The 104,611-nt window shown below is 43.8% G+C and overlaps 1 protein-coding gene across 1 annotated transcript; it reads right to left on the bottom strand.

Annotated features, from left to right (window-relative positions):
* Positions 1-15,043: 15,043 nt before the first annotated feature.
* LOC135886676 (ubiquinol-cytochrome-c reductase complex assembly factor 1) lies at positions 15,044-102,590 on the bottom strand. The gene is given in 11 exon segments (XM_065414460.1): positions 15,044-15,732; positions 32,867-32,980; positions 34,976-35,053; positions 60,019-60,127; positions 69,202-69,259; positions 89,615-89,687; positions 92,322-92,429; positions 95,810-95,917; positions 96,892-96,996; positions 102,541-102,573; positions 102,576-102,590. Coding segments are annotated over 11 exon segments (936 nt in total). The 3' UTR covers positions 15,044-15,597.
* Positions 102,591-104,611: the final 2,021 nt, after the last annotated feature.

Genomic DNA, 104,611 nt, shown 5'->3' with positions numbered 1-104,611 from the left:
CTTTTAAGATGAGTCATGAGGCTGGATTGTACTCACTGACGGGCGGGAGGCGCACAGATTCTGAAGTGCTGAGTAATAGGATTCTCCTCCCAGTCATTATCATAGCAAAGTACTTTACTTCCAATTGATTTGCTTTGGGGGTGGGGGTGTGCATGGTTTCTGTTAATGAAGCTGTTGCATGGCCATTGCTCAGAAAGCTATGGCTTGATGCCAGCCATGTTCAGCCTGCATCTAGCCTTCCAGTGCAGGCTCTGATCATGGAAAAGGCTGTGGTGACACAAGTCTCCCAGTACTGTATCTGGCTCTCATGAGGTTCCCTCACCATGGGTGGCAACTCCTGCTGGCCGTTGCGGGGATTAGCTCTGCCAGCCAGTGCGCCCATTCCCGGTGGTGACTCTCCCATCATCATCGCTGCCTTTGTGACTGGCTGGGAAGTTTAACTTCAGTGTTACCCACCAGTCCTGGGAGTATCTGCTCTCCTTTTGGCAGCCTGCCCTGACCGTGGCATTTTCAGGGAGGGCTGCCCCAGGCACACCGGGTGATACCTACCTCCAACTATGGCCTACATAACACAGAAACACAGCCTAAACAGACACTTTGCAATGCCACTCAAAGTCAGAGACTCTCTACACTGGTGGACACAACCCAACAATGTGTGTGTGGGGGGGAGTCCCTTTCACACAGACTCCACCTTCAATGATTCTTACAACTGATGCCTCGTTGATAGGCTGCGGAGCCCATGTACAGCACCACACAATTCAGAGCAGGTGGTCTCCCTCCAAGACACTGTTACACAGAAATCTCCTGGAACTGTGCACGGTTCACGTGTGCTTGCTCTTCCAGCCCTTAATCAGGAATGAGACTATACGGGTAAGGATGGACAACATTGCCTGAATGTTTTATATAAACCGGCAGGCAGGGGCAAGGTCACACTCCCTCTGCACCAAACCCACGAAACTATGGAACTGGTGTATCCAACACAATGTCAGCATATCAGCCTCGTATCTCCCAGGTTGTCAAAACATTACAACACGCTGAGCAGAGAATTTTCTCAGGATCACGAGTGGGAATTAAACAACATAGTCCTACAGAACATATTCAAACACTGGGGTCACCCATCCATTGACATCTTCACCACATCCCAGGATGGCAAATGCCAGCAATTCTGTTCGAGAGCAGGGCTGGGGCCCCAATCCCTGGGAGATGCCTTTCTTCTCAAATGGGATGCACTTCTGCTAAATGTGTTTCCTCTGATCCCCCTGTTATCGAGGTTTATACACAAAATATGAACCGACAAGGGCAAAGTCATCTTGGTAGCCCCCGCTTGGTCCAGACATACTTGGTACTTGTACCTGTTGCGGATGACGGTATGCACACTTCACACTCTTCTACTTCGGGCAACCCTTCTATCGCAGGATGCAGGGAAGAAAGGGGCAGTTGATAGTAATTAATATAAATGAGAAGTTAATAATTGTAGAAAATTGATAAGAGAATAAAAGGAACACAAGAAGAAATCTGCGGCCAGCAGAGTTAGGGACAGTAAGAAAGAATTTTTTTAATATATTAGGAACAAAAAAATCCTGACAATGATATTGGTCCACTACTAGATGGAAATGGTATAATTATCAATAATAAAGCAGAAAAGGCAGAAGTGTTCAATAAATATTTCTGGACTGTATTTGAGGAAGGCTGCCGAGGACACCTGCGCCCTAGTCGAGTGAGCCCTCACTATCGGCGGCGGGGGTACCTTTGCGAGCTCGTAGCAGTAGCGGACACAGGCTGTGATCCACGATGATATTCTTTGGGCAGAGACAGGGCTACCTTTCATCCTGTCTGCGATCGCAGCGAACAACTGTGTCAACTTATGGAATGGCTTTGTTCTATCTATGTAGAAGCCAGGGCCCGTCTGACGTCCAGGGCATGCAACCTACATTTCTCATCAGTTGAGTGGGGCTTAGGACAAAGGACCAACAAGTATATGTCTTGACCAGTATGGAACTGGGAGATGACCTTAAGCTGAAAGGCTGGGTGCGGACGCAGCTGAACCTTGTCCTTATAGAAGACCGTGTAAGGTGGTTCAGATGCTAGCACTCTGATTTCAGACACTTGACAGGCCGAAGTTATGGCAACTAGGAGGGAGACCTTCCAGGAGAGAAGCAGGAAGGAGCAGGAAGCTAGGGGTTCGAAGGGGGGACCCATGAGCCACGACAGCACAAGATTGTTTGAGGGACCGTGTGCTCTGGCTGGCAGTTGGAGGCAGGTTTGAAAGCTCGAAGCCTCTGGTAATTGGCTGAGCCTTAATCAGTGGGCGGGGCATTCACTCAGGCCAGGGCTTTATAAAGCCGCGCACAAGCGACCAGGGAGCTTTGCGAACAGGGGCTGCTAACAGGGAGTTTCGCAAGGGAGTTTAGAAGGGGAGTGGGAAGGCAGTGGGAGTCCCTCGCCAGCCGTAACCCCATCCCCGTGGCCCCCCCCAAAACCTATAAACCAAACCACATTCCAAAACTCCCTTCTGTAAACCACCCTTTCACTAACTAGGATACAATGCAGGCAGAAGCCCAGCAGCAGAGTGGGGGCTATCCAGTTTATTGCACCGACTGTTGCATGTATGATTACCTGCCCTGTGGGCGGGTGGCGTATGTGTGCAGTCGGTGCAAGGAGCTCCTGGCCCTCAGAGACCATGTACGGACTTTGGAGGCCAGGGTGGCGGAACTGGAGGAGCTGAGAGAGGCAGAGAGGTATGTTGATGAGGCTTTCCGGGACACTGTAGAATTGTCCCACCTCCGCTTAGACAGCACCTGTGCTGTTAAGGAGGAAGAAGGGCCCAGGGAAGTAGAGCAGTCAATGGGAGCAGAGGGAAACTTTCCCGTAGTTGGGACCCTCCTTCCAGATGGTTCTGGGGTTGCCTCTCGCACTGAGGTTGCCTCTCCGGGGGAGGGAACTCCAGTTTCTAGGAAAAGGCAGGTGTTAGTAATGGGAGATTCGATTATTAGAAATGTAGATAGCTGGGTCTGTGATGACCGGGAGAACCGTATGGTGACTTGCCTGCCTGGTGCGAAGGTTGCGGATCTCTCGAGGCATCTAGATAGACTTATGTGTAGTGCTGGGGAGGAGCCGGTGGTCGTGGTACATGTAGGTACCAATGACATAGGGAAGGGTAGGAGAGATGTCCTGGAAGCCAAATTTAGGCTGCTAGGGAAGAGACTGAAATCCAGGACCTCTATGGTGGCATTTTCAGAAATGCTCCCAGTTCCACGCGCAGGGCCAGGTAGGCAGGCAGAGCTTCAGAGTCTCAATGCGTGGATGAGATGATGGTGTAGAGAGGAGGGGTTCACGTTCATTAGGAACTGGGGAAACTTCTGGGATGGGAGGAGCCTATACAGGAGAGATGGGCTCCACCTAAACCAAAGTGGAACCAGACTGCTGGCACTAAACATTAAAAAGGTTGTAGAGCAGTTTTTAAACTAGGAGATGGGGGAAAGCCGACTGCTGCAGAGGAGCGTGTGGATCGGACACAGACTTCTCTTAGGGGAGAGTCTGATGATAGAAATAACAGGAGTACTTGTGGCACCTTAGAGACTAACAAATTTATTAGAGCATAAGCTTTCGTGGGCTACAACCCACTTCTTCGGATGCATATAGAGTGAACCATATATTGAGGAGATATATGGTTCACTCTATATGCATCCGAAGAAGTGGGTTGTAGCCCACGAAAGCTTATGCTCTAATAAATTTGTTAGTCTCTAAGGTGCCACAAGTACTCCTGTTATTTTTGCGGATACAGACTAACACGGCTGCTACTCTGAAATCTGATGATAGAGAATCTCCAGGTTATAGTCAGGAGCAGAGGACTGAAAAGTATAATGTAAGGGCCGGATCAGATGATAAACAATCACATAAAAAAGAATCTGGCACATCAGAAAAAGGCAGGCTAATAAACAGGGACAAGTTTTTAAAGTGCTTGTACACAAATGCCAGAAGTCTAAATAATAAGATGGGTGAACTAGAGTGCCTTGTGATAAAGGAGGATATAGATATAATAGGCATCACAGAAACCTGGTGGACTGAGGGCAATCAATGGGACACAATCATTCCGGGGTACAAAATATATCGGAAGGACAGAACAGGCCGTGCAGGGGGAGGAGTGGCACTATATGTTAAAGAAAGTGTAGATTCAAATGAAGTAAAAATCTTAAGCGAATCCACAGGTTCCATAGAGTCTCTATGGATAGAAATTTCATGCTCTAGTAAAAATATAACATTAGGGATCTATTGTCGACCACCTGACCAGGACAGTAATAGTGATGATGAAATGCTAAGGGAAATTAGAGAGACTATCAAAATTAAGAACCCAATAATAGTGGGGGATTTCAATTATCCCCATATTGACTGGGAACATTTCACTTCAGGACGAAATGCAGAGATAAAATTTCTCGATACTTTAAATGACTGTTTCATGGAGCAGCTGGTACGGGAACCCACAAGGGGAGAGGCGACTCTAGATTTAATCCTGAGTGGAGCGCAGGAGCTGGTCCAAGAGGTAACTATAGCGGGACCGCTTGGAAATAGTGACCATAATACAATAGCATTCAACATCCCTGTGGTGGGAAGAACACCTCAACTGCCCAACACTGTGGCCTTTAATTTCAAAAGGGGGAACTATACAAAAATGAGGGGGTTAGTTAGACAAAAGTTAAAAGGTACAGTGACTAAAGTAACAGGAGTACTTGTGGCACCTTAGAGACTAACAAATTTATTAGAGCATAAGCTTTCGTGGGCTACAACCCACTTCTTCGGATGCATATAGAGTGAACCATATATTGAGGAGATATATATACACACACATACAGAGAGCATGAACAGGTGGGAGTTGTCTTACCAACTCTGAGAGGCCAATTAAGTAAGAGAAAAAAAACTTTTGAAGTGATAATCAAGATGGCTCAGTACAGACAGTTTGATAAGAAGCGAGTGTGAAAAAGTGAAATCCCTGCAAGTTGCGTGGGCCCTTTTTAAAGACACCATAATAGAGGCTCAACTTCAATGTATACCCCAAATTAAGAAAAACAGTAAAAGAACTAAAAAAGAGCCACCGTGGCTTAACAACCATGTAAAAGAAGCAGTGAGAGATAAAAAGACTTCCTTTAAAAAGTGGAAGTCAAATCCTAGTGAGGCAAATAGAAAGGAGCACAAACACTGCCAACTTAAGTGCAAGAGTGTAATAAGAAAAGCCAAAGAGGAGTTTGAAGAAGGGCTAGCCAAAAACTCCAAAGGTAATAACAAAATGTTTTTTAAGTACATCAGAAGCAGGAAGCCTGCTAAACAACCAGTGGGGCCCCTTGACGATGAAAATGCAAAAGGAGCGCTTAAAGATGATAAAGTCATTGCGGAGAAACTAAATGGATTCTTTGCTTCAGTCTTCACGGCTGAGGATGTTAGGGAGATTCCCAAACCTGAGCTGGCTTTTGTAGGTGACAAATCTGAGGAACTGTCACAGATTGAAGTATCACTAGAGGAGGTTTTGGAATTAATTGATAAACTCAACATTAACAAGTCACCGGGACCAGATGGCATTCACCCAAGAGTTCTGAAAGAACTCAAATGTGAAGTTGCGGAACTATTAACTAAGGTTTGTAACCTGTCCTTTAAATCGGCTTCGGTACCCAATGACTGGAAGTTAGCTAATGTAACGCCAATATTTAAAAAGGGCTCTAGGGGTGATCCCGGCAATTACAGACCGGTAAGTCTAACGTCGGTACCGGGCAAATTAGTTGAAACAATAGTAAAGAACAAAATTGTCAGACACATAGAAAAACATAAACTCTTGAGCAATAGTCAACATGGTTTCTGTAAAGGGAAATCGTGTCTTACTAATCTATTAGAGTTCTTTGAAGGGGTCAACAAACATGTGGACAAGGGGGATCCGGTGGACATAGTGTACTTAGATTTCCAGAAAGCCTTTGACAAGGTCCCTCACCAAAGGTTCTTACGTAAATTAAGCTGTCATGGGATAAAAGGGAAGGTCCTTTCATGGATTGAGAACTGGTTAAAGGACAGGGAACAAAGGGTAGGAATTAATGGTAAATTCTCAGAATGGAGAGGGGTAACTAGTGGTGTTCCCCAAGGGTCAGTCCTAGGACCAATCCTATTCAATTTATTCATAAATGATCTGGAGAAAGGGGTAAACAGTGAGGTGGCAAAGTTTGCAGATGATACTAAACTACTCAAGATAGTTAAGACCAAAGCAGATTGTGAAGAACTTCAAAAAAATCTCACAAAACTAAGTGATTGGGCAGCAAAATGGCAAATGAAATTTAATGTGGATAAATGTAAAGTAATGCACATTGGAAAAAATAACCCCAACTATACACACAACATGATGGGGACTAATTTAGCTACAACGAGTCAGGAAAAAGATCTTGGCGTCATCGTGGATAGTTCTCTAAAGATGTCCACGCAGTGTGCAGAGGCAGTCAAAAAAGCAAACAGGATGTTAGGAATCATTAAAAAGGGGATAGAGAATAAGACTGAGAATATATTATTGCCCTTATATAAATCCATGGTACGCCCACATCTCGAATACTGTGTACAGATGTGGTCTCCTCACCTCAAAAAAGATATTCTAGCACTAGAAAAGGTTCAGAAAAGAGCAACTAAAATGATTAAGGGTTTAGAGAGGGTCCCATATGAGGAAAGATTAAAGAGGCTAGGACTCTTCAGTTTGGAAAAGAGAAGACTAAGGGGGGACATGATAGAGGTATATAAAATCATGAGTGATGTTGAGAAAGTGGATAAGGAAAAGTTATTTACTTATTCCCATAATACAAGAACTAGGGGTCACCAAATGAAATTAATAGGCAGCAGGTTTAAAACAAATAAAAGGAAGTTCTTCTTCACGCAGCGCACAGTCAACTTGTGGAACTCCTTACCTGAGGAGGTTGTGAAGGCTAGGACTATAACAATGTTTAAAAGGGGACTGGATAAATTCATGGTGGCTAAGTCCATAAATGGCTATTAGCCAGGATGGGTAAGAATGGTGTCCCTAGCCTCTGTTCGTCAGAGGATGGAGATGGATGGCAGGAGAGAGATCACTTGATCATTGCCTGTTAGGTTCACTCCCTCTGGGGCACCTGGCATTGGCCACTGTCGGTAGACAGATACTGGGCTAGATGGACCTTTGGTCTGACCCAGTACGGCCTTTCTTATGTTCTTATGTTCTTATTCAGATCCCAAGGGGGTACCAGACCCCGGACATGTGGGTTAAGGTGCTCCAGGCCTTTCAGAAACTGTGCCGTCATAGGGTGGGTGAAGCCTGACCTGCCTTGAAATGGAGGATGGAATGCCGAAATGGCTGCCAGATGCACCTTGACTGAAGACAGCGACAGGCCCTGGAGCTTAAGGTGCAGCAAATAGTCCAGGACGTCTTGTAGCGGGGCCTCTTCTGCACGGATGTGACGATCCGAGGCCCAACACGTAAATCGCTTCCACTTTGCCACATAGGTAGCTCATGTGGACACCATTGGAACACTGTCATTCCTTTCCAGGCAGCAGCCAGGCTGTCAAGTGCTGCGCCGCCAGGTTTGGGTGCAGCAGATTGCCATGGTTCTGGGACAGCAGATCCAGCTGAAGAGGCAGCTGCAGGTGGGTGGCTGCCAACAGACTCAGCACCATGCCGAACCAGTGTTGACGAGGCCACGCTGGGGCCAGAAGGATGACCATGACCTTGTCTTGCTTCACCTTCAGGAGGACTCTGTGGATCAAGGGCACTGGCGGGAAGGCGTACATCAGTGCTCCTGACCACGAAATCAGGAAGGCATCCGACAGGAAGCCCTGGTCCCTGCCCTGCAGAAAGAAGAACACATGGCATTTCCTGTTCTGCCTGGATGCAAACAGGTCCACCTGGGGATTCCCCCACTTGCGGAAGATCAGGTTGACTACCTCCAGATGGAGCGACCATTCATGGCGAGATGAGAAGGTCCTGCTGAGGTGATCCGCCAAGACGTTCTTGGTCCCCGGCAGGTGGGCGGCCACCAGGTGAATGGCGTTCCTCACGCAAAAGTCCCAGTGGCTGAGCGCTTCTCGACAAAGGGCCGAAGACCTGGCACCCCCCCGTGTGTTGATGTAATACATTAACGGCGGCGGTATTGTCCATCAGGACCTGCACCACCTTGCCCTGCAAGTGGGGAAAAAAAGCCCGGCAGGCCAGGAGAACCACCCTGAGTTCCCTGACATTGATGTGGAGGGCTGGGTCAAGATGTAGCCAATGTGGGCTACACCAGCCCAGATCCTACACCAGGTGGGCTCCTCAGCCCAGATCCAAAGTGTCCGAGACCAGGGTGAGCGATGGAGACGGGGACACAAAAGGAAATCCCTGGAGCACCGACTCGGGATCCTGCCACCAGTCCAACAACAGTAGGACATGGCTCGGCATTGTGACCACTCAGTCTAGGGGGTACCTGCTGGAAATGTAAACCGAGGCCAGCCACATTTGCAGAGGCCTCAAAGTTGGGCATGGCTGACCACGTACGTGCACGCGGCCATGTGGTTCAACAGTTGCAGACACGTGTGGGCTGTAGTGAGCGGGTGGGCTTGTATGTGGGAGATTAAGCCCGCCATGGCCTGAAAATGCGCTTCGGGAAGGAAGGCCCTGGCCCGCGTGGAGTCGAGAACCACGCCAATAAACTCTATACATTGGACTGGTGTTAACATGGACTTTTCTGCATTTATCAACAGGCCCAGGTCGCTGCAGGTGGAATGCACCAGATCGAGGCTCCTTTGTACCTGCTCCAGAGACCTGCCCTTGATGAGCCAGTCGTCGAGATATGGAAAGATCTGGTCCCCCCGATGTCTGAGGTAAGCCGCCACTGGTGCCACGCATTTTGTGAACACCCTGGGGGCCGAGGACAGGCCAAAAGGTAACGCCGTGAACTGAAAATGGCGCCCGGCCACTGTGAAGCACAGGAACCGTCTATGTCCTGGGAATATGGAGACATGGAAGTAAGCGTCCTTTAAGTTGAGAGCGGCGTACCAGTCCCCGGATCCAGGGAAGGGATGATGGAGGCCAGGGAGACCATATGGAACTTCAACTTCTTGAGAGGCTTGTTGAGGCCATGCAGGTCCAGAATGGGTCTGAGGTCCCCTTTTGCCTTCGGGATTAGGAAGTAGCAGGAATAGAATCCTCTTCCTTCCATATCCCAAGGAACCTCCTCTACAGCCCCCAAGCCCAGGAGTTTCTCGACCTCCTGAATGAGGAGTTGCTCGTGAGAAGGGTCCCTGAAGAAGGATGGGGAAGGGGGGGGCAGGAAGGAGGGGCGGCCAAAAATTGCAGGGTATAGCCCCAAGCAACTATGTACAGGACCCAGTGGTCCTATGTAACCCTGGACCAGGCCGAACGGTAAGGGAAAGGGCAGTCGAGGAAAGGGCGGGAAGGATCCAGGCAGATGGCTGGTGCGTTGCTCTTGGGTGCACCCTCAAAATGAGCGCTTATGGCCCCCTTGGTCCTTTGCTAGGCCAAGCTGCGCAGGGCAGCGGGATGATGACAGGTGGCAGCGGCTAAACCTGGTGTCCCGCTTCTTTGTAGGCCCCTGATGAGGCTGCCACTGTCGCGGTGGCGGAGGAGGCCGGAACGGCTGCCTCGACATCTGAGGAGCGAGCATCCCCAGAGAGCGAAGAGTTGCCTGTGTGTCCCTAAGGCCGTGCAGCCGTGCGTCTGTCTGGTCGGAGAAAAGGCCGACACCATCAAATGGGAGGTCCTGGATAGAGGCCTGCATCTCCTGGGACAGGTCTGCAGTCTGGGAGTCAGGAACTGCGCCTCATAACCACTGCTGAGGCAACCACCCAGGCAGCTGAATCAGCCGCATCCCAGGCCATTTGGAGGGAGCACCAAGCAGCCGTGGTGCCTTCCTCCACCAGAGTTGCAAAATCCTGGGCCGCTTCCTGGGACATGGAGTCTTTGAACTTGAGGAAGGAGTCCCACAAGTTAAAATTATAGCGGCCCAAGAGGGCCTGGTGGTTCACCACCCGAAACTGGAGGCTGGCTGTAAAATAAATCTTGCGACCAAACAAGTCCAACCTCTTAGTGTCTTTATTTTTAGGGGCGGAACTGGTGGGGCCCTGCTTATCACTCTCATGGGCCGACGAACAATCATAGCGGTGGGTGGATGTATAAGTACTCAAACCCTTTCGCGGGGACAAAGTACTTTTTCTCCGCTTTCTTGGACATGGGTGGAATAGAGGACGGGGTTTGCCAGAAGGACTTGGCAATGTTCAGGGCCCCCTTGTGCACCGGGAGTGCGACCCGGGCTGGGGTGGCTGCCGAGAGCACATTGAATAATGTGTCTGTCTGCTCATTCATCTCCTCTGCTTCGAGGGCCAAGTTCAAAGCCACCCTATGAAGCAGCGCCTGATGCTCCTTGAAATCGTCCGGTGGGCTAGCTCTTGAGGGGCCGGACATCGTCTCTTCTGGGGAGGAGGAGGAGCATGATTGGACCACCTGGGGAGGCCTGCCACTGTCTTCCCCCAACAGGGAGGGTGACCTTGGGGTGGGCACCGCCTCCTCACTCATGACGGCCACCAGAGCGTCCTGCACTGAACCCGGTGCCGACTTTGGCCTGTCGGATGCGGCGACTGAGGGCTGGTGGGAGTGGGGCAATGGCATGACAGGAACCCTCCAGGCATTCCAATAAGGCCATTGGGTCGGCCACTCGCCTTGTTGCCAGACTGGCCCCGATGCCGCAGACATGCCCTCCGGAGCCCAGTCCCGTTGCTGCCTGGGTGAAGGGCTGAACTGTGCTTCCGATCTGGAGAAGTTGTCGCCCTCTGGTGACCATGGCAGGGCCGTCGAGGCCTGGGTCTGATGGCTAACTGGCACTGTCGGTGACTGGTGCCGGGAGTAGGGGAGTGGCCTCGAGGTCTCGGCTTCGGCAACCGACAACGTGACGAGGACCAGTGCCGAAGAGATCGTCTATGCCTGGGAGAGCTTCGGCGTGAAGACCGGGACCGGGAGCCTGGTACCGATGACTGGTAACAACAGGCTGGAGACCTGGACAGACGCAGAGACCAAGAGCGTGGCGACCTTGGGCTCTGCCTTAGCTCCGGAGACTGGTGGCGCTCGTTTGTCTTGTGCGAGGTATTACTGGCGGGCTTGCCCTCACGGGGAGCCTTAGACAGTTTCATTGCTGAACGCGGTGCTGACTGCGGTGGGAGCTCTCTTGGCTGTGCAAGTGCCAAGAGCTGAGTGGGCATCGACTGCACCGTTGGCTTGGACCCTGTACCTGCTCCACGGAGTCGGGTCTTTTTGGGGGGAGGAACTCCCCAGGGCAGAGCCATTATGTGGGTCCGGAGTGAGCGTAAGGCCCAAACAGGGTCCTTTGCCCAGAGCACCTTTATTGGTCTTGCTCGGTGCCGTCTTATTCAGCATCTTTTTTGGCACTGCGGATGGGGAACAGTGCCGGGAGGAGCTCAGGGACAGGTACACTACGCACCGAAGCTAAAGCGCTGGGTGCCGTTTCGGGCTGAGCCGGCTCCGAGGCTGGGCATAGGGCAGCCTGCATCAGGAGGGCCCTGAGCCATATGTTGTGTCATGTTCCCTCTGGGTCCTAGGACGAAAGTTCTTACAGATACGACAACGCTCCTTCACGTGGGACTCCCCGAGGCACTGCAGACAACTATTGTATGGGTCACTAACAGGCATAGGCCTGTTACACGTGGAGCAGGGCTTAAAACCCAGAGAACGGGGGTTTTGCCTGGGGCAAAGTCCCCGCTGGGACCCTAACTAACTGAACACTTTACAGCTACTTAACTACTAACTAACAACAGAACTATTTATAACTGGAAGCACAAGGCTAAGACAGGAAAGGAACTGCTGGTCGCTTGCTAAGCAAGGGACAGAGGTGTTCTGACTGACCACCACGGGCAGTAAGAAGGCACTGAGAGGGCGTAGGCCCGGCAGCACCTGATATATCATGAGTACGGCACTCCAGTGGGCACTACAGCTGGCCCTACAGATACCGCTAAGGCAAAAATCTCCGACGACCGTGCACGTGGGCGCGCACACACCTACAATGGAATCAACATGAGCACTCGAAAAAGAAGCTGAGTTAGTTACTCAAAACTGTTAAAATACAACATTAGACACCCATTCAGTGCTCTGGATGCCTGTCTCAAATTTAAAACGAGACCATAAGGAAGGATTGCCAATAAATATATCCATTCCAGCCCGCCCCTCCCCAACAGCCTTGGAGAGCGGGGTGGGGCGGGGGAAGGATGGGCTTTGCAGTGCTAACATACCCGGGCTCTGGAGCAATCTCATTGGCAGAACAGTTCACTGGCTGCTGCTCATCACTGCCACAATGCCCACCAGATGCAGAACCAGCCAGTGGAAACATGAGGACTCTCAAGGGCTCCTCACAACAAGGCAGTATGTCTGCAGGAAGGACTAGCCTCTGTCTGGTTCAGAATTATGGTCTCAAGTGGATTAGGTCCCGGGAAAGAACAAGAGAGCTTACCCTCCCACTTGGAATGAAACCATGCACTTTGAGGACAGTGACAGCTCAAGTGAACAAGAATGAGGGGCTTTGATGTGCAGGTCTTCAGACTCCTTCCTTCCTGAAGGTTGTGATCACTATGAGCATGAGCTCAGAGAAAACTCTGGGTGCTGATGAGAAGCCAAAAGGGAAAACTACACACTGAAAATGGTCCTGGCCCCGGCGGAAACAGCAGAATCTTTGGGGAACTGGGTGGAAGGTCACAGCTAGCTCATGAGTGCACGGAGCTTTTTGCTCTGCATGCTTGTCAGACCTATGAGAGCCGAGTCCTGGAGGGAACCACTCAGACCACAGTAGCTTTAATAGAAGAGACAGAGGTCTTATTTTTTTGAGGAACTGTTCCATGCACATGTCCATCTATGTTCATAATGGAAGTGGCATCTTCCATCATAACAACGCTCTTTCTGGTGAGCCTGGATGCAAAGATATATTGCAAATATGGTGTGTGTGTGTCTTATTGGAGTTTATACATCTGAGAGTAAGGAAGGTTAAGGGATCTTCTGTGCTCAAGGAAAAAGCCACTCCACATCCTTTATCCGCAGAGAATCCAGGGCCGGAAAGGCAAGTTCCTCCCCTGCCCAGTTCCAGCCCTTGTGCATTCTCTGTAGCTCTAACAGTGCTCGTAATTTGTATGAGTATGTATCTGTCCTATCTGACTAATCTAATCTGCTCCATCCACTCCTTTCCCCACCTATACATCCTCACTGTTGGCTCACTCTGCAGTGGCAGAACATACGGGGGCATTTTCTGGAACCAGGGAAGGTGTCATGGTCGCAGATCTTCCAATTCCCATATCCTTGGAAGGTACACACGTGTATGCTCCCAAATGAATCTGTGGCACTCCCATACCTGTGGCCTGGGAGGCACCATGGTCTCTGTAGACTCTCCATTTCTATGGCTTAGGAAGGGCTAAGGTGAAGGTCCTGTGGACTCCACATATTCACAGTATCAGAAGGAATGTGATCCCACACCTGCAGACCCACTGCATAAAAGGACTCTGGTCTGCAGGCCTTGCATATCTGTGGCATGGCAAAGTCTGTGACCCCATTCCTATGTCCACTAGCTTCCTATGGCATGGGTAGTGCCATGCTTTTAGTCCTGTGTTCTCATGGCCTGGGAGACACAACAGGTACTATAGCATGAGTCAAGATTTAAATGACATAGCAGGAAAGGGGTTAAAGTTTAAATGGCTATTTTGTTTATGAATTAATGTAGGTAGTTTTGTGCCAAAATATCTACCATTAATTTTTCCATCTATTCCAGGAGCAGTAAGATACACACAGTAAAGTTTATTTTGGTACTTGGTATACTTCACTCCCATTAAAAATAAATTAATCAGCAAATTCCTACACAGCTAAGCCTTCTTTTATGTAAATACAACACAGCTGTAATGAATTACAAGGTGTTATTATCTCACACATACTGCATAATACTTCACACATAAGAGGTTTCTCTCCTTAGCTCAGCTTGCAACAAAAGCATCTTAAATAAACTGAGAGAAAGTTGTTTGGTTTGTAATGTTTTTACAGAAGTGGGATATACCTCACACATATAAGGTTTCTTTACATGACTCATTTTATAACAACTTAAACTGAGGAAGTTTGCTTTTGAAAAAACTAACAAAATTACTATATATATATATATATTTATTTATTTTCACTCACACATACACACACACAAAGAAAAACTCACTAGTAGTTGTTCCCTAAACAAAGTCTAAGAAGCACTCGCCTGTGTTTTGGAGATCATGCTCTGGATCCCATTTGTTGCTGACAGGAAAGGCGATATCTAACACCGATGCAAATTGCCTAGAGAAGATGGCACTAGAAGCAGGAACATCCACAGTCCTGGGCAGCTACAGAAGACATCAGACTTATACCAGAAATAAGAACATTTGTGGTGTGTTAGTGTGATCACACATTAAATATGACTCGTCTATATATTTGGTGAATTGGTTTATTAGGACTATATCCTGACACGACAGGGCACTGTTCTTCTCATTCTCAGCAAAGGCATTACAAAGTACACAAAACAAGTCCAGTTCTATTACTTGGTCACATGGTTTCCTATGAAGATTTTGGACATGAGAGAAATAAAACCAGTTTCAGTCACTGAACTAGAAACCCCATGTTGACCTTTAGTTTGTGCAATAAAGCCCTATTTTCTGTTGATTTATTTGGTGCAGGTTTTCATTGAATAATTCTGTTGGGGTAACTCTTGTCTGCTTAACTATTTAAAATGTTAACTAGAAAAGGTCTTGAACCTCTTCTTTGTGGGTAAAGCATAGTTTTATCCCATAGAGAACATGAACAGACCATTGAGATGTTACTCTACTGCAGCAATCACTAGAGCACAGCTCTAGAAAGAATATGAGCATATCAGGAAGATAGAGCTACTTTGAAACAATAAAGACTCTAAAGTGGCTTTTAGCCATAGTCCCACCATGGCCCTGTCCCCTCCCTCTTGCACCTACCTCTCCTTGTGCACCTGTGCAAGGGGCCAGTCACAGTCTGACCCTAAACTGGGCTTTAATCGAAAATCATTTCAAGATCTTCTCAGCCAATTCCCAAGCATTTTAATGCAAAAATAGACTATGTCTCCCAAAGCCAGGATAGAGGTATATCAACATTCAGAACATGCAGAACTCAGCCTTGTGCTTAGCAACTTCATGGAGCAGAAAAAGTAATGTCATTGTATTTGTGTGAAGTTGCTCCCCTCTTGCCAGATTAAGAGCAGAGAACCCTGTTCTTGAGGTACCTATCACTTTTGGTAAGATATTTGGTTTTCAAAAGATGGATGCTGTCTCTCAGAACCTATCTACAGGGTCAACTTTATACTTCTGCAACAGCCAGGCATTCCTCAAATGAACTAGCAGCATTTAATCCTAGATAAAATATTCAAAAGAGTACTGCTGTCAGGTTTACCAACATGTAAATCAATACAAAAAGGCTATTTATTTAAATATATTCTTTCAACAGCAAATATTTATTCCTTCCCTTCTTGGGTACCCCACAGAATGAAAGTTTAACACATTGTTCATTGACTGATGAAGGTCTCAGAGTCCTTCATCATTATACGCTGGGGAAGTTGGCTTCAGGATGCTTTGGGCATTACTCTCCACAAGAGGGCGCCAATTCACTTCACCAGTCAGTAGCAGGTCCTCTCCATTTATAGCATCCAGGTACTGCATCTGAAATTCACAAGAAAATAATGTATTTCTGACTTGAACTCATTGGAAGAGATAAAGATGGTCTGAAGATTTCCCCCGACAATCCCAAACTCACCAAGAGTTCAGGTAAGCAGCATGTTTTGAAGAAAGGAAATAGAAGTGTGGAATTGTTTTGAATCTTTTAGCACTGAGTGGAAGAGGACTAGAAGGAAGGGGTAAATGGCTGAAAGTGCTTCACAAAGGGGCTAAAAGACAAGGAGCCATAGAAGGTTTGAGTCTAACAAAAGATCTTCTAATGCCTGAAATAAAATGGTCTCTGAAAATCCTGACAGTGGGGCAAAGAAGAGGGCGGTGTGCTGAGGAAGCTTTGGCCTGCAACCAGTATATTGGACCAGTTCCTCAAATTTGAAAAATGGAGTGGAGAGGTATTCAATCCACAGCTGGCTGAGATTGTCCTGGTGACTGATATGAATAAGTGAAACTGTTCATTTATACCTATACAAAAAGACCTCTATCCCAAGTACTAAGTGCCTCTGCCACCAACCTTAAATGACTGTTGTTATTATTGGTACCATAGTAGTGCCTGAAGATCTGTACACACACAGTAGGAGACAGCTCCTATCCCAAAAGGTTTATATGAAAACAAAAGACAAGCTATGGGTGGGAGGAAAGACATACTGCTCCCGCTTCACAGATGAAGAACTGGGGCCCACTGCCCTGCTCAGGGTCACACAGGCTGTGGCAGAGGCAGGAACTGAACCCAGATCTCATGAATCTCAGTCTTAGCCACAAGACCAAACTTCACATAAGCTAACAAATCCACAGCTCCTCTTCCCCTTGAACCGAAAAGAACCAGTGATAACAGCAAATCAAACACCTCACCTGGCCCTGCAGAAAGCTGTCTTACCATCAGACTGGGTAAAAAGATGGGCTTTGCAGCCTGACATAAAGGTAATCACATTTGGACCAAGGAGGAGGGGACGGGAGTAAATTCTGATAAGGGTCCCTCATGGAGAAACCCTGTCAGCAACTCCCTCTCGTCTATCAAGGGGGCTCCAGCTCAGTGGCTTCCCCTGCCTACAAGCTGTGGCAGTACAGCGCGGGGAGGGAGGTGTCCCTTGAGTAGCGCGTCTCAGGCTATTTAGAGCTTTCGTGGTAAAACCACCACCTTACCCTGTACCCAGCAGTCAATGCAGATCTGGGACCGCTGCTGTCATGTTTTTCTGGTGAGATGCACTACTTGCTAAGCCATGCAGGCTGCACCAACTTCAATTTCCAAGCTAATTTAAGGTGAGGACCCATGCAGGGCACATTGTCACCTCAAGATGGCAAAGGAATGGATTAACGTAACCCCGTCCACATCCAAAAGAAACAGCCGCAGTCTCCCGGCCTGACGCAAACTGAGAAAAGCTGCTTGGTCGTTGCAGCTCTATAAGAGTCTAACAGCAGCTAGGAATCCAATACCACCCCCAGACTGCAAATTCCAGTAACAAATGGCAGACATGTCTCACGCAGAGGGGTGGAGCTAATCCTTGCCACAGTTTATAGATTATAAAACCAGAAGGGACCATTGTGATCATCTAGTCTGACCCCCTGTATAACACAGGCCACAGCACTTTCCTGAATTCATTCCTGTTTGAAATAGAGCAGATATTCTAGAAAAACATCCAATCTTGATTTTAAAATAGACAGTGATGGAGAATCCACCACCACGCTCGATAAATTGTTCCAATGGTTACTTATGGTTACTGTTAAAAAATTACACCTTATTTCCAGTCTGAATTTGTCAAATTTCAACTTCCAGCCATTAGATCTTGTTCTACCTTTGTCTGCTGTACTGAAGAGCTCATTGTCAAATATTAATTCCACATGTAGGTACTTATAAACTGTGATCAAGTCACTCCTTAACCTCCTCTTTGTTAAGCTCAAGAGTTCCTTGAGTCTATCACTATAAGACATTTTTCAATCCTTTAATCATTCTCACAGCTCTTCTCTGAATCCTGTCCACTTTATCAACATCCTTTTTGGACTGTGGACACCAGAACTGAACACTATTCCAGCAGCAGTCACACCAGTGCCAAATACCGAGGTAATGTAACCTTCCTTCTCCTACTCAAGATTCCAATGTATGCATCCAAGAATCAAATTAGCCCTTTTGGCCACCGTTTTGCACTAGGATTTCATGTTCAGCTGCTTATCCAGCATGACCCTCACTCCAAGTTTTTTTCAGAGTCACTGCTTCTCAAGAGTCACCCATTCTGTAAGTATGGCCTACACTCTTTGTTCCTGGATGTATAACTTTACATTTGGCTGTATTAAAGTGCATATTGTTTGCTTGTGCCCAGTTTACCAAGTAATCCAGATCACTCTGAATCAGTGACCTGTCCTTTTTATTATTTACCACTCCCCCAGTTTTTGGTAATATCTGCAACCTTTATCAGGGATGATTTTACATTTACTTCCAGGTCATTGATTAAAATGTTAAATAACATAGGGCCAAGACCTGATCCCTGCTAGAAACACGCCTGCTTGATGATTCCTCATTTACAATTACATTTTGAGACCTGTCAATTAGCCAGTTTTAATACATTTAGTGTGTCATGTTAATTTGTATTGTTCTAGTTTTTTAAGCATCATTTTGAATGGTACGAAGTCAAGTGCCTTTCAGAAGTCTAAGTATACTACATCATTACTGTTATCTTTATCAACCAAATGTAATCTCATAAAAAAAGATATCAAGGTAGTTTGACAGGGTATATTTTCCATAAATCCATGTTGATTGTCATTAATTATATTATCTTCCTTTAATTCTTTATTAATTGACTCCTGTATCAACTGTTCTATTATTTTGCTGGGGATTGATGTCAGGCTGACAGGTCTATAATGACCCCTTTTAAATACTGGCACAACATTAGCTTTCTTCTAGCCTTCTAGAACTTCCCCAGTGTTCTAAGACTTATTGAAAATCAACATTAACCATCCAATGAGCCCCTCAGCCAGCTCTTTTAAAACTCTTGTATGCAACATGCGTTTATCAAAGGTAGATCATGCCAGATTAACCTAATATCCTTCTTTGAGAAGAAAACTGATTATTTAGATAGGGGACATGTGGTCAATCTTGTATATTTCAACTTCAGTAAAGCATTTCACATGGTACCGCATGGGAAATTATTAGTAAAATTAGAGAAGATGGTGATTAGTACAAGAATTTTAAGTGGGTAAGGAACTAACTAACAGAAGGCTGGACTGGAGGGAGGTTACTAGTGGAGTTCCTGAAGGATCAATCTTGGGACTGATCTTATTTAATATATTTATTAATGACTTGGGCACAAAAAGTAGGCGTGTGCTAATGAAATTTGCTGATGATACAAAGTTGGGAGGCATCATTCATACAGAGGAGAATCGTAATATTATACAGGCAGAACTGGATGACCTTGAAAGCTGGAGTAAAAGAAATGGGATTAAATTTAATACCACAAAGTACAAGGTCATGCACATAGGATCTAATAATAAAAACTTCTGCTATAAAGTGGAGGCTCATCAGCTGAAGTGACAGAGAAGGAGAGAGACCTGTGTGTGTAAGCCGATCACAGAATGACTATGAGCACCAAATGTGATGCGGCTGTGAAAAAGGCAAATGTGTTCCTAGAATGTATTAGGGAGGCATTTCCACCAGAGATAGAGAAGCATTAACACCATTGTACCAGACACTAGTAAGACCTCATTTGGAATATTGTGTACAGTTCTGGTCACCCATGTAAAACTATTTCAAAGTCGAACAGGTGCAGGGAAGAGCTACTAGGATGATCAGGGGAATGGAGGGTCTATCTTATGAGAGGAAACTGGAAGAGCTTGGTTTACATATACCATATAATGAAGGCTGGGAGGGGATATTACTGCTCTCTATAAATACATTTGGGGGTAAATACCAGAGAGGGTGAAGAGCTATTTAAGGTAAAGGACAGTGTTGGCACAAAAACAAATGGCTATAAACTGGCCATGAACAAACTCAGGATGAAAATTAGAAGAAGGTTTATAACAATCAAAGAAGTGATGTTCTGGAACAGCCTCCCATAGGAACTGTGAGGGCAAACAACGGAATTAGTTTTAAGAGTGAGCTGGACAAATTTATGACTGTGATTGTATGATAAGGTTGCTTATGATGGTAGTGGGCAGGGCTCTGAGGGTCCCTTCTGGTTATGCTGAAGTTTCTAAAAATCTCATGCTTCAGGGCACTTGCAAGAGTCAGGAAGGGAGTTTTTCCCCACAACATATTCTGGGTCTTTTTCCCCCCCTCCATCCTCTGAACTACAAGGGATGGCCACAGCTGGAGGTGGCACTGAGCATTCTTTTTCTCAGGTGCTTGTCTGGCTGGTTGGGTTTTGCTCACATGATCAGAGTCTAACTGATTGCTGTATCTGGGATTGGGAAGGATTGGTAGTGAACTTGGGGGGGTTTCAACTTCCTCAGCAGCATTAAGTGCGGGTCATTGCCAGAATCATCTGGGTATATCTCAGTTAATCAATTCTCTGCCATTGCAGGGGCCTGAGGCATTAGTGCACTTCAGTCCCTCCTATTTTCTGCCTGTGGCACAAAACAATTTAGTCTCCTGAGGGCTGTAATACCTTAGTCTAATTTTGGTTGTTGGGTTAAGTGTGCAGGTGGTGTTGGTGGCCTGTGATGTGAAGCAGGTCAGACTGATGGTCCTCTCTGGCCTTAGATTCTATGACTCTAAGTTATTCAGACTTGCTGATTTAAAAAAGACTAACTATAGAAGATGCTGTTTAACATCCTCCTGAGTTAGTTTTGGAATGGAAGCTGTTTCACCATCAGATGACAATGACTACATCATATTTTTTCCCAAATACAGAACAGAAATATTTACTGAACATACTTGCCTTTTCTGCATTATTATTGACAGTTGTACCATTTCCGTGTAGTAATGGACCAATACGATTGTTAGGATTTTTTTGTTCCTAATACACTTAAAAAACTCCTCCTTATTTTCTTTAACTCTGCTAGCCATAGATTTCTTCTTGTGTCCCTTTGCTTCCCTTATCAATTTTCTATAATTCCTAGCTTCTGATTTATATTCATTACTATCAACTTCCCACTTCTTCCACATATATGGAAGCTGCCTTCCATTTCCCTCTAACCAGGTTGTTTTTTTTAAACCAGTGCAGCCTTCTTTCTTTATTGTGGCCTTTGGGGCACTTAGTAAAATATTTGTAATTCCCAATTATTATTCATATTTTTCTGTTTATATTCTCTGCCCCAACTGAGCCGACTCAATTGTTTTCAGCTTTGTGAAACGGGCTCTTTTAAAGCACCAAGTATATTGTTGGTTTGGAATTTATATTCTGTTTTCACATAACAAACGTGAGGAAATCATCATCAGTGGTACCTAAGTTTCCACTAGTTTTTAGTTCTGTGATCAATTCCTCTTTACCTGTTAAGGGCTACTATATAATTTCCCCATATTGTATGCAATACTTTTGAGTTAGGAAATTGTGAGCTATAATGTTTAGAGATTCTGGGGATGTTTAGTACTGGCAGCATGAGACTCTTATGGAAGTCCTCAATGATACATAGCTTTCCCCCCCTACACATTACAGGTAGTTGCTCCAGGAACCAGGCATCCTGTTCCCAAGTGTGATTTGGTGACCTGCAGTAGAATCCAACTAGCATCCCATCTTGGGCTTCATCTTAGGACACTGATCTATAAGCATTCAAGATAATTTTCTGATTTGTCAGTGACTCAAAACAGGTAACGTTATTTTTGACATGGAGGGCCTCTCCTCCTCCCCTTTTGCCCACTCAATCCTTCCTAAATAGGGTATAACCATTGATTTTAAAAATTCAAATCATGTGAATCATCCCATCACTTTTCAGTAATACCAACTAGATCAAACGTATTCTCATAAATGAACAATTCCAAATCCTCTTATTTTTCCCAACTCCTAACTTTGGTGTGTAGGAAATTGTTGATTAATTTTGTTCTCAAGATCATGCTTTTGTGCTAAATGAGTACTTCTTTGTTCTCTCTTTTCACCCTACCCTTTTATATTGATTTAACGCCCTCCTGGCTACTCTAGCCAGTCCATCCCCTGAGAAGATTAGTTCCCCTTCTACAGAGATGGAGACCTTCCAAGCTATACAGCTCCCCCTCTTTCTCTCTCTCTCTCTCTCTGTGTAAAAGGTGGATCTATGTTCCAGAAAAGCAAAACACTTGACCTTACACCACTTTCCAAGCTAGTGGCTCACTTCCAGAATCTTCTGCCTTCTGTCTCTCTTCACTCGTGGCACAGGAAGTATTTCTGAGAAGATAGTCATCTCTTTCAGCACCCTTCCAATTCCATGAAGTTGTCTATAATCTGCGATATATCCTGTGATGAAGTGTCATTAGTGTATCTTAGCTCCATGAAGACAGCACAACATATTGTTGTGCTCCTATTCCTTCCAGAACATTCTTTCCATTCTTCTTAGTATAGAATCCCCAACAAAGATCATCTTGTTTTTCTTGACCAGCTGATGATCATTCCGTGCGCAAGCTTGATTTTCTTACAGGTTGGGGCAAGAATCTATCCACAGGTATGTCCTGTACATCTCTCCATTACCTTCAACCAACTGGCTCTTCAGATATATCTTCCACTGTTTCCACACTGAGGACCTGGTTGTGACACTGCACCCCATATTCTTCATAATTGTATGATTATGATATGGCTATGACATAATTATGATGCAATTTGTACAAGACGAGTCATGTAGGGTGTCATTGGAAAAAGTTATGATTTGCTGAGTATGATTTTCCTATTTGTAGGCATGTATCATTTTTGTATCTGAAGTTATGAATATTGACTATGTGTCTGTATTTCAAATGTGCTTACTCTGGGTGACACCTACAACCAGCCTTTCAGGTACAACAATGAAGAAGCCAGACATTGCTGATGGCCCATCAGCAAAGGCAATGGACTGTAAAAAAGCTTAGCCTTCCTGTGAACACTCGAGTCAGCCTGTGAGTAATGGCTGCTATGACCCAGCGAGAGCATGTGACCAGACCACATGACACTGAATTCCATATTGTGCCTGTATTTTTTCAGAAACTGAGCTGGGAACTTAGTTTTGAGAACAAAAGGTTCCCACCATATGCTAAAGCTATATAAGGCAGGGAGTGACATCATTTGTTGTTCTTCACTCCCCACACAAGAGGAGTCCTGGAAACACCTGAGGAACAAAGACTGAACTGGGGGAAGTGCTGGACCCAGGCTAAAGGGATTGCTAGCTTGTGTATGGAAACCTGGGGAGCACAAGCTCTAAGTAAGTGCAACTTGTGCCTTGAGAATTTACAAATCTGCTTGTATCATCAGTCAGGGTGAGACACTGCTAATTCATAACCAATCTATCTAGTATGTTAAGCTTAGTTTGCGTTTTTATTTATTTCCTAGGCAATCTACTTTGATCTGTTTGCTATCACTTATAATAACTTAAAATCTATCTTTTGGTAGTTAATAAACTTATTTTATGTTTTAATCTAAACCAGTAAGTTTGGAGTGAAGTGCTTGAAAATCTTAGCTCAAGGGGTGGGGCTGTTGCATTTCCTCTCCACTTTGAGGGAGTGGCGAACTCTATGAGTTTATGCTGTACAGATCTCTGTGCAGCGCCAGACGGATTAATTTTGGGTTTATACCCCAGTGGGGAGTGAGAGTCTGGGAAGCTGGGAAATTGGCTGCTGTCTGCTGTTTGTACTTGAGTGGCTTAGGTAAGCACTCTCAGGCCTGGTCTACACTACGAGTTTAGGTCGACTTTAGCCGCGTTAAATCGAATTAAGCCTGGACACGTTCACACGACGAAGCCCTTTCTTTCGACTTAAAGGGCCCTTTAAACCGGTTTCTTTACTCCACCTCCGACGAGGGGATTAGCGATAAAATCGGCCTTAGGGGGTCGGAATTGGGGTAGTGTGGACGGAATTCGACGTTATTGGCCTCCGGGAGCTATCCCACAGTGCTTCATTGTGACCGCTCTGGACAGCGCTCTCAACTCAGATGCACTGGCCAGGTAGACAGGAAAAGCCCCGCGAACGTTTGAATTTCATTTCCTGTTTGCTCTGCATGGAGAGCACAGGTGACCACGCAGAGCTCATCAGCACAGGTAACCGTGATGGAGTCCCAGGATCGCAAAAGAGCTCCAGCATGGACAGAACGGGAGGTACGGGATCTGCTCGCCATATGGCGAGATGAATCAGTGCTGGCTGAACTCCGAAGCAGTAAACGAAATGGCAAAATATTAGAAAAGGTCTCCAAGGCCATGAAGGACAGAGGCCATAACAGGGACGCACAGCAGTGCCGCGTGAAAATTAAGGAGCTAAGGCAAGCCTACCACAAAGCCAGAGAAGCAAACGGAAGGTCCGGGGCAGAGCCGCAAACATGCCGCTTCTACGCGGAGCTGCATGCCATTCTAGGGGGTGCAGCCACCACTACCCCAACCGTGTGCTATGACTCCCTCACTGGAGAAACACACAGGGAAGAGGGTTCGGAAGAGGAGGATGGAGAAAATGTAGATAGCTCACAGCCGCAAGGAAGCGGAGAAACCGGTTTCCCCAACAGCCAGGATATGTTTGTCACCCTGGACCTGGAACCAGTAACCCCCGAACTCACCGAAGACCCTGAGGGCACACAGGGGACCTCTGGTGAGTGTACCTGTGTAAATATTACACATGGTTTAAAAGCAAGCATGTTTAATGATTAATTTGCCCTGGCAATCGCGGCCAGTACAGCTACTGGAAAAGTCTGTTAACGTGTATGGGGATGGAGCGGAAATCCTCCAGGGACATCTCCAGAAAGCTCTCCTTCATGTACTCCCAAAGCCTTTGCAAAAGGTTTCTGGAGAGGGCTGCCTCATCCCGTCCGCCATGGTAGGACACTTTACCACGCCAGGCCAGTAGCACGTAGTCTGGAATCATTGCATAACAAAGCATGGCAGCGTATGGTCCTGGTGTTTGCTGGCATGCAGACAACATCCATTCCTTATCGCTCTTTGTTATCCTCAGGAGAATGATATCATTCACGGTCACCTGGTTGAAATGGGGCAATTTTATTAAGGGGACATTCAGAGGTGCCCGTTCCTGCTCTGCTGAACAGAAATATTCCCCGCTGTTAGCCACGCGGTGGGGGGGAGGGGTGAAGTGATCATCCCAGAGAATTGGGTGTGTGGGGGAGGGGAGTTAGTTGGGTTTGTGCTGCATGTTAACCCTGAAACCGCAGCCCCTCCTTTTACATTGCAAACCCATTTTAAATGGCCAACCCAACGGGTGCTTGGTATGGGAAATGAGAGCACTACTGTTTGAAACCATTCCCACATGTTAAGAAGGTTAAAAAAGCCAAAAGACTGTGTCTTACCATGGCTGCCTGCAAGCTGAAATCTGTGGCCTGGCACTGCGTGAGTGATCTCTCACACCAAACCGGCAGGCCCTCAATATAAGAGGGAAAATGCGACCTTGTAACGAAAGCACATGTGCTGTGTAATGTGAACAGCAAAATTTAACGTGAAAGAGTGTACCCATTGTTCTCTAAAATGTGTCTTTTTAACCACCTCTCCCTTCTCCTCCACCAGCTGCAAATGTTTCTCCTTCACAGAGGCTAGTGAAGATTAGAAAGAGAAAGCGTAGGACGCGTGATGACATGTTTACAGAACTACAGATGTCCTCCCATGCTGACAGAGCACAGCAGAATGCGTGGAGGCAGTCAATGACTGATTACAGAAAAGCACAATATGAACGAGAGGAGAGGTGGCGTGCTGAATCGCGGGATGAACAGAGCAAGTTGCGGGCTGAAGATGATAAGTGGCGTCAGCTTGCACACAGAAGGCAAGAGTCGATGCTCCAGCTGCTGGAGCATCAAACTGATATGCTCCAGCGTATGGTTGAGCTGCAGGAAAGGCAGCAGGAGCAGAGACCGCCACTACAGCCCCTGTGTAACCAACAGCCCTCCTCCCCAAGTTCCATAGCCTCCTCACCCAGACGCCCAAGAACATGGTGGGGGGGCCTCCGGCCACCCAGTCACTCCACCCCAGATGATTGCCCTAGCATCAGAAGGCTGGCCTTCAATAAGAGTTAAAGTTTTAAACTGCAGTGTGTCCTTTTCCTTCCCTCCTCCCCCACCCATCCCGGGCTACCTTTGCAATTATCCCCCTAGTTGAGTGATGAATTAATAAAGAATGCATGAATGTGAAGTAACAATGACTTTATTGCCTCTGCAAGTGGTGCTCGAAGGGGGGAGGGTAGGGGAGGGTGGGGTGGTTGGTTTACAGGGAAGTAGAGTTAACCGGGTGGGGGGGAGGTGGACGGAGGGTTCATCAAGGAGAAACAAACAGAAGTTTCACACCGTAGCCTGGCCAGTCACAAAACTCGTTTTCAAAGCTTCTCTGATGCGCACCACGCCCTGCTGTGCTCCTCTAACCGCCCTGGTGTCTGGCTGTGCGTAATCAGCGGCCAGGCGATTTGCCTCAACCTCCCACCCCGCCATAAATGTCTCCCCCTTACTCTCACAGATATTGTGGAGCGCACAGCAAGCAGCAATAACAATGGGGATATTCTTTTCGCTAAGGTCTGAGCGAGTCAGTAAGCTGCGCCAGCGCGCTTTTAAACGTCCAAATGCACATTCCACCACCATTCGGCACTTGCTCAGCCTGTAGTTGAACAGGTCCTGACTCCTGTCCAGGCTGCCTGTGTACGGCTTCATGAGCCATGGCATTAAGGGGTAGGCTGGGTCCCCAAGGATCACGATAGGCATTTCAACATCCCCAACAGTTATTTTCTGGTCCGGGAAGAAAGTCCCTTCCTCCAGCTTTCGAAACAGAGCAGAGTGCCCGAAGACGCGAGCATCATGTACCCTTCCCGGCCAGCCCACGTTGATGTTGGTGAAACGTCCCTTGTGATCCACCAGGGCTTGCAGCAGCATTGAAAAGTACCCCTTGCGGTTTATGTACTCGGTGGCTTGGTGCTCCGGTGACAAGATAGGGATATGGGTTCCGTCTATCGCCCCACCACAGTTTGGGAATCCCATTGCAGCAAAGCCATCCACTATGGCCTGCACGTTTCCCAGAGTCACTACCCTTGATATCACCAGGTCTTTCATTGCCCTGGCAACTTGGATCACAGCAGCCCCCACAGTAGATTTGCCCACTCCAAATTGATTCCCGACTGACCGGTAGCTGTCTGGCGTTGCAAGCTTCCACAGGGCTATCGCCACTCGCTTCTCAACTGTGAGGGCTGCTCTCATCCTGGTATTCTGGCGCTTCAGGGCAGGGGAAAGCAAGTCACAAAGTTCCATGAAAGTGCCCTTACGCATGCGAAAGTTTCGCAGCCACTGGGAATCGTCCCACACCTGCAGCACGATGCGGTCCCACCAGTCTGTGCTTGTTTCCCGGGCCCAGAATCGGTGTTCCACGGCATGAACCTGCCCCAGGAACACCATGATTTCCACATTGCTGGGGCCTGTGCCTTGTGAGAGGTCTATGTCCATGTCAATTTCCTCATCACTCTCATGGTCGCGCTGCAATCGCCTCCTCGGCTGGTCCTGGTTTTGCTTTGGCATGTCCTGGCTCTGCATATACTCCAGGACAATGCGCGTGGTGTTCATAGTGCTTATAATTGCCGCGGTGATCTGAGCGGGCTCCATGATCCCAGTGCTAGCTATGGCGTCTGGTCTGAAAAAAGGCGTGAAACTAGAATCTGACGGACCAGGGGAAGGAGGGAGGGAGGGAGGGAGGGAGGGGCGAGTGACGACATGGCGTACAGGTACAGGGAATTAAAATCAACAAAGGTGGCTGTGCATCAGGGAGAAACACAAACAACTGTCACACAGAATGGCCCCCCCCAAAGATTGAACTCAAAAGCCTGGGTTTAGCAGGCCGTTGATTTGACGGAGGGAGGGGGAAGCAAATGAATACAGAACAAATCTATTTTTTACATCTTAAGACGACGGTGCAGCATGACTGATAGCCCTCGGCATCTTCTGGGTGCTTGGCAGCAAATACTGGGCGCTTGGCAGTTATAGCCACATTTTTCCTGTATGATGACGATGGCCTTCAGGCCTATTGCACGATCTGCTGCTCAGGGAAGACTGCTAATGTGCGATGGGCGCTTGGCAGAAAATGGCATACTATGACTGATAGCCATCATCGTCATTGTGAAGGCAGCAGAATATGACTGGGGGGATGGGGGACTGGGGGACATACGGAGTTCCAGCCACTGCTGTACGACGATGACGGTTACCAGTCGTAATAAACCATCTACTGCCAAAAGGCAAAAGGCAAGGGCTGGTGCAATGCATCCCTACGGCTGCCAGCCCCACGGCTGCCAGCACCCAGATCACCGATGAAGGCTACCAGTCATGCTGCACCGTCTACCGCCAAAAGGCAGTTAGCTGCTGCTGCTGTGTAGCAATGCAGTCCCACGTCTGCCGGCACCCAGATGACATATGGTGACGGTGAGCTGAGCTGAGCGGGCTCCATGCTTGCCGTGGTATGTTGTCTGCACAGGTAACCCAGGTAAAAAGGCGCGAATCTATTGTCTGCCGTTGCTCTGACGGAGGGGGAGGGGCCTGACGACATGTACCCAGAACCCCCCGCGACACTGTTTTGCATCATTCGGGCATTGGGATCTCAACCCAGAATTCCAATGGGCGGCAGAGACTGCGGGAACTGTGGGATAGCTACCCATAGTGCAATGCTCCGGAAGTCGATGCTAGCCTCGGTACTGTGGACGCGGTCCGCCGACTAGAGCACTTAGAGCATTTTATGTGTGGACACACACAATCGGCTGTATACAACCGATTTCTATAAAACCGGCTTCTATTAATTCGACCTAATTTCGTAGTGTAGACATACCCTCTGGTAGTTCAGTTTGGGTGAGTGGTGCCACCTGCTGTCATGTTGGGTGATAACAAGGCCTGGGTTAGGCTGGCTGTGTCTCCAACTTAGGAAGCAGAGTGTGGGCAGGGCCAACCCAACTGAATGGTTAGGGGGGCACGGCGGTTTCTCACGGCTCCCAGACTGCACCCCAAGGGTGACAACCCGTCACACTGGTATTGAAGGGAAACCTATAGCTGTGTGGAATTCTTACTGATCCTCTTCCCCCTCATGGCCACAGCCTGCTCATCCTCTCCGCTTCTAGACATGGAGAGCACCATAGAATCATAGGACTGGAAGGACCTCGAGAGGTCATCTAGTCCAGTCTCCTGCACTCAAGACAGGACTACGTAATATTTAACAATGATACGTAAGGCAGGACTATATAATATTTGATGCTGATATTGCCTCTGGTGGTTACAAACTGCCAGGCCTCCTCTCTGCTCTCCTCTCACTGATTCCTTGGTGGCCAGTTTCCTTCTTCCTTGAATCTGGGGTAGTGATGTTTCCCAAACCTGGCTGTCAGGAACTCCTCAGCTTCTGTGATTCTCAGTAGAGCCTCTACTCACCCTTTCAATCCATGAATCTTCTCCTCCAGCTGAGTCACCAACTTGCACTTCATAGACAGGAAGTCCTTTCTGGCTTCAGGCAGAAAATAAAACATGGCACATCCGTTGCAGGTTACAACCACTGTTGAACTGCTGGGCATCATGTTTTTGAGTGCAGAACTGTTCTTAGTAGGAGAGCTTCTCACACTCCCTGCCAAACTCCCTCTGAAACGCTCCTGTTAGCAGCTTCTGTTCGTGGCTCACAAGTTTGCCAAGCAACTGACTTTTTATCCTACTCCTCCCTGCTCAGCTCCACCCCAACAACCAGGGAGCAATTAACCACTCAGAGACTTCAAACAGTGAGGCTGGGAGAGCAATACAGCAGTGCACAGAAAATCCAGGAAGTTTTCGGAGACTGTTGGGAACAACTTCCTGGAGCAAGTGCTGGAGGAACCAACTAGGGGCCGTGCTCCTCTTGACCTGCTGCTCACAAACAGGGAAGAATTGGTAGGGGAAGTAGAAGTGGGTGGCAACCTGGGCAGCAGTGACCATAAGATGGTCGAGTTCAGGATCCTGACAAAAGGAAGAAAGGAGAGCAGCAGAATACAGACCCTGGACTTCAGAAAAGCAGCCTTTGACTCTCTCAGGGAACTGATGGGCAGGATCCTCTGGGAGGCTAATATGAGGGGAAAAGGAGTCCAGGAGAGCTGGCTGTATTTTAAAGAAGCCTGATTGAGGGTGCAGCAACAAACCATCTCGATGTGCAGAAAGAATAGCAATATGGCAGGCGACCAGCTTGGTTTAACAGAGAAATCTTCAGTGAGCTTAAACACAAAAAGAAGCTTACAAGAAGTGGAAACTTGGACAGATGACTAGGAGGAGTATAAAAATATTGCTTGAGCATGCAGGGGTGTAATCAGGAAGGCCAAAGCACAACTGGAGTTGCAGCTAGCAAGGAATGTGAAGGGTAACAAGAAGGGTTTCTACGGGTATGTTAGCAACAAGAAGGTGGTCAGGGAAAGTGTGGGACTCTTACTGGATGGTGGTGGCAACCTAGAGACAGATGTCGTGGAAAAAGCTGAAGTACTCAATGCTTTTTTTGCCTTGGTCTTCACAGACAAGGTCAGCTCCCAGACTGCTGCACTGGGCAACACAGTATGGGGAGGAGGTGAGCAGCGCTCGGTGGTGAAAGAACAGGTTAAGGACTATTTAGAAAAGCTGGACATGCACATGTCCATTGGGCTGGATGCAATGCATCCGAGGGTGCTGAGGGAGTTGGATGATATGATTGTAGAGCCATTGGCCATTATCTCTGAAAACTTGTGGCGATTGGGGGAGGTCCCAGCTGATTGGAAAAAGGCAAATATAGTGCTCGTCTTTAATAAAAAGGAAGAAGGAGAATTTGGGAAACTACAGACTGGTCAGCCTCACCTCAGTCCCCAGAAAAATCATGGAGCGGGTCCTCAAAGAATCCATTTTGAAGCACTTGGAGGAGAGGAAGGTGATCAGGAACAGTCAACATGGATTCACCAAGGGCAAGTCATGCCTGACCAACCTGATTGCATTCTATGATGAGATAACTGGCTCTGTGGATTTGGGGAAAGCGGAGGACGTGATATACCTTGACTTTAGCAAAGCTTTTGATACGGTCTCCCACAGTATTCTTGCCAGCAAGTTAAAGTAGTATGGACTGGATGAATGGACTATAAAGGTGGATAGAAAGCTGGCTAGATTGTCGGGCTCAAGGGGTAGGGATCAACGGCTCGATGTCTAGTTGGCAGCCGGTATCAAGCAGAGTGCCCCAGGGGTCGGTTCTGGGGCCGGTTTTGTTCAACATCTTCTTTAATGATCTGGACGATGGGATGGATTGCACCCTCAGCAAGTTTGTGGATGACACTAAGCTGAGGGGAGAGGTAGATATGCTGGAGGGTAGGGATAGGGTCCAGAGTGACCTAAACAAATTGGAGGATTGGGCCAAAAGAAATCTGATGAGGTTCAACAAGGACAAGTGCAGAGTCCTGCACTTAGGATGGAAGAATCCCATGCACTGCTACAGGCTGGGGACCAACTGGCTAAGCGGCAGTGCTGCAGAAAGAACCTGGGGATTACAGTAGACGAGAAGCTGGATATGAGTCAATAGTGTGCCCTTGTTGCCAAGAAGGCTTACGGCATATTGGGCTGCATTAGTAGGAGCATATTCCAGCAGATCGAGGGAAATGATTATTCCCTTCTATTCGGCACTGGTGAGGCCACATCTGGAGTACTGCGTCCAGTTCTGCCCTCATCACTTCCCCCACTACAGAAAGGATGTGGACAAATCGGAGAGAGTTCAGCGGAGGGCAACAAAAATGATTAGGGGGCTGGGGGCACATGACTTATGAGGAGAAGCTAAGGGAACTGGGCTTATTTAGTCTGCAGAAGAGAACAGTGAGGGGGATTTGACAGTAGCCTTCAACTACCTGAAGGGGGGTTCCAAAGAGGATGGAGCTAGGCTGTTCTCAGTGGTGGCAGATGACAGAACAAGGAGCAATGGGCTCAAGTTGCAGTGGGGGAGGTCTAGGTTGGATATTAGGAAAAACTATTTCACTAGGAGGGTGGTGAAGCACTGGAATGGGTTACCTAGGGAGGTGGTGGAATCTCCATCCTTAGAGGTTTTTAAGGCCCAGCTTGACAAAGCCCTGGCTGGGATGATTTAGTTGGGTTTGGTCCTGCTTTGAGCAGGGGGTTGGACTAAATGACCTCCTGAGGTCTCTTCCAAACCTAATTTTCTATGATTCTATGAAAGTGGACCTTCCTGGAAATGAGAGGGAGAAACTGCAATGCTTACTCTGCTCCTGGTGGTCTCAACCCTCCTGAAAAGAGTGAGAAGCTGTGGTGGGCCTCAGAAGGCTCTTTGTGTCAACAGCATTTTATGCCTATTTAAACCTGAAAGTAGCTATGGCTTCTGGCGATTAGGGGCAACAGGAGCAGCTACAGCAGCAGTTCTGCCTGCTGTGCTTTCTGACCTTATGGTTCTCCACCCTTTCAGTGTGAAACATATGTATCGGCAAGTCACATGTGTGATGAATTGGTGAAATGTGGAAACCTGTATTTTGGTGTGCCACACTATAATTTACAGATTTTCATGTCTTTTAAGTACAAATAATGTTTTAAAAGCTGTTTTCTCATTACGAGCAGCTGTATGTGTAGTAAAGCCGAGAGGGTTTCAGTTTTCTTGTAAAATGGGTCCAAAAAAGTGTGACAATTTAGTGAGAAATATGAAAAGAGATTATTTTGGATCTCTTACTATTCTCTCAGTCTCAATCCATTTTTATCAAACCACCATGAACAACTGAAATATCAGCCTAAATTCACATCCTTAATTCCATTATTTTGCCACTTTTATAGGTGTTTTAGAAACCAAAGGTTTAAAATTCCTGCTAAACTGAAAACCTCTACCTCAACCTTAAATCTGAAGCTGTGACCAGCTCCAGCATAAGAAAGCAAATCTTCCAGGGAGAGACCCAAGGCACCAAACTCCAGTAGAGGGAAGGGACTAAGACATTGTCACTTGGGAGGGAAACTGGAACAGGATTTTATGAAACTCTTGGACAATCTCATTTCTGTAATCAGCCCTGTGCAGTGTTGTTTGGGAAGCAAGCAATACAAAGTTTACTATCCTAGGAACTGTAAGAGAGGCTATGCTCTGAGCTACTGCCCACCTGCTTGCGCACATACTCCACTAGCAGTTCCAGCTGCCTGGGGTCCTCACAGTGCTTGCTGAAAAGGTTTCTCCATAGGGCTGCTGCCAGTACGTGGTCATCAGACAAAATCCCCTAAAAGAAGGAGTGAGAGAAGGATTGGACACTGTACACAGAGAGAATGTAAACACCAAGCAGAAAACTTGGGTGAGATTTAACTACCTGTTGTCTGGCTGGATCGTCTCAGTTTATTACACGCCTCTTACAGCCCCATACTCTTGGAGTTGCAGTCTCTTTTTCAAATCTGTCTATATTCCAAGCATTGAGACCAACACAGCTGCAATATACACCACACATCTGCCTCTCCCTGAGGCGTGTGTAGCTGCTTAACACAACAGTCCAAAAGAAATGGCCGGATGAGTGGATTCTGGAGAAAACACAGAGCAAATTCTGTGTACGGGTTGGTAAACCAATTTTCTCTGTTTTGGGATCACTGTCGCAAAGCCTTACTCCTTATGAGACTAGAGAGCATTGCTGCACAGCATGGGGGGGACCGCGATGACGTTGGGCAAGGACAGGAGCTAAAGGGCATATGACATAACTGAGTCAGTTGCTGAGAAGGCCAATAAGGTGCTGCTCTTCACCTCAGCCTGTGATGCAAGAGCACAGGGTAATTCTATGACATTTAGGCCTATCTGGATTTTTTTAGTTAATTTTCACTGGCAGATGTCTTTGCTGGATTCAGATCTGTAGCGCTTCTTTGTCTGTGTTCTTCATAACCTCTGCGGTCTGTCTAGATCAGGGGTTCTCAAACTGGGGGTCGGGACCCCTCAGGGGGTCGCGAGGTTATTACATGGGAGGTCACGAGCTGTCAACCTCCACCCCAAACCCCGCTGTGCCTCCAGCATTTATAATGATGTTAAATATATTAAAAAGTGTTTTTAATTTATAAGGGGGGTCGCATTCAGAAGCTTGCTATGTGAAAGGGGTCACCAGTAAAAAAAAAGTTTGAGAGCCACTGGTCTAGATTATATGGTGACCACCCCTGGAACATCTGAATGCCTGTCCTCTGCAGGGTGCTGCTATCAGCCGTGCATTAGGTAAAAATTAGCTTAACATTAAAGATCCATATTTGCCTTTAATTTAACAAGACATTTGTGGGGGGTTTAAAATGTAAGGGTGGGTTTTAAAAAAGAGAGAGAGAGAGACACACACACACATGTACATCCCCTGGCTACACTTAAAAATCAATAAAAGGAAAGATCTTGATGCATTCTGCTGTCCAATACCTTGTGGAACTCACTGTTTATAAGGCAAACAGCTAAATAAAAAACTAAAGTAGATGATTATGAATGAGTACAGCACCTGCAGTGACATCAGCTCAGGCAAAAGAAATAACAGCTACACTTTGCCCTTAATGTAGTGCTTTCCATCGGAGAGTCACACAGCCCTTACACACATCAGTGCATTTTTACCCTTCTGGGTCAATAAATACCATATCCACTGTACAACTGGATCAGCTAAGGCACTGAGGGGGGAAGTGACTCGCCCAAGGTTAGCCAATAAGTCTGTGGCAGAGCCAAGAAGAGACTCTAGATGTCCTGCCACTCAGGCTATGGCTACACTAGAGAGCTTACAGAGGTGTAGCTGCACTGCTGCAAGTTCTCTGTGTAGCAGCTCTAAGCTGTCGACTTAATGAATCCACCCCCGACGAGCGGCGGGAGCTATGTCAGCGGGAGAAGCTCACCTGCTGACAGTGCTGCCCACACCAGTGCTTAGATCGGTGTAACTTATGTCGCTCGGGGGGTGGCTTATTCACATCCCTGAGCGACATAACTTATACTGACAATATGTGGTAGCGTAGACATAGCCTCAGTTGTATGCCTCAGCCAGCAGACCACGCTGTCCCTCCTAGAAGGGCTCTCATTAGTCAGGTTTCAAAGCACAAACTGATCACAACTGCTACAGTCCGGAAGAATTCTGTCCCCATTGCGCTATGATGTATATTTTGGGTGTTTTACTTCTTCCTGTGAAGCACCTAGCTTTCAGCACCACTGGAGAAAACAGTGCACTAGATGGCCTATTGCCGTCCGCCCTGGTCTGTAGGCAGGGTCGGCTGTATGCTCTTACCTCATCATATCCAAATATAGCTGCATAGAAATTTTCTGTCATGCTTCTCATGCTTTGTTTTAGAGTAAAAGAATCAATCTGAAAAATAAAACAACAATATATGATAATCTGTACAGGTCCTGAGAGATGGGAGCGGTGAGAGCAGTGCCGTCCGTGGGGATGGCGGGAGAGCAGCACGGTCCGTGGGGTTCCAGGCAGGTGAGAGCAATGTGGTTCATGGGGTGGGAGAAGATGAGAGCAGTGCGGTTTGTGAGGGGCGGGATTTGGGCGTGAACAGTGTGGTTCATGTAGGCTGCGGAGTGGAGAGGTATATGCATTATAAGCTGGCACAGACTTTGTAGAAATGAAAACTACCATTAGTATCTTCCCTGTGTGCTCAGAGGGTAGGAGAGTCCCCAGCCTGGGATGCTCTCTCATTAGTCTCACATTCCTCCCAATTCCTCCCTGGCCCCAAACTGCCTGTTACTGTTGCTTCCACAGATTAACAGATATTAAAGCCATTAGCAGCAGCTAGTCTGATCTGCATAAACCCAAGTCACAGAATTTCACCCAGTAATCTTATCAAAAATTAATATTGCTTTGTTTGACAAGTGCCATGCTGATTGGCATTAATCATGCTACCATAATTTCATTAATACTGGGTGCTTCCATGTCAGCCTATGTATTGCCCAAGATCAACGTCAGGCCACCCAGCCTACAGTTTCCTGGGTCATTGCGTTTACCCTTTTAAATTATTGCCTCAACATTATTTTTTCCCCCTATCCTCTTGGGTTTCCCTAGTATTCCAAGATTTGTTAAATATTAGCATCAATGGCTCAGAGAGCTACTTGGCCAATTTTTAAAAACTCTTGGATGCAAGTTACCGGGTCGTTCAATTTCTTTGATCCTCTTTTTTTGCTTTCTCTCTGCCTCACAGATGTGAGGACTGAATGAGGTGGCTCTGCTACTGTCTGAGACTGGGCAATCACAGTTGGGGATGTTGGGGATCAGTATAGTGTTTAAAAAAATGTGTTTACTATGGAAAGTGCATTACTGTTTTGGGGGTTGCAATACCATGTCAAATACAGACACTACACAGCAAAGGAAAATTATGAATACAGCTATAAGAAAATCTCAGAACTCTGATGATAGAACAGACTACTGGAGTTTCATCAAAGATGTCACCAAAGTCCCCATAATATCCCGATAGCCTTAGTGGTTGTGCCTATATAATAGTTGCTCTCTCAAAACTCTAATTATTTTATGTCATGCCATCAAATCTATTGTTTATATACTCTTCCATTAAATCACTATCCTTTTTCATAATTTGATTTTTATAAGAATACATGTAGTGCAACCACAAGGAAAATGTTCCTTTTATGTCAGTTACTCATATTTTTCCATTTATAGGAGCTATTAAAATTCATGCAGATATTTTATAGGCCATCAAGATTTGGTGACTGGCTATTACTGAATGTTTAATAAAAAACTAAACAGAAGAAATCAGAGGGCTAAATGATGACTGCAACTCCTGTAATGACTTAATTAAATTTTTATTGAGTACATAAACTATGATGTCACTTCTAGCCAACCACACTCATACTTTCTATGCATGCCAGAGACCGTGGTTTTTCTCAATAGAACATACTTCTAAATAAGCAGCACTTCTACACTCTAATAGGGGAGCAGGTCTCATGTAACACACTCAATAAATTATCCTTCCATTTTTAAACAAACAAATTCCATGAGTTATAATATATTTGCCATGCACTTTTTATGACATAATAAAAATGTTACCTTAAGGATTACTTAACACATACTACAAATGTTACAGCAGGCAATTGCAAAGGGGTAAAGAAAACAAACAGTCCCATTACAGGGACAAGTCCTGGACTAAACATCCCTAGGGAAGCAACTTACTATATTAAAAACGAAAAGCAGTGGCTTTAGGTTAGTAAGAAATGGATTAACGAAGGAGATAAAGTTAAACAAACATGGCAATAAGTACATCTTAGAGACAAACATTTTGAAATATGACTGAGGATGGGGGAATATCTTAGGCAATAAAATTACATTTAAAGGGATATACTATTCTTGAGGAATGTAGCCAACAATGCATAACTACAAAGAGCTCGAGAAACAGCTTCTCTTATAAAACAAGGGAACCAAGTAACTCAAAATCAATGCTCTTTGAAAACCATTCCCTTCTTGTTCCTATCTGCTTTCTCACCACGGGCAACCTTCACAGTCTGGCTTTTGACGATGATGACTGCAAGGACTCTTTTACACTCCATTCTCAAACAGCAAAGCTGCTAGAGAATTTCAAATGAGTTAAAATTGCTAAAAGCAACAAACACAGCTGAGTTCTCCTGGGATATGGCTCCTTCACACTCTGGAGTGCCCCATCTCAGAGCAGTTACCAGAATCAGGCCATCCATGCACCAGTGCCTGTATCCTCACAAATAAAAATCTGTGTTCAAAACAAATTAAGAAAGCTTGGGTGCCCCCCCACCTACACAGATGCTTAAAAGTAAGGCAATATCCAGCTAACGTATCTTCCTTTGACATGCTTTAACATCATATTCACGACTTGTGCTGAAAGACTGTTCCCTTTATTAACAACTCCCTTATATCTTCAGCATATACAGTAACACAATATACATACCACATTCCTCACCAACACACTAGAATGCAAAACCTTAACTCCAACTTCAGCAACATTAACATATATACTGTTAGACATCCAGGCATTGTTAGAGTGTTTGATGTATGGTCCCCTTCCAGTTTTCCCTAGGAAAATCATAGAATCATAGAAGTATGAAGTCAGAGTTAAGGTTTTGCATTCTAGTTTGATGGTTAGGAATGTGTGGACTGTATTGTGTTATTGTATGTGCTGAAGGTGCATTGAAATTGTTTGTAGAGGGGCACAATTTCAAAGTGAAACTGAACATAATGTGTGGAGGTTAAAGAGGTACATAAAGAGTTTTTTTAAACTGGACATGCCCTTGCTGTTATGGGTTTGTGTTAATGGGTATTGCCCTTAAGTGACATTATAGCAATAGACTAAAAGAGCTCACTCTATACAGCTTAACAAAGAGAAGGTTAAGGGGTGATTTCAATCTGTAAGTATCTGCATGGGAAACAAATATTTAATAATGGGCTCATCAATTGAGCAGAGATCCAATGGTTGGAAGTTGAAATTAGACAAATTCAGACTGGAAATAAGATGTAAATTTTTAACTGAGAGAGTGATTAACCATTGGAACAACTTACCAAGGGGTCGTGGTGGATTTAAAAATCAATATTGGATGTTTTTCTAAAAGATCTGCTCTAGGAATAATTTTGGGGGTGTTCTCTGGCCTGTGTTATGCAAGAGGCCAGACTAGATGATCACAATGGTTCCTTCTGGCCTTGGAATCTCTGAACAATAATCTGGGACTTTGCACCACTTAGATGAACGGGGGCTGTGAGCCTTCATGGAAGTGGAGACAACGTCTTAGCTAGTTCTTCGAAGTCTTTTCCCTTTCTGAATAGCAGCATTTCAATTTTGCCTAGGCCTTTGAGCCAGCTGATCCTCATCAAAGAGCTGATCTCTTGTAGACATAGTCTGCCATCTAAGTAGTGGTGGTAACTGCATACCGTTGGCAGCTTTGCTCTCTCCCAGTGGTCTCATGTAGCTATCAAAAAGACAAAAGGGATTGTATGGTTCTCTGTGGAACCCTGCAGGTTAGGGCCTTCGTTACTCATGGCCCACATACCAATCACAACTCTCTAAACTCTGCTGGGAAGGAATGACTGGAGTCACTGTAGTGCTGTATTACGTACTCCAGCTATGTCACGTAAGTGGGTTAGTAGAACCTTGCAGTTCACTGTTTCACAGGCTGCAGAGAGGTCCGGCAGTATGAGTGTGGAGAACTTACCTGTGTCTACTGCCATGAGGAGATCATCTTTCAGTATCACTAGAGTCATCTTTGTGCTAAGCTCTGGTCTGAACACTGATTGTGAGGCTTCCAGGATGCTGGTTGATCTCATTTTTTGGAGCTTAGCGGTTACTACTTTCTCAATTATCTTGCCCAGGACTGGGAGGTTGGAGACAGGACAGTAGTTGGAGTGTTGTCCAAAGGTTAGTTTCTTGACTACTGGAGAAACTATTGTTGTACCTTTCATGGAGTTTGGTACATGTCCTTCTCTGAAGGAGGCACTGATTATTTCCATTAATAGTGTACATAGTTGCTCTTCATTGGTTTTCACCAGCCAGGAGGGGCATGGATTCATAGATTGTGGCTCTAATATTTTTCAGGGTTTCCTGAGCTTTGGCATGTGTGATGGGGCCAAACTCATTCAGGGTTGGTAGAGTAGATAATACAATCGGGTCAGGGATGGAATTTTCTTTCCCACTTAGCTCCATACACATTCAGTTGATCTTATCAGTAAAATAGGCTGACAGCTCTTCACAGCAGTTGATGCTTGGGGCTGGCATCTGGGCTGTGCAGTCTGGGTGACTGAAATAGCTCTGCTGGCCGTGACTGTGCTGCATCAATTGCAGAGAAGCAGAAGGCTCATCTTGCTCCTTTATTGCAGAGGCAAAGTTCTGTAAGAGCTGTTTGTGGTGGATAGATTCAGAATCCTTTCTGTGCCACTGGCATTCTAACTTTCTGCCTCTGACTCATCTGCTGTTGCTCTTCTGTGACCCTTGGTCATATTCTCCACTGGTGAGGGGAGAATGGGTAGCATAGGACCAAGGCATTGATGGTAATGGACATCAGGTGACTGACTGTACTGTTATACGAATTCATCGGCACCTTCTATTTGGGTGGCTTGTTCTCCTACAGTGAGTTTTAAACCCAGAGGTACAGGAGTCTTGGGGAAGGACAAGCTTTGGTTGTTCACTACTGTGGTGGGAAGGAGGGAAGTCTGATCTCTGCCAGCTGGAGGTGGTGAGACCAGTAGTGTGATATGTTAGTAATGTCTCCAAAATCCACTCTTAGGCTGATGCCAGGATCCAGCATATGTCTTGCTATATGTGTGGGTCCAGAGACTGCCTGGGAGAACCCCATGATTTCTACATGGGATATGAAATTAAGTACTACCGTGTCCTTTGCATTGTCTGTGTGAAGGTTGAAGTCCCTGAGAGGAGAGAATCTGGGGGATTCCAGTACTATGCTGGGCAGCAGCTCTGTAAGTTCCTCCAGAAAGCTGACAGGGTTCCCAGCTGAGGGTCTTTACACCACTAAGAGTCCTAGGAACCTTTCTGTCCTTTGCCCCACAGATCATGTTTTGTTTCTGGGGGAGCATCTTCTGCATCTCAGACTGGAGGGGAACAAGATTACTACTCTGCCTCCTTTCTTTTTTTTCTGGTGCGTTCTGGAGTCTTTCTTGCTTTGTGATATGGAGTATCCTGTGGGGACTAACCATGTTAGGGTAGAATTGAGGGTGGCCTTGAACCATGTCTCAGTGATGTGAGCAAGATTTACTATACTGACATTTTGTATTCCACCACTATAAGATATAATAGTTATTCCAAATTGTCCAGTACCTCTTCCTCTACTGGAAACACTGTATAAACCTCACTGACACACTGGGGCTCTTTGTCCCCCTGAAACAGTTAGACCATGTACAGAGGTTTATGAGTCAACTCCTGTCCCTGAGCTAATGGCTCTAGTTCTTTAGCTCAAGCAGTAGAGGCCAATACTTTCAGAGCCAAATAGCCATTAGTTCAGATGCTGCAGCAGACCCATAAACCACTGTCTATGGTCTATCCCTTAGATGGTGGCAAAGATAATTCATTGTGTTAACATGGGTTACAACTGCATTTTCAGAAGTCTTCTAGCATCACAGCACAGTAAGCAGTAACAGTATGCCATCTAAAAAACTCTGTCATTGTGTTGACATCATTACTACGCCGTCATCACAGCTTATGCCATCAGTAACATTGTGTCAATATCCCAGTGATGCTGACATCCAAAAATAGTAACTTCTTAAACCTTAATAACTTTTAATAAAAACATGTTGCAACTTTTAACAAATATTCTTGCCAACTACTCATAGCAAAGAATAACACACATTTAATTTCCTACTTCAGACTAAGGCTTTTTTTTTTTTTAAAGGAGTCTGAAGAGAAATGAGAAACTGGAATAATTGTGGTCATGTGATGCTTTTTGAACTAGCTACAGCAAGTGTCAGACTGGGTTTCAAAATTCAAGCAGTTCATAAACAAAAATAAGCATTTGAAATTGACACTGTAATTCAAAACAGATTTTACAGAATTTGTTTTAACCTCTGTTAAAGTGAAAATCACTGAGCAACTTTAACGATGGTGGCTCAGTCACCCCACCACAATGGTACAGACAGATCATCCATTTGGGTTCCATATGCAAAACTGAAATATTTATTGAATACACCTGGCTTTTCTGCATCATTATTGACAATTTTACCACTCCCATATAATAATGGAGCTACACCATTACTATGATTCCTTCCGCTCCTCCACCCCCGATATGCATTAAAAAACCTTCTCGTCTTTAACTCTACATTGATATTTCATTGATACCTTTAACTTTTTGTCTACCATGCATTTCTTAATTTTAGAGCTATAGTAATTGCCATCTTCCTCCTCTTCCCCATTTGTTATATAATGATTTATTGTTCTTTAGTATAGCTTTCACATCTGCTTAAGCAGACTTATTTTATACACTGAAATAGCTTTTTTTTTTTTTTTTTTTTTTCTGGCTAAGGAATTGTGGCTTTTTGGGCATCGAGCAAAATTCTTAAACAAATCCCAATTTTTGTTCATGCTTTTCAGTTTTATTTTTTTCCCCCAAACACATTTTGCTCTAATTTTTTTGGCACAATTATAAGGGGACTGTATTCTGTTTGCACAAAATGAGTGTAACCAGGTCCTGATCACAAATATCTAGGCAACCACTAATATTTTGTTGAGTAATCAATTCATCTTTATCCATCATAATGAAATTTAATATTGAAACAAATCTAAACATTGCAGGGATATTGTAATTATCCCCAAACCAAACATTGCAAACCCAAGAAATGCTGAGTTAACGTTACACTTAAAATGAATACAAATATTTTAAGGTATGGAAATACACAATTAAGGTACAAAAACACACTTTACTCTGTCCCGTAGTGATGCCATAATGATTAAGGCATTTTAAATGTTTGTGGTCTCAGATTAGATTAAACTCAGTTTCAAAGACACAGGTGTTTCATATTTTTGCCCTTTATGCCACTAAGTAAATCTTTTCTTCCTTTGAACCTAGAAGGAAATACACAATAATTTCTTAGGCTGCATCTGTGGTGTATATAGTAGCCCGAGAGTACAAGATGAGCTAGCACTGGGCCTGCAGTGTCAACAATGTTTCTATGATACAGACCAGAATGGGTGACCCATTGGTAATATGATTGTGGAGGGACTATTCATTGATGTTGTTTTGATCCACATGAAGCTGAGGTCTTCTCTGTTTCAACTTTATCTCAATGTCCATGAGTTAGATGTTTGCTTAGTATGCTCAATTCTAACTAGTTGTCTGCTGATCTTTCCAGGTACTGACTGGTTTCTTCTTTACACACTTCTTCCTGTTCTGATTTGTACCGGGGACAGATATAGGCTAGTGGATGATCTGAAGTAACAGATCACACTGCTGACCTGAGCATCAAAACTGGACCAGGATAGACTTATCTGAGTGAAAGAAAATGCTGCCTTTGGCACAGTTTATAACCTACTCATGAGTTGCTAGAAAAAACGGCACCTTCCTCACTGTCAGGACTGATTCATCTTTGACGGCTCATACCAACCAATTGTCCAGATAAAGGTGGATGAAGAGATGCTCGCTTCAGGAAGCTGTAGCTAGAGCCACGGCATTGGTAAATGGCAGGACACCACAGTCATTCAAAAGGAAACAATCACCAGTTCTTACCCAGAATGTAGAATCAAAGAGATATCTGGTGGATGGGATAGATGAGGCGATACTGGTTAGGAACAGGAAGTCACCCAGACTGACTGTAAGGTCACCATCCAACAGTACAACTCCCAGAGAAGGGAGTTTACTTTATTTAAATCCAGAATGGGATAAAAACTGCCAAATGTCATGGAAATTAATGAGTAATCCATGTGCCTGCTTCATGATGGGGACCTCTACTGGTGCTTTGACCTTTATCAGATGACTCAGGCCTGGGCAAATTCTGTGCCATTAAGAACACCTAATTTTGAAAATCATCACTGCAGCCACCATGACCTATCTACCGTATCCATACTCGGCCCACTGGGCCTCCCAGCACACATCCTACCATGCCTGCCCTGTCCATGTGTGACCCATTGGGCCTCCCATCACATAGCCTACCATGAATTCTGTATTTGTGTCAGACTTGAGACTTCATCATCTGAATCATCACACTGATTTCAGCTTCTGTACACTGATAGTTTGCACTTTTCAGTTTCACTCATAGGCAGAGAAAAACCTGATTTCCCTAAGCACTCCTCCTCCCCAGAGTATCACACATATGCAAGCCACAGAACAGTTAACAGTTAAATATTTTCTTGCCAATATTTTAAGAGTGCAGAAGGTTCCAAATTGCTGGTAAAATAAACAATGCCAGACTGTGAAAACTCCTGGCTGCCATGTTCTCTGATGTTAACAAGAGTTTCTTTATTACAGTAACCTTTCTGAAGTGAATACAAATTATTTCTCTGCCCTCAAGTAAAAGGCAAGGGAGGAAAGTGAACCCTGAAGAAAGCTGCAAAGTAAGAGCTCCAGAATGCTGGGGATGACTTGTTCAAACAAGTTGTTTCAAAGACAGCATTTAACATAGTTGTAGAAAATATTTAAGTTTCCAATATAACTAACTCCTGTATTTCATTCAGACTTGGTACTGTTGTGAATAAGCAAACTCCAAAGGCTCCTAAATAAATGATCAGGGATATAAAGGGGTTAAAGTCACTTTACAAACAGTTTACTGAAAAGGACCAAAAAGACATCGATTAAACCTGGACAGGGACAACATTCTCTTCCTCTAGCCCAAGCATAGAAAGATGATCTAGTCCAGTGGTTTTCAAACTTTTTTTCTGGGGACCCAGTTGAAGAAAATTGTTGATCCCGCGACCCAATGGAGCTGGAGATGAGGGGTTTGGGGTGTGGGAGGGGCTCAGGGCTGGGACAGAGGGTTGGGGTGCGGGGGTGAAGTCTGTGGGGTGGGGCCGGGAATGAGGGGTCAGGGTGTGGGAGGGGGCTCAGGACTGGGACATGGGGTTGGGGTGCGGGAGGGGGCTCAGGACTGGGACATGGGGTTGGGGTGCGGGAGGGGTCAGAGCTCTGGGGTGGGGCCCGGGATGAGGGGTTTGGGGTGCATGAGGGGTTCTGGGTTTAGGGGGGGCTCAGGGCTGGGGCAGAGGGTTGGGGTGAGGGAGGGGGTCAGGGCTCTGGGCTGGGGATGAGGGGTTTGAGGTGCAGGAGGGGCTCTGGGTTTGGAGGGCTCAGGGCTGGGCAGGGGGTCAGCGTGAAGGAGAGGGTCAGGGCTGGGATGAGGGGTTTGGGATGCAGGAGGGGCTCCCGGTTTGGGGGGGCTCAGGGCTGGGGCAGGGAATTGGGGTTCAGGCATGAACTTACCTTCGGCGGCTCAGTGGCACAGCCAGAGTGCACCGCAGACCGCACTGCGCCCCGGAATCGGCCAGCAGCAGGTCTGGCTCCTAGGTGGAGGCCAATGAGAGTGCGGAGCCAGTGCTCGGGGAGGGGGCAGTGCACGGAGCCCCGTGGCCCCACTGCCTAGAAGCCGGACCGCTGCTGGCCATTTCTGGGGCACAGTGTGGTGTCGGAAAGGTAGGCACTAGCCTGCCTTAGCTGGGCAGCACCGCCAACGGGACTTTTAACTTCCCGGTTGGCGGTGCTGACCAAAGCAAGGCAACCCAGCGCCTTACATGCCGTGACCCAGTACTGGGTCGCGACCCACGGATTGAAAAACACTGGTCTAGTCTACTAGAAGACACAAAGGGACATATTTAGGACATCTTGAGTTACACACACCACTTTCTAGCTCCTTGACATGCAGATCTGGTCTTCAAGACCCACAGTCAAGACCCCTCTTGATTTTGGGGGCTCCATAAATGTCTAGACTAACGTAGGCTTTCATGTACCATGTATAAAAAGAGATCTGTTAGCCCTTTTTATTGTAACCAACAAGACATAAACCAATTGCCACTTATGGTGAGGTGGAGGTGCCATCCAGACTTCCAACAAAAGTAGGTTGTGAAAGCCTTATCTTCTAGTCACACATTAGCTAGCTGCATGCAGCTGAGATGGCTTCTTTAATTAGCAGCCACTGCAGCCTCTAGGCTGAATAGAATACACAGCATCATGGTACAGATCCTGTAAACTAAGTACAGGAATGCAAGGAACCTCTGTGTTCTAATCCCAGTTCTGACATGCTGTGGTTTCGGTCACCTCATTTCACTTTTCGTCATTTGTTTTTATATTTGTAAAATGGGAATAATGCTACTCAGGTACTTACAGGAGTGTAGTGACAATTAGCATTGCTGTCAGGGCCGGCTCCAGGGTTTTGGCCACCCCAAGCAGCCAAAACAAAACAAAACAAAACAAAAGCCGCGATCGCGATGGCAATTCGGCGGGAGGTCCTTCGCTCCCAGGCGGAGTGAGGGACCGTCCGCTGAATTGCCGCCGAATACCTGGACCTGCCGCCCCTCTCCGGAGCGGCCGCCCCAAGCACCTGCTTGACAAGCTGGTGCCTGGAGCCGGCCCTGATTGCTGTTTAGCAGCATTAATTAGTTAAGTGCTATTAGAAAGACAGAAAAGAGGAATGGAGGAAGACTGTAAATAAACTGTTGAATACAGCAGGAGTAAAAAGGATTGAGATGAAAATGTGGGGCACAAAGAAAGAGACAATATAACACTGGACAATAACTGATGGGTTAGGTAAGGTGTTTAATGCCTATTTTGCTTCAGCCTGCACTAAAAAGGTTAATGGTGACCAGATACTCAACACAATTAATATTAACAAAAAAGGGGAAGGAACGCAAACCAAAATAGGGAAAGAACAGGTTAAAGAATATTTTAGATAAGTTAGATGTAGTCATGTTGGTCGGGTCTGATGAAATTCATCCTAGAGTACTTAAGGAACTACCTGAAGCAATCTTGGAACTGTTAGCAATTATCTTCAAGAACTCATGGAGGATGGGTGAGGTTCTAGAAGACTGGAGAAGAGCAAACATAGTACCTGTCTTTATAAAGGGGGAAAAAGAGGACCTGAGAATTATAGACCAGTCAGCTAACTTAGATACCTGGAACAAATTATTTAACAATCAATTTGTAAGCATTTAGCGGATAATAGGGTTATAAGGAATAGCCAACATGGATTTGTCAAGAACGAATCAGGCCAAACCAACCTAATTTTCTTCTTTGACTGGGTTACTGGCCTAGTGGATGGGGGGAAGCCGTAGATGTGATATATCTTGGTTTTAGTCAGGCTTTTGACACAGTCCCACATGACAGTCTCATAAGCAAACAAGGAAAATGTGCTCTAATTGAAATTACTATAAAGTGGGTGTACAATTGGTTGGAAGACTGTACTCAGAGAAGTTATCAATGGTTTGCTGTCAAACTGGGAGTACGTAGCAAGTGGGATTCCACTGGGGTCTGGTACTCTTCAATATTTTCATTAATGACTCGACAATGGAGTGGAGAGTATGATTACAAAATTTGCAGATGACACCAAACTGGGAGGGGTTACAAGCACTTTGGAGAACAGGTTTAGGATCAGAATTAAAAATGACCTTGATAAATTAGAGAATTGATCTGAAATCAACAAAGTGAAATTTGATAAAGACAAGTGCAAAGTATTACCCTTCGGAAGGTAAAATCAAATGCACAACTACAAAATAGGGAAAAACTGTCTATGTGCCAGTACTGCCGAAAAGAATCTGGGGATTATAGTGGATCACAAATTGAATATGAATCAATGTGATGCAGTTGCAAAAAAGGGCTAATATTCTGGGGTGTATTAACAGGACTGTCATATGTAAGTCATGGGAGGTAATTGGCCCACTCTATTGAGCACTGGCAAGGCCTCAGCTGGAGTACTGTGTCCAATTCTGACAGTTTAAGAAAGATGTGGACAAAATGGAGAGAGTCCATAAGAGACCAACAAAAATGATAAAATGTTTAGAAAACCTCACCTGTGAGGAAAGGTTAAAAAAAACTGGGCATGTTTAGTCTGGAGAAAAGATGACTATGGGGAGATCAGATAATAGTCTTCAAATATGTTAAGGGCTGTTTTAAAGAAGATGGCAATCGTTTTGCGTGTCCCACTGAAGATAGGACAAGAAATAATGGACTTAATTGGCAGCAAGGGAGATTTAGGTTAGAGATGAGGAAAACTAATTATAAGGGTAGTTAAGCTCCGGTATAGGCTTCCAAGAGATGTAGTGGAATCCCAATCATTGGAGGCTGGACAAACACTTGTCAGGGATGGGTTTAGGTTTATGTGGTCCTGCCTCAGCACAGGGGCCGGACTTGATGACTTCTCAAGGTACCTTCCAGCCCTACATTTCTATGATTCTGTGATTCCCTCCTGTTCTTTAGGTTTTCATTTAGAATGGGGACTAGGACAGAACAAGAGGCCACTGTATTAGAGAGCATCTGCAGAGACAGTGCTAGAGGAAGAGACCCTGAGGGCCAGGAGATGGAGGGAGTAGGACATGAAGTAGTCATGGGGTGGGGGTGATGTTTTTGGAAATGGAGCAGGTGATCCAGAAGGAGCAGGAGAAAAGAAGGACGTAGAGGATGGGCCAAGTGTGATATTTAAAAGAGACTACTGGGATGGAAGTAGTGATGGGGAAAGGTGCAGGAAAAGGAGAGGGGAGGGAGGGAGGGAGGACCAGTGTTGGGGTTGATATCACCAGAGGAAAGTGTGAGATATGGATGTGGGGGGAGGGAGAAGTAAAAGGTGGTGGGTGATATGAAAGGAGTGGGAGGGGGAGAAGGTCAAGCTGGTGTGAGCTGTCAAGAGGGAGGGTAGCAGAGAAGAGGATAGGGAGTGAGGGAGGGAGGGTGTGAGGAGGAGAGAAAAGAATGCATAGAATGGGTGAGATGAGAGCCATAGTAAGAAATGGAGGGTCATAAATAATTGGCTGTGCACAACAAACTGTTAATTGGGGAGTCAAAAGTTAAGTAAATTAAGCAACAAATTAAATATACAATGAACCAGTTATGAACCAGATTGCTGTGCTGCTTTGCCACTGCATACAAATCTTAAGGAACATGCTAAATTTGCTCAGAAGATTTTATTCTCAACCATTCCTTAGTTTAGCCAGTAGTATTGTTTTGGGTAACTAATGGGGAGCCTGCCAAGTGTGAGAGGCACCAGTGTGATGTGCTCTTGTCAAACTATTGTTAGCAAGGCAAGCTGCTGCATTTTGTACAAGCTGAAGTTTCTGTGTGGATTTTATACTCAACCCCAGGTAAATTGAGTACCATTGATTGATCTGACAACTCAGAGGCACTAGAGCTGAAATGCTTACAGATTAATGTTCTAACCAATATATCATAAAATGTATCTGCTGGGGGTCTGGTATAGACATCAAATCAGAAGAAGGAACAGGATGAGCAGCTCCTTAAACATCTAAGATGCAGAAAGAAAATCTGCATTATCATGGGGGATTTCAGTCTGGGGGACAGTCTATAGGACTCAGGCTGCCACTAGTAGAACATCTTTGGAGTTCATAAAAATTACAGTTGTTAACTTTCCAATACACAAAATATTACAACCAACACGTGGTAATTCTATATTAGACCTTATTCTGATGGATACGATGGATTGATCACTGAAATAAAAATTAGTGGTTGCCTAAGTACAAGTTATCACAACCTAATTACATTCAGAATATAATCCTGACTAGTAATATGCACACACCACCCATACACAGTGCTTTCAAATTTCCAATAACCAAAAACTTGAAAATAAATATGAGCTAAATTGATTGGGAGAATAAATTTAAACTTAAAAATTTGAAAAATAATTGTGAATTGTTTAAGAATATTTTACTAGATGTGCAAAAAACAAAATTTCACAATCACAAAAGGAGGTTTCTTGGTTAAAACAATCCTGATTAGGAAGAGAAGTGAAAACGGGAATAATTTTTCTTTGAACCAATATATAACACACACAAAAAGGGAGAAGTTGATTATATTGATTATAAATTATCAGTTAGGAAATACAGACAATTGATAAGGGAAGCTAAAGATATCAATGAAAATTCTGTAACCAAAAGGACAACAGGAAGGATGTTTAAAAATATATCAGGAAAAAGAGAACGTAGAAATCGTATAGGTTCATTATTAGATAAGGATGGTAAAATTGTCAGTAATAATTCAGAAAGAGGCAGAAATATTCAATACATATTTTTGTTCTGTATTTGAATGAAGTTGGATGATGTATTCATTTCTTACAGTGATAAATATTTTTAATCCAGTAATAATTAGGGAGGATGTTAACACCCAAGAATTTTAAAAGAATTCACTGAGGAGCCCTCTGCACTATTGATAGAATCATAGAAGTGTAGGACTAGAAGGGACCTCAAGAGGTCATCTAATCCAGTCCCCTGCACTCAAGGCAGGACTATGTAATATTTGATGTTGATATTAAACAAATCATGGAATACTGAGGAAGTTCCAGAAGACTGGAACAGCTAATGCTGTGCCAATATTCAAAATGACTGAGGTAACTACAGGCTGGTTAGCCCGATATTGATCATCATCTTCTTCTTCAGTGCTTAGCAGAACGGTCAGTCTTAGTAATCATTCTCCATTTGGTCCGTTCCTGTGCAGCTGCAAGGGCTGCTTGGGCCAAGAGTTGAACGTTGGAACAGACTTGATGCACCCACATAATAGGAGGTCTGACTTTGGGCTGCCTCCACAGTTGGTGGAATTTTATCCCAGATGTTACAAGCCACCGGGAGAATTGCGTTCACCGGAATGTCTTGCGGCATTTTGGCAACATGTCCGAAAAGCGTAAGACGCCACCTGCGGACAATGGCCCCAGTCATCAGTAGGCTGGAGCGACTGTAAACATCTGCATTACAAATTAAGTCATTCCACTTTATGCCCAATATACAACATTGGCATTTTGTGTGGAAAGCCTCCAGCTTTGCCCAGTCTGAGCGGCATAATGTCCATGTTTCACAACCATACGGCAGTAAGGAGAGGATACAACTCAAATAGATCCTGAACTTGGTTGTCATGCTGAAATGATGTTGATTCCATATTCGTTGTAGATGACCCATGGCAGACACTGCGATGTCAATCTGGTGGAGAACGTCCACGTGATAGTTGGAAGAACTGGTGAGTATAGAACCCAAATAGCAAAAAATGGAGAGTGCTTCGACAGTTCCATTATTCAAAGAGATTTGGGTCATGAGTGGACCTGATCCTAGATTTTGCAAATTTGTCTTTGACTACGAAACATGGAGGCCAACCTTAGCTGGCTCCTCCTCCATTTGCTGGACTGCCTCACGAAACCTGTTGGGACTCTGTACTAGAAGAATGTCATCAGCCTCTGTACTAGAAGAACGTCATCAGCATAGTCAAGGTCTGAGAGAAAGAGATCACCGATCTAAATGCCTATGAACCTGACGGAATGTTGCATTATGAAATCCATTGGCCAGCAAAAGAGTACAGGGGTCAAGACACCAGATACTGATTTAAAAGGTGCTGCCATTCAATTAATTAGCATAGTTCCATTATGCAGCTTGCTAATTAAGTCCAGCAGAGTGGTTGGGACATCTATGCCCTTTAAGGCCTTCCATAGTGCGACTTGGTCAATGGAATCAAACGCAGCCTTAAGATCAACGTACACTATGTACAGGGGTTTCTTGAACTTGCGGTGTATCTCCGACAACAAGCGGAGGGCCAGAATAGCGTGTAATGTGGACCTGTTCCTCGTAAGGTCTGACTGTTGGGTACGATGCTTCTGATGCAGCAGGGGCTCCAAACGCACCAGCAGAACATGTGCAAACACCTTCCCTGGCACGGATAACAGGGTGATCGGCCTGTTGCTCTTACATTTACTGCATGGTCCCTTGCCCTTATAAAGAGAGATCACAATACCATCCTTCCAGGCGGTTGCCAAGGTTGCAGTTCTCCATGCCAGGCGAAAGACGGCCTGAAGGGATTCCGCTACAGGGTCAATAGCACATTTTAGCAGCTCTGAGGGGATGCCATCAGCACCAGCTACCTGTCCATTTTTCAATTTGCAGATGGTGCGCTTCACTTCATCCAACGTTGGTGCGTCAGTACAAGTGTCTGGGTCCAAAACCACAGTGGATGCCAAATCATCCAGCTCTGAGAAAGCAGCAACTGGAGGGTGGTTCAGGGCACTGTGATAATGTTCTACCCAGCATGAGAGGATGGCTAAGCACTGGAGTAAATTGCCTAGGGAGGTTGTGGAATCTCCATCATTGGAGATTTTTGAGAGCAGGTTAGACAAACACGTGTCAGGGACGGTTTAGATAATACTTAGTCCTGCCATGAATGCAGGGGACAGGACTAGGTGACCCCTTGAGGTCCCTTCCAGTCCTACAATTCTATGTCATCATCCAATTTACATGGACAGCCTTGGCTGTCATTCAGGATGCTGTTCGTTGCTACTACCTCTTGACTGCTGAGGTTGCAGATCACGCTGAATGCCAGCTTTAAATCTCCCCTGGCTAAACCGATTTTAACATTATCCACCACTTGGTTATACTGTAATATGCCTCGTGATTGCGAAGTGCAAGGGCTTTGCACTTTCACTTTAGCTGATTACAAGTGTGCTTCTCGCTGTGCTGGAGGGCTGTGACCTTCAATTTACCGGTAATTGTCTGGAAGGCCTCCTCTGATAACCATGAGTTCTGATATTGATGCCAGGCACAATAATAGAAAGCCTAGTAAAGGAGGCACAGAGTACAAGCGAGGGGCCACTGGACAGGAAGAGTAGGGCTGCTATATGGAATTGTGCTGAGCACATTGACAATGACAGGTTTGGTTACGGATGGGTGATTTTAGGAGGGATATATCTCAAGAATCCATTGACCAAATGAGCCTACACTTGCACTACTAACTCTACCCTAAGATTTCAAGTGGTGTAAGCAATTTTGAGGGCCAATACAAGTATAAATGTGGATTTTAGAGTACTTTGGAAATTCAGCTCTGAACACAAAGCTCTGCTCAGTCTTAATTATAGTGCTGCAAGAGCCACCCTCATAATCCTTTTGAAAGTCCTCCCTCTTTCTCACACCCCCTTGTCCCCCATATGACCTTCTGCTGACATCTTTCCCTTAAATCATCAGCACATCTTGGGAGCCTAACATCCCAAACCTACTCCTCTACTGAAAACATTGTATAACCCATACTAATATGATATAATGGCTGGATGTTTATAATTCTGCTAAAGCCTATGAATGAGTGGCCCTTGTGCTTCAGCTCAAGCAGCAGTGACTCATGCTTTTAGATCCAGACAACCCAACTCAAGTCATTGCTGCAAATGGTCCAGCCATCAGAAAAGGCACAATTCATTACCATGGGTTACACATTCCTCCTTGCCAAGGAAGCTCATCCCACAGTAGTTCAAATCCCAGTACAGGTTTGTAGGGACTGAATCTAGGACATTTGTATCTAACACCACTAGAGGACTAGGTCCATTAGCTCAGAAACAGCAGCACACTCAAACCTCTATATGTGGTCTATCCCCATGATGTTAGTGTGGGTTGCACTTGCATCTTTTGAAGTCATCTCATGTCATAACTCCTATGGGAAAAGAACTGTAACACTCCATTATCCTAATTTAGGTCATCAGTAATATTGTGACACTGTAACTCTTATGTCTGTAATATTCTTAATGCATCTTTTTTTGCAGTAGTATTGTAGCTATGTTGGTCACAGGATATTAGAGAGACAAGATAGGCTAGGTGGAATCTTTTATTGGACCAACTTCTGTTGGTGAACGAGACAAACTTCTGAGCTACACAGAGCCCTTCTTCACCTTGTTTCTTTTTTGACATTCAAAACATTACTTTTTAAACCTTAAAAAGGAGTCACACAAAACATGTTGCTGCAACTTTTAATAAGCATTTGCCCAAACTATTCAAAGCAAAGAATCACACACATTAATGTCATACCTCTGATTGCCTTAGTATGTTTTTAAAAGGGTCTGAATAAAATGACACTGCAAAATTGTCATAAGGTGATTTTTTAATACTGTAGTTATAAATCTCCTGGGGGCAGGGGGTGGAGCTTTCCCTTTAAAATAGCCTACAAAATTCAAGCATTTCAAAAAATACAATAAGCATCTGAAAATGATCCTCTAACTCAAAACAAAAATTTTATCAGTCTTTTTCATCCTCACTAAAATGAAGAGTCTGGAACAAACCTTAACTTTCCTGTTCCTTCCACCCCAATCCACCCAAGACCTCCACCTTCCTGTCCTCTTCCCCAGTAAGCTTCCTTCATCTCACATGAGACTCCCTCCCATGCAACGCACTTCCATTCATGGGCCACTCATTTTCCTCCTGCCCCAATCCACACCCTCTTCCCATAAAACACTTGTTTTCTATTATATACTTCTCATCCTGACTCCTATGCTGCCTGCTCTCCCTGTCTTGATTCTGATCATGCTTCTTGACTCCTTGGGGAACCTCATGCATCTTTATCCTCCACTAGGAGGAATAGCTTCTTTTGGAACTGAACTGTTGCAAATTTAAGAAACCGTAATATATGACGTGAATAATCCCAAAATGAATCCCAAACTGGTTTCCAATAGTCAGAATGTGGCTAATGTAGGACAAGGCTGGATTTGTTTCCTTTTAAAACAGATTCTAACAGTGGCAGAACAAGGCAGAAATCTGTGCTCAAAGTTTCTGAGCCAGATTCTGCTCTGTTACACTGATGTAAATGTGGAGTAATGCCAATGATTTTAATGGTGTTACTTTATATTCACACCAGTGTAACTGAGAGCAAATATGGGCCACTGTGTATAAATAGCTCTAGCTGAAAGCATAACAAAGGCTGTATTGTACTATGCAAGGCAGAGGCAATAAACGAATTCAAAAGACATCTAGAAGTAGGGGTTTGAGTGGTCTGGTGGGAAAGCAAGAAGGTGGGATTAAGATAAATTAGATAGGGTTGCCATGTTGGGCTGGACAGTCCCTTCCTGTTCCTATCATCTCTTACAACTTTTAAAACATGCACTGTTACAAATCAGGATTTTGTACTGAACAAGCAAATCTTGTACATTTCAGACATATAGTATCCCTGCATCATAGTAGAAACACCCTTGTTAAAAAGAAACTTATTTGAATTCGGAATGTTTATTTCAAATCAGTCCCTGATACACGTGTTTAGATAGAGTACAATTTATGTGGCGTAATGGTAGTGAATCTTGATGTTACCAGGGAAGATCTAAGAATAAGGAGCAGGAATTTTCTGAAGTCTCCCCTTTTCTAAGTTCCATGGTATGGAGTCCAAATGATCAACTCCACTGCACCCTGATTCAGGAGTATGAGAATACACTCAAGAAACCACAGTCTTGCTTTTTAAAGCTAGGTTTACCAAAACACGATATGCAAGCTAATCTAATATCTTTGTTGCCAAGGTCCTCTGATAGGAAGAAAACAGTTGCAATTTCTAATACTGACTCTGGCTCCCCCTTACAAACTGATTGAGCAGCTGCCAGTTTGGATAATTTAAACTTGTTCATTGTAAGCCACAAGATGGAGATCTCTGGCAGAGCAGGATCGTAAGGAAGTCTTTTACCCAGCCTAATGTTACTATTAACACTTTGAGCCATTGCATCAAGCCAATTTTTATGTTTGTTTTTTAAGTTTGGTAGAAATGTCACAAGTGGAAAAATTAAGTAAAGAGCACTGGTTAGCCACAGAACTGGACACACCTGGCTGCAAACCCACCAAAAGAAACTGACTTCATTAGTACTAGCAGCAGCGGAGTAAAATTTATATCTGAAAACTGCCTGCACCAGTAGAATTGCTGAGGCCAAAAGCGCTCTGTCTGTTTTTACAGCTGTGTCATGTTTTGATTCCTGACTCTTGCTGACACTCTGGAGTGCTGACGGAGCCCAGGCTCCAGGGTCCCAAAACTTTGCAGCTGAGATTCAGATCTCAGAGATCAGTTTATGAAATAATACAAAGTCAAACTGGAGTTGGAGCTGATATAAATTAGTAGTAAAAATGCAACGTGTATTAATTTAACAGCAATGATCTAGCATTTTTAAGAGCAGACAGCAAATTCTAAATACACTGATGCCAATTCTGAAATATAAAACAATGTCCATTTTCTGCATCAGCTGTATTAACTACAGGTTATGATACATGAAAGGGGGTTGGACCCCTGAACATCCCTCTCTCAAAATGTACCCTCTCTCTTACTGATTTTAGACAAACTGCCTTTTAAAAATAACCTGACCAATGGAAGATTTTTATATTTTAATGAGTGCACATGCCCGAAAGCCTCTTAACAGAAGAATACAGTTAAAAATGTCCAAGGTTAAATTAATGAACTGATCTGTTTTCTGCTTATCAGTCAGGTAGCTACATCAATCACCTACTCCAGAAATTTGTACCCAGCTCTCCTTAGCCTTCTCTAACCAACCAAAACCTACCTTAGAGAGACAAGGTATATGAGGTAATATATTTTACTGGTCCAACTTCTATTGGTGAGAGACACAAGCTTTTGAGCTACACAGAGCTCTTCTTGAGATCTGGGAACGATACTGAGAATGGTCACAGCTAAATACAAGATCGAACAGATATTTAGTACATACTCTACGGGTCTATTAGAACCACCGGGCTAGAAGGGACTGCAAGGATCATCTAGTCTCACCCCTGCCAAGATGCAGGATTTGTTGTGTAAACCATCCCAGACAGATGCTCTCCAGCCTCCTTTTGAAAACCTCCAGTGAAGGAGCTTCCACAACCTCCCCAGGCAGTCTGTTCCCTTGTCCTACTGCTCTTACTGTTCAAGGTGAAGTGGCCCATTAACACCCTATAGCAGTGGTTCCCAAACTTGTTCCGCCGCTTGTGCACAGAAAGTCCCATGCAGGCCGGGCTGGTTTGTTTACCTGCCGCGTCCGCAGTTCTTCGGCCGATTGCGGCTCTCAGTGGCCGCGGTTCGCTGCTCCAGGCCAATGGGAGCTGCTGGAAGCGGCGGCCAGTATGTCCCTCGGCCCGCGCTGCTTCCAGCAGCTCCCATTGGCCTGGAGCAGCGAACCGCGGCCCCTGGGAGCCGTGATCGGCCGAACCTGCAGACGTGGCAGGTAAACAAAGCAGCCTGGCCCGCCAGGGGCTTTCCCTGCACAAGCGGCGGAACAAGTTTGGGAACCACTGCCCTATAGTCATAGGACAAAAAGGGGGGTTAGTGGGTTACAGACTGTTGTATGATCAACACCCCCCACAATACACCTTTCAAGATCCATGGGTCCTACTCATGCCTATCACAACATGTGCTGTACCTCATCCAGTGCACTAAATGCCACAACAACAACTATGTGGGTGAAACCAGACAATCACTACACTCTCAAATGAACTCCCACAGGAAAATGATAAAAGACAACAATACCATACACCTGTGGGTGAACACCTTTCACAAAGTGATGACTACATGTCTGACCTATCAGTCCTCATCCTCAAAGGAAACATGCATAATCCTTTCAAAAGATGAGTCTGGGAGCTTAAATTTATAACTTTGATATGGTTTTAATAAAGACACTGGCTTATTACAACAATCTGTAACCCACTAACCCCCCGTTTTTGTCCTATGACTGCCGGGCTGTTAATGACCACTTTACCTTGAACTGTCACATAGAATATATACTAACTACTTATGCTAAACTATCTGGAGCCTCTGATAGGGTCCCAAAACTCAGGCTGCAGCCCCAGCCCGAATGTCTATACCATAATTAAACAGCCCCTTAGCCCGAGACAGCTGGCACAGGCAGCTTAGGGTGTCTAATGGCAGTGTAGACATACCCTCTGAATATGTTCCAGACCTGAAGAAGAGCTCCATGTAGCTTCAAAGGTTGTCTCTCTCACTAACAGAAGTTGGTCCAGTAAATGACATTACCTCATCCACTTTGTCTCTCTAATATCCTGGGACTGACACAACTACAACAACACTGCACACAAAATCTACCTTAACAGCTATAAATTACTGAACTCTTTACGCAACCCAGTGGAAGTTCAGACGGGTGGATTCCCTTGCAGAAATCCAGTTTTTAAGACAGAAACATAGTTTCCTTTTCTCTTCAGGGCTGCACAAACGTGGACTAGCAAATTTCATACAGATGCAGATTCTCTTTTGGCCCAGGAAACTGTACTCTCTCATGGAATGAGCTTTAATTCGCAAGAGGTAGTGGAGACCCTCCCGCCATTTTTGCCTCCTTAGTACAGGAATAAATCCATCTGTTTGAGAGTGAAAAGCTGACCCTCTAGACCTTTCTCAGATGTCTAGACCATGACAAACTAAACTTCTTAACCTCCTGGGAACAGTGCATGAGATACTTCAGGGACCTAAAAGCATGCTGTGATCTTCCCTTTATCTGAAATAAGGCAGGACAAAAAGGCCAGAATCTGAAATTCACATTGGAAGTAGTTACTCAGAAATCAGAAAGGAATATTTAACGAGGAGGGCTGCCATGATAATTATATTTTTGGTGGCTTCCAATGACACTCAGAAAAAGCTAACAGAAAGTAAAAGCTCGAAAAGGGAAAGTGAAAGCTGATAGAAAGAGTAGATTAAACAATCTAGGACAAGACAATTGACTCAGGCCTGACCAGGAGATTTGCTTTGGCTGGACAGCATCTTGGAATTAAGCCGTGCAATCCAAGAAAAGAATTTTCAGCATCTCCTCCAATAGTCTCTAAGGTCAAAACTTGGTCCTTGTGGTTTCTCAAGACTGATTTCATTCTCCACTTCCTCCCGGAGGAACTCCAGAACTTGGGAAACAGAACAAGACCAATCTTGCATGCCCTGCAAGGGCGTTTTTACAGAAAACAGCTCTAAGGATGAGAATATGGATTAGAGATAACAGGCTTATGGGAGTTCAGACCAATGTCCATATTTAAGAATCCCTAATATCTAAGGAACATTTTTCATGAACCATGCTTTCAGATGTAATTTGACCCAGATACTGAGATAAATTTGACCCTATGCAAGATGATCTGAAAAATGTCAAGCAGGAACCGTGTTCTCCAAATGTTAACATCAGAAGTTTCAAATACCATGATCAACAGAGCTAGTCCCTAGAGAGCTAGTAGGAGGAAAGCATATTGGGTCTTCCCCAATAGAATGAATCCGATGCCCAGGCCAGAATCTAGAAAACTTCTGAACCAGGTACAAAACCTGTGAAGCTTGGATTTCTCTGTTGTAGCAAAGTAGTCTACAGACGGAATCCCTCATTTTGAGTAAACTGCCTTGAACTTCCCCATATCCAATCACCAGTCTCTAAGGAGGAGGATCTGATGACAGAGCCAGTCTGCCTGGAGACAGACCACCACTAACTCACTTAGCTGGTGTGGTTCTGCCAATCTTGGGGATATTACTATTTGAGCCACTGTCTTACTCTTGGTGCTTCCACGTATGTTTATGTACACGACTTACTGAGTTGTCTGTGAAGACCAGAACTGATTGGCCCTATGGCTGTTTCCACGAGACCAGGAGAAAAAAATCTTATTGCTCGCAAATTCAGATTTACTGTGAAATTTTTTCCTGCTTGATTAGGTTGAGAGTGAACTATGGCTCCCAGACTTTAAAAATGACTACCCGCTAATGAAGATCCCCAAGAGGCAACCCTGACTTCCAATCCCACAGTGAGTACCACCAATGAAAGAACTGCCTTATGGAGGCTGGTGAAGAAAACCTCGGATTCCACCTGGAAAACAATGGCATCTTTACCCTGCTCTGGCAGAATGAAAGGGTCATAAAAACAGCAGATCAGGCCATTGAAGAACATTGCTGGTGGAGGAGAATTACCTGGGTGCCACAGAGCTGGTGTAACAGCTCTATATCACTCTCTCACAGCATTGGAGGGTTTCAGGAGCATTGTTGGAGGGGAAGGGACATGGCTACAGTACCACTGGGCTCTGGCTATTCTCAGCTGTTGCAATGGCTCCAAGTTAGAAACCTCAAACTCCTGGGGAATCAAGGTAAAGGTTTAGACCAGAACATGCACCATCGTAAGTGGGGACAGAAACCCTCTGAACCCCTCTATCCTTACTTTAGAGAGTTCCTCCACAGAGCCTTTGAAGAGATGTGTGACAAGACGAGAAAGAGCTCCTCCCTTTCCCCCACTGCCCTCTCACCCAGGTGGCAAAAACGGCAGAATGAACCTGCCACAGAGGAACATTAACGTCCCCTTCTTCTCTCTGCAACTGCTATTGTCATCTAAGGGCATAGCTACATGTACAGCACTGCAGCGGCGCAGCTGTACTGCTGCAGCACACCTGGTGAAGACCTTATATGCCGATAGAAGAGAGCTCTACTGTCGGCATAATAAAACCACCTCCATGAAGGGCAGAAGCTCTGTCTCTGAGGCGCAGGCCAATGCTGGTATGGAGTGGCACACTCGGATTCAAAAACTTTAAGGCCAGACGGGACCATTGTGATTACCTTGGGTGACCTTCTGCATAGTACAGGCCAAAGAACCTCACTCAGTGCTTCCTGCATTAAGCCCTTAACTTGTGATTGAACTGCCCTTGAAGCTTTTGTTCCTTTATAAGCTCCCTTCTGAGATCAGGACCAGTATGCAGAGAATCCAAACTGTAGATTGTACTTGTGGTTAGTTATAGCATTATATAGAAACTCTGTCCTCTCTCCCTGCTCCCATCCACTGTCCTGGGTACATGGAATACTGAAATCCCAGCTGAAACCAGTCAGATCAAGTCTTGCTCCACCTTAATCCCACAGCCACTGTTCTAATATGTGCCAGGTCACAAGACATGAAATGGTTTGTGTCATCAAAATAATCAAGAAAGTCAACACCAGACAAAGATGACTTACCCCCATCACCTTACCACGCTGTTCAACGTCTTCCCACATAGAATGAACTATATAGCGACACATGTATTTTCCAGCTCGACCCTCCTGTTTCATTCGTACCAGACACATCCTGCAAGAGAACAAGCACCAGAGAAGTTGGTTTGATTTCCAACTGCTTCTTCAGACCTTAAAAGAGTAAAAAACCCATTTTTTTTTAAATTCCTTACAAATCTCACTGCAGCATGGAAAGTGCTATAAGTATAAATAATATTCTGCTCTGGTTAGAAAAGTTCCTCTATAAAAATGGCACATTTCTACTTTCACAAACTTTCCTTCTGTGTATTTAAGGTCAGATCTGCTGGATTTCAGACTAGTCTACAGTGGAGAAATCTACCTGAATATTAAAACTGTTTCAAAAATGGCTGGAGCTGCAGCATAGACGAGGCTACCGTAGGTGGAATTATTCTTCAAATTAATGAAACCCTCAGAAAGCAGGCTATAAAAATGGCCTTGCCTTCTGGAACCAGTGCAGTTCCAATCAGTTTTAAAACCCAGATTGAATTTTGGGGAAAATTTCCCAAATGTAGATAAAGCCTTGGTGACAATATGTTTGTATTGCTTTTTATTCCTGTAAGCCTTGCAGAGCCAGTCCAGCTACAGAAGGCGGCACTGGAGTCTGTCCAAGCTCATTTCTCAACAATTCCTTAAGAATGTGAAGGTCCTTGGAGCAGGGCCAGGTCTACTTCAGGGAACTGAACCTGTTGTAATTACACTGACTGTATTGAACTGCCTCTGTGTCCTCACTAGCCATGCTGTAACAGTTTAAGAATCACTGCAGGTTTGACCCATGTCCACACTAAGGCTATGTCTATACTACGAGCTAGTGGTGTGATTCCCAGCTTGTGTAGACATACTCATGATAGCTCTCATCTGAGCCAGAACACTACAAATAGGGCAGCTGTGGTAGCCTGGGCAGCAGTGGAATGGACTGGCTGCCCCGAGTACCTACCCATGGGGTTCAGGAGGGTATATACTCAGGGCGGCTAGCTCCTGCTACCATGGCTTCCATTGTCCAAGCTACCACAGCCATACTATTATTTTTAGCACGTTAGCTCACATGAGAGCTAGCAGGGGTATGTCAATGCAAGCTGAGATTCATAGTATGTAGTGTAGACATAGCCTACGGACTTCTGTACACCCCACATTGCCACTTACTTTGTGGCAATGGGGGGTGTAAATCTACCCCACAGTAATCTGCTGTGCACTAAGCATCTACGTGGACCCTGTTACAGTGCACAAAAAGTTCTCTAGTGTGCTTTGATCTACCTTGCTTTGAAATGGGAGTAGATTAAAGTGCACTAGAAAACTTTTAGTTCACAGCAGCAGGGTCTACACATACCAACGGAAACTCAGCCTGTGGCAGATTTACAGCTCAGCTTGCTGTGACCGAAGTGTTCATGCAGACAAACCCTAGCACTGCCCTAAACTGTTTCAGCTGCAATGACCCACTCTCCAGACCAGTGCATTCTGGGAGACTTTGCAAGGCTCCAAGTGCACTGTGGGACATTAGTAGGAGAACTAGGTCGAACTGTTTCAGCTTCTCTGCATCAAAACTGGCATTAAAACAGTTCAGGCTAAACTGGTATTTAGCCCTGAAAAAACATATTCTACTCTGCTTGGTTCGTAGCGTGCTTGTAAACCATTTGGAGCACTTTCATGTGTGAATGCAAAGTGCATAGGCTAGGAGATTAAAATGGTGCTTAGATCTGTATGTTTCTCTAGTGTACACAAGACCTGTGTCTACCTATGCACATTGACAGTGCTTATCACATTGTGGCTGCTGCCTCAGTAGAAAGAATAAATTAGCTGCAGAATCTTTATTATTGGGGATGATGTGCAAAAAGGAAAGAAATCAGTTTATATCTCAGATTCCAGACAGGGTCCTGACCATTAGAAAAAAAACATCTTTTTCTTGTAAATGGAGCAAAAATTACTCTGGAGGTGAGTTACTGATGGACAAGAAAACTAGACCCCCATGAAGCCATTTGTACCAAGACACTTTTCAGAATAGAGCCACATTTTCCAAACCGCACACAAGTGTTTGTTTTAAACTTAGAAACTGGAGATGAAAAACATCTCATGGACCTAATTTCTTGATGGAAGACATCTGGAAATGCTGAGTGTTGATTGGCTGGAGCTGGTTATGGAGGACTTGGGAAAGGGAAGGTTAAGGCAGCTCTCTGTCACACCTTCTGCCTCTGGCCTCCTGTCCTCTTTTCTCTTTCTTGCATGGTTTTGTACTTCTTGTGCTTGTGCTTTCTGACTGGAGGGTACTGGATGCTCCAGCTCATGGGAAGCTCACCTGAAAGCTTTGCTGAGTAGCCCAGGGCACTTCACAGCAAACTTAAAACCTTATTCTAATGTCTGGCAGTAGCTACCAGTGCTGGCAGTGGAGGGTTCATTACCCCATTAGCCCCTCAGTGTGGTTCAGGGCATTTGATTAGCCCCTTGATTCAGAGCAAGAGGGGGAGGAGAAGCGAGGGTCATAGGAGGAGCAGAGGGAAGAAAGACAGAGGGGGAGAGTGATATGGGAAGGATGGAGGGACACGGGGAGCATTGCCAGAGGGGAAGGGGAGGACAGAGATAGGGGCAAAGTGAGAGAGGAAGGGTAGAAGGGATGGAGGAAGATAGAATGAGAATGAGTCTAAAGTAGAGGGATAAGTGGGGAGGGAGTGCAACAGAGATGGCTAGAGGGACCTGGAGAGAGGAATGGGCAAAAGGGGGGGGGAGGGTCAGGATGGGGCAGAGTGAGAGAGGCTTAGGGAAGATAGAGGGATGGGGAAATTCCCTAAAAATGTGTCAGGTTTTCTTCTTGGAAAATGCTCTGGAGCTGTGTGGTGTTCCCAAGGCTCATGTGGTGACTTCCAGAGTGGTTGTGAGGATGGGCCGATGATCCCTCCACAGCCTGGCAGTACCATCCTTCCTTCAGCCCTGGCAGGTGGTGGAGAATAGGGATGGTTACAGAGTGAAGCAGAGTGCATCATACTCATCCAGAGAGGAAGAATAATCCTGCAGTTAAAGCACTGGGCTGGGACTCAGGAGATATAGGTCCAATTCCCAGTCTTGCCAAAAACTCCCTGTATGACCTTTGGCTTAAACTCCCTCTGTGCCTCAGCTCCATGTGTAAAATGAGGATAATGCATCCTTTTACCCATCATTCATCTGTCCTGTGTATTTCGATTGCAAAGTCCTGCCCATACAAACACTATGATCAGTAGTAATCTTGGAATCCCAATGCTTTCCCCACACCTACTAAGACAGATAACGAAAGACCATGTTTGGGAGCCCAACTCCAGATAAGAAGAGTGGTTTTATACGTTACAGCCTGGGTAGTCAAGCCAAGGAAGAAAGCAAGGAGCCCTGGCAAGAGATTCCCTCAATACAAACGTTGCTTCCCATCCAAGCTGCAGTATCCCTCAGTGGTGTCATGGTAGAAGGCAGGAGTGCAACAGACCAATAATTACAATTCATCACTAGTAATGCAAGAATGGAGTCGTTTTCAGAGTAAACCTTGTTCCTCTTGAAGCCTGAATGGACGCTGTGTGTTTGGATGCATAGTTCTGTCATAGTGCAGTTCAGCAGCACCAAGAGTGAGGTCATGGAATTCTGCAGTTTATTTGAAAATTTGGTCGTTTGTTACTACACCTGCCATCTGAGGTTTAAAAGACACAGATTTTCTTAGACTATAAACTTTATACCTAGATCAACACGGTATGAACTGTTTTACTTTTTCACTACAGAACACATTCTGTAGTCCATTCAAATCCGGACTCATCTTTGTCACACTACTAAGGTGAAACTGTTCCACACTCAGATTACTAGTTTTAAAAAGTTGTTTGCATCATTACTTTAAACTATGATATTTTGAAGCTTAAAATCTCTTATAAATATTGCCTTTTTATCTGGGTACCTAAAACAATCACTGTTCTGCACTCATGGTGGAAAAAGCAGATAGTACCCACAGTCAGTTAAAATACTTGCATTTTTAACCAGTTAGAGTCAGATTGGATCCTTTATGCTGTACGTACACTGAAATCAAATTCTGTCTTCAGATGCACAAGCAGGGGCACCCTTTTTAAATCTGTAAGTGTCCTACAGGTGGATGGCCCACCGAATGACCCAGATTGTTTCCAATGCAATATCCTGAAGTTAGTAGTGAGGAAACTAGGCAAAATCATATTGCCTGACAAAATAAATTAGATGAATACAATGAAGAAATAATTGTACTGCAAAACTTTTATTACAGCCAAATAATAAACTGGATTAGAACAACCATGCAATTCCAACACAAAAATACATTTAAAATCTTTGCATTTCCAGTGAGTGAAATACAGCTAGACGCTCTTTAATCTTATTAAAAGACAATAACTTTGATTTTATACCTGACTAATCACCATTAACCTACTTGATACAAATTAAATTTCACACCATCAATCAGCAGTTAAACTAATAGTTTCAAATTAAGTAACAGTCATTTCACATCTGACCACCAAAGCTTCAGTTTAAGGATTTATCTGACAAATACACCAAGGCCTGGCCTATGCTACATGGCTGGCCAATGCAAGGCAGCTTACATCAACCTAGCTGTAGATGTGTCTTCACTTACATTTGGCTTCTGCTGACGTAAGTGCCCTGCTACGCTGACATACTAACACCATCTTCCCGAGTGGTGTAGAGCCACAGTCGATGCAGTTAGATCAATGCAGTGATAGTGTAGACACTGTGTTACTTGCATCTACTTTTACTGGCCTTCAGGAGCTCTCCCACAATGCCCCACATTGACTGCTTTGGTCACCGTTTTGTACTCTGCTGCCGAGGGATCTGGTAGACAGGAGCCCCCCTTCCCCTTTAAAGGCCCTCGCATTTTTGAAGTTTTGTACCTGAAATGGAGTGTTCTTTCCCTTTCATAAGTTCTGTTCCCTTTATTTATTAAGTTTTAATTTTATTTTAATTACCTGGTTCATGTTACAGAATAAAATTCTATTTTTTGGAATAAAATTCATCTTTATTAGTTCACAACATATGCTGTCTGGTGCTGAGCAGGTCTGACACCCACCAATTTACTGTTACTTCATTTTGTCATAGAACCCATAGCATCAATCACAGATAATATTAATAGGTGCATTGACAACGTTATATTGCTATGTACACAGCAATCACTACAAGATTCATACCACACTGCAAAAGAGCAAGGCCAGGTAGAGCACACTACAGCAACACACACTACTCACTATTAAAATGGTCTTTCAATGGTTGAGCTCTTCTTATAGCCCTGGTATTTGGCTGTTCAAAACCAGCAGACACACACTCCACTTCCACCCCGGCAGAAACTTTTCCCCCTTTGTATCACAGATATTATGCTGGACACTGCAGACAGCTATATGTAGATTTTTTTTCTCACCGAGGTCCAATCTTGTTAGTAAACAATGCCAGCAACCCTTCAAACAACCAAAGGAATATTCAACTGTCATTCTGCACCTGCTGAGCTGACAGTTGAAGAGCTCCTTGGTGCTGTCAAGGTGGCCTGTGTATGGCTTCATGAGCTATGGGAGCAAGGGGAAGGCTGGGTCTCCCACAATCACTACTGGCATTGCAACATTCCCAGTGGTAATCTGCCAGTTGGGAAAGAAAGTCCCTTCTTGCAGCTTTCTGAATAGTTCTGTGTTTTTAAAGATGCATGCACCATGCAACTTTCCTGACCAGCCCACACTGATGTCCCCGGTGATCCGCCAGCACCTGCATTATCATAGAAAAGTAATCCTTTCTGTTGACATCCTCTGTGCCAAGATAGTTTGGTGCTAAAATAGGGATAAGCGTGCCATCCATCGCCCCACCCCAGTTCGGGAACCCCACTGCTGCAAAACCATCCACTATATCCTTCCCATTGTCCAGAGTTGCAGTCCTATGTTGCAGGAGGCGTTTAATGGTCTGCACACTTGCATGACAACTGCCTCCCCCATGGATTTCCTGACTCCAAATTGATTCCCAACTAACCAGTTGCAATCTGGTGCTGCAAGCTTCCACAGTGCAATCGACACTCACTTCTCAACTGTCAGTGCAGCTCTCACTTTGGTGTGTCTGTGCTGGAGGGCTGTGGAAGGTGGCCAGGTAGGGTGAGTGCAGACTCTCAAAGAACAACAGTTGATGAGTACCCTTTCTTTCATCCTCCCATACTGGTCTGAGATCAAATGCTTCAGACACAGGCTACAGACCATCTTCTTCCAAGTTACCCTGTATATACCAGCCAGAGCAATCAAAACCTTACTCATCCAATGAGCCTGAGATGTGAGCCACCCTCTAGCCTATTACTTCATCATACAACAAAAAATCCTATTGCAATCCATATAAAACAAGACAGACTTTGGTTTGTGTAACAACTTGTGGGGTTTTCCCATAAGTACAGTGAAAATAAGTCAGAGTGAAGTGGCAGAGTTAAAGCTATTGTTAAATTGTAATTGAGTATTCCCAAGCTTTCTAAGCCAAAGGTTTTCTCACTTTCAAAACATTGGTTTTAGAACTTTAACTCTGAATTCCTTGACTTTCAAAAGGAAGGATATTATGTTTTTATTTTAATAAATACAATGCTTTAAATTAATAGAGATCATAGTATTTAGAACTTAAAATCTATCTCACTGAAGCTTTTGCCTGGGATTTTATATTGACTCCAGGTAGCTGAACTCATAGTCCTATAACAGTTCATACAGATTCTTCTGACCGCTGGTCGAGACTGGTTTTGCAGATAATGGCCAGTAACCCTAGCTGAGGCCACATATCTCATGGAGGACTATCTGGTCACTCAAGCCATTCAGGGGCCTTCTACGAAGGGAATGATGGCTCCTGATATGCTAGAGAAGGAAATAAGCCAAGGACCCAAAAGTGGTGGTAGAAAATGCAGACTGCTATCCGAGGAACACACCTCACACAGGAACACACCTCAAGGTCCATGGGTCAGATTTCCCTGTGACAATAGGCTTATGCCCTTAAGTGTCTTTGTCCCACACCTACATAGGAGCAGGGGCTTGCTGCTACTCAGAAAGAAGGTAAGACAAGCTGCCGGAAGACAAGGGACAGACATAATGACTCCCGTGGACAACAGGGACACTGATTCTGTGACTGCCACTACAAGGAGTGTAACTTTGGGCAGGTCTGGACCGGAGAGAATAGGACCTGAAGAAAAAGCCCGAGGAAACTCACCATCTCCTCAATCAGACTTCAGGCATAATCAGACATTTATCCAGGAACAAATGGCCAGTTTATACCCATTTGGTCTTGTGCCAACATAGTCCCTCAGCATAAAAGCTAATCACCCTCCTTGGAATATTGTTTTCAGTTATGGGAACTCCAATAACAGAACGATGTCAAAGGACTGGAAAGAAATCTGAAACCAGCAACCAAAATTAACAGAGGGCTGAAGGCAATTAATTAGGAGGAAAGATTAAAGTAGCTAAATATGCACTGTTTGGTCAAATCATTGCTAAGCAGGATACATAATTTTCCTGAAGTACTTGAAAGAGAAAAAACTTTGTTTAGAGTTGTATATAATTAGGGGATAGGAACGGACCAAGGAGGAGAATGTGCAGCAGAATAAGACCATTAGATATAAGGAAAACAGGTTTTAAGGAATTAAATCTAATGAAGGTGCAATGGAAAGAAATACTAAAGAAGGCTGATGGACAATGCAAGACACACGTTAAAGCACCATGAATTCCCCTTCCTCTAAAATAGAAGAATATAAGAAACTGCCAATGTATCTTCAGAAAGAACCTCAAACATCTTAGGGTACAGCAGAACCCGGACTGGAAGTGAAAAGGAGAAGCATGTGACTGGGTGAAGATCTGGGAGGCCACATGTGCCTACGGTTAGCTGCAAGTAACAACAGGCTATTTGGAGCAGTAGCAGCCTTACCTTTGAAGATAAACTCTTTCCAGCACTTTGGCTACCCACACAGATAATTGCAAGAGGTTCTGCTTATACTGTTGGGGGGAATGAATCTTCCAGTGAGGTAATGGAAGGGAAATTAAGGGAAGGGCAAACAGAGGCAATTTTAATATTTCCATTAAATGTTTTTAGGGTTTCTTTGTTTTAAGCCCAAAGTTGTTTCTCAGTCTGATTCGCACATATTTAAAAAGCAAGGTAACAGAGTACGAACATAGTTTTAGGTTGAAAATTTAAACCCAAAGAGTCAGGAAATTATTATTTAAGGTGCCCACACTAATCCCAACTCTGTGACCAAAAAGATACAATACAATAGGGCCTTTCATTAAATAATCACACAACATATTCATATATATCCAATACAGGTTTCAAATGTTATGTTAACAGTTTTTTAAGTGGAATAAGCTGCCAAGGAAGTAAGATGCAAAGACTCTCAATACATTTCAGAGTCTGGAAATTAAGGGGGAAAGACGGGAAATAAGAGATGCAGAAAAATGAGGGGGACAGGGTTGCTGGGCCAAGTGACTATTTCTTCCCAGAAATTCCTTTTGGCCTGTGGATAGCTCCTATAGGTTACAGTAGTAAACTTAATTCTTCAGACGTTAGGCTCCTAAGAGAACTGGCAGTCTGGAAAATACTGTATTCCCTTGTGTGTCCCTGCTACGTCCCTCTGACCTTTTCGAATGTGTTATGTTAGATGAAAATTAGATTTTTTTTGGCTATTTCACAAATGAAGAAAAAATATTGCTTATGGCATTAAATATTTTTACATGCACCCAATCTGGCATTTACTGAACTTGCACGGCCATTTTAGAGGTGCAAGTGTAAATGTCAGTGCTATAATTTGTTAAAGGTTTCTGACAGCCAGCAATTAAAATCACCACAAATTCTCACAATTTAAACCACTTTTACGTAAATGTAAACTTTTCCTAAAACAGCTAAATGAGAGTTTTCCATCCAGCCTGAGTGAGGCTTTTTGATAAGCTCATGGCAATGCTCTTTCTGCTACTGAGGATTTTCGAGAATACTACAAATATTAGTTTCTCTTTGGGTCTGTTTGACCTTTAATAAAAATTTGGTAAAACACAGAAGCTAACAAAACAAATAGAATGTTTCTTGTCATAACCATGGAACTGCTTTTTGACCTGACAGGATTGCTTCAGTCTGCATCATGAAAATAAACAACTTATTATTATAACTTTCACTTACCAGACATGAAGTTGGGCTATTAGAAACCAAGAGTTCAATGTATCAGGCATATGGCACCCTAGGAGAAACAAAACAAAACACAGAAAAATTGCAAGATGTTTTCCATTGATTTTTACATTTTAAAGAAATGTTCTTACTTTAAATATATTTTTGTACTTTAAATTGTTGTTTCATACACTAAACATATATCAGAAGATCCTGCCTAGATCTACTTCCAAAAGTTTGTGTTTTACTCCACAGAAAGCTCCGAAAACAAATTTTACTCACTTTTTAGACTGCAAACTCTTTGGTGAAGGAATTGTCATTTACTGTATGTTTGGACAGCACCTAGACTGGCTGGCCTCTAGGTGCTACCACGTTGTAAATGTTAAAACAAAATAATAAGGAAGACCCATCTCTTTTTCCAGGTCTAACTATTAGCACAGAGAAGACCTCTATCCATCCCATACCTCTTAATCTGATCTCAGTGCTCAGACCTCACACCTGCTAATTCAGAAACTGTCTCACTCTTTATGCTTTAACCTGATTGTTGAGATCAGTTAGGACAGATTTGCTACCAGTTCCTTCTTTTGCCTGTCTGCATATGTCAAGGCCCCTCATGTTCTGGAACAGACTTCCTCCCTTGGTCTGACAGAAGTAGAGTATGTTGACATTCAGAGCACACTGACAGGCTCTTCTGTTTACCCAAGACAAAGTTCAACTCTATAAAGCAGGCCATACAAAGCCTATGCACCACGTAAGTCAAAGATGCACAGACCTCATGTGGGTCTCTGCACAAGGGAGAATTTCACTCTCAATTTTTTCTGGAGGGGTGGGAAAGAAGGGGTTCATTAGGCTATGGAAGTCCTTTGAGTGTCATCTCTGACATCAAGTACAACTACTCTGAAACATCTCTGACATCATGTCAATTTGATTATTTACTATTTGGGTATTTTAAATCCTTCATTGTTCATATGCCCAGAGATCCTAACAGCTAGTCTATAAACTGGGAAAATTAAAGTAAACAAACAGCTGGGAGTTTTAGAAGCACAGCGACTAATCACATGCAAATTAAGAACCCGACCTGCTGATACACTAGGTGCCTTTCTATATTAAGTGCAAAAAGCTAATGTTAATGCAACATTCAGGTTGTGGAACCAAGCATTCAATTAAGGAATTCCAAAATGTAAAGGTTCTTTCTGCTGTGTTAATTTGGCCACGCTGAAAAATATGTATTTTGCTTTCCTTGTTAAATGCAATCTTTCATATATTTTTGTTCACTTCTGCATACCATATATTATGCAGAGAAAACAGAATGGTGTAGTACAAAGATTTTAACAACATGAGTTTTCAGTATCAGCAAATCCCAAATGAGTGTCAATAAAACCTTTATGCCATACCACACTGTCATGTATTCTGTATATGCCACATATGTTACAAAACTAACTCAACAACCTGTTTACTGGGACTATTTTTATATCCTTGATCCTGTACAGACAGATTCCTCAAGGCTGCAATTTAGTTTCATTGTATCTAATGTAACTGACTATGTGTTCATTATCTGTATAAATAGCTAACAGTAATACTCTATAGCAGTGGTTCTTAACCTGGGGTGCACGCACCTCCTGGGAGTGCAAGATGCCCTTTTGGGGGTGTGAGACATGCCAGATTTTTTTAGAAGGTAAATCATCGAAAACACAAATTAAGCACAGGCACAGAAGTACAACTACTTTGTTTCATCAAACCTATGTATTTATTAACATTATATATTTAACGATTACTGTAACATACAAACAAAAAATATATCTAGGTTTAAGGGGTGCGAGAATATATTTTTTAGGTTTAAGGGGTGCGAGAACATATTTTGATTTTTGATAAGTGGTGCGAGAACATATTTTGAGAACCAAAGGGGTGCAGTAAAGGTTAAGAAACACTGTTCTATGGTCTGGAAGTAGCCATCATAAGGCTGAAGGCAGAGAGTTCTTCAAAAGATGGCAGGTGTAAAATGGTATGAATTTAAGACCAATGAAGAAGTTAGAAAGAGAGTAGGTTGTGAAATCAGGGTATAAGATTGGTTACAAAATCAAAAAGATTACAATGGTGGGGACACTGCAGATGACAAACAGATGACAGGATGACAAACAAAATAATGCAAGCACAACCAAGGTCAGTCCCACCTAGAGGTCAACTACCATCTAGATGGCAGGACATCATATGCAGAAACATAACCATGGCTGGGCTTAATGGAGGAAGAAGCCATGGACTGGAATGAGTGGCGACACTGTACTTCTCCCCATCTCTGAAAGATGCTCCAGGATGAAAGAGAGAATGAGAGAGACAGACAAATGTCTAATCCTCTTTTGACTCCTACAAACCTTTTGGCTTCAATCATACCTCGTGGCAATGAATGCCAGAAATTAAATATGCATTTTGTAAAAAAAATGATGTTACTGTTTTAAATTTGTTGCCTTCAAATTTTTTTGACCCTTTATTCTTGTATGATAGAATCATAGGGTTAAAAGGGATTGCAAGGGTCATCTAGTCTAACCCCTGCCACAATTCAGGATTTGTTGTGTCTAAACCATCCAAGACAGATGGCTCTCCAGCCTCCTTTGGTAAACCTCCAGTAAAGAAGCTTCCACAACCTCCCGAAGCGTCTGTTCCATTGTCCCACTGTTCTTACAGTTAGGAAGTTTTTCCTGAGATTTAATCTAAGGCCTTGGCTACATTCGCGGATTCACAGCGCTGCCGCGGCAGCGCTGTGAAGCGCAAGTGTAGTCGCGCCACCAGCGCTGCGAGAGCTCTCTCGCAGCGCTGCAAGTACTCCACCTCTCCGAGGGGAATAGCTTGCAGCGCTGCGAGGGAGCGTGCAGCGCTGCAGGCTCTGATTACACTGGCACTTTACAACGCTGCACTCGCTGCGCTCAGGGGGCGTGTTTTTTCACACCCCTGAGCGCAGCAAGTGCAGCGCTGTGAATTGCCAGTGTAGCCAAGGCCACAATCTGCTGTGCTGTAGTTTGAACCCATTGCCTCTTGTCTTGCCCTCTCTGGCAAAAGAGAACAACTTTTCTCCATCTTTTTTATGGCAGCCTTTCAGGTATCTGAAGACCACTATCAAATCCCCCTTTAATCTTCTCTCTTCCAAACTAAACATACCCAGTTCCTTCAGCCTTTGCTCACATGGCTGCATTCCATCCCTTTGATCATCTTTGTCACTCACTTCTGGATTCTTTCTGGTTTCTCTTTATCCTTTCTATACATTAGTGACCAAAACCGGACACAGTGCTCCATCTGAGGTCTCATAGACTCAGAGACTTTAAGGTCAGAAGGGACCATTATGATCATCTAGTCTGACCTCCCGCATGATGCAGGCCACAAAAGCTGACCCACCCACTCCTGGAATAATTCTCTCCCTTGACTCAGCTGTTGAAGTCCCCAAGTCAAACCAGCACTAAGCAGAGCGGTACTATCACCTCCCGTGACTTGCATGCTATGCCTCTGTTAATGCAAGCTGAAACTGCATTTGCTTTTTTTGCAACAGCATTGCATTACATTGAGATTGTGAGCCACAACTCCCAGATCTTTTTCAGTAGTACTGCTGCCAAGCCAGTTTCCCCCCATTCTGTATTTGTACATTTGTTTTTTCTTCCCTAAGTGTAGCACCTTAATATTTGTCTTTGCTGAATTTATCAAGATCCCTCTGAATTTTAGCAAAAAGAACAGGAGTACTTGTGGCACCTTAGAGACTAACAAATTTATTAGAGCATAAGCTACAGCCCACTTCGCCCACGAAAGCTTATGCTCGAATAAATTTGTTAGTCTCTAAGGTGCCACAAGTACTCCTGTTCTTTTTGCGGATACAGACTAACACGGCTGCTACTCTGAAATCTGAATTTTAGCTCTATCCTCCAAAGTGTTGGCAACCTCCCCAGCTTTGTGTCATCTGCAAACTTGATCAGTATGCTCTCTATTCCTACGTCCAAGTTATTAATAAAGATGGTAAGCAACACCGGACCCAGAACAGATCCCTGTGGAACTCCACTTGAGACCTCCCTCCAAATCCATCATTCCATTAATAGCTACTCTTTGTTTGCGGTTGTTTAACCAATTGTGTGTCCACTTAATGACAAGCCTGCATTTCGCCAGCTTACTTATCAGAATATCATGTGGGACTGTGTCAAAAGCCTTGCTGAAGTCCAGATATATTATGTCTACAGCGTTCCTCCTATCCACCAAATCAGTTGCCCTGTCTAAGAAGAAAATCAAGCTGATTTGAAATGATTTGTTCTTGGTAAATCCAAGCTGGTTGCTAGTAATTACCCCTTCATCCTCCAGGTATTGGCAAACTGAATGTTTTACACATTGCTCTATTAGCTTCCCAGGTATCGAGGTCAGGTTGACTGGTCTATAATTCCCTGGCTCCTCTTTTCCTCCCTTTTAAAGACGGGGCTCTATATTTGCCCTTCTCCAATCTTTCAGGACCTCTCCTGTCATCCATGAGTTTGTACATATTATTTCCAGTGGCTCCAAGATTTCTTCAGCTAATTCCTTCAGTGCCCTCAGGTGAATAGCATCAGGCCTTACTGATCTGAATTCATTCAAATTGGTCAGAAGACCGCTGACATGTTCTTTACTTATCCCGATCTGCATCCTTTCCCCTTTATTGTCTATGGTAACTTCGCTTGTCATCCGATCACATTATTTTTTGTGAGAAGACTGAAACAAAGTAGGCATTGAGCAGCTCCACCTTCCTATAATCTTCTGTTACCAGCTCACCTTCTCGGTTAACCAGCGGACCCACATGGTCTTTGATCTTTCTTTTGTCTGAACATATTTGAAGAATCCCCTCCTGTTGTCTCTAGCATTCCTTGCCAGCTGTAACTCATTCTTTGCCGTGGCTTTCCTGATTTTGGCCCTACACGCTTGCACTATTCCCATATATACTTCCTTGGTGACATGCCCCTCCTTCCATTTCCCGTAAGTATCCCTTTTGGGTTTTAGATAGCTAAAAAGCTACTTGTGCAGCCACACTGGCTCTTATCTTTCCTCTGTATCGGAATAGCTTGATGTTGAGTCTCTAATATTACATCTTTTAAGAACTGCCAGCCCCCTTCGACTCCTTTTCTTCTTAATTGGTCTTTCCATGGGACCTTGCCTACTATTTCTCGGAGTCAGTTGAAATCCACCTTTCTGAAGTCCAGTGTCCTTGTTTTGCTGTTCTCATGCCCTCCTTTCCATAGGATCTTGAATTCTATCAGATCATGATCACTTCCTCCCAAGTTCCCGACCACCTTACATTCACAACTAGTTCATCCCTGTTGGTCAAAAGCAGATCCAAAATGGACGACCCCCTAGTTGAGGGAAACTAGAAGAGCCCTAATTAACTTCTCTATACTGTTCATTTTTTGCATATTTATACCATTTCCCCTCTTTTCATCCCCAGAAGGTAAAGCGTCCCAATCTTTTCAATCGCTCTTCATATGGAAGTCTTTCCATGCGTCTAATAATGTTCACTACCTGTATTTGGACCCCTTCTATTTCTGCTCTTTTTAAAATATATATATAACTAGAACAGAACATAATATTCCAGGTGAGGCGCTATCATCAATTTATATAATGGAATGATATTTTCAGTATTACTTTTGTTTTTATCACTGCTGTGCATTGCAAAAAGGTTTTGAATTGAACTGTCCACAAGGATACCTTGAATTTTATCATGAGTCTCTATAGTTAATTCAGAAACCAACAATGTGTATGATAAATTTAAATTAGACCTTCCAATGTGCACTAACTTGGCACTTAACACTGAATTTCATTTCCCTTCATGCTGCCCATTTTCCTACCTTGGCTATGTCCCCCAGAAGTTCCCCACAGATTTCTCAAATCTTGGCTAACCTAAATATTTTGTGCCATCTGAGGACTTAGAATTTTAAAAAAAATTGGCAAAGTCAATTACAACATCTGTTTCTCCATTATCCATTACTTTGCTGACGTACTTAAAGAATTCTAATTGATTAGAGAGGCAGTTTTCCTTTACAGATGCTGTTGCTGGTTTGTCCATATCATGTCTAAAGAAATCTGATAATTCTAGTTTTAACCAATTTTAGTTGATGCTGAAGTAGGCTTATGGGTCTGCAATTCCCAGGATCACCCACTGCTTGGTAAACTGGCCACAATCAAACATCTACTCCTGATAGCAAGATGTCAGCTCCCAATGACTTGTTAAATTTTCAAACTAGCACTTTCATGCTGTCTTCCATGTTGCCCCTCACACATCAGAGGAGCTCCCTGTAAACATGTACAAAACTACCTCACTGTCCTCCTTAAAACTCTCCTCTGCCATGTTGCTTACAAAAAACCTAACAGATAGGCATCTGGTAGGCTGAGAAGCTGCCCATCATACTGACCAATGTTGTCTCATGGTTTCCTTGTGCTCCCCTTGTCTTTCTGTATCTATGTGTTTGCACATGCCTAGCACAAGATGGTCCTGGCCCACGACTGAGACTAAGTGCTACGGAAAAACAAATCCAATAACAAACATGTTTACGTACAGCCAAATGCACTGCACCTCAATCTCGAGGCAGCTCAAGCACTCGATTCCCACAGAACTCTAGAGTGAATACCATTTGGTCCTACTGACTTGCTGTTCTGAAAATGTATCCATTTGTTCTAGCACATGCTCCTGACACTTCAATCTCTGAAAGTGTCCTCTAATTTTTACTTGAAGAGTAGGTCCAGGTTAGTATCTCTTTAGTATCAGTTGTGGGGAAGACTGATGCAAAGAAATCGTTTAGCTTCTCTGCAATGTCCTTGTGCTCCTTAGTTGCTCCCTTTACCCGCTAGTGGTCCAGCGCACCCATCAATACTCACAGACTTCCTGCTTCTCATATACTTAAAGAATTTCTTGTTATGTTTTTATGTCTCTATTTGCTCTTCAACATCCCTCTTAGCTCCCTACTTTTAATTCCCACTTTACAAACTATCTGCCATTGTTTATGTTTCTTTTTACTGGCTTCACTAGGGTTGGATTTGCATTTTCTAAAGGATGGCTCAAATAACCTGTTGTAAATTGCCCTTTAACTAGACTATTCTTTATTTGGTTTAAGTACATAGAAAGACATGAGATGCTTATCTAAGGTCTCTAGGAGACTGATCCTGTACTATTTAAGTGAGCTGGAGTTTTGCCATTGACAAATGTGAGCAGGATCAAGTTCTCCGCATGATTAAAACCACAATCATAACAAAAACTGCAACACACCAGTATGGCCAGTTTCTCTCAACAACAGAAGAAAGGGTTACTCACCTTGTGTGGTAACAGTGGTTCTTCAAGATGTCTCCCTATAGATGCTCCACTTCAGGTGAGCATGTACCTTGATAGGAAATTTTTCATTAGCAGTGTCGGTTTGGCCCATGCCTGAGCTCTGTGCAACCTCATGGCATGCTCTGAGGGTATACAAGGCTGCATGGGTGAACCACCCTCAGTTCCTTCTCTATCCAAATGTCCAATGAAGCACAGTCCAAAGCAGAGGAGATGGAGGGCAGGTAGCGGAGCACCCACACGGACACACATCACAGTTACTGAACAAAGCAAGTAACCCTTTCTTCTTCGTCAAGTAGTGCCCCTATGGTTGCTCCACTTCAGATGACTCCCAAGCAGTATCCTCACAGGGAGGAGGGAGTTTCGGAATCAAGTCCAAGACTGAAGACAGTACTGCATTACCAAGTGCAGCATCAGATCTGGTGGCATGGACGAAGGCATAGCATTTAGAAAAGGGATGCGCTGAGGCCCATGTAGCAGCTATGCATATCTCAGATACTGGAATGTTTTTGAGTAACTCTGTGGAAGCTGCCTGCAATCTAGTAGAGTGTGCTGTTATCCTCTGGGGAGGCAAAGCATTATAGCAAGCAGTAATATATCCAGAGAGCCATCTTAACAGTCTCTGTGAAGAAATCATGTACCCCCCTAGATCTTTCTGCGATGGAGACAGTTTAGGTGATTTCCAAAATTGCTTGGTCCTATTCAGGTAAAAGGCCAAAGTCCGACGTACATCTAACATATGAAAGGAGGTCTCATGCTGAGATTTATTTGGTTTAGGAAAAAATATTGGTAGATGAATATACTGGCTAAGATGGAAATCCAATGCACCTTAGGAGAACTTCAGAAGACTTGATGAGTCTTGGCAGATTCTCTGTCACATCCTGAATTCTAGCTCCAGGTAAGCAGCACTCTTCTAGGGAGTCTCAGTTTGGGCAGCAGATAGATAACTCAGTCCCCGACCACCGCCACCCCGCTCCTCCTTTTGGAAGTGGTGGTCACAAAACTCCCATCCCTTCTGACCCCTTCTTCAGATGACTTTTCCAAGGCATTATCAACAATATTACCTGTACAGAGAGCCTGAAAGCAGTTGCTTACCTCTATCTGTGTTGGGGGTACCCTGGTTCTCCTCCTCTTCTTCAGGAGGTCACACGCTACCAGTTTTCTTCCCTGTTCTTCAGTCCCCATTGCACTGCCCTCTCTGATTCTTCGGCATGCTGTGCCCACAATACCAGACTGTGGCCCATAGACCTAGCTTTAGCATTTATTTTATTTAGCAGGCCTGTCTCCTGTAAGACATTGGCTTTAGCAGTTAGCATAAAGCTTGAGGCCTATAAACTTTGGCACAGATCAATGGCCCAACTAAGTTTTGGGGACCTGGGACCTGTGTTTAAGGGGGAAGTTTGTACATACTGACACCAGGCAACCCCAGGAATATGAGCTAACACCAGCTTTTGGATATTTTAAGATAGGAACCTCTGCAGAGGTCTGACCACAAGAATACCATGGCAACAAACTGATGTATTTGGTAATAAGTTGAGATAATTAATATATAACCCAGCAGTTCTCAAACTATGGGTTGTGACCCCAAAGTGGGTTGTGACCCTGTTTTAATGGGGTCACCAGGGCTGGCCTTAGACATGCTGGGGCCCGGGGCTGAAGCCTGGGCAGGAGGGCCTGTAACCTGAGCCCCGCCACCCAGGACCAAAGCCCGAACCCCACCTCCTGGGGCTGAAGCCAAAGCCCAAGGGCTTCAGGCCCCCAAGCCCAGGGCTGAAGCCCTCGAGCTTCAGCTTTGGCCCCCGTGCCCAGGGCGGTGGGACTCAGACTGTGTCTTTGGCTCCCCACCACCTGGGGCAGCGGCGCTTGGGCGAACTCAGGCTTTGGTCCCCGCTCCTGGGGTCACGTAGTAATTTTTCTTGTCAGAAGAGGGTCACGGTGCAATGAAGTCTGAGAACCACTGTACTAACCTATAGGAGAAGGGCACCCCAACATTAGTAAGGTGAGGAAATACAAATAAGGAAGAGAGGAGAAACCCCCACTGAATAGGCATTAGGAATAGTGGCGTCAGCATAACGTATTGTAAGAGTTGTATCCCAGCCTCTGAGCAGGAGAGAGAGATGTAGCCCTTGGCAGATACCAGGATCATGGCCACTGGTGATGATGAGGAAGGTGATGGTAATGAAGATGATAATGGCTAACATTTCAGGTTGTTCTGAAAGGGATGGAATAAGTATATAGAGGTTCAGATGTATATTCTGTGTTATCTCTACCTTGCTGGGTTAGAGTGTTTGTGACTTTGCTAAATGTATTAATAAAGTATTACAAACACAGAAAGGTTTCTAAAGTGTGAGTATTGCAACAGTGCACATCAGGGTTCCCAAATGAACAGTAATTTTGACAATACTGGGCCTGATCTTGGGACGAGAATCAGTCAAACCTCAGAGTAATAACTAGGAATTCTTAAGTCATCAATATAATTAATATATAATCCATAGATCAGGCTACACAAATCCTCACTTCTATTCGGGAAGTCTTCATTTTCTCTGATGCAATGCAGGGTCGATACTTGGGCTTCCAGTCCTTTGACCTTTTCTTCCAGTATGGAGACCAGCTTGCATTTTGTACAGACGAAGTCGCTTCTGTCCTCCAGGAGAAAGACAAACATGACACATCCTGTGCAGGTCACAACAGCTGATCCATCACAATCCATATTTTCTTCCTTGTACTCTATCAAGAGTCTTTTCAGATGATGTATTTACTGTTCCCAGAAGCCCGAAAGGCAAAAACTCTGTGGGCTCTCTCCCTAGGTGAACTCCCAGGCAAACTCCCTCTGTTTGCTTCCCTTCTGTTCACGGCTCACTAGGTTGGCAACTGTTCATTGTTCACTAGGTTTGCTGCTTTTGTTGTTGGTGGGCAAGGGCAAAAGCTGGGCTAACTGCATTCTGGTTGATGTGCTTCTTGATGTCCATCCATCAGCTCAGCAGCAATGGGGCCAAATGAAGTCTTTCCACCACTTTCTGTCTCGTACCAACTTCACGGCTTCATTTACCTTTAAACCTTTTTGTGCTATGTCATTCTCCACCATGCCTATTCATCGCATCCTCAGCCTTCCTCGATGTCTAGTTCCTTGCACACTGATACGTAGTGGTATGTATGGGATCTTTTCCAGGTCCATTCTTGTCCAAACCAGCGCAGACAGCTTCCTTGAATCTTCTGTAACAGCATTATTTCTTGCCCTAGCCATTTTCTTATCACTTCGTTTTTTATTTTCTGCCATCTTGAAACTCTCAGTATTCCCCTCAGCCAGTTCATTTCTGCAGTCAATATCTTACATCCATTGGCCTTCCTCATACTCCAATATTTCAACATGTATCGCAGTATTGGTAAGACAACTGTCTCCGTACACTGATTTTTGTTTTTATCAAAATGTCTAACTTTCCAGGGCTTACCAAATCCAAATAGAGCATGGAGAAGAGAAGCCAAAAAACTATGGCAAGTGGAAGACAAGAAGTAAAGATCAAAGTTGGAGACAAAGAACTAGAACAAGTGGAAAAATTTGTGTACCTTGGAGAACTAGTATCAAAGAAAAGAAATTGTTGAAGATGACATAAAAAAGAAGACTTGGGTGAGCCACTATTGCATTTGGAAAACTCTGTAAGATCTGGCTGATATGCAACTTCATGTTAATAAACATCTACTATACACATTTTTTAAATTAGCAGGTCTCACAGCAATGCCAACTCGCATACATTGTATATACTCAATTATGCAATATTAAGGTTCTGTGTAAGTTTTACTTCATAGTATCAAATATAGTACTCGGAGGATCTGCCATCTAGCAACAATTAAAACACATGAAACTGGAACATTTATGTTGGATGTAACAGAAAAACTTTGGAAAGAGTGCTAAATGTGTTTTTCTTTTAATCAGAAAAAGTTTCTGAAAAAAAATCAGTGGAAAATAAAGCTACCCTCCAATAAATGATGATAAAATGTGCAATTAGCTTCCTTTGCTTTGCATGACAAGCTACATGAAGCAGACACCTTTTCAGATTCCTGGTACTATTTTCCACTGCTGACCCTTGCACAAGGGGTAACTTTATTAAAAAACTATTTTACTCTCTACACGTACAAGCTGACCATTTGCTATCTCCCATAACCTCATGTGAGGCTAAGGCTACCAACTTGCAGGGCTAACTAAAAAGTTATAAAGGAAGGGCAAGATAGTGGAATTTCAAGCCGTTAAATGTGATAAACTTACCCAAAAAACCAAAATCATGCAAAAACTGAAAGATACCTAGAACTTTGGAAAAATCAGATCTCCCAATTTGTTGCTTGCAAGAATGCCATGGGCTAAGATTTCAATGCAGCTAAACTTATTGTCCTTTTTCAAGCAAAGCTGTCCGCAACAGAACGGAACCTTGCCACCTACCGGTCAAGTGTTTGGTTAAGGATTATACCATGAACTAGGAACCTTATAGATGGCTAAAAAATTCAGATGAATTTCAACTCACAGAGCAACACCCTGCTACCTTTCCTACCCCACCAAGATGCTCAACAGTCAGATATAACAGTTTTCAAAGAACTAAATTTTATTTCCAAGGTAAAGGTTATAGACCAGGGGTAGGCAACCTGCGGCACGCGAGCTGCTTTTCAGGGGCACTCACACTGCCCGGGTCCTGGCCACTGGTCCGGGGGGCTCTGCATTTTAATTTAATTTTAAATGAAGCGTCTTAAACATTTTAAAAACCTTATTTACTTTACATACAACAATAGTTTAGTTATATATTATACTTATAGAAAGAGACCTTCTAAAAACGTTAAAATGTATTACTGGCACGCAAAACCTTAAATTAGAGTGAATAAATGAAGACTCGGCACACCACTTCTGAAAGGTTGCCGACCCCGGTTATAGACAATTTCTCCCGGAGCTTAAGACAAGAGATTCAGAAGCCAACTAGTAAGTCAAAGCATTACACCTCTCAGGAGTGAGCATCACGTGAAGAGGGATCATTAGAATTGCACAGCCTCCAACTGTCAGTTCCTTTTCAGCCAAAGAAACCAAACATACATGCAGTTCATAAGAGGAAGGAAAAAGACAGCTCCGTGGGATGCTGTAAAGTCTGGGTGTGGTTACTGTAGGCTGAGCGCTATCAGTCAGGTACAATGAAAAATGAGAACTTGTTGTGCTGCCATGACAGGGGGGAAGGAGAAGGTCTTAGATACAATAACAGACCTCATTAAAGCCAATGGGTATGCCAAGCACTTTTTTAGGTTCAACAAAAGGAGCGTTCAAGTCCCTTTATGTAATAAACACAGCTACAGACACTGAAAACTACCAGCAAATCCCTAAACTGCATAATCAAGCATGAGCTGACCCAGATAGATAAATGCCCTTCTGTGGCTGCAAACACAGTGCCTAGGAGATTGGTTGCAGCGTGTGCATGTTGGAAAGAAACAGAAAGCCAGGCGGAATGGTGAGTGTAACCCTGAGAAGAAGCAGAGACAGAACTTTGTGGGACCAGAGTTCATTAGAGCAGCAGACTTGTGGAATTCTGGGCAAGGAAACTGCTTACTAAATCTCTATTGTGATCAGGCAAACGGTGACAGCATGTATTTTTTTTGTAAACAAGATTACACCCAAAATACACCTGACTCATAACACTGATTTCTCATCCTAATGGAATCAACTCTGCAAGGCTCTGATTTTTGGCTAACTGCTCACGTCAAAGGGGCAACAATTATTTTCTGAAACGTCCTTATGTTTAATATTAGAAGTGGAGATCTTTATAACTTTCATCACCATATAATTTTGACAAGTTTCCAAGCCCCCGTCTTGGTTTATGTCCCACTCCCCACTCTCATTTTTGGATGTGTACACTTTTGGTGCGATAGCCATTTAAAAAAAAACTAATGGAGAGCATTAGGATTAAATATACAAAAGTGCTTAGAAAGACAAGGTGGATGAGGTAATATCTTTTACTGGACCAACTTCTGTTGGCGAGAGAGACAAAATTTTGAGATACACAGAGCTCTTCTTCAGGTTTGGTAATGGTTTTGTAGCCATCATATACAGTAACTCCTCACTTAAAGTCGTCCTGGCTAACGTTGTTTCATTGCTGATCAATTAGGGAACATGCTCGTTTAAAGTTGTGTAATGCTCCCTTCTAACATCATTTGGCAGCCGCCTGCTTTGTCTACTGCTTGCAGGAAGAGCAGCCCGTTGCAGCTAGTTGGTGGGGGCTTGGAACCAGGGGGACCGGTAGCCCCCTATCAGCTCCCCGCTCCCCTAAGTTCCCTGTGCAGCAGCTGCCTGCAGTTCAGCTGTGTCCCTCCCCCCACTGCCATGTGCTGCTCCTGCCCTCTACCTTGGAGCTGCTCCCCGAGACTCCTGCTTGCTGTGCAGGGGGGAGGGAAGGAAGATGGGGGCTAATGTCAGGGTGTCCCCCTCCCCCCCGCTCCTGCACCCTGCTTACCCCATCTCCCATAGAGCAGGGGGGACAGAGCAGGACTTGCAGCAGCTGCCTCTCAGCAAGCTGATCTAATTAACAAGGCAGCGTACTTAAGGGAAATGTGCATATCTCCCTCCTGCTGCCTTGTGTAGAGAGAGAGTTAACCATTGAGGGTTCAGCCAATTGCTAGTTCATCATTTAGCAGTAAGGGAAATATCCCACCCTCTGACTCCTCCACCTCAACCAAGCTTCACAATCATCATCACTGTGTACCACTATTAAATTGTTTGTTTAAAACTTATACTGTGTGTGTGTGTGTGTGTGTGTGTGTGTGTGTGTGTGTGTATATATATATATATATATATAAATATAAATATAAAATATTTTGTCTGGTGAAATAAATTTCCCTGGAACCTAACCCCCTCATTTACATTAATTCTTATGGGGAAAGTGGATTCGCTTAACATCATTTCGCTTAAAGTCACATTTTTCAGGAACGTAACTACAACGTTAAGTGAGGAGTTACTGTACATATTTTTCAAGATATCAAAATCCATGTGTTCAGGATATTTTGTAGCAGGCTAGTGAAATAAAAAGGACAGTTTGCACAGGTTTATCATTTGTAAATTGTGGGGATGCAATGCCTTTATGACTGCCATTCTTTCCATCTGCTAAATAATTGTGAAACTGCAGTAAAGGAGAGCCATGGCATATCTGAATAAATCTGCCCCTCCTTACCCCCTGCAACAAAAGAACTTTAATTAGAAATCATGCTACTATAGCTTTTTTTCATATTGGATCTAAACATGACATTAAGAACACAGTTAATGCATCATTTTGTAATACAGAGGCATCCTTTAGTTTTAATCCAGTTAGAGAATTTTCAGTATTTTTTTCTTTAAACAAATGAATAGCAGAATTTCATACACAAATGTGTGCATTATAATTTAAAGGATCTGAGAAAATTGCAAAACTGTGTCATGTAATGACATTCTTTTGCTCAAGCAATTGTTTTAACAAAGGATTAATGAAAAAGTTTTACAAAATTAACTATACTATTTGTAAATTAAAATGTATTAGCGTGTTTTATAATAGGGTATTCGTCAAAATCGTCAAATGCAGGTGTTTTTTTTTAATGTAAAAACTAGTTTTTGGGACCCTTGTATGGATTAATTTTCAATACCATTTTTTGAGAAATTGAGATATATATGTAGAGAAAAATCTGGACACAGTTGAAGAAACACTGACATATTTCTACGTAAGATTACTACTACTGTTCTCTTGATTATATAGTTCACATCATCTACAGTCCAGTTCACACAGTCATGACTCCTCTAGCTGGGGGTTCTACGACAGCTCCTGGGCAGTGCTTAAATTGCTTCTCTTTCAGACAGTGCTTGATGATTCCCTAACATCAACTTGTACAATTGCTTGCATAATGATTTTAGGATTACAGGCTCGATACCATATTTCTTCCTCAATGTTAGCTAGTACATGCCTATTGAATAAACATTCCCTTCTCTTTCAACATCCTATTGAGCATCTTGTTTGGGTCTGGATAAGATCAGATCAGGCCCAATCCATTTGGTCCTTTGAAGCTGTCAGTGTCCAGATTCTCCAAGGTATCTGAAAAACCAATGTTCAACTGCTGAAAATTTTAAAGTATCAATGTACTTTTAAAACATTTTATTTTGTGTGTCAAGAGACCTCTTCAGTTTGCAGTTTCAAAGAACATTGCCTCTGTATGGTCTCAATCCAAAAGGCTCTAGCCAACTAAGCTACCGTGGCCAGGTCCTGTCCAAGCACCTAACCATTCTTACATGCAGCATACCTATGACTCATCTCTGTACAACCCACTATTTGAATCTCCTGTGGTCTCCTGTCTGGGGTCCAGAGTCTCAAACAAAACTTGGATCAGTGGTCTTGCCTCATGCTTCTCCTCCACATTGTCCCTGTGCCCACTTGTTCAGCAGCAGCTATCTCTGTTGCTCTACTCCCATGCCATGTCTCAAACATCATTTGTGTCACTGGGATGCGTGTTCAAGTCCTTCAACTACGCTCATACAATGTCTCTTCATGAACTGCTTGACTGATGGTGTTTGTGAGGCATGCTTCAAGGCGCTTCCATCTTTAATCAGCAGGTCTGTTCTTATCCTTTTATATACAATACTTACACAAAACCTTCTTAGCCAATAGTTTAGGGCTAGCACTTCAAAAGTCCATTGGTCTTCCTCCCTAAATAAGGAGGAATTTCTGTTTAAGGGAATAGAACGGGGCTGTTGCACACTTAGTTTTGCATTATTTTTATCTCTCAAACTTTCCTGAGTCAGTTCTCTTACAGAATTAAAACCCAAACCACAACAAATTATGTGATAAATAGGTACTCAAAGTTAAAAAAGTAGTTAATGATTTGTGTGTGAGAAAACTGACAGAAATTGTAACTGGATCCTAAGAAGCTGTAGATTTACTTCGACTGTGATCTGCATTGCCCTAAAAGGCAAATATCCAGCCACACTGGTCTTGCTAGAAAGCCACAAACAAGGTGAAAAACTTGATGCATTTCCTTGCTGGACATAGTGTAATGCTGGGATCCAGTGCAGAATTAATGAACACAAACGCAATGAACCAGTCAAGCCTTTTTAAAATTTGTCATTAAAATCTATACTAACACTTGATTTCAATTCTCATTGTATTTAATTTTAATCCTGTGATTAAAAAAAATTTGCTGCAAAAGACAGTTGTTTTAGACAAAAGGAGGAGGGGATATGTTTCTTAAGATAGGAATAGTCCTTATCTCCCTCCTTTATGCAGTTACAAAGCTATAGCTTGTCTTTTTAAAAAACTTTTATATTTTATCTGCAAATGTAAGTGATATTATACTACCCCCAAAAACCTTCATTTTACAAATATCCTGTAAACCAGGGGCGGGCAAACTTTTTGGCTTGAGGGCCACATCAGGTTTCGGAAATTGTATGGAGGGCCGGTTAGGGGAGGCTGTGCCTCCCCAAACAGCCAGGTGTGGCCCCCTATCATCTCCCCCCCATTTCTCACCCCCATCCAACCCCCCCCCGGGCCCTCTGCCCCCCGCCACCCCATCCAACCCCCCCTCCTTCCTGACTGCCCCCCGGGACCCTTTCCCCCATTCAACCCCCCATTCCCCGCCCCGACCCCTATCCACACCCCTGACCACCACCCCTGAACTCCCCTGCCCTCTATCCAACCTCCCCGCTCCCTGCCCCCTTACCGCGCTGCCTGGAGCACCGGTGGCTGGCGGCACTACAGCCGCGCAGCCCAGCTGGAGCCAGCCACGCCACCGCGCAGCACAGAGCACTGGGTCAGGCCTGACTCTGCAGCTGCGCTGCCCCAGGAGCTCGCAGCCCTGCCACCCAGAGCATTGCACCGGTGGCGCAGTGAGCTGAGGCTGCAGGGGAGGGGCCTGGGGCTAGCCTCCCAGACCAGGAGGGTCCTGTGGGCAATAGTTTGCCCACCTCTGCTGTAAACTGATGTTACAGAAATTTTAATCCTATTATTAAAAATACTCTTTTTGCAATTGTTAGTTTTTTAGCAGAAAGGACGGTCATTTCTTCAGATATTCCACAACACCCCCTTATTGAAGTTACACAATTCTTTAGCAAAAGGAAAAAGTAGCCCTCACAAAGGGTTTCTCCACAATATACAAATGATAAGCCTGTGTAAAACATCATTTTTATTTCACTACCCCTCTACAAATATCCTTAAGACATGGATTTTGGTTATTTTCCCTTTAAAAATGTGTGTGAGAGACATCTACAAAGCTGCTTCACTTACATTTAACAATGCCGTTTTTTCCCCATTACCTTTAGAAGTATGTGCTACAAAGCACTTATTAATGCCCTGCTTTTTATGCTAATCTTTTAAAAGTTTATTTGTAAAACGGTACTTGGCGTGATTATGTTAAAAAAAAAAATGTAAATTCTGTTAAAGTCAGGAAGAAATAGCATTCTTATCTCTGGTAAAGGGTTAGCAACTCGCACAAATTCATTTAAACTTAGGATGACCAGATGTCCTGATTTTATAGGGACAGTCCCGATATTTGGGATTTTGTTTTATACAGGCACCTATTACCCCCCAACCCGTCCTGATTTTTCACACTTGCTATCTGGTCACCTTATTTAAACTAGCCTCTCAAATTAGACTGTGTTTTATATACAGGAATAAGTCTTTGGAACAGTTTTTGGTTGGGGTTGCTTTTGCACAGTGGGCAATTCATTTAGGCAAACTTTTAAAAGCACAATTTTTAAAAAAGTCTGGGGTCTGTCTACACAATATCCCTAACACAAAAATCTGCATTTTTCATCTGATTCTTTTTTTAAAAGAAAATATTACTGAAATCTCTCTAATAGGGGTATGACGTTTCAGTTCTAATTCTAGAATTTAAAAAGTTCTTTTATTGCAGGAAGGGGCATATTACTTCAGCTATGATACATCCTTACTAAAAAAAACTGCTGCATTCATAGTGAGTAAGGAAAATCAAGACTCCTAGCACAAATCCCTAAAAGGCAATGGCTTTAGACAAACTTCTCACTGGTTCAGGAAAATGAATTCATTTTAATATTCTATGATGTGTCTAAAGAATATCTTCTGATTGGCTCAGCCAAGAGGTGTGGCTTGTCCAAGGCTGATTGTCCCGGAATTGCTGGTATTTCACTAATGACAGCCATTGGGGTCAGATGCTTTTCTATTTCTATTTTAAAGCTTGCTCTCTCTGTGATAATCCACTTTAATTTCTCTCTCTGCTATTCAACCAGTGAGAGGCTTTTTTCCTTACTTGCTATTTTAAAACCCTCTATCACTTTGCGTCGTTTACTCTGCTTTATTTTCTCTCTTTCTGCCATCTGACTTGTAACAGGCTAGGAGGCTTTTTTTCCTATCTTGCTGTTTTAAATTTCTCTCATTTTGTCTTGTTTAATCCCCTTTATTTTCTCTTTCTGCCTTTTTTCCTGTCCATGTAACTAACTCTTACTTTCTGATAATCCTCTGTTTTGTAAATTATTTTAAAAGGGCTTAATGCTTATTTATGCTGTAGCCTATTTAAAAATACCTTAAAATGACCTTAACGTAAAAAAAAAACCGCACAAACACTATTTATACATTTAGTCCTAATGCTCCCCAGTTAAAATTAAATTCAAAATGGCTGCCATGCTAAAAGTGTACCTGTTCAAAATTGAGACAGGAGCAGGACATAGAAGAGGGCATGGAAACCTGTCAAAATTACATTGTGATGAAAGGTACAGAGGTCTTCACTTACTAATATTAATATTAGTAAGTGTTGAATTTTTTTCTAAATTTTACCCACTATCATCACCGTAAAATTTTTCTAAGTAAATGTTCTGCTAAATAAAGCCAGAGACCCAATTAAAAATTAAAAGGAAAACCCTTGTCATGAGCACATAAAATACCAAAACTAAAGAGAATTTAGCCAAGAGAATGTTTGTGCATAAAGGAAAAGGTCCCAAGTTTTCAGAGCTAATGGTGAATCTTAGTTCTTAGGAAATTCATATGCAATTCCCATCAGGTTTTTCGACAATTCAAATAAGCATGAAAAAAATACCATGCTTCCCACACTGACAAACAGCCAGCCCTGTTGTGCGGCTGGAGAAAGGGAGTTGTGTCTCCAGGATCTAGCTGTCCCACCCCCACAACAGTGGAGAATGGTCATCCCAGTCCAAGCCACTTCCATACATCAAGGGAAAAGGGTGTTCCGGTTCTAGTAAGACCTTCCCCTCTATCCAGGGGCTTGTCCCAGTTCTAAACCTATGTGCCAAGACAGGGTATGGGAGGGTAGGATGCAAAGCCTGTTTATGTTCTAGCCAGCCATGCTCCTGAAATGTGGAAAGGAGAGGAGTGTCTCTCCAGGTTCTAGGTGGCCCTGCCCTTGACAAGAGGTCAGGGGGTGGGGTTGCGTGTGTGCGTGTGTGCACGCGCATTCAGGCTCCAGATGGCCCTAGGCGGAGGGATAGCTCTGTGGTTTGAGCATTGGTCTGCTAAACCCAGGGTTGTGAGTTCAAATCCTTGAGGGAGCCATTTAGGGATCTGGGGCAAAAATCTGTCTGGGGATTGGTCCTGCTTTGAGCAGGGGGGTGGACTAGATGACCTCCTGAGGTCCCTTCCAACCCTAATATTCTATGATGACACAGGGCTGGAATGGGTAGAGTGCCAGGGTCATGCTGTAGCCAGCCAGCTATAACACAAATATGGAAAGGCAGGGAATATAGATTCTAGCCTGCCCTACCTTGGCCACAGGGGAGGGACATCTTCAGGTTGTAGACAGCCCTCATGGGTGGATCACTCTGGGTTCTGTCTGGCCACATCTTGGAATTCTAACCATCTCTCCCCACAGTGCAGAAAGTGTAGGGAGAATGAGATAGTAGCAGCAAATTCAGTTTCTATAGTCTGACCCAGCCTCATGGGGGGGCATGGAGTACCTCTGTTATGGCAGGACAGTTAGGGGAGAGGCACAATACGCCCAAGTTCTATTCAGCCCTGCACCCACTACACGGAGGAATGCGTTTGGTTTCCAGCCAGACCAACCTGTCACAGGCACTGGGTAGCCCAGGTTCTAGCCAGCCCCGACCTCATCTGGGGCACACTCCAGGTTCTAGTATCCTAGAGACCAATAACTTACTGTGAAAGAATTCCTCGTAGTCAGTTCTCTCCACACAGCAAGTGTACATGCGCAGAGCCGCTATCTTAATCTTCTAGAGAGAGAGAAAACAACACCTGTAGTACCCACCAAAAGGTCGCCATGAAGTCTGGATAAGTTACACAAGCGTACACAGTGCTCTTCTATGATCAGATCCGTGTATCCATATGTTGGATTAGACACTCATTTTAATGCCCCTCCTTAAAGCCATCCCAAGGCATTTAAAAAAGAAACATGTGAAGATGGGTCTGTTTTGGCTTTTTGATTTCCTCATATATCTCTTAATGTTGATTTATACTATTCTGAGATTGATTTTGCACAAGTCACTTTTTAAATATTTTAAAAAATAAACCATTGATGTGCCAAAAACCCATCAAAATTTCTCTTTTTAGCTTCAAATATACTCATAAAACAAGCATGTTTAAGGTGCTAAAAGAGAATCTCAGACAAAGACCTTGGTCATATAGATTTAACGTGCCCCAAGACTTGGTAGTCTTGTTTACTGCCTTCTAGTGCAACATTAGCCTGTTCATTACATTTTCTAAAAATAGGATACAGGCAGGCCTCGACTTCACGTTTAAGTTACAAGGAACGGCACTTACGACGCTTCTACATTGACACCCTGATTCGACTTATGACTATAGGTTTCGAGTTTACGACACTCGGTCCCGCAATGGAGTAGACTGTGGTTCCGAGTTCCGACTTACGACACAATTGTAAGGAACCAATTGTGTCATAAGTCCGAGGACTGTCTATATACAAATCAGAGACAGAAGAGGAAAACTCTTAACTGCTCCCTTCCACTCACCTTTGGGAAGGGCCTGGAAGAAGTAGAGAATTCACAGCACTCTCCATCCACCTGCCTTTGGGACTGCTAGGGAACAATGAACCCACCATTTTAGGTGAACCCACCCCATAGGTGAACCATGAACCCACTGTACTAGTAGACCACCTAATCAGAATGTGCACTCTGCATTTTAAGACAGCACTTCAAAATACCAAAAGGTAAATTTAAGTCTGATCTGACTATAAGGACACTAGGGAAATAATTTCCAAAGGAGGAGAACAGCTTTAAGGCACAATTGTTCTCCTCATTCAGTAGTCCTGAAGTTCTGCCAGAAAAATGGAAGTTTTTGACATCCAAAGCTCTCTTAATCAGAATTATGCCTAAACTCTTACGTGCCATAACAATTACAATTTACAATAGAAAATGCAATCCACTTGAGTTCAGACTTTGTGACAACACCAATACAATGAGAGATTATCAATGCAAAATTATTTAAGTTAAGATTTATGGAAATTTTGTTCTGATGTATTGTAACCACTGCACAATGACTGAAACCCATATTGTGAATATGGGTCCCGTCCCATAATCAATTTTCATCCTGTCTTTATAATCCGCCATTAAATATATAATCCATTTTCCTTTGTTTTATTTATAGTCTTTTCAATGACTCTTTTCACCATAGTACCTGAACATATTACAGTCATTAATGAAATTATCCTCCCAACATCCCTGTGAGACAGTGGCATAATCACTATTTTAGGGATTGAAAAAACTGAGGCACAAATATTAAGTGATTTGATCCAGGATGACACTGGAAATCTATAGCAGCGATCTCCAGCATTTGCCATACGTAATGTTAACTGCCAGTTATTGGAACATTCTCATTTTTTATTAATTCAGTGTGTTATCTGGAGAGAACTGAGCAGAACATATATACTCTTGAAGAATAACCGAAAAGAAACAAGCCTCTCTAAATAAAATGCATTACCCCAAACACACACAGACACCAATAACCACTCAAGAAGGTCAGATACCCACATTTAGATCTTTAAAGGTGGACACAATTCAGTCACTCTATACAAGGGAAGTTGAGTTACACACAAACTAAACCCAGATTTCAAATCAATGTAAGATTAGCTCAAGAATTGTCATGTGATGCTCTGCACTCAAATTCTTATTTTCATTTTATTGCTACCCTCCTAGCACCTAGAGACCCCAACAAGAGTCTGAGTGTACAGTCTAAATAAGGAAGGCAAAGGGTGGATGAAATTTTACAGGTGGGAAACAGAAAGATTAAATGACTTACCCAAGGTCATACAAGGAGTCTGTGGCAAACCCAGGAAATGAACCCAGGTCTCTAGAGTCCCAATCTAGACTCATAACCATAAAACCCATCCTCTCTGTAAGCTCAAGTCCCTGAACCAAAAGAAAGTGGTAACAAAGCAGAGGCAGTGTGGTCAGCCTTTGTTGGGACCAAGAGAGGAAGCAACATGCAACGCTCTTCAACAAAACCCTCTGGACAACTTGGGAGTGGTGTTCACAAGCTCCCAAAGGGAATTGCTGCCAGCTTCCATTACTGGAGGGTAACTGTGATGTGGGAACTTTGATGGATGAATAAAGTGAGGAAATAAGTTTTTGGGAATCCAAGTGGCCTTCACTCATTTACACACCAAAATAATAAAACTCCTACTTGTGTCAATGGAGGCCTTGTGCATAAATCAAGGCAGGTTAAAGCCTTGGGCTATTATTCTCCATATTGTGTGAGAGGACTTTATATGGGTAATATGAATGTGACTGTGCACATAAATATCCCTCCCATGTCACAAAGAACCTAGTTCTCAAAACAGATGTAAAGTAACCAACTACAGGAAAATATTAAGACTACCAAAATAATTGCGTTACCCATTTGTTATATTTCAGTGGTCCTGTGAATCCCATTGCTTCTATTATCTTTGTGAAGGCACCCACTTTCTCTTCAGATGGCTGCAGGGAATCTTTTGCAGCAAGAAACTGTAAGGTAAAACAAGGTTAAATCAAATAAGACACAGAACCACATGTCCTTATCCCAGCAATTCAATCTAATCGTTTTAGACAAATAAAAAATAAATTGGAAATTTTAACTTCCGTTGTAAGTTGTCTTTATAAATAATGCAGTGCACAAAACTGACATACCAGCACTCCTGAGAACACACTACACCTATACACCGATTACTCACTAATTCACTTTATTTAGAGTGAAAAGAATCTGTATACACACCTCCAGCCTACTTTATTGGGGGCCTAACCAATAAATTAAAGTCGAACTGTAAAACATTAAAGATTGCCCAGACATAGATACACTAAATCACATTAGAAGAACTGAAAGACAATTACTCAAAAGTTAAAAAATGACAGAATTAACATTCTTGCAATGTGAATTTGGTTACCTTATGTATACATATTCATATATGTTAAGGAAGAAGGGACCTTTAATGATCTTATAGTCTGACCTCCTCTATTGCACAGATAATAGAATTTTACCCAATAATTTCTGTATCAAGCTTATAAATTGTGGTGGAGCTACAGTGTATTTTTAGAAGGACATCCAATCTTCATTTAAATACATCAATTGATGGACAATCCATCATATACCTTGATAAGATGTTCCAGTCATTAATTTTTCTGATAAAAATTTGCACCTTTTTAAATTTTTGTTTTATGTCACCATTTCTAATAGGTATAGTTCAGAAATCTGCTTGCATATGCTGTACCCTTCTATACCAATATTCCAGTCACGTGTATTATCCCACCAAGTCTCTATGATGCCAACTCTGTCACAGCCATGATTATTCACTAGTACTTCTAGTTCTTCCTGTTTATTCCCATACTTCTTAATGCCCTGTGCTGCTATGCTGACAACCTTGAATATGCATAAGCTGCCTGGGCTATATTTCAGCACTCAAAGTCAGATGCATTCGCCAGCCACACCACTGAGCAGATGATGTGGCAGCAACAGCAGCTCCTCCAGCAGCAGGAGGTCTTCTACAGCAGTGGAACCAGGAAGCAGACAAAGAAAAAGACCAGTTCCTAGAGCAGGTTTACAGCATGCAGCGTCATCTCTGGGTTCAGGAAACCAGCATGGATTGGCGAGAAAGACCTGGAATGATCAGCAGTGGCGAGAACTACTAACTGTGGTATGTAACCTATCATTTAAATCAGCTTCTGTATCAGATGACTGGAGGGTAGCTAAGGTGATGCCAATATTTTTAAAAGGCTCCAGCGGCAATCCCGGCAATTACAGGCCAGTAAGCCGAACTTCACTACCAGGAAAATTTGTTCAGGACATGATGCCTGTCTTGACTGCTACTCCATTTCTCCCACATATGCCTCCATGCTTTCTTTCATACTGCCTTTTCCTTACACTGGGGAAAGACACTGTAAAAATCTGTAATGCCACTACTTTGTTCTCTTTCAAATCTCTCTTTAGAATTTAGCTCTGCCATAATGCCTACAAACCATTGCCATCTGACTAAGCCTATGCCAGTAGCAAGCTGGGATTGTTGTCAGGCATTGTATGTGAATTTTATTGTTCCTTCGTTCTCCCAACCCGCTCCCCTTCTTATATCTTGTGCACCTGTTGTATGCTGTCGTTTTCTTAGCCTGCAAGCTCTGTGGAGCAAGGACCACCAGAGTTATTATTTGCATTATGGTAATACCTAGAGGCTATCACCAAAGACAAGGACCCACTGTGCTAGGCACTGAACAAAAACATAACAGAGATGGATTCTGCCCCAATGAGGTTACAATCCAAGTATAAGACAAGAGGCCACAGTAGATGTAAAGATGCGGGGAGAAAAGGAAACAAAACAATACTGGTCAGCAGGATACGCTGTGTTCACAGCACACCATCATTAGTTACTATTACTATTTAGTATGACACTATTAAACATTTAGTGAATAGCAAAATTTGCTATACCTCCCATTCTCTCCCCCCCCCCCCCCCACACACACACACCAGAAAGAGAGGGGAAGCATCCTGTCCTCTTTAAAAGTGGGGGCAACACTTCTGTCTCTTTTCTCCTGAAGGAGACAAGGAAGAATCTGCCCCCAATTAGTACTTCTCTTCCCATCTCAGCCCCATCCCTCACAGGGCCTTTTGTTGGACCTTTCCCAGCAGCTCCCCATCACCCAGTTGGGGAGAGAGAAAGGAACATGACACTTAGTGCTCTGCCTCCTGGAGGGATACCTTGCAGCTCTCAAATCACTGGCCTTGGTCTGTGATAATGTCTACTCTATAACATTTAATGTTCCGATTGAGTAAATTCATCCCCTGAACTATTTAAAAAAATCATCACATAGAAACATGTAAACGTAGGGCTAGAAGGGACCTTAAGAAGTCATCCAGTCCAGCCCCCTGCTCTGAGGCAGGACCAAGTAAACCTAGACCATCCCTGACAGGTGTTTGTCCAAACTGTTCTTAAAAATCTCCAATGATGGAGATTCCACAATCTCCTTTGAAAGCCTACTCCAGAGCTTAACTATCCTTATAGTTAGAAAGTTTTTCCTAATAGCTAACCTAAAATTTCCCTTGCTGCCAATTAAGCCCATTATTTCTAGTCCTACCTTCAGTGGACATGGAGAACAATTGATCACTGTCCTCTTTATAACAGCCCTTAACATATTTGAATATATTATCAGGTCCCTCCTCAGTCTTCTTTTCTCAAGACTAAACATGCCCAATTTTTAAAATCTTTCCTCATAGGACAGGTTTTCTAAACCTTTTATCATTTTTGTTGCTCTCTTCTGGACTCTCTTTAATTTGTTTACCTCTTTCCTAAAGTGTGGCACCCAGAACTGGACACAGTACTCCAGTGGAGGCCTCACCAGTGCTGAGTAGAGCAGGACAATTACCTGCCACGTCATACCTCATACTCAGAGTAGTTATCGGTCTTTGCACCCACCTTATAGTAATTTCATCTACAGGTCTGTCGCATCTTACGCTGGGGTTACGTTACGCAGTTAGCGCGTAAAGCGAAAATTGCGTACAGTCAAAATTACATTGAGTGTAATGGCGGGCGGAATCGCCTGCACTACAGGTACAGTATTAAAATTGTTATTTTTCCTCTTTTTTCTGTTTTTGCCGACCATGTAAAGCTGAAATTGCGCATGTTAAATGCGCGTAAGATGTGACAGACCTGTACAGCACATTTCCCTAGTTTGCTTATGAGAATGTCATGTGGGACTGTGTTAAATGCCTTACTAAAATCAAGATGTAGCACATCTACTGCTTCTCCTCATCCACTAGGCCAGTAAGGCTGTCAAAGTTATCCTGTCACAAGTTACAGGTCTCTGTAGAGTGATTGCTACAACGAAGCCTCTGATAATAAACAATAGTATCAAACTATTCTAACCTGATCAGTGCTGTGAAGCATTCTCCTTTGCTGTATTATTGCACCACTGGTTTGTATCAATCCACCACATACTTTATTCAGCTGGGGTTGGCCAGTCTCATGCCTCTGCTTAAAGTGACAAAAGAGAAGTGAGAACAGTGTTGAGGAATAAGCACTAAAATTGTGTTGCATTCAAACATTCACTAATTTACAGTCATAGAATTTACAGATGAAAAAGACCTATTAGGTCATCAAGCCCATCTCTCTGGGTCCAGTGAAGGTTTGTTCCCTACTGTACATTTAGTAATATTTTGAATATCCTATGGAAGGGCTGGCAGTCTCATGCATCTTAACGTCACACAATTTGTCCTGAAATTTAATCTAGATTTTCTCTCAGATTTTTGTTCCATTAATCCTAGTTATACCTCCTTGTACAACAGTAAATAATTCCTCTCTCCTTGGCATTAACACCCTTCCAATGCCAAAGACATTTTATATGGGTTGGTGATTTGATACTATAGTTATCGGAGTCTTATAAAAATGATACACCAGGTTACACAATCAGGTCAGCCCCACTCCTAAACCAGTTACTGCTTAGTCAAGCTCCACATATTTAGCTCTTATGTGAAACACAATTAGTAAACAAACATGGGTTGTGGTGTTTTCATGGCCTGCGTGACAGATTTATATCTCCACCATCTAATCTAGCTGAAGTGGTTCAGCCTTCTATCCAGTGTCTAACAGACATGGGCTTGAACAGAAATAATGACTGTGGGCTTGGGGGAAAACAGTCAGAAGAACTGTCTGAGATTTCAGCTCCCTTAATTATAGAATCATAGAAGATTAGGGTTAGAAGAGACCTCAATAGGTCATCTAGTCCAACCCCCTGCTCAAAGCAGGACTAACCCCAACTAAATCATCCCAGCCAGGCCTTTCATTTCAGTTTTACATGATCCCTTTTTCTAGATGCTCAGGTAGCAGCACTGGCAAGAATTATCCCCCGCCACTCTCATGTGCTAGAAGACTGTGACCTTTTATTTCATATGTGAGGACCTACACAAATCCCCAATTCTTACATGCTTTAGAATAACGAAATATCCTACCTGAAGAGTGCCATAGAGCATTCTGTCCCACTGTGCTTGCGGCAAGGTTGATTGTATTAATCCACTGCATACTGTAATCCATTGAGGCATTTCAGTCTGGCACTTCTAGAATAGAGAGATCAGCATGCACACAGTAACCAGCAGTGAAGGGGAACATCCCAGGATTCATATATTCTACTGGAAACCAGCAAAAAGAGAAGACTGCTGGAATTTCCAGCTACATTATAATTATTAGTTGTGGGCATCCAAGAAAATCAAAATAATGCAAAGGCAGCTATTCCTATCAACTTGATGGTCATCCATAACAAATTCACACAGGAATACCCTATGCTGTTTTGAAGTCATACTGTGACTTAAGAACCCCGTAATGCCAACTGGTAAGATGGTTACATAAATATACGGATTCTGGTATGTACATTCTGATTCACCAACAAATGTCATGTGAGGTCTCAAAATGAAAGCTGGTGTCAAACTGGTCATTAATATTGTTCAATGTATGTGCAGATACTATGGAAGGAGTTTTGTATATACACTGAAAATGTTTGTAAAGTCTATATCAAGGTGTTGGTCACTAGCAGAGGTGAAAAACAAGTTTTCCTCCAGACAGGAGGTAAGAAATGTCCCTCTCTCTCTGGGGATGTAAATTAAACATTGTAAACTAACACATTGAATGTCTATTTACATACAAATAGAAATGTTAACAAAGAAATGTGAAGTCAACAGGGAAGCAGCAAACAGGAAAAACAAGCCATGGGTTGTTATCCTGTCTCTGAGTACAGACAATAAACTGTGGGGGTATATATAGGAGGCAAAGCACCAAGGAAGTAAATGGGCAATGCATTTACATTCATGAAAATGGGATGTCAGCCAAGCTTGACTGATAACGCTAAAGACGATTTTGGGTGAGAAACTTCTTTAGACAAGACCTTAACTTGTTTGTTTTATGCATAACCATGTTTCCAATATCCTTACTCACTATCTCCTGAATCTCTAGTCTGATATATATATATTTAAAGTGAAAACAATAATAAGTTTATCAGTGCTGCTGTGATGTTAAGTAACGTGCTGGTCCTGAGCTGAATCTTACAAGTTGGTCTGTGTATTATTCCTTTGGGGACAGCAGACCTGGTATTTCTGTGAGTGTTCAGTGGATAAGGAACTAGACACTACAAGGGAATGCTTCAAAGGGACTCAGGGTCTGGGTGCACTTACTATTAACCTGCAAAGCAAAGTCATTGTTTTTTTTCTTATGCTTTTATCTGACAGATTAAAGAGCCCTTTGGAACAGAATATTTTCTCTCTGTGAAGGTACTTATACACTAATCAGGTCACCTCTTCACCTTCTTTTTGATAAGCAAAACAGATTGATACAGTCCCCTATTCTATACGCATGGCCTACAACCCTCCTTCCTAGATGTATAACTTTGTATTTGGCTGCATTAAAATATTTTGTTTAAGTAGGCACAGCTTATCAAATGACCCAGGTAACTCTGTGACATTTCCATGTACTCATCATTATTTACCACTCCACCAATCTCTCATATCCACAAATTCTATCAGAAGTGATTTTATATTTACTTCCAATCACCGATGAAAGTGCTGAATAGTACTGGGCCTCATACTGATCCCTGCAGAACCCGCTAAAAGCATGCCCATTTGATGATGATTCCCCATTGACACCTATTTCTTGAGATCTATCAGTCAGTTCTTAATCCATTTAATGCGTGCTCTAATGATACTGTATAGGTTATTTTTTTTAATCAAAATGTTGTGCTTTATAAGTCTAACACCTTACAAAAGTATAAGTATATTGCAACTACCCAGTTACCTGTATTGTCAAACTTGTAATCTCAAAGAATGAGATCTTGTTTAACGATCTATTTGCCACAAAACCATGTTGACTGGCACTAATTATATTCCCATACTTTACTCTATTGATTGTATCCTGCATGAGGTTTTCCATTATTTTGCTAACTCGCCTATAGTTATCTGGATCATCCCGCTTGCCCTGTTTGAATATTGGCATGAAATAAGCACATTTACAGACCTCTAGAATTTCCTGGGCATTCCAAGATTTCTTAAAAATTAACATCACTTAGCCAGAGATGTCCTCAGCCAACTCTGTTAGGATTCTTGGGGCTACTGATTTTAAAATGTTTATCATTAGTACATGTACTACTAGTATATGTACAAGTAACAGTCAGCATGGATTTGTCAAGAACAAATCGTGTCAAACCAACCTGATAACTTGTTACCCTTGTGGATGGCGGGAGAAGCAGTAGATGTAGTATATCTTGACTTTAGTAAAGCTTTTGAAACTGTCTCACATGACCTTCTCATAAACAAACTAGGGTGGGTGCAAAACTGGTTGGAAAACCATTCCCAGAGAGTAATTAGCAGTGATTCCGTCATGCCGGAAGGGCATAACAAGTGGGGTCCCGCAGGGATCAGTTCTGGGTCTGGTTCTGTTCAATATCTTCATCAATGATTTAGATAATGGCATAGAGAGTACACTTATAAAGTTTACCCACGATACCAAGTTGGGAGGGGTTGCAAGTTCTTTGAAGGATAGGATTAAAATTCAAAATGGTCTGGAGAAACTGGAGAAATGGTCTGAAGTAAATAGGATAAAATTCAATAAGGACAAATGTAAAGTACTCCACTCAGAAAGGAACAATCAGTTGCACACATACAAAGTGGGAAATGACTGCCTAGGAAGGATTATTGCAGAAAGGGATCTGGGGGTCATAGTGGACCACAAGCTAAATGAGAGTCAACAGTGTAACACTGTTGCAAAAAAAAAAAAAAAAGCGAACATCATTCTGGGATGTATTAGCAGGAGTGTTGTAAGCAAGACACAAGTAGTAATTCTTCTGCTCTACTCCACGCTGATTAGGCCTCAACTGAAATATTGTGTCCAGTTCTGGATGCCACATTTCAGGAAAGATGTGGACAAATTGGAGAAAGTCCAGCGAAGAGCAACAAAAATGATTAAAGGTCTAGAAAACATGACCAATGAGGGAAGATTAAACAAACCCAATTTTTTCAGTCTAGAAAAGAGGGAACATCATAACAGTTTTCAAGTACATAAAAGGTTGTTACAAGGAGGAGGGAGAAGAATTGCTCTTCTTAACTTCTGAGGATAGGACAATAAGCACTGGGCTGAAGTTGCAGCAAGAGAGGTTTAAGTTGGACATTAAGAAAAACTTCCTGTCAGGGTGGTTAAGCACTGGAATAAATTGCCTAGGGAGGTTGTGGAATCTCCATCATTGGAGATTTTTAAGAGCAGGTCAGACAAACACCTGTCAAGGATTGTCTAGATAATACTTAGTCCTGTCATGAGTACAGGGGACTGGACTAGATGACCTCTCGAGGTCCCTTCCAGTCCTATTATTCTATGTTGTCTAACATCCTCCTTAGTTACTAATGGATTGGAAAGTAGTTAATCATCCTCTCATGATCAGAGTACATCATCCTGCTTCTTACCAAATACAGGACAGAAATATCTGTTGATCACTCCTGCCTTTTCTACATCATTAACAATTTTACCATCTCCAGCTAGTAATGGGCCTATACCAGTGCTTTTGAGTTTCTTTTGATCCTAACATATTTTAAAAGGTTAAGAGGTAACTTGATTACAGTCTATAAGTATCTACATAGGGAACAAATATTTAATAATGGGCTCTTCAATCTAGCAGAGAAAGGTCAGACAGGATCCAATGGATATAAATTTAAGCTAGACAAATTCAGATTGGAAATAAGGTGTAAATTTTTGATAAGGACTAGATGATCACAATGTTCCCTTCTGGCTTTAGAATCTATATTCATCTTTGCTTATCATGAGGATAAAATAATTATTTTGTGTTGGGGTGCAATACCTGTTGCATTAAAAAATTACCATCTATAAGTTTTTAGAAACCCTAATCTTGATTTATTACTGGCTGCATGAGACCTCCAGTATTTGTCTCCCAAACTGAAGTCCCTCAACACAATTTTTCTTTCCATCATGTCCCTTTTAGATTTGGTGGTCTGCAACAGACTCCTCACCAGCACTCCTTCCTGCACTTTGTTAGTTAGCACATGAAATGGATCAAAGTTCCTGTGGTTGTGAGTTACCTATAACTGTAAAACAGATAATGATGTGTTTAATGTAGAGTTCCAACCCTACTTCTTTCACCTGCTCTGACCTTCCTGGGCAGGATATAACAAGCAACAACTTTCCAACCATGCAAATTTCAGTAATGCCTATCAAATTTCTTCTAATCAATGAGAAATTTCCAATTTCCCATGTTTGTTACTCAGACTCCCAGCAAAGGTATATAAGCCATTGAAAAAAATCTTCTTTCACGTTGATCCAATTTGTTTCTTACATTCCAAATTCCAGTTTATACAATACTTGCCTCCTTACCACCCTCCCCTTGCATTGGTAGTTTAACAGCTTCCTGGCTGATCCAGCTAGTCTCCAACTGAGCACATTAGCACTCCCCTCATCCCAGTGAGATGCAGGCTATCCTGCTCATACAACTACCTCTCCCACTGGAACGTATCCCAAAGCTCCAACATAACCAAAGCCTTTAAGCTTCATACCAGACATGCAGCCAACATTTCACCTCCAGTATTTTCTGACTTCTACTACTTTTGTGCTTGTGCACCATTTGTGCTAGGTAATGTACGATTCTTAGTTGGTCCCTAGGTGCTACCCACAATAAATATGATTAATAAGAAGAGCAGAGACTCAAGCATGCACTTTCACTGTTACCGAAAGGACATGCGAGTTAAGATGAAAGAGATGTGCCGTCTCTATATACTAAAGTGTTAGAAGATCAATTTTTTGTCTCCAATGCTAACTGGGCAAACTGCAACAATGACTAGCAAATACTGAATGAATAAAAAGTTTAACATTCAGGAAGTTAGCTCAGCAGGTCACAGAGGACTGCAAACAGTAATTCTTGAAGTAAGTGTCCTGACGTACAGCTTCCAACAAGTGAAAAGATCCTGAAATAAAAATCAGAAACTTCTACAAAGAACGGGTAAAGAAGGAAAGAAGGATTCAAAGCCTCTGATGTGGAACCTGTTTGATGCTCCTGTTCATGAATAAAGATCAAGAAGGAAACATGTAAAGTGTAAGCTGATCAGTATTTGGGAGGGGTGGGGAAAAGAGGTGTTTGAATGGCTGTTGAAAAACCACCATATGGAACAAAGGAATCCAAACTAAATTTCTAATTCAGAATCTTTTCGAAAGACGAATCATTGTGCTACTGGAGAGCACGGAAGTGCCGGGCTGGGGTATCCCAGATACTGCAACCCTGTGTTCCCAGCCCAGCTCCCCTCACCGAGCCGCATGCACCACACACATCACCGCCGACAACGGGACACAGCGCGGGGCCAAGGCCCCGGATCCACCTTCTGTTAAACTACAACACCGCTGGGAAGTTATCAGACATGCCCCGCCAAACCCGCCCCCCGGGTAACAGAGCCGGGGCCACCACTCCCAGGGCCCTGTCACCCGCGGAGACCGCAGCCCCCCGGTGCATTTGTCGGCGGCTCCTGAGCCAGACCGTCCGCGCTGCAGGGAGGCTCCGAACCCGGCCGGACACAGACGCTGGGGCCGTGGCTCGGGCTCCAACTCTGACCCATCCCTTCACCTACCACAGCTCTGACCAACGCCGCCATGACACTCAGAAGCGCTTCCGGAACATGGTAACTACTTCCGCTTCTCACAACCTAGCGGGGGGCTGAAATCACAACTGCGCGTGCGCGTACACCTCCGTGCTAGGCCCCCTTAGTTCGCACGCGCTGCAGGGAGTAAGAACCGTTCCGTGCATGGTCGCTATAGGTCACGTGTCGGGGCGGAAGCGCGTACCAGTCCCCTACCCTGCCCAGCAGCCCCCGTCCTGGCCTGCTACTGCGCTCTGAGGGGCGCTGCTCTGGGAACAGCCCATCCCCCTCCCTGCGCCGGCTGAGCAGCTCTATGAGCCGCGTGGCGGGGGGGGGGGGCTCCTTGGGAAAGCCCAGCCCGGGGGGAGAGGGCAGCGTGGAAGCAAGTGCTTGTGGGAGAGGCAGAAAAGCGGGGCGGGCGGTGGCTGCCTCGTGGCTGGAGCCTGGGAACAGGAGGCAACGTGACAGGCCCCCATAAGGGTGACTGGGTAGGGCGGGGCTTGGTTAGGAAGAGCTTCAGTTTGAAGCAATAAAGGAATAAGTGGAGATGGGGGCCTGCTCGTAACCATGGGCCCGGCAGCATGACCTTAGTGCCTGACTTTAGAGTGGTGCTGATGAGGGGTTAGATGGCAGGAAGGCCTGTGGAAAGAGCTCTGGTTCTGTGGACAGAAGAAAAGCTAGATCATTGAATTGTTATGGTGGGAGGAAATGGCACCTTTTGGAAATAGCCAGGATGTACAGGTCTAGGATGTGTGTGGCGTGAAATGTTACCATGGTTACAATCCTGGTCAACTGAAAATGTAGTGGTGCTGTTATCTGTGATGGAGAGAGGGGAAAGCACTGGGTTTGGAAGGAAAGACTGTTTGGGGGGCATGTTATATTTAGCTGATGGCAAGAGATCCAAGAGGAATTATTGGAGAAACAGACTGAGATGTGGTATGAGATTGGAGAGTTAGACTGGTGTAAGAGAGAGTTCTTAAATCACAGGAGCAGATTAGGATTGCCCAGAGAGAGGGGATATAAAGAGAGAAGAGGAGGGGGCCAAGGAGAGTGGGAGAACAGGATGATGATCCACTGAATGAATCAGGAGAAGACAGTTATGGATGACATAGAGAATGTAGGTGTGATAACTGCTGTGAAAGGCAGAGCAGAAGTCAAGGAAAATGGAGCTGGAGTAGAGGTTCTGAGCTTTGGTTGGTTAGAGGTCAATAGAGATTCTAAGAGCTGAGTTAGTGAAATGGAGAGGGCAGAAGCCAGACTGGAGTTGGAGGAGAGGAACTTTCAACAATGAGTGTAGACAGCAAGATCATTGAATTTAAGGCAAGGGGGAGACGGGAAACAGGGTGCTAGAGATAGAAGTTGAAACATGGTTTTGGGTTGGCTGGTATTTTTTTATGATGGAATTGACCAGAGCATACTTGTAAGGGGAAGGAACCTGAGAAGTGTGGGAAGTTGAGAAAGATAAGGGAGAAAGTGAGAGTGGTGGCAAAGGACAGTCACTGGAGCAAGTAGAAGAATTAGAGGTGGAGAGCAGTGACACACTTAAGTGGTGGTGACTGGGTTTAAGAAGGAGCATGAAGATAATCAGATTTTATTCATCTTTGAAAAATATGGAATTATCCTGCAAGGTGTTGGGGGCGGGGGGCTTAGAAATGAGGTACAGGTGGCAAGAGGCCAGGAATAGGTGTGAAATCAATGTGGGTGGAAAGTTGTGCTGCTTTACCTGGAAAATGGCAGAGCTGAAAGAGGAGACAACAAATGTGTGGTGGAGTAATTCTGTAAAATTGCAGTATTTTCACCAGAGACATTCAGCTATATGACAGCAAGAATGGAAGAAGTGAATGTTAAATAAACCAGGGCTGGGGATTGGTGGAAAGTATCTTGTGGAGAAAGAGATGAGGAAATGAATTGATGATAGAGAAAATCATGGTATGGAGGACATAAATAAATCAAAGGAAGACAGTGAAGAAGGCATGTAGATAAGGAGCCTGAGGAGTTGGGCATGTTGATGGATTGGAAGGCAGAGTGATGTGAAGGAGGCAAGTTGGAGGAAGTGAGTTGG

The sequence above is a fragment of the Emys orbicularis genome, chromosome 12, assembly GCF_028017835.1.
Source record: "Emys orbicularis isolate rEmyOrb1 chromosome 12, rEmyOrb1.hap1, whole genome shotgun sequence".
NCBI classification, from domain to species: domain Eukaryota; kingdom Metazoa; phylum Chordata; order Testudines; family Emydidae; genus Emys; species Emys orbicularis.
Note: the sequence above shows the minus strand (reverse complement) of the source record. Positions and strands in the feature narration are given on the sequence as shown.